The sequence below is a fragment of the Heloderma suspectum genome, chromosome 2 (genome assembly GCF_057233095.1).
Source record: "Heloderma suspectum isolate Gila_16-S chromosome 2, 16-S_ref, whole genome shotgun sequence".
In the NCBI taxonomy this organism is placed as follows: domain Eukaryota; kingdom Metazoa; phylum Chordata; class Lepidosauria; order Squamata; family Helodermatidae; genus Heloderma; species Heloderma suspectum.
Window position 1 is genome coordinate 402,837,036 of NC_139459.1, and position 142,221 is coordinate 402,979,256.

Consider the following 142,221-nt stretch of genomic DNA (forward strand, 5'->3'; position numbering starts at 1 on the left):
AACACCAGCACTTTGAATCGGGCCCGGAAATGGACTGGCAGCCAGTGCAGCTGGAAAAGTACTGGCGTAATATGAGCTCGCAGGCCAGTCCCTGTTAACAATCTTGCTGCCCTATTTTGGACCAGCTGAAGCTTCCGGATTGTTTTCAAAGGCAGCCCCACATATAACGCATTGCAGTAATCCAGACGAGAAGTGATCAGAGCATGGATAACTGTAGCTAGGCTATCTCTGTCCAGATAAGGGCATAGTTGGTATACCAGCCTAAGCTGATAAAAAGTGCTCCATGCCACTGAGTTCACCTGTGCCTCAAGTGACAGTTCTGGATCCAAGAGCACCCCCAAACTACGAACCTGATCCTTTAGGGGGAGCGCAACACCCTCCAGAACAGGTTGAATATCACCTAGCCATGCAGACAAACCACCCACTAACAGAACCTCCGTCTTGTCTGGATTGAGTTTCAGTTTATTGGCCCTCATCCAGTCCATTACCGTGCCCAGGCACTGATTCAGAACAGCCACTGCCTCACCTGGTTTTGATGAGAAAGAGAGGTAGAGCTGGGTGTCATCCGCATATTGATGGCACCTCAGCCCACACCTCCGGATAACCTCCCCCAGTGGTTTCATGTAGATGTTAAACAGCATGGGAGATAAAATAGAGCCCTGTGGAACCCCATGGCACAATTGCTATGGCACAGAGCAATAATCCCCCAGCACCACCTTCTGGAATCGGCCATCCAAGTAGGAGCGGAACCACTGTAGTGCAGTGCCTCCAAATCCTAACCAAGACAACCTATCCAGAAGGATACCATGGTCGATGGTATCGAAAGCCGCTGAGAGGTCCAGGAGAATCAACAGGGTCGCACTCCCCCTGTCCCTCTCCCAGCAGAGGTCATCCCACAGGGCGAAAAAGGCAGTTTCCGTTCCAAAACCAGGCCTGAAGCCCGATTGAAATGGATCTAGATAATCCGTTTCATTCAAGAGTGCCTGGAGCTGTCCTACAACCACCCGCTCAAGCACCTTGCCCAGGAAGGGGATGTTGGCCACTGGCCTATAATTGTTAACATCCTCTGGGTCCAGGTTAGGCTTTTTCAGGAGTGGTCTAATTACTGCCTCTTTTAAAGCAGCAGGCACCACTCCCTCTCTCAAGGAGGAATTTACAACCTCCTGGACCCAGCCAGACATCCCCTCCTTGTTTGATTTAATAAGCCATGAAGGGCAAGGGTCAAGCACACAAGTGGTTGATCGGACTTGGCCAAGCACCTTGTCCGCATCCTCAGGCCTCAGTAACTGAAACTCATCCAATAAAACTGGACCAGACGGTGCTCTGAACGCCTCTACCAATGGAACTGCATTAATAGTGGTGTCCAATTCATGATGAAACTGAGCGACTTTATCCTCAAAGTGCCGTGCAAACTCATCACAGTGTGCCATCGAGGGTTCCACCATCTCTCTCCCTGGCCCAGAATGTAACAGGCTGCGAACCACTCAGAAAATCTCCGCTGGACGACACTGAGAAGATGCAATGCTGGTGGAAAAGAACTGTCTCTTTGCCACGCTCACCGCCACAGAGTAGGCTCGATAGTGGGCTCTTACCTGTGTTCGGTCAGACTCAGCACGAGTTTTCCTCCACCTGCGTTCTAGCCGTCTTCCCTCTTGCTTCATTGCCCTCAGCTCAGGTGTATACCAAGGAGCTGGCCAGGCTCTGCTCAGAGGGAGAGGGCGCTTAGGTGCGATCGTGTCCACCGCCCGAGTCATCTCTGCATTCCACATAATGACCTGGGCTTCGACAGGAGCACCAGCCATACCAGCAGGAAAATCCCCCAGAGCCCTCTGGAATCCATCGGAATCCATTAATCTCCGGGGGCAGTTCATTTTAATAGGTCCCCCACCCTTGCAGAGGGGAAAGGCCGCCAGAAGTCTAAACCTCAGCAGGAAGTGATCTGTCCATGACAAAGGGACAGATGTTAATTCCTCCACTTTCAGATCACCATCCTCCTGCCCAGGCGAGAAAACCAGATCAAGCATGTGTCCTTTTATATGCGTTGGGCTGATGACATGTTGGGACAGCCCCATGGTTGTCATGGCGGCCATGAAGTCCTGAGCTGCCCCAGATACAGCGGCCTCGGCATGGAAGTTGAGATCCCCCAGGACCATCATCCTGGGGGTCCTCAACACCAAGTCCTAGACCACCTCTGTCAGCTCAGGGAGGGAATCTGATGGGCAGCGGGGTGGGCGGTACACCAACAGAATTCCTAATCTGTCCCAGCTACCCAACACAAGATACAGACACTCAAGATCTGCACTCGAACGAGCAGGAAGCCTGGAGAGGGAGATTGAATTCCTATAGACCATGGCAACCCCTCCTCCCCAACCCTCAGGTCGGTGTTGGTGCTGCACTGAGTACCCAGGAGGGCACAGCTGGGAGAGAGTGACCCCTCCCAGTTCCCCCACCCAGGTCTCAGTAATACATACCAGGTCAGCCCTCTCATCCACAATCAAATAATGGATGAGGGAGATTTTATTTTGGGCCGACCTGGCATTCAGCAGCAGCACCACCAGACCCGAGGGCAGACTGGTAAGGCTGCCAGGAACCATCAGGTTGGGGGAAGAACCAGAAGAGGGGACAGCTGTAAGGTGTCTAGCCCCTCTTCTCCTCATCTGGCCTGTTAATCCCCCAATGCCATACCTCCCCCTGCCCGTGACCACAGTTATGGTGGCACCCCCCGACCCTCTGAGTTGCCCAATAGTCCTCCCAGGCACATATTAAAATGTTAGGGCATGAAATGTTCAACAGTATAAAAGAATATAAAAGATAAACGAGATTAAGGAGAACAGCAGCTAAGAAGGAGCAGATAAAGTCCACGTTTGCCCCTTTCTCACTCGTCTTTAAAGCTGCTGCCCTCTGCTGCTGCTATTTGCTGCTGGTATCTGTGGCTGCTGGTGTCTCTGGAGAGGCAGGTGGGTGGGTCTTCAGGTCCTGTTCTACAGGACTCCAAGTGAGATGCTAAGTGCGCACTTAGCATCGCACTTGGCGCGACGCCGAGGGGCTGCCTCTGGCAGCCCCACCTTAAGTACCTGTTTGGCGAGGGCAGAAGTAGGCTCAGGATCCGCCTGGTGCAGCTGCTGGCTGGTCCTCCTTCCCCCAGGCTCCTTCCCTTGACATGAGTGCAACGGCTCCTTCCCGCCCATGTTCCCCAGCAGCAACTGGTATACATAGGCTCACTGCCTCTAGTACTGGAGGTAGCATAGATCCGTCAGAACTAGTAGCCGTTGACAGCCTTTTCCTCCAGGAATTTGCCCAATCCCCTTTTAAAGCCGTATGAATTTGTGGCCCTCACTTAGGGATGGCGGAGAATTCTGCCACAGATTTCAGTAAGGCCGAATGCACTGGCATTCAGCCCCCCGAAACCCATGGCAGAACGGCCTCCCACCCCCCCGCCATCCCGCGGAATCCCCCCGAAATGAAACTTACCTGAGGCGGAGGCGGCGGCTCTGGCAGCGGCTCTGGCGGCGGTGGCGGCAGTCTTTCAGCCGGCTGCTGCGGCCGCAAATGGCGTAAGTATTTAGGTAGCCTATCATGGCAAAGAGCAGGGATGCAAACAGCGGCTGCTACACCGTTTCCACCACTGCTCTTTCCGTGATAGCTTACATAAGTATTTACATAGCCTATCACGGTAAAGGCAGCCACGCAAATGAATAAAAAAATAAAAAGCACACTCTGCACATGCTCAAGGAATGGACAAAATGAGGAATTTGAAGAATATTTGTAGAACCAGGGAATGGGGGGGGTTCCAGGGAACAGCTGGATTGAGGGAGATTCCCCCCACACACACATAATGGAAGAATATAGTTCTTCATATTCCCTGGTATGTTTATTCCTCATTTTGTCCATTCCCTGAGCATGTGCAGAGTGTGCTTTGTATTCAAACAAAGAGAAAGTTGCTGATCTTTCCCTTCATGCTGCATTTGTACAAGTGTGACTGCTTCAGAAAAAAATTTCCATTATACTGTCTCTTTTTCTTCATGAGTTTCATAACTCATTAGAGTCCAGCCCAAAGTCACCCAGTGAGATAACTAACAGGTTTGATCATGAGCTGGATGTGGAAATACAAAGCTGATCTGGGGGCAAGTGGGGTGCTGACATGTGTAGGAGTAAGTCGCATTGAACTCAGTAAGACTTAATTCTGAGTAGACATGAACAGAGTTGGTTCTCCTCTCCATTTTAGCCTCACAACATCAACAACAATGCTGGATGTGGAAATACAAAGTTTAGCAGGGAGAATAATTCCTGGTGCAGGGCTCCAGACAAGCATGATCATTTTAAAAGGGTCTTTCTTTCTTTCTTTCTTTCTTTCTTTCTTTCTTTCAACAGTGTTGCTTTAAACCAAGAGTGTATCGCTCAGGCACACCTGGGGCAGCCTTGTTTTGGGAAGCCCCGAGGAGGCGGAAGTGTTTTGGCTGAAAGTAATTACTGCACGTCTCAGGGCAGGGGGAAAAATATGTAAATATCTATGAAAACTAGCCTTTTTTATGGAAGCTATGCAGACTCAAGGAGATGGCTGGGCACCGGAACTATGGCTGTCGGTACGGATTTATCTTCGTAATAATCAGAGCGGAAAAAAAAGAGGAAAATTCCGGGGGCTTGTGAATGACGGTACGGAGCATTGGCCGCAAACTGTGGAAGTCAAGCGGCATGGAAGGTACAAAATTTGTACATCCCTACAGGGGATGATATGGCTTGAAAAGGGCGTTGGAAAAATTCATGCAGGAGATGAAGATCTCAATGACTACTAGTCATGATGTCTATTTACTACCTCCAGTTATAAAGGCAGGAGAGGGCGATTGCATCAAGGGAACCATGGGGAAGGGGCAGTAGGGAAGAATAATTGGGTTTCACCATAATGGGCCTCTACTACCTCATCCCTGCCTGTTCCCCCTCCCCCCCTTGAGGAGTGGGGAGGGGGAAATGGAAAGGGAGGGGGAAGAAGTTGTCTTTTGACAGTGTCATGACAACAAGGACTAAGCTATGTACTTTTGCAATTTTCATTTTTGCGACTTTGGCACCAACAGGGACAGGCCTAAGGGTCATTTGCGTGAAGTGGGATGTGTCTGGGGCAGTGGAATTCAAAGTGATGATAGTCCAAAGCTAGCAAGTTTCAGTTTCAAAAGGACAACTCATCATAAGACTGCAATATCAACTCTGACCAGTAGAGTTGCAGACTCTGGTGCTTGCACACACCTATAAAAGTGGCAGACTACAGCTATATTTGGAAACAATACAATCAGATTTATTCTTTTGTTTTCATCATGAGATGCTCTTTTGTATTCAGATCTGGCCTCAGTACAATAATGTAGCACTTGGGGAGAAAGATGCAGCCCAGCAAGCCAGCACTGGAGGCCAAGATAGAGAAGACCTGCACGGCTACCATGTATTTCCCCTTGGTGCTCAGGTAGGTGGGCACAAAGGAAATCCAAACACTGCAGAAGACCAGCATGCTGAAGGTGATCAGCTTGGCTTCATTGAAGGCCCCAGGCAGCTTCCTGGCAAGGAAAGCCACCGTGAAGCAGACGGCAGCCAGGAAGCCCATGTAGCCAAGGGCAGCATAGAACATGGCGACAGACCCTTCATTGCATTTCAGGATGTTCTGTCCAGGCTGCGAGTGCATGTCAGAGTCAGGGAATGGGGGAGAGATCCCCATCCAGATGGTGCAGATGACAACTTGGACACCGGAACAGAAAAGGACAATGGAGTTGGCCAAACTCTTGCCCAGCCATCCCCTCACCCTGTTCCCTGGCTTTGTGGCCAGGAAGGCCAGCACCACAGTGATGGTTTTGGCCAGCAGAGAAGAGACGGCAACCGAGAAGATGATGCTGAAGGCCATTTGCCGGAGGAGGCAGGTTGCTTTCCATGGCTGACCAATGAAGAGGAAGGAAGACGAGAAGGAAAGCAGGAGGGAGATGAGGAGAATGTAGGAGAGGTCCCGGTTGTTGGCTTTGACTACCGGAGTGTCAAGGTATTTTATGAAGATTGCTAAGACAAAGCTTGTGATTAAGGACAAGAATAGGGCAAAAGAAGCCAGGATGATACCCAAATATTCTTCATAGGACAGGAAGGTGATATCCTTGGGGACACATTCATCTCGGTACTTGTTTGGCTGCTGATCATCTGGACATTTGGTGCAATGGTCTGCATCTGGAAAAACAAAAGAAACATCTCCCTTACACCCTAGCCATCTCTGTTCTTTTACATTCCATCAAATAAATGCAGGGAATGCGGGCTGGCCGAGTGTGTTTTGTGCATTTTGTGGATCGTCCATGTGGAATGTTGGCTGGGAATAACATGATGTCAGGGGCCTGCCCCTCTCCCTGATATCATTCAGGGCATGGAGGGTAGGCTAAGAAGGCACCCAACTAGGGATGTCAGAGAATTCCATCACGAACTCCAGTGAGGCTGGATTCTTTAGAATATGCCCCCCCAGAGTCTGTGGCAGAACGGCTTCCCCCCTGCCACCCCCCGGTATCCCCCCGGGACGGACCTACCTGGTGGCAGATGCGGCGGTGGCGGCGGATGAAGCGGTGGTGGATGAAGCGGCGGTAGCGGCTCCAGCCTCTACCAGGCTGCTGCAGCCGCAAATGGCGGCCGTCGTAGTGGCTGCCATTTGCATCCCTACGCTTGCCCATGATAGGCTACGTATATATTTACGTAGCCTATCACAGCTGAAGCGGGGACGTAAATGGTAAATACTCCATCCCTGCAATTTCGGAAGTCCTAATCAGCCCCCTATCAGTAACCACAGATGTGGACAAAAAACACTCGAGTGGTGGGTTATGATCAGACTTTACTGGAGATACAGCAAACTGACTTCTCCAGGTAAGTTGGCTGTGGTCAGCCCCATGGTCAGCATCACTTGGAGGAAGAAGAAGGAAGAAGAAAGGAAAGTAGAGGGAGGAGACCAGGAAAAGGCAGAACGACCTCTTAGAGATCCCCTCCCACCTCACTCAGGTACATATTAACCCTTCAACTTCAAGTTAAGTGACTAATGGCCCTAGTCCCTCCAACAATTTCCCACCACTCAGAGAAGTGGGGATAAATGTCACAATATTAACCATGGAGGACATGAACCCGATGTCAAGTGCAGGAGACACATGCAGGCTGGTGGTGCTGATCCCTGCCCCTTCCTCTGCCTAAGGATGGTGGAGAATTTCTCCACGAATCTCCGGGAGGCTGAATGCCAATGCATTCAGCCCCCCGAAATTGGTGGTGAAATTCTCCGCCCCCCGCCCCCCCCCGGGATGGGACTTACCTCTGTCGAATGTCCCTCTCGGCGTCGGGTCCCAGCGGCGTTTCAGCGGGCGTTTCGGTGGGGGTGGGGGCAAGGAAGGTCTTCTGACCGGCTGCCGCCGTCGCCATTTCCCCGTAAAGTGTGTGTGTGTGTGTGTGCGTGTATATATATATATACATATATATATAAAAACACGTGATAGGCTACGTAATGATTTACGTAGCCTATCACGGCTAGATTTACAAAGTCAGCCGTGATAGGCTACGTAAATCGTTATATCACGGGTGACTTTGTAAAAAAAAAAAGTGCGTACGCAAATGGTGGAGCCCATGGGCGCCGCCATTTGGGTATGCGCTTTTTTTTTTCTTCAAAGTCACCCATGATAGGCTACGTAACGATTTACGTAGCCTATCATGGCTGACTTTGAAAATCTAGCCGTGATAGGCTACGTAAATCGTTACGTAGCCTATCACGTGTTGTTTTGGTTTTTTCCCCCCATAACATCTTTCTTTCACTTCCGGGGAGACGGGGCGCTCCTCCCCGGCCAGAATTTCGGCGGCGAGGGATGGGGCACCTCCCCCCCAGCCTGAATTTCGGTGGGGAGGGGCAGGGCGCCTCCCCACCCGCCAAGAGTTTTCGGGGGGAGAACCGAAGCGCCTCCCCCCCACCCCGAAAAAAGCTGCGGGACGAGGTAAGGGACTTTCGTCCATCCCTACCTCTGCCTCCCCCCAACCCAACCCTCAGTCTGTCCTCCCAGGTTATTTTTCATGAGTAGTTTTGTGAAATAAATTGTGGCTATTGCAATAAAGGATCCAAGTGCAGAAATGCCTTTAAGAAAAGCTTCAGTGAACACGTCTGGGTGGATCTTTACCCTCCTCCACATGGGCTACATTTTCCTTTGGAGTCACGCACCTTCCTGGCTGGAAATGGTCCCTTCTGTGCAGGGAGGACAGTCATAGCAGCAAACCGGCCTTCCTTCCTGAACCACCTTGACAGATCCTGGGCAGCAGCTTTCCACGCACCTGGAATGAGGCAGGGCCTACACACAGAAACAAGGAGCATCATGGAAAATGTGTTGGGGCCAATTTAGCTACAGAAATGACAGACACAGTTCAAAGGGCACAATAGGGTCTCCAGGAGTCAACATGAAGCCCGTAATTGAGCCAGAGCACGTGCAGCTGAAAGGCCTTAACTAAGCCTGAGGACCTGTAGCTTCCCAGTTTCCTCTCTTGTTTCCTTTGCGTCGAATCTTAAGGGACATGTCCTCTTGTGGTCCATACAGTGCCGTATAAACTTATGGTGCTATTCAAATGGAGAGATAAGTCCCAAGTAAGCTGCAGCCTGTGTTTGAAGGGCATCCTTCTGGCCCACAGCTGGGAAGCAGAGCTGGGGAAACAACCCCCCCTCTCTCTGAGATCTTGAAAAACTGCTGCTACTTGGAACTTCCAGGCTGACCGGAAACCAGCTAGATTTAGCAGAGGTTGAGAGATGGTAAATAAATACCATGAAATGAAAGGAATTGTTTCCCTCACCTTGTTGAACCATTGGGGCCACACAATGGCGTCCTGATCAATGGTGAACTTGAAGTCTGCTGGGGATCCCCGTCTTTCCATACTCCCAAATTTCACTTTAACAACAGATTTATTGGGGAACTTCACCCAGTTCACGATGTCAAAGGCGGCTGCCAGGTCTGCATTCTCATCCAAATACACTCTGTCCATGGAATCATTGTAGAACTGTGGGTTTCTCAGGAAAGGATGAAGCTAGAATGGCAGAGAAAACACCAGCATGGGGGAAACCAGAAACCACACTCGATTTCTCTGTTCTACCCATTACATGGCATGCTTGAATCTTCTATGGCTCCAGACTGGTTCCAGACCCAAGTGGATGAAGTTGTCTCTTCACATTCTCACGGGACCTCATCTCATCCCTGAATGCCCTTTCTCTGCTGAAGCAGTTTGGGGAGCTAAACCCTTCCCATGAACTATGATCGTCACCTGAGGCCCCCATCCATATGGAGGGAGATATGGAGGATGGCAACAAGGCAAGGGGCCTTTTCGGTGGTGTCCCATCTATTATGGAACAAGCCTCCGGTGAGTTTATCCAGTGCCGTCAATGTCATCCTGTTGGCACCACGTTAAGACGTTCCTCTACTCCCGGGCATTTGACAGCATATGATAAGAAACCAGGCCTGGGATTTCTGTCGTTGATTGTTTTTCCATTCTTTTATGTAAATAGTTTCTATATTAGGTTTTCTATTTTATTTTAAGGTTTTCATCTTTTATGAACCGCCCAGACAGGTTTGGCCATTGGGAAGTCTAGACATGTAATAAATAATGCTAAAAAATTGTAGATGTATAAATCAGTCCAGCAATCTGGGCCTGGAATTACCATTGGCAAAGGGAGGCCGACCTCTCCATGAGGCACATTCTCCACCAGGTTGAGAGGCAGCAAGTTGTCAGATAGGTAATGAGGGTTGAGGTCATAAGCACACAAACCTGGTAGCAACTTTGACTGAACTGAGTAGGACCCAGCTTTGAGCAGTAGGCACATAGAAACTGAGCTGCAACAATTATAGGTTTAGCTTATGTCTGGGAACGAATCTGGATCATGGAGAAGCCACCACCACCGGGGAAGAGGCGTGCCTGCTGCTGCTGGGCCTGCTGCTGCTGCTTCTGCTGCTGCCGCCGCCACCACCACCAGCATCACCACCACCACCAGGCCTTCCCTGTGGACTCCTGCCAGGCATTATTTTTAAGGGGATTTTTTAATTGTTTGTTGTTGTTGTTGTTGTTTTCCTGGGGGATTTTGTTGTGTTTTTAGGGGTGGGTAGCCTGCCTGATAGGCGGGAGCGAGGGGGCATATGTCCACCTGATGGAGGCAGTGGGGGAAGTGTTGGGGGCCAGAACATACCGAGGCTGGGCAGCAGACGCTGGCAGAGCGCTAGGGGCAGGCCATGCCAGGTAAGGGGAACAAGGGGGAGATGGCTGGGGGAGGCATGACCCCATCTTCTGGCCTTCGTTTGTTGCTCTGCAATGCCAGGTCTGCTAGGGATGTACGAAAGTGACTTACCTTTAACGAAATTTGATTTGAGGTGGGGGGGAGGCGCTCCGTCCCTCCCCCCCAAAATTCTGCCAGGGGGGGAGGCGCTCCGTCCCTCCCCCACCCCGAATCCTGGCCGGCCGGGTGCGCAAATGGCAGCGGCCGTAGTTGCCGCCGTTTGCCTCCCTGCAGTCAGCTGTGATAGGCTACGTAAATGTTTACGTAGCCTATCACGGCTGATTTAAAAGAAAAAAAAACACGCATACGCAAATGGCGGCGCCCATCGGCGCCGCCATTTGCGTTCCTTATTTTGACACGTCTTAGTCTACATAAACATTTACGTAGACTACGGCGAAAATAGGGGGAATGCAAATAGCGTAGCGTCTACGCTATTTGCATTCCCCTTATTTTCGCCGACTTAGTCTACGTAAATGTTTACGTAGACTAAGACGTGTAAAAATAAGGAACACAAATGGCGGCGCCCATGGGCGCCGCCATTTGCGTACAGGCGGGGCTTTTTCCCCTTTAAATCAGCCGTGATAGGCTACGTAAATATTTACGTAGCCTATCACGGCTGACTTTGAAAATCTAGCCGTGATAGGCTACGTAAATCTTTACGTAGCCTATCACTTTTTTTTACTGGAATTGGCGGCGGTGGCAGCCGGTTGGAAGACCGGCCACCGGAGCCACCGCTGCCACACCGCCGCCGCACCACCGCTGGAGCCGCCACCGCCAGGAGGATTCGCCCAAGGTAAGTCCCGTCCTGGAGGGGGGGCAGACCGTTTCACCACCAATTTTCAGGGGCCGAATGAGCTGGCATTCGGCCTCCCTGAGATTCATGGCGAAATTCCCTGACATTCCTAGATTTTCGTATGCACAGCAGCCCAGCCCAGCCCAGTCCGGCCCAGCCTATCTTAAGGAGCGCCTCCAGCAACACCAGACAGGTCGCTTAACAAGATCATCCTCGGATGGCCTTCTCTCTCTCCCATCAGCCAGGACAGCTAGACTGGTGGGGACGAGGGAGAGGGCCTTTTCTGTGGTGGCCCCCACTCTGTGGAACTCCCTCCCTAGGGAACTCCGCCATGCCCCCCCTTTAATGAGCTTCCATCGTGCATTAAAAACGTGGTTGTTCAGGCAGGCATTTGGGGTGGGTTAGGATATTTTAGAAAATGTTTTGACTGTAGAATTTTACTATTTTAAACTGTTTTATTGTATGCTGTACTTCGCCCAGAGTGGCTGGGTGACCAGCCAGATGGGTGATTAATAAATTTAATAATAAATAAATAAATAAAATAAAAGATACCTTGTGTCAGGTGACATATTGTACAACTGGACTTTTAAAAATTGCTCCAGCCAGAAAATTCTTATTGACATGCAATAAAACCAGATGCAAGATACTTTTCTGCACATTGTGGAAAAGGTAATTTTAATTCAACATAATGGGGGAATGTACAGCTTAGCACTGTTGTAAACGTCACCAGAAAAAATAGAAATGTACGTTTCTCTCAAATGCCATCAGTCCATGAACCATTCCTTTGTATCCAGACACCATTTCAGATGGCAGCACTACACCCATGACATTCACACAGACAAAGGGAAGGAGGGAGGGGCAACAGTGGACCCAGTAGGTGTCAAACTGGCAGCCCAGTCAAGGAGGCAGGAAGGAGCAGCAGCACAGCTGACTCCAGTGGTGGAGCACAGGGAACGGGCCAGGGCAGAGACAGAGGGGCTGCGCCCATGTTGGGACTGTGGCCAGATGGGCTGAGGCCTCAGGGGCCGGTGTCAGGAGGCCAAAAGGGGGAGCAGCACAGGGAGTTTTGCAGCTGCTTTTGCTCACAGATATCCAGCATTTTACCACATTTTCTAATATTCACAGCTTCTATATCCAGGGCGATCATGCTTGAATTGTACCACTGATTCAGGAGGGATACTGGTGATGGGAAAGGGCATACCTGCCATGGCTGCAGCCTTTGGATGACCAGCCTGTCTCCATCTTCCGCCACCCTCCTCTTGGATCTTGACGAATAAGCCGCATCCAAGGCATGGGCCACAGCATGGACAGTGTTGTAAATGATGTAGCTGTCCAGAGACAGGATTCTCTCCACAACCTCTTCTGGAAGGGTCTCCAGTTTCTCATTCTCTCTGCATCTTGTCCAGCCTTTCATGGACAATGCATGCTTTGAATAGGCACAATTAAATGCTTTCTTCACAAACAGTTTGAGAATAAAGCGAAACTGTGAAAAATCATCATATTTTGACCTTTTATTTTGCTGGAGAGTGAAGGAAAATAGACCAAGGATAAGTTGGAGTGAAGGACGATTAGATGACAACTCCAAGGCAAAGTCCCACAAAGCCGTGGTGACCCAGACTTTCCCTACAATGGGTTTCATCAATATTTCCACATACTGTTGCATAACATTTAGTCCAATCAAGAAGTATCTTGTCTCTGCACAATAAACAAAGACATTGACTTGTCTCCAGTGGTGGAATGAAGCCTGAGGGAAGTCCACTTCATTTGTATTCAGTCCTGAGATGCTTTGTGAGAAAGCAACACAAACACCGCCCCTGATGAACTCGGGGGTCAAGGCCCTCATGCATCTCTCTCCATTGTCAGTGTCTGGAGCAATGAGACCAATCAACGTCCATCTGAAATGCAGGAGCAGTTTGACAATCCCTGGATACTGGGCTCCTTCTTTGGGGACCATCCGGTAGAAGAAAGGGAACTGAGCTTTATCACTCACAACATGAGAAACAAAAGCATAACTGACCTGGCAAAGAAAGGGAGAGACGGTTGGTTTGTTTTGCTTCTTGGGATGTACAAAACACCTACCTGTCACCGCGCCGGGCAATCTGCGGTGGGGGGGAGGCGCTCCATCCCTCCCCCTGGAATCCTACCTGGCCAGCTCCGCTCCGGCTGCCCACAGCCAGACATCTGGCCACTGGGCAGCCCTGTAGGGACGCAAGTGGCAGCTGTCGTAGCCGCCGCCATTTGTGTCCCTGTATTGAGCCGTGATAGGCTACGTAAATATTTACATAGCCTATCATGGCAGGGGGAAAAACCCCAGCATATGCAAATGGCATCCCTGCGTTAGCCGTGATAGGCTACGTAAGTATTTACGTAGCCTATCACAGCTATGAAGAGGAGGAAGGGAATGGCGGCCACAGGACGGCCGCCATTCGCAAAGCAGCGTGGACAGGAGCAGGTAAGTGCTCTGTTTCGTGTGCCTTTTGGGGGTGGGGGGCGGGGGTTTCATTCCACGACAGATTTCAAGAGGCCAAATGCACTGGCATTCGGCCTCACCGATATCTGTCGCAGAATTCTTTGACATCCCTATTTGCTTCACATCCACATTTCAGTTCTTCATCAGATATTCCTGAAAGATGGCCAGATGACACTGCTTAACTGGAAATATATCTGCCATCTTTTATACTAGTGGAACAAATCATCAGAATTTTATGATGAATAAAACATTCAGGCTGCGTCATGACAGAACAGTGAAAAATAAAGATGTCCTAAGCTACAGAGTGTCTCCCGGGTCTCCATAAGGGAAGCAAGCTCCCAACAGCTCATCCCACTTTCCCAGCAGTTTTGAATGTAGCCAAGAACCGGAACCTGGAATAGGAACAAGCTTGATTTTCAGGGGTGACCAGCAGCTGCAAAGAATTTTACCCACCCCCTCACTCTTTTCTCTGGCTGCCTCCTTCTTTTCTGAGTTATAAGCATGAATGAGGAACAAACCACACATGACATTAGTTACATGATAGTCCCCTGAATGCAGGATTTTTCTTCCACAAATCCCGTGTGTGCCCCCAATACACTTTCAGACCCCAGGAGGGGAGGGTAGCCCTATCACTCTGCACCCCACTGTGGATCCAGTTCCCCAATTTTCATGGGTGGCGGAAGCTCTCATTGACATTCTCTGGAGAACTTTTTGATTTCTTTGGAGAGAAACCCAAGCAGAGTGAGACTCAGCCTGTAAACAACTCCCCCGTGTGCACCTGAGGGATTTTGTAGATGCCCAGCATGGTTGAAATCTGGATGGAGATGTCAGAGTCAGAACCTTCCAGAACAGCCAATGGGTGATGCCTTCTTCCACAGCTGTAGTTGGGAACATTTCCCTGCCCAGAAGAGAGCAGGTCTAGCAAGGCATCCGAAGTCATTCTTGCATCGAAATAGTTGTCATGGATGTCATAGCCCAGGGTTATGTTGGGTAAGAGTCTGGGCGTCTGGTTGATCTCCTGGATAGCCAACAAGAAGGGCAGAATCTTCCAGAACTCTGTGGCTCCTTTCCTGATTTAAAAAAAAAAGATTGTCATTGCATCCTGTCTGCAATGAGATAAAAATATTCAGTTGTTGCTTCTTTTACTTTGAAGCAAATATCTCTGGGTTACATTTCCAGAACTTTCCTCATGCTAACAGTCATCCAGAGCCCAAACCAGAAGAACAACACCCAATCCCCGCTTAGCGCTTTGCTTGTGTAGAGGCAGCCAGGAAAAGGGGGAGGAGCCTTTGCCAAAGGTCAGGATGCAGGATCCATTTCAAAACAAAACCCCAGAGCAGATGGACATCCTAATGCTGGGATTACGCATGTGTGCAACCCTTGGAATCGAGAAAGAAATTGTGACAGGACAATGGATTGGGAAGATTTCTTAAATGATGGGACATTCCTCTTAGGCATCCTCCCGCAGCCCTTGATTTGTTTTGGACTTCAACTCCTAGCATGCCTGACCATTGGCCATGGTGGCTGCAGCTGATGGGTGTTGACCTGCAAGGCATCTGAGGGTCATCAGGTTGGGGAAGGCTTCTGTAGGGGAGTGGTACCCAGTTAAATTAAATTGGGGGGTTACCTGGGTTCACTTTTGGTAAAACAGAACAAGCAGCATCTAAATCAGGAAGGAAATAACTGAATAAATATTGTGTGTCTGTGAGACAGAGTGAGAATGGGGAGAGAACTTGTCATCATGACCTCCCTTGAGTTGCTGCCCCAGTGCCAAGGCATCTCAGCCTTTGTGCCAAACTGTGAGCACACAGAGCTAAGCCCGCGTGCGAGTTTAGCAACAGGGTGAGGAGACCAGGGCAGTTGACTCTTCCCTCCCTGCTCAAAGTAAGTAACTGTAAACAAACAAACATAGTTATAAATCAATTCCCCACCTTCATCTAGTAACAAGTTAGTTTTCCAGGTAAAAAAACCCAAGCAAAGCAAAAAAAAAAAATATTTTTTTTTATGAAGATAGAAAGTCAGCACAGGTGTTGGAGATGTCCCATGTATTGCATGGAGTGCCACCTGTATGTAGCAGCACTTGGCACCTGGAAAACCCTCTCTCGTGTAGTTCGGGAGGCAGAAAATGTGACATCTTCCAAACACCTCCTGAAAACACACTTCTTCACCCCGGTTTTCCCTGTACTGTAAGTCAATTAATCATGCAACTCCATTTTACTGCTCCTTGATTTTTACTGTTGTTGGAAGTGTTTTTAACGTTTTGTTTCTAATATTATATTTTAAAATTGTGAACCGCTGAGAGATTTTATATTCAGTGGTATATAAATGCCACAAATAAATAAATAAATGCCTGCTGGACAGAAGTCATGGGTGTGTGTAATGAACTCCTTGAAGACAGGGTTGCCGACCTGGAGGAGCTAAGAGAGGCAGAGAGGTTGGTGGAAGAGGCCTTCAGAGACCAGACAGCAGTGTCCCTATCCCTGGGTGAGGGCTCCTCTGCTGTCATGGAGCAAGGGGCCTTGGAGTAGGAGAGAGTCATTCTTTTTTTATTCTTTTTTTGAATATATTTTTATTTATTTTATCTTTACAAATGAAATAAAGAATACCGAAATTACCAACAACCTAATCAATACTTCAATTTCCCAGCAATATAATATTCTGATGAGGACACCACAATAACAAAGAGAGAAGGAAAAAGAGCAAAAGGGAAAAAAGGGAAAGGGAGGAGGAAAGGAAGTGAGGAAAAAGAAAAAGAAATATTTCCCCTTCCCTCCAACTCTCCCTCTCCCTCCCCGTGAAAAAATTGAGTTTAAACTCCAATACTCCACAGCCTCCTATGCCATTCTATTTAAAAAACTATATTTGTAACCTTAACAATCTTAGAGTTTAGTAGATTGTTACATTTCTATATCACATCATCAATCTTATATTAAAGAAGCAGGTCTACAATTCATTCCCAAAAACCTGTATTATTATTACTATTATTATTAACAATAATGATGATAATAATAAAAATATATAGTATTATATAATAATAAAACTTAATATAAACCTTTAACAATCAGTGATATATTTTATACTATATAAATTATCTATTTTGAAATAAAATATATATATATAAAGAAAAACAAAAAAGAATAAAAGATGAAAGAAAGTAAACAGATATATATATACATATACATACACACACAAACACACACAGTGTATGTATGTGTATATGTATGTATATATGTGTGTGTGTGTGTGTGTGTGTGTGTGTATATATATATATATATATATATATATATATAATATCACATGTCTTCTGAGCTAACCTGGATCATATGGAATAAACACAAACAGTTAACCAAGCTTGTTTAAAGATTCAAGTTCATGGGGTTGTAACAGAGTTCTCATGCATTTTTACGTTCAGCCATGCCTCCGCCATTTCATGATTTGGAAACTTCTTCATCTGACCTTCAGACACAATACAAAGTGTAGCGGGATGTTTTAAGTAGTATTGTAAGTTCATTTGTTTTGCCATATTTTTTGCTTTGATAAATTGCCTTCTTTTATTCACCACTTCTTTGATGTAATCTCGAAATGGCATAACTTTACCTTGTTTCCAGGAAAGGCATTCCAGAGACAGCAATGTCTTTACGGGGAGACCCCACTCAGTGACAGATTTACAGATCTTTACCCTAAGTTTTGGGCTTCAAGAATTAATGTTTGGGTAGTCGTCCCTGAAACCTCTCTCAGGCCAGACAATACAAATATGGTACCAAAGAATGAATTTATGGCTCTATATTGCTCAAACAGTGTAAGAGAATGACAAGCTTTCTTTATGATAAGGCAGATCACAACAATCCCTAAATACATGCAATTTATAATCACTAAAAGTATACTGAAATAATAGCAAGCATATTGTTAACACAGTAAAACCTAGGTTCCTCTCAATCTAACGATCCATATCGAAGTATCGTATTTGGAAGGCATGGCGGGTGCAGCCAGCGTAAGCACATATGGTGGGTTTCCCATTCTCCCAGCGTCTCTTTGCCCAAAGTATCAAACCCTGGTCTTTCATAACCACTATGAAGTCGATGACTTCATCCTTAGTTTCAGACCTGGTCTTACCACGATTCCCCGTGTCCCCAGTGTAGCCAGACCTGCCATTGATACCAGTAACACCAAGATGAAGGAATCCCTCCTAAGCTAAGCAGCGTGCTGCTTCCAATATTTGACCGACCCCCTCATGAAAACCTTCCTTCATTTCTAAGAATACATTCCATTGCTCACAGTTATCTCACAACGCACACACGGAACTAGTCACATGTACAAAATGCAATAAATTCTTATCAATTCCACACAGTACAATGCATATTCTGCTACAAGGCAAGTGGGTTAAATCCCTTCAAAATGCTCAGAGGTTACTCAAAACCACAATAATAGAAGCCCAGCTAAAATGTACAGCACAGGTTAGGAAAGGGAGGACCAAGTGGCATGGCTGACAAGCAGCGTCAAGGAAGCTATTACACAAAACAGAGCTTCCTTCCGAAAATGGAAGTCTTGCCCAAATGAGGGAAAGAAAAGGAAGCACAAATTTTCACAAAGGAGATACGAGCAGATGATAAGAGATGCAAAGAAAGCATTTTTGAGGAGCACATGCCTAACAACATCGAGGCCAACAATAGAGAATTCTTTAAGTGTATCAGAAGCAGGAAACCAGCTAGGGAGGCAGTTGGACCATTGCATGGCAATGGAGTTAAAGGAGTACTAAAGGAGGAAGTGGAGATTGCGGAGAAGCTGATTGAATTTCTTTCATCTGCCTTCACTGCAGAAGATATTGGACAGCTACCTGTGCCTGAACTGAGAGCCAGTGTAGTGTAGTGGTGAGAGTGATGGCCTGGGAGCCGGGAGATCCGGTTTCTAGTCCCCACTTGGCCATGGAAGCTCACTGGGTGACTTTGGGCCAGTCACAGACTCTCAGCCCAACCCACCTCACAGGGCTGTTGTTGTGAGGATAAAAAGGAGAGGAGGATAATGTCAGCCGCCTTGGGTTCCTCGCAAGAGGAAAAAAGGTGGGATATAAATGCAATAAAAAAAATGAACTGATGTTTTCAGGAAAGGGGTCTGTGGAACTGAGGCAAATATTGGTGATAAGGTGATGGGATCCAAGCTAGTGGTGACTGACCAAGGAAGAGAACTTGGGGTTGTGGTGGACAGCTTATGAACCCAGTGTGTGGCTACTGTGAAAAAGACAAACTCCACGTTCGCCATAATTAGGAAAGGAGCTGAGAATAAAACTGCCAATATCAGACTGCCCTTATACAAATCTCTGTTGTGACCACACCTCAAATACTGTGTACAGTTCTGGTCACCACACTACAAAACAGATAGTGTAAAGCTGGAAAAAGTGCAGAAAGAAAATGATCAAGGGGCTGGAACATCTCCCCTATGAGAAAAGGTTACAGCGGGTGGGATTGTTTAGCTTGGATAAAAGGAGGGTAAGGGGAGACATGATAGAGATGTACAAAATAATGCCTGGTGTGGCGAATGTGGATAGGGAGACATTCTTCTCCCTCTCTCAAAATATTGGAACCCGGTGTCATCCTATGAAGGTCACTGGTGGGAGATTCAGGATAGATAAAGGCGAGGACAACAGCAACTAGAAGACCAAGACCAAGACCACAACAAATTCAATTACACTGCCCCCCTTGGATCAGGGAGGTTAATTTTACTGCAGCTCTACAATTCTTAGCTTTTATCTTGTGCTTTAAGGTAGTGAAAGCACATCATATCTGCAAGGCCATTTTTATCCTTAGCCTCACGTTACCCCTGTTTTTATTATCATCTTCATAGTTAATTCAATGATTCCAAGGCACTTCCTGGGCATATGATGTATTGTGTGCTGTTAAAAGCGGAGGTGGTGTGACAACAACTCTGGAATGTAGTACACTGTTCTTATCTCAAACTGCACATCAAGGAAAGTCCCTCCACCGCCTCTCAGTAACACAGCAGCAGAAGCATCTCACATGCAACTACAGGCAGAAGCTAAAAATCCCACCTCCTCCCATTTTTATCACTGAAAACATATTCCAACATCAATATGTAACCTGCCCTAAGGCTGGCCAGAGAACTGAAGAGTGGCCAATGTAATGCTTTTTTCTTTTCTTTTTTAAGGAATCCAGGGAGAATCCAGGAAATGGCAAGCCAGTGAGCTTAATGTGTGTTCTGGGTAGGGATGTTGGAGAAATCCTCCACAGACCCCCGAATTCCGTAAAGGATCAGATGCAGGAAATGTTGAAAATGTTGCTCTAAAGAACAGAAAGCAGAGAGTAGGAATAAGTGTGGGAAAAGGCAAAGGCCATGCTGGGGATCACTAGGAAATGAACCCTAGCCGTTCATACTTGGAAGGGACCTTGGAGGCCATCTAGCTCAGCCCCCTGCTCAGTGCAGGATCTGCAGTGTAGGATGCAACAACAGCATCCCTGACAGGTGGCCGTCCAGCCCTGCTGAAACCCCTCCGGGGGAGAGACCCCGCTACTTCCTGAGGCCGCCTGTTCCACTGCTCAACAGCTTGTTTCACGAGGAAGCTTCTCCTAAGGCAGACGTCCCCCACCCGGTGTCCCCCAGCTGTTTTGGACTTCATCTCCCACCATCCCCAGCCAGAACAGAAAATGGTAGGAATGCTGACAGTTGTAGTCTAAAGGACCACAAGAGGGCACCAAGTTGGTACATTTGTCGCAATGTTTAGCCCAATTCTGCTTCCCTGCGACTTCCAACCATTGGTTCTGGTCTTCCCCGTGAGAGCAACAGAGGCCAATCCTGCTCTATCTTTGGCACAACAGCCTGTGAGATATTGGAGGACTGCTCTCATGTCTCCCCTTCGTCTGCCTAAACATACCCAGCTCTTTTGACCCTTCCTCAGAGGAGTTGGTGTCCAGACAAACATTTGCAGTCTTACTGGGCAGTCCTGGGGGTAGGGGTGGGGGGAGAGAAGTGCTCTCTCCCCTGAGCCACAGCCTGGGTCTGCTCACATGGGTTAAGAAAGAGGAGCAGATGTCCCTTCTGCACACCCACACGACAGCAGATCAAATTGTCCTGTTTTACATTGCCACACTTCTGAAAATGAGCCAGCAGGCTGGGCACTGAATGGAGTGATGATGCACCCCACCCCAGGCAAAACAGCGCAGGGATTTCCCAGTTCCCAGCTCAGAGGGACAGTCCTGGGCCATTTGGGATGAGCAGAGCTGATGAAATTGGTAGCTGGTGGAGCAGCAGCAGCTTCCCTCCAACTCACACACAGTATGACTTACCTGTGAAGCCTGATAGATGGAGGCTTGTCAAGTGGGGATGGCAGAAACATAACTCCTGTGGCATAGATGACCGCGCCAATGAGGAGGTCCCCCGGCCTGTAGTGGTTCAGTGGGGCTGATTCATCCCTTTCCAAAGTCATGGGGCATCTGGCCCGGAGCATCCCGCAGGTGGCCTGGGGCAGCAGCAGCAGCGAGAGCAGCAGCGTTCTTGTTCTCGGTACGCCTGGCGCAGCCTCCATCCCCCAGCCTGCTCCTCTGAGCTAACTGGATGTGGAATTAGAGGGAGGCAAAGTCCTCTTACAAGACGGAGGGGTCAGTGGCTTCCCCCATATAGGTGGAGCCCACGGAGGAGAGGGTTGACATCTGGAGGGGGCAGGAGCTAGTCAGCTCCACACACCCGCACAGCCCTCCTCACCTGACCTCGAGCTCAGCCGAGCTCTCCATGGCCCAGGAGGCCTGTGCAAGACGCTGCTTCATGTTGCTCGGTATTCTGATGTTGACCTCAGCAGACTCAAAGGGGCAATTTGAAAAAAGAGTCCCTTGAGGTTTGGCAGAAAGAAGAATAAACCGCTATGATTTTCATAATTATGTGTGGAGAAACTTGCATCACATCTGCAATTTCACGAACTCTCCATTTGGCTGGAGAAAAAATGTTTGCCACAACTCACAGATGCTGCTCCACACTCTTGACATGGGCCGGGGGGGGTGATAGGTGAGCTTGGCCTGGCCTTCACCTGTGGAAGACCTTCATGTGAACCAGGAGCAAGATCAGGGGTGTTGCTAGGTTCTTCAAAGATCCAGGGCACAGGCCCATAACACACATTTGCATCTCTCTCTCTCTCTCTCTCTCTCTCTCTCTCTCTCTGTCTAAGCGCACCTCTAATGTATATATATATGTGTGTGTGTGTGTGTGTGTGTGTGTGTTTGTGGTTGTGTGGTGTGTGCATGTGGTGTGCTTGTGTGTGTGTAGAGATTACATACATACATACATGCATACATAAGAAGTGTGTAGTCAGACACCCAATTCAGCATATTGGAAAACATCCCTCTTCTGCTCGGACCAATTGGTAGTCAGACCACTTCAGCTCAGCACCAAACCTGAGTCAATGTTTGGAAACATGAGTCTTTATGCTTCCTGTTGACTGACATTGGAAACTAGAAAAAAACTGTACTGTTTCGTCTTGGTCAGAACTAGATGATAATGCCAGGCACAGTAGCCCCCTAGAAGGGGATTGCACCTGCCCAATGTCAGAAAAATAGGTGCAGAGTTTATATTCTGATTTTCTTTTAAAGGGAACTGCCAATAACATTTTTATTGCTCGGAAGAAGTGGATAAAACATTCAGGATTCATTGCCCCGTCAGAGAAGATCGTGTCTGCCAAAGTTCAGAATGAAAGCCACAAGAGTTTTTTGAGGTCTCCAAAAGAGGACATACTTATCTCCCTATTTTCCTTGTTCTGAAAATTACTGACAGCCTAGAGTTGTCCCTAAGTAAGAAACCAGCAAAGTTTCAGAAGGACAGGTGCAGCAGTTCATGTGGAAGGGGAGTTCTTCAATTTGGCAGAGGGAGGGATTTGCTTTCCTTTCCATTCACCCCTTCCCCAATAGTTTTTGGTAAATCTATATGAAAATGCACAGGTCATTAGAGGTGTCCTCCGGGCAAGGAACCTGCAAAGTTTCTGAAGGATACGTGCATGCAAATTTAGGATCCCTCGAATTTATTTACATTTCACCAATGTTAGCAGCAGGGGAACATGGGTGGGAAGGTGCTGTTGCACTCATGTCCTGCTTGTGGGTTTCCCGTGGGCATCTAGCTGGCCACTGTGTGAACAGAATGCTGGACTAGATGGACCTAGGTCTGATGCAGCATGGCTCTTCTTATGTTCTTAAACAGAGAGGGCTGCTGAGCATATGCAGGATGCTTTTCTTTCACCACTGAGCACTTGCACTCTCCTCGTAACAATTCTATTCCCCTCCATGCAAACATCCCTCCTCATCCCACCATCCTCCAGCAACTCTTGATCAAAACAGATGTCTTGTTTTGCCTCTACCTCCTCCTTATGCACAAGCTCTCATTGTATCTTCCTCCCCATAAGTTCATGTGTGCCAAAACCTCACCAGGATTCAGCCAGTGAACCTGTTTTCAAAACTAGGGCTAAGTTATGGAGAACCTCTGAGCATGTACTAAGTGCCTTTCCCTCACCACTGAAGCTAGAGTTCATGCAAAAACAACAAAAACCCACAGATGACAACACATGCATGGGACTGAACTGGAAGGGTAGCCATTCAATGAGATGGAATTGGGTAGGCACTGTATTAAGCCTGAAGTACTATGCTCACAACTCAGGACTTATGTCTGAGTAAACATGCAGAAAATCAAGCTGAAAACATCTCTGCAAAAGTAATTTGGGCTGGAATCCTACGCACAGGTCCCTGCGGGTAAGCCTCATTAAACATGATGGGACTTCGGAGCAGGCGTACATAGGATTGCATGAATCAGCAATATTTATCTCCCTCCACTTAAAAAACAAACCCCAAACTCCTCTTTTTCTTAAAGCTTTCTGTTCAGAGGAACATCGGAAGCTGCCTTGTACTGAGTCAGACCTGGGTCCATCTAGAGCAATATTGTTGACGCTGACTGGCAGCAGCGGCTCTCCAGGGTTTCAGGCTGGATTCTTTCCTCAACCACCTAGAGATACTGGGGATCAAACCTGGGACTTTCTGCATGCCAAGCACGTGCTCTACCACAGAGCTGCAGCCCTTCCTGTTGCTGGATCATGGCAGCGGACAAACAGAACAGCCCCAGGTTTGTTGCTCTGCAACCCCGTGAACCCACTTTTCTCAAAGGCCTGAGTGAGGAGAAGGAGAAAAGCCAACCCTCCTGTCTGTCTGGTTAAAGTCAGAAGTTCACAACTTCTCTTCCCCACCAAAGAGAATGTTCTTTAGGAATTCCCCAAGATATGCTCTGGTGGAATAAAGGAGAAAAATAAAGAACAGGATAGGGGAGGGAAGACGAAAAGAAGAATGGGGAGAGGAAATGCATGCATGGGCCAGGGCTAGAGAGAATTCCCTAAGCCAAGTGCCTCCGTTCAGAGAGGCGGTACTTCAGAGGAGTTTAGGAGTCTGTGGAGGGTTTGTAAAGATTGCACCTACTCCCATTAACTTTACCAGGTGAGGGGGCTGAGGGCTTTTTCAAAACTGTAGAACCTACTTAAAGCCTCAGCAGTTCTTAACATCATTAAGGAGATGTTACTATCAATGATGGCATATTTTCAGGAGGAGGACAAGGGTCAGGCCATTCACATTTTTACACCCTCATTTCCTGAAGGCACGTTATATCCAAACAGTGTGAGTAAAAATGCAATACAATTAATAATAATAATAATAATAGTAATAGTAATAGTAATAATAATAATAATAATAATAATAATAATAATAATAATAATAATATAACAGCAACATGAAGTTAGGTCCACTCAAACTGGCAATGGGAGGGATGTGTCTCTCTAGAGGTTTAATATCTTTGTTCTTTCTTTCTTTCTTTCTTTCTTTCTTTCTTTCTTTCTTTCTTTCTTTCCTTATTGCATTTCTATATACCGCCCAACAGCGGAAGCTCTGTGGGCAGTTCACAGCCATGAGTTACAGGGGTGAGATCATGGACTGCAAGGGCAGGCTCACGCTCAGGGCGAACTGCCAGGTTCCTCAGACCTTTGCCTCTTAAGATTCCCTGGGGGCAGAAGTCGGAGCTGCCCATCGAAGCCAATGGAGATGAAACCCAGGCTTTGGCACAGCTGTGTCTGGGCAGTGGCATGCCTTCCACCCTCCCCAAGGAAGAGGGAGCAACACAGACAGGGCCTCCTGCTCTTTCAAACTCAGGCCTTGTTTGCTGTGCAAAATACGAGTTTTCTGAGTTGGGAGCATCGAAAGTAGATCCTGACTTGGCCACTTTGGCTCCCCTGTGCTCCTGTAGTAAAAATGTAACCTAAAAGCCATTGCATGTGTCTTAAGCAGCACGTAGTATTGTGAGAGCTGCGCATGCCTGGAATGAGTGAGCAGTAACCCTAAGATAAGGTAGCCAAGCAAACTGCTAGCAACCAATCAAAGTGACACGCTGGCTAAGGAATGCAAGCTGAGGTGATAAAACTGTAACGCGGGAGCTGCCCAGGGTCGACTCTGCTTTGAGCATGAGCTCCTCTGTCGAACTGTTTGCAAACAATAAAATTGAGTTGGACCCAGCCTGAGGTTGACTCTCCCCTTTGGGGCAAATTGGACTAGCCTCCAGGGGGTGAAACTAGCAGTTTGTGCAACAATCTTGCGAGCTCAGCAGGAGTTCCCTTGGATCACCCCAGGGTCGAACAACAAGACCGGCGAAGGTGCCTGTGGGGCATGCCGGACTGCCTTTGAGGTCTGCCATGGCACCAGAGAACGGGGGTCGGAACACCTGGGACGTTAAAGGTGTGGACTCCATTGATTGAGTCAACCATGCTGAACAGGTCTATGTGTAAGCCCCTGCTCACGAAGGTTGGAAATAACATACTGGAACATGCCTTTGTAGTTTCATCTGCATGCCCGGTTTCCCTCTTGGGGCGGGACTTGTTAACAAAACTGCAAGCTAAACTTAGGGATGTACAAAAGTCACTTACCGTTTCATGGAATCTTTCGTGAAGGGGGGAGGCGCTCCGTCCCTCCCCCCAGGAATCCTCGATGGCCGGCTCCGCTCCACGGGGATTCCGCGGAGCCGCCGGCCAGCTCCGCCAGCAGCCAGACATCCGGCCGCTGGCTAGCAGGGACACAAATTATGGCTGCCTTTGCTGCCGCCGGTTGCGTCCCTGTATTCAGCTGTGATAGGCTACATAAAGACTTACATAGCCTATCACGTCTGGGTTAAAAAAAAAAAGCATACGCAAATGGCGGTGGCTACAGCTGCCGCCATTTGCGTTCCTTATTTTTGGCCTTCTTAGTCTACGCAAATATTTACATAATGTAGCGTAGTGGGCGCTATTTGCGTTCCCCTTTATTTTCTCCTTCTTAGTCTACATAAATATTTACGTAGACTAAGACGGTGAAAATAAAGGGGAATGCAAATGGCGGTGACCATAGCCGCCGCCATTTGTGTATGCGTTTTTTTTTAAACCCAGACGTGATAGGCTACGTAAGTCTTCACATAGCCTATCACATCTATGTAAAAAAAAAAAAGACAGAAGTGACCAGAGCGCGAATGGCGGAGGTGGCAGCCGGTTGGAAGACCAGCCGCCGCTGCCACCGCTGGAGCCACTGCCATCCGGAACATCCGCCCCAGGTAAGTCTTGTCCCGGGTGGGATCCACAGGGGAAGGGGGGGTGGCAGGCCATTCCACATTGGATTTCGGGGGGCCGAATGCACTGGCATTCGGCCTCACCGAGATCCATGGAGAAATTCTCTGAAATCCCTAGCTAAAATCTTCTTCTGTGATAATCAGATTGTAGTACAGCTGCCAATAAAGCAGGGCTTTATTGATCCTTGAATGTGTGGGCAGACAGGACTTAAACACTCCCCACTCAAGTAAAAAACAACAAAAAACATTAGTTTAAGAGGCATGTTGAGCTTATATTTAAGCAGAATAGAAATAATTTTGCTTTCTATTATGAACACCCATCAACGGTCAGAAGCTTTACTTTGTTGCCTGCCTTAATTAGAAAAACACAGGTAGCTCTACAGAAAGAGGGCGCTCTCGTTTCAAGGGTTCCTGATGAACTGAACAAAACTGAGTTCCAAAAGTTCAAATTCCAGACTTACACCCAAAAATGTGTTTTTGTTGTCAACATTCTAGTAGCTAGAACAAAGGCATCCTAGGCCTCACTTGCTGTTTAGAGAAAACCATCAATGCCACAGCGATAATAGTTGCGCCTTTAAGTGCGTAGTCCACCAATGGACCAAAGAGAGTATAAATTTGAGAAAAGCCTTTTGAGGGGGGAATTGTAAAAAATGTAACCTAAAAGCCATTGTATGTGTCTTAAGCAGCACATAGTATTGTAAGAGCTGCGCATGTCTGGAATGAGTGAGCAGTAACCCTAAGGTAAGGTAGGTAGGCAAACTGCTAGCAAAGAAAGTGACACACTAGCTAACCAATTACGTGGGAAGGTGGTGGGCTCTCCCACACTGGAGGCCCTCAAGACGAGGCTGAACAGCCATTTGTCAGGGATGCTCTGACTTGGATTCCTGCATTGAGCAGGGGGTTGGACTCGATGGCCTTGTAGGCCCCTTCCAACCCTACTATTCTATGATTCTATGAATGCAAGCTGAGGTGATAAAACTGTAGCGCAGGAGTTGCCCAGGGTCGACTCTGCTTTTGAGCGTGAGCTCCTCTGTCGAACTGTTTGCAAACAATAAAATCGAGTTGGACTCAGCCTGAAGTTGACTCTCCTCTTTGGGGCAAATTCGACTAGCCTCCAGGGGGCGAAACTAGCATTTTGTGCAACACTCCTGGGAATTCTCTGACCCCAGCCTGGGTTGTTGGAGGTTGAGGGGGGAATGGGGATCTCTTTGGCCACTGCAGCTGGGCTCTGGGACCCTCCCAAAGGCCTGTCTGTTCCCTTCTGGCTTGTTCAAACTTTTGTGTTACAGAGGTCTTTGGGGAAGAGCAGACTTCCCCAACTGCGGCCCACCAGATGACTTGGACTTCAATTCCCATCAGCCCCAGCCAACATGGCAAGTGGTCAGGGATGCTGAGAGGCTGGGGTAGGTGAGGGTCCATAACATCTTCTGGCTGTGTTGATCTTTTCTGTTGCTGCTTTATTTTGCTTATATTGGGCAGGGGGTTGCTTATAATGTACATATACACACACAGAGAGAGAAAGAGTTAGAGACGAAGAGTTTTCACCTTACATGGGATGCTATGGCCTGAAAAGAGGGTTGGAAAGATTCATGCAGGAGAAGATATCAATGACTTCTAGTCATGATGGCTATTTACTAGCTCCCATTACAAAGGCAATATGCTGGCAAACATGGGTGGGACAGGGCGATTCCATCAAGGGAACCATGGGGAAGGGGCATTGTTGTTGTTCAGTCGTTAAGTTGTGTCTGACTCTTCAAGACCCCATGGACCATGGCACGCCAGGCCTTCCTGTCCTACGCAATCTCCCGGAGTGTGCTCAAGTTCATAATCATTGCATCGGTGATGCTATCTAGCCATCTCATCCTCTGCCGTCCCCTTCTCCTTTGGCCTTCAATCTTTCCCAGCATCAGGGTCTTTTCCAGGGAGTTTTCTCTTCGCATTAGATGGCCAGAATATTTGAGCTTCAGCTTCAGTATCTGTCCTTCCAATGAGCACTCAGGGTTCATTTTCTTTAGGATGGACTGATTTGACTTCCTTGCAGTCCAGGGGACTTGTAAGAGTCTTCCCCAGCACCACAGTTCAAACACATCAATTCCTCGGTGCTCAGCCTTCCTTATAGTCCAGCTCTCACAGCCATACATTACTACTAGGAAAACCATAGCTTTGATTATACAGACCTTGGTCGGCAAGGTGATGTCTCTGCTTCTTACTATGCTGTCTAGATTTGCCATAGCTTTCCTCCCAAGGAGCAAGCGTCTTTTAATTTCATGGCTACAGTCACCGTCTGCAGTGATCTTGGAGCCCAAGAAAATAAAATCTGTCACTGCTTCCATTTCTTCCCCTTCTATATGCCAGGACGTGATGGGGCCAGATGCCATGATCTTCGTTTTTTTAATGTTGCGTTTCAAACCAGCTTTTGCACTCTCCACTTTCACCCTCAACAAGAGGCTCTTTAGATCCTCTACGCTTTCTGCCACTAGGGTGGTATCGTCTGCATATCTGAGGTTGTTGATAATTCTCCCAGCAATCTTAATTCCGACCTCTGATTCATCCAACCTGGTGTTTCTCATGATGTACTCTGCATATAAGTTAAATAAGCAGGGCGACAATATGCAGCCTTGTCGAACTCCTTTCCCAGTTTTGAACCACTCGGTTGTTCCATGTCCGGTTCTTACTGTTGCTTCTTGACCCTCGTACAGGTTTCTCAGGAGACAGATAAGGTGGTCTGGTACTCCCATCTCTTTAAGAATTTGCCACAGTTTGTTGTGATCCACACAATCAAAGGCTTTAGCATAGTCAATGTAGCAGAAATAGATGCTTTTCTGGAATTCTTTTGCTTTCTCCATGATCCAGCGAATGTTGGCCATTTGATCTCTAGTTCCTCTGCTTCTTCGAAACCCAGCCTGTACATCCGGTAGTTCTCAGTTCGTATATTGCTGAGGCCTAGCTTGTAGGATTTTGAGCATCACCTTGCTGGCATGTGAAATGAGCGCAATTGTACAGTAGTTTGAGCACTCTTTGGGGTTGCCCTTCTTTCTTTGGAATTGGAATGTAAACTGACCTTTTCCAGTCTTGTGTCCACTGTTGAGTGCTCCAAATTTGTTGGCATATTGAGTGCAGCACTTTAACAGCATCATCTTTTAGGATTTTAAATAGCTCAGCTGGAATACTGACATCTCCGCTAGCTTTGTTGTTACTAATGCTTCCTAAGGCCCACTTGACTTCACTCTCTAGGATGTCCAGCTCAAGTTCAGTGACCGCACTATCATGGCTATCAGGGACATTCAGATCTTTCCTGTATAGTTCTTCTGTGTATTCTTTCCACCTCTTCTTAATCTCATCTGCTTCTGTTAGGTCCCTGCCTTCTTTGTCCTTTATCATGCCTGTCTTTGCACAAAACGTTCCCTTGATATCTTCAATTTTCTTGAAAAGATCTCTAGTCTTTCCCATTCTGTTGTTTTCCTCGATTTCTTTGCATTGTTCATTTAAGAAGGCCTTCTTGTCTCTCCTTGCTATTCTCTGGAACTCTGCATTCAGTTGGATATATCTTCCCCTTTCTCCCTTGCTTTTCACTTCCCTTCTTTCCTCAGCTACTTGTAAAGCCTCATCAGACAGCCACTTGGCTTTCTTGCATTTCTTTTTCTTTGGGATGGATTGAATTGTTGCTTCCTGAACAACGTTACGGACCTCCATCCAGAGTTCCTCAGGCACTCTGTCTATCAGGTCTAATCCCTGAAATCTATTCCTCACCTCCACTGTATATTCATCAGGGATATGATTTAGGTCATACCAGAGTGGTTTAGTGGTTTTCCCTACGTTCTTCAATTTCAGCCGAAATTTTGCAGCAAGAAGCTCATGAACTGAGCCACAGTCAGCTCCAGGTCTTGTTTTGACTGACTGTATAGAGCTTCTCCATCTTTGGCTGCAAAGGACATAATCAATATGATTTCGATATTGACCGTCTGGTGATGTCCATGTGTAGAGTCACCTCTTGTGCTGTTGGAAAAGTGTTTGCTATGATCAGCGTGTTCTCTTGGCAAAACTCTATTAGCCTTTTTCCTGCTTCATTTTGTACACCAAGGCCATGCTTGCCTGTAATCTTGGTGATTTCTTGACTTCCTACTTTAGCATTCCAATCCCCTATGATGAAAATGACATCTTTTGTTGGTGTTAGTTCTAGAAGGTGTTGTAGGTCTTCATAGAACCGATCAACCTCAGCTTCTTCGGCATCAGTGGTTGGGGCATAGACTTGAATTACTGTGATGTTGAATGGTTTGCCTTGGATTTGTACTGAGATCATTCTATCGTTTTTAAGATTGTACCCCAGTACTGCTTTTCCCACCCTTTTGTTGACTATGAGTGCTACTCCATTTCTTCTAAGGGATTCTTGCCCACAGTAGTAGATATAATGATCACCTGAATTAAATTCGCCCATGCTTGTCCATTTTAGTTCACTGATTCCCAACATGTCAATGTTCAATCTTGCCATCTCCTGTTTGACCACCTCCAGCTTACCTTGTTTCATTGATCTTACATTCCAGGTTCCTAAACAAGATTGTTCTTTACATCATCGGATTTTCTTTTTATCACCAGACACATCCACAGCTGAGTGTCCTTTCTGCTTTGGCCCAGCCACTTCACTCATTCTGGCGCTACTTCAAAATACCCTCTGCTCTTCCCCAGTAGTATATTAGATACCTTCTGACCTGACGGGCTCATCTTCCGGCGTCATCTCTTTTAGCCTTGTAATATGTTTCATGGGGTTTTCTTGGCAAGAATAGTGGAGTGGGTTGCCATTTCCATCTCCAGTGGACCACATTTTGTCAGAACTCTCCACCACGACCTGTCCATCTTGGGTGGCCCTGCAAAGCATAGCTTATGGCTTCACTGAGTTACGCAAGCCCCTTCGCCACAACAAGGCCGTGATCCATGAAGGGGTCACCTTAATGGGCCTCCTCTACCTCCACCTCCACCTCCTCTCTGCCTGTCCCCCCTCCGCCTTGCCCCCCCTTGAGGAGTGGGGAGAGGGAAATGACAGGCGATGGGGAAGGAGTTGTGTTTTGACAGTGTCATTACAAAAAGAACTAAGCCATGTGCTTTTGCAATTTCCATTTTTGCATCCTTGGTACCAAGGGGGACAGACCTGATGGTCATTTGCTTGAAGTGGGATGGGTTTGGAGCAGTGGAATTCAAAGTGGTGATGGTCTAAAGCTGGCAAGTTTCAGTTTCAAAAGGACAAATCATCGTCAGACTGCAATATCACATCTGACCAGTAGATGTGGTGCTAGGGGTTGGACAAAAAGGAGAATGTCACAAAATACTTCAGAAATCCAAATCCAAAGTTTGCACACACCGATAAAAATAACAGACTCCTGGCATATTTGGAAAAAATATGAATCAGATTTATTTAGGGATGTACGAAACTCATTTACCTGTTCGTGGATGTGATTTGCGGTGGGGGGGAGGCACTCTGACCCTTCCCCTGGAATCCTCTATGGGGGGGCAATCTGGTCCTCCCCCCCGGAATCCTTCCCGGCTGGCTCCACTCCATGGCTGCTCTGCAGAGCAGCCAGCCAGGGCCATCCGCACCCGGATTTCCGGCTGCGGACGTGCTGGTGCGGACACAAATGGCGGCCGCTGTAGCAGCCGCCATTTGCATCTAGCCAGGCTGCCATGAAGGCTATGTAAGAATTTACATAGCCTATCACGGCTAACCTCCCCCGCAAAAAAACCCTCCAGCGTTCGCAAATGGGGGCAGCTATGGAGGCCACCATTTGTGTTCCCTATTTTTCGCCGTTCTATCCTACATAAATATTTACGTCAGCTATTACGGCAAAAAAAAGGGGTCTGCAAATAGCGTAGTGGGCACTATTTGCATTCCTTCCCCCCCCCCGCAGTAATAGCCTATATAAATATTTACGTAGGCTAGAACGGCAAGAAAAAAAAGGAACGCAAATAGCGCCCACTACGCTATTTGCAGATCCCTTTTTTTCTCCCTAATAGTCTACATAAATATTTACGTAGACTAAAACAGCGAAAAATAGGGAACACAAATGGCGGCCGCCATAGCCGCCGCCATTTGCATACTCTGGTTTGTTTGTTTTTTTGCTTGGCTTGCCATGATAGGGTAGGTAAATACTTATGTAGCCTATCACAGCAAAGACCAGGACGACAATGGCAGCCGCGGCAGCCAGTTGAAAGACCAGCTGCCTCCACCGCCGCTGGACCCGCCGCCAGAGCTGCTGCCGTCTGGACCATCTGCCCCAGATAAGCCTCGTCCCAGTGGGAATCCGCGGGGGGGCGGGGGGGCAGGCCATTCCACCACAGATTTCGGGAGGCCGAAAGCCAGTGCCTTTGGCCTCACTGAAATCCATGCCGGAATTCTCTGCCATCCCTAGATTTATTATTTGTTTTCATCATGAGATGCTCTTTTGTATTCAGATCAGGCCTCAGGACGATAATGTAGCAGCTGGGGAGAAAGATGCAGCCCAGCAGCCATAGAAACACTTCTCTGGCTGGAATCCGGAGTCACTAGGGATGTTGGAAAATTTCGCCATGGATTCCAGGGAGGCCGGATGCCAGTGCATTCGGCCCCCCGGAATCCATGGCGGAACGAAGCCACCTGCCCCACCACCCCGTGAAATGGGCCCGGAACGGAGCCTACCTTTGTCAGCTGTTCTAGTGCTCCTCGAATGGTGGCCACGTCTGCAGCCGCCATTCGCCTCCTTTCGAAAGGCCATGATAGGCTATGTAAATATATACATAGCCTATTATGGTAAAAGACAGGGACACAAATCGCGGCCGCTATGGCGGCCGCCATTTGCATCCCTGTGCAGCCCAGCTGCCAGATGTCTGGCTGCAGGTGCCCCCAGCTGGCGGCTTTACGCAGTCACTGCGGACCAGAGCCGGCTGGGGAGGATTCCGGGGGAGGGACAGATTGCCCAGCGTGGAGCCAGGTAAGAGTTTCATACATCCCTAAGAGTCCCAGAGAGGTGATGACCTCGTGTCACATATACTGTTCTGCTTTGAAAGCCAGGCCTGGTTTCTAAGATTTATTTATTTCTTCATTTATTTATTTAATGAAATATTTTTATATCACCTTTCAGCCCTAAAAAAAGTCCAAAGGTGTTTGACAATGGTAAAACCTCAAAGCAGGTAAAAGAGAGAGCATTAAAAGCCAGAACAACGCAGTTAAAGAAACAAATAGCAGTTAAAGAAACAAATAGCAGCATTAAAATGGCAAAAAGGTTTTCTCTGGTGATGGCCAAAGTTGGAATGAAGTCCTTTTTGACATGCACAGAATATAGCACAGAAAAATAGTTCAATATTGGGGTGCGTTCTAATTTATCCTGTTTTCAACGTAGGGATGGCAGAGAATTCTTCCACGGACTCCAGGGGGGCCGGATTCTAAGAATCCAAGTCCCATGGAGTCCGTGGTGGAATGGACCACCCCACCCCGCCACCCTGCAAAGTCCGACCTGGCCGGATCCTACCTGACACCACTGGGTCTATCCGCGGCCAGTCCTCGCAAGTGAATGGCGTCCAGCCTAGCGGAAAACATTTGCATCCCTACCCCTTTGGTGATAGGCTACATAAAGCTTTACTTAGCCTATCATGGCAAAGGGAAGGGACGCAAATGGCATCTGTTAGGTAGGATGCCATTCACGGCCAAAGACCGGACCTAGCCGGAAGTCCGACAGCGGCTGGCCCCAGCTGGTGGATCCACAGACTTGCTGCAGAGCGAAGGCAGTCGGGGAGGATTCCGGGGGGGGGAGGACCAGATTGCCCCCCCAGACCCCAGCAGAATTCAGGTAAGGGGGTTTCATGCACCTTTATTTCATCATAAGATGCTCCTTGGTATTCAGATCTGGCCTCAGTACAATAATGTAGCACTTGGGAAGAAAGATGCAGCCCAGCAAGCCAGCACTGGAGGCCAAGATAGAGAAGACCTGCACGGCCACCATGTATTTCCCCTTGGTGCTCAGGTAGGTGGGCACAAAGGATACCCAAATGCTGCAAAAGACCATCATGCTGAAAGTGATCAGCTTGGCTTCATTGAAGGCCCCAGGCAGCCTCCTGGCAAGGAAAGTCACCGTGAAGCAGATGGCAGCCAGGAAGCCCATGTAGCCAAGGGCAGCATAGAACATGGAGACAGACCCTTCGTTGCATTGCAGGATGATCTGTCCAGGCTGCGAGTGCCTGTCAGAGTCCAGGAATGGGGGAGAGATTCCCAGCCAGATGGTGCAGATGACAACTTGGACACCTGAACAGAAAAGGACAATGGAGTTGGCCAAACTCTTCCCCAGCCATCCCCTCACCCAGTTCCCTGGCTTTGTGGCCAGGAAGGCCAGCACCACAGTGATCGTTTTTGCCAACAGTGAAGAGACAGCAACTGAGAAGATGATGCTGAAGGCCATTTGCCGGAGGAGGCAGGTCACTTTCCATGGCTGACCAATTAAGAGGAAGGAGGACAAGAAGGAAAGCAGGAGGGAGATGAGGAGAATGTAGGAGAGGTCCTGGTTGTTGGCTTTGACTACCAGAGTATCAAGGTATTTTATGAAGATTGCTAACACAAAGCCTGTGATTAAGGACAAGAATAGGGCAAAGAAAGCCAGGATGATACCCAACTGTTCTTCATAGGACAGGAAGGTGATATCCTTGGGGATGCATTCATCTCGGTCCTTGTTTGCATGCTGATCATCTGAACACTTGGTGCAATGGTCTGCATCTGGAAAAACAAGAGAAACATCTCCCTTACACCCTTAGCCATCTCTGTTCTTTTACATTCCATCAAATAAATGCAGGGAATGCGGGGTGCCCGAGTGTGTTTTGCACATTTTGTGGATCATCAATGTGGTATATTGGCTGGGAATGACATGATGTCAGAGGCCTGGCCCTCTCCCTGATATCATTTAGGGCACAGAGGGCAGGCTAGGAAGGCGCGCAACTAAATTGAGTCCCCCACTTCTGCTGTAACCAAGGAGCTCCTCCTTTTGAGGGAAATTCCATGACAATGGCCCACGATGACTAGGATCCTGGTGACTCCCCTGGAAGGGGACAGCCATTTGGGGAAACAGCTTGCCTGTCTTCCCCACCCCCCTCCCACAGCTTATAAAAAGAATAGAGTGGAGTTTGATTGACTCAGAGGAGGAGACACAAGGCTGGTTTGCACAGCACGATAAGCCAGAGTTAGACAAACAGTGCTGACAACCAACCGCAGGTAGTTGGGTCATGCTAACGGGGTCACAGGAAGCTGAACGTGGGATCTGCAAGCATTTTACAGTGCTAGATTTGGGAACAGTGGACTACAGCTCCCATCACCACATCCAGAATTGTTTACACTGTGCCTCCACCTGTGCTCAGCCTATGCTCAACCAGGATCATCCTGTGAAGCTGCTTGCTGGGAGAGGTAGGACCGATAAAAGGAAGGGCTCCTTCACACAACGCAGAGTTGAACAATGGAATTCACTTCCGCAAGATGTTGTGATGGCCACCAGTTTGGATGGCTTTAAAAGGGGATTGGACAAATTCCTGGAGGAAAGGCAATCAAACATTACTAGTCCTGACAGCTATGTGCTAACTCCAGTATCAGAGGCAGTAAGCCTATGTACGCCATTGATGGGGAACATGGATGGGAGGGTGTTAGTGTATGTCCTGCTTGTGGGTTTCCCATTGATGTATTTCATGGGCCATTGTCTGAATACAGTGCAGGACTAGATGGGCCTTTGATCTGACCCAGCATGGCTCTTCTTATATTCCTAAATGCATTTGTGAACAAACTGAAATGTTACAAAATGCCACCAAGCCTCCACTGACCACCTTCCAAAGCAAAGCAAACCTTGGTAAACACTCCACCCCTGCAATTTCTGATGTCCGAATCAGCCCACCATCAGTAACCACAGATGTGGACAAAACACGCTCGAGTGGTGGGTTAGGAACAGCCTTTACTGGAGATACAACAAACTGACTTCTCAAGGTAAGTTGGCTGTGGTCAGCCCCATGGTCAGCATCACTTGGAGGAGGAAGGAGGAAGAAGAAAGGAAAGTAGAGGGAGGAGACAAGGAAAAGGCAGGGCAACCTTTTAGATATCCCCTCCCACCTTATTCAGGTATATATCAACCCTTCAACTTCAGGTTAAGTGACTCATGGCCCAAGTCCCTCCAACAATTTCTCACTGCTCAGAGAAGTCGGTATTAACGTCACAATATTAACCATGGAGGATTTGCACCCAATGTCAAGTGCAGGAGACAGATTCAGGCTGGGGGTGTTGATCCTTGCCCCATCTTCTGCCTCCCCCCACCCCACCCCTCAGTCCATTCTCCGAGGTTATTTTTCATGAGTAGTTTTGTGAAATAAATTGTGGCTATTGCAATAAAGGATCCAAGTGCAGAAAAGCCTTTAAGAAAAGCTTCAGTGAACACGTCTGGATGGATCTTTACCCTCCCTTACTAGGGCTGCTTTTTCCTGTGGACTCACCCACCTTCCTGGGTGGAGATGGTCCCTTCCGCGCAGGGAGGACAGTCATAGCAGCAAACCGGCCTTCCTTCCTGAACCACCTTGATGGATCCAGGGCGACAGCTTTCCATGCACCTGGAATGAGGCAAGGGCTATGCACAGAACAAGGACCATCAAGGAAAATGTGTTGGGGTCAATTTAGCTACAGAAATGACAGACACAGTTCAAAGGGCCCAACAGGGACTCCAGGAGTGAGCATGAAGCCCGTAACTAAGCCTGAGCACACGCAGCTTCCCAGTTTCCTCTCTTGTTTCCTTTGTGTCGAATCTTAAGGGACATGTCCTCTTATGGTCCATACAGTGCTGTATAGACTTTTGGTGCTATTCAAAAGGAGAGATAAGTCCCAAGTAAGCTGCAGCCTGTGTTTGAAGGGCATCCTTCTGGCCACAGCTTGGAAACAGAGCTGGGAAAACGATCCCCTCTCTCTGAGATCTTGAAAAACTGCCACTACTTGGAACTTCCAGGTTCACTGGGAACCTGCTAGATTTAGCAGAGGTTAAGAGATGGTAAATAATTACCATGCAATGAAAGGAATTGTTTCCCTCACCTTGTTGAACCATTGGGGCCACACAATGGCATCCTGATCAATGGTGAACTTGAGGCCTGCTGGGGATCCCCGTCTTTCCATACTCCCAAATTTCACTTTAACCACAGACTTATTGGGGAACTTCACCCAGTTCACGATGTCAAAGGCGGCTGCCGGGTCTGCATTCTCAGCCAAATACACTCTGCCCATGGAATCATTGTAGAACTGGGGGTTTCTCAGGAATTGGTGAAGCTAGAATGGCAGAGAAAACACCAGAATGGTGAAACGAGAAACCACACTCGATTTCTTAGTTCTACTCATTACATGCTTGAATCTTCTATGGCTCAGGAGTGGTTCCAGACCCAAGTGGATGGGGGTGTCTCTTCACATTCTCACGGGCCTCATCTCATCCCTGAATGCCCTTTCTCTGCTGAAGCAGTTTAGGGAGCTAAACCCTTCCCATGAACTATGATCATCACCTGAGGCCCCAATCCATGTGCCTCCTCTGAGGGAGATATGGAGGATGGCAACAAGGCAAGGGGACTTTTTGGTGGTGGTCCATCGGTTATGGAAGAAGCCTCCCAGGAGTTTATCCAGAGCCCACAATGTCATCCCTTTGGCTCCAGGCTAAGACTTTCCTTTACTCCCAGGCATTTGACAGCATATGATAAGAAACCAGGCCTGGGATTTCTGTTGTTGATTGTTTTTTCCATTGTTTTATGTAAAAAGTTTCTATATTATGTTTTCTATTTTATTTTAAGGTTTTAATCTTTTGTAAACCACCCAGACAGGTTTGGCCATTGGGAAGTCTAGAGATGTAATAAATAACGCTAGTATAGGTGTATAACTCAGTTCAGCAATCTGGATTCATTACATTGGCAAAGGGAGGCCGACCTTTCTTGATGGGGCACATTCTCAGCCAGTTGAAAGGCAGCAAGTTGTCAGGTAGGGAATGAAGGCCGAGGTCCTACACACACAAACCTGTGTACACACACACAAACAAATTCCCCGCGGGGGGGCGCAGAGAATTTCTCCCCGAAACTTCTTCGGGGGGCCGAACACGTTGGCGCTCGGCCCCCCGAAGTTTCGGGGAGAAATTCTCCGCCATCCCTAGGTAATTTTAATTCAACATAATGGGGGAATGTACAGCTTAGCACTGTTGTAAAAGTCACCAGACAAAATAGAAATGTACGTTTCTCTCAAATGCCATCAGTCCATGAACCATTCCTTTGTATCCAGACACCATTTCAGATGGCAGCACTACACCCATGACATTCACACAGACAAAGGGAAGGAGGGAGGGGCAACAGTGGACCCAGTAGGTGTCAAACTGGCAGCCCAGTCAAGGAGGCAGGAAGGAGCAGCAGCACGGCTGACTCCAGTGGTGGAGCACGGGGAACGGGCCAGGGCAGAGACGGAGGGGCTGCGCCCATGTTGGGATTGTGGCCAGATGGGCAGAGTCCTCAGGGGCCGGTGTCACAAGGCTGGATGGGAAAAGGAATACCTGCCATGGCTGCAGCCTTTGGACATCCAGCCTGTCTCCATCTTCCACTACCATCCTCTTGGATCTGGACAAATAGGCAGCATCCAAGGCATGTGCCACACCCTGGACAGTACTGTAAACGATGTAGCTGTTGAGAGACAGGGTTCTCTCCATGACCTCTTCAGGAAGGGTCTCCAGTTTCTCATTCTCTCTGCATCTTGGCCAGCCTTTCACAGACAATGTATGCTTCGAATAGGCACAATTAAATGCTTTCTTCACAAACTGTTTGATAATAAAGCAAAACTGTGAAAAACCGTCATATTTTGACCTTTTATTTTGCTGGAGAGTGAAGGAAAATAGACCAAGGATAAGTTGGAGAGAAGGCCAACTAGATGACAACTCCAAGGCGAAGTCCCACAAAGCTGTTGTGACCCAGACTTTCCCTACAATGGGTTTCATCAATATTTCAACATACCGTTGCATAACGTTTAGTCCAGTAGAGAAGTATCTAGTCTCTGCACAATAAACAAAGATGTTGAGTTGTCTCCAGTGGTGGAATGAAGCCTGAGGGAAGTCCACTTCATTTGTATTCAGTCCTGAGATGCTTTGTGAGAAAGCAACACAAACACCGTTCCTGATGAGCTCGGGGGTCAAGGCCCTCATGCACGTCTCTCCATTGTCAGTGTCTGGAGGAACGAGGCCGATCAACGTCCATCTGAAATGCAGGAGCAGTTTGACAACCCCTGGGTACTGGGCTCCTTCTTTGGGGACCATCCGGTAGAAGAAAGGGAATTCAGTTTTGTCACCCACAACATGGGAAACAAAAGCATAACTGGCCTGGCAAAGAAGGAAGAGATGGGTGATTTGTTTTGCTTCACAACCACATTTCAATTAGGGATGGGGGAGAATTTCTCCCCGAAACTTTGGGGGGCCAAGCACCAACGCATTCGGCCCCCCGAAATCAGCGGTGAAATTCTCCGCCACCCCCCGCCACCCCCCCACCACCACCCTGAGATGGGACTTACCTTTCACGAATGTCCGTCCCGGCGGTGGGTCCTGGCGGTGGTTCGTCGGGTCTTCGTCAGGGGTGGGGGTGGCAGCCGGTCGTTCGCTGCCATTACAAGGAAAGTTAAAAAAAAAAACACCCCCGTGATAGGCTACGTAATGATTAATGTGGCCTATCATGGCTAGATTTGCAAAGTCAGCCGTGATAGGCTACCTTAATTGTCACGTAGCCTATCACGGTGACTTTGAAAAGAAAAAAAGCACGTACGCTCCCTATGGGGGCCGCCATTTGCGTACGCTTTCTTTTTTTCAAAGTCACCCGTGATAGGCTACGAGACGATTAACGTAGCCTATCACGGCTGACTTTGCAAACCTAGCCATGATAGGCTACGTTAATCGTTACGTAGCCTATCACGGGGGTGGGGATTTTTTTGTGTTTTTTTTCGCAGCCGGGTAGACGGGGCGCTTCTACCCGGCCTGACTTTCGCCGGCGAGGGATGGGGCGCCTCCCGCCCAGCCTGAATTTCGGCCAGGCGAGGCGGGAAGCCTCCCCCCCTCACATGAACTTCGGGGGGAGAAGCGAAGCACCTCCCCCCCACCGCGAAAAAAGCTGCAGGACAAGGTAAGTTCCTTTTGTACATCCCTAATTTCAATTCTTCATTGGATACTTCTGAAAGCTGGTCAGATGACACCAATTAACTGGAAATCTTTGTGCCATCTTTCATACCAGTGGAACAAATAGTCAGAATTTTATGATGAATAAAACATTCAGGCATGATGACTGAACAGTGAAAAATGAAGATGCCCGAAGCTACAGGGCATCTCCTGAGTGTCCATAGGAGAAGCAAGTCCCTACAGCTTGTCCCACTTTCCCAGCAGTTTTTAATGTGGCCAAGAACCGGAACCTGGAATAGGAACATGCTTGATTTTCAGGGATGACTGGCAGCTGCAAAGTAGTCCCCTCCCCCGCTCTTTTCTCCAGCTGCCTCCTTTTCTCAGTTAAAAGCATGAATAAGGAGCAAACCACACATGGCAGGTAACATGATGTTAATTACATGATTTTCCCTTGAATGCATGAGTTTTCTTTCACAAATCCTTACATAAATAATACATAAATCCTCGAACTTACATAAATAATTTCATAATTTTTGCTGAAAAATCCTTTTTGCGCGCCCTTGGTCTCTGTAAAATTAAAGCCCTTCACAGCGATTCCCCACTTAACTTCCGGTCACCTGACCTCACCTGACCTCACCTGACCGGACCTGACCGGACCTCACCTGACCTCCACAGAAAATAAACAGATAAGATGGAGGATTTCTATGTACGACTCAGCCCCAGTGAAAGAAAGCCTCTGGAAAATGCCTCATAAAAAGGGTAAAGCCGTTCGCGTTCTTCGTCCTCCATTTCCGATTTATGGATTTTTCCTTAATTATTTTCATAAAATCTGCCATTTGGCAGACAAAAAAAAGGGGTCCATGTAAGCTCCAGTCCGGGTCAACCGGGCCACCCTGTTCTGAGGAGGATTCCGCGGACAGGATTTGTCAGAATTCGATCCCATTTAAAATTCGGGTGGAATTCTCTGACATCCCTAGCAGGGAGGGAGGCTTGTGGTATTGGCAAGATTCAGTCATTAGACATATAGACAGCTGGGTCTATGATGGTGTGAAGATCGCAGAGTGAATTTTTAAATTGTGCATGTTGTACTTCTAATGTTTTAACCTTTGTAAACTGCCCAGAGAGCTTTGGCTGTGGGGCGGAATACAAATGTAACAATTAATGATGATGATGATGATGATGATGCCTGGTGTGAAGGTTGTGGACATCATGCACCATCTAGGTAGCATAGCCAGGGAGGAGTCAGTGGCTGTGGTCCATGTTGGTACCAACGATGTGGGGAAATGTAGTCATGACGTCCTGGAAGCCAAATCTAGGTTGCTAGGTAGGAGGCTGGAATCCAGGACCACCAAGGTGGCTTTCTCAGAAATGCTACCTGTTCCACGCACAGGGCCAGCAAGAGAGGCAAAGCCGAGGAGTCTCAAAGTGAGGATGAGACGGTGGTGGAGCGAGGAGGGGTTCAGATTTGTTAGGCACTGGGGAATGTTTTGGGACAAGCTGGGTAAGGCTATCAATGGCTACTAATCCTGATGGCTGCATGCTACCTCCAGTACCAGAGGCAGTGAGTCCGTGTACACCCGTTGCTAGGGAAGATGGGCAGGAGGGTGCTGTGCACTCATGTCTTCCTTGGGGCTTCCTCATGGGCAGCTTGTTGGCCACTATGTGAATAGGATGCTGGACTAGATGGACCCTGGGTCGGATACAGCAGGGCTCTTCTTATGTTCATATGTCCCTTCCTGCTCTTCCTGAAGTAAATTGCTCTGCATCTCTTCTGAGATTTCTGTCCTAAGTTGTCTGTGGTGGGCTACATTCCAAAGTCACTGTGTCATAATAACAACACAACAGCAAGTAGAAGATGAAGGCGAGGGAGAAGAAGAAGAAGAAGAAGAAGAAGAAGAAGAAGAAGAAGAAGAAGAAGAAGAATTCATCTACATTGCCCCCGAGGGAGGTTAATTTTACTGCAGCTCTGCAATTCTTAGCTTTTATCTTGTGCTTTAAGGTACTGAAAGCACATCATATCTTCAATGCTATTTTTAGTTAGTTCAAGAATTCCAAGACCCTTACTGGGCATATAATGTCTTGTGTGTTGTTAAAAGCTGAGGTGGTGTGACAACAACCCTGGAATGTAGCCCACTGTTATTATCTCAACCTGCAAATCCAGGGAAGTCCCTCCACCACCTCTCGCAAACACATGCAGCAGCAGAAGCACCTCACCTGCAACTACAGGCAGAAGCAAAAAATCCCACATCCTCCCATTTTTTACTGTTGAAAATGGTTATATCTACACATTCCAACACAAACATGTAACATGCCCTAAGACTGGCCAGAGGGCTGAAGAGCCGCCAATGTAATGCCAATTTTGTTTGTTCGTTTGTTTGTTTGAAGGAATCCAGGGGGAATCCAGGAAATGGCAAGCCGGTTAGCTTAATGTGCATTGTGGGTAGGGATGTCAGAGAATTTCACCACGAATCTTGGGGAGGCCAAATGCCAGCGCATTCAGCCCCCCGAAATCTGTGGCGGAACGGTCTGCCCCCCCTCCCCCCCTCAGGATGGGACTCCGGTGGCAGTTTGGTAGCGGCGGCTGCGGTGGCCGGTCTTCCGACTGGCTGCTGCCGCCGCCATTTCAAGTAAAACAAACAAACAAACCAACAAAAAAACATGATAGGCTACATAAAGATTTATGTAGCCTATCATGGCTAGATTTTTAAAAAACACCGTGATAGGCTACATAAATGTTTACGTAGCCTATCACAGCTGATTTAAAAGAAAAAAAACCCACGCGTACGCAAATGGCGGCACCCATGGGGCGCCGCCATTTGCGTTCCTTATTTTGGCACGTCTTAGTCTACATAAACATTTACATAGACTAAGAAGGCGAAAATAAGGGGAACGCAAATAGCATAGCGTCTACGCTATTTGTGTTCCCCTTATTTTCGCCATCTTAGTCTACGCAAATGTTTACGTAGACTAAGACGTGCCAAAATAAGGAACGCAAATGGTGGTGCCCATGGGTGCCGCCATTTGCATACACACTTTTTTTATGTAGGGTGGTTAAAAGAAAAAAAAAAGATCACGAAGAGCTCCAAAAGGAGCTCTCCAAACTGGGAGACAATGCATTAAAATGGCAAATGCAATTTAATTTAAGTATAAAGTTGTGCATGCATATTGGTTAGAAAATCCTCACTTCACATATATGCTGATAAGATCTGAGACGGTGGTGCAGAGCTCGGTGAAAATGTTGCTCAAAGGAACAGAAAGCAGAGAGTAGGAATAAGTGTGGGAAAAGGCGAAGTCCATGTTGGGGATGACTAGGTAACGAATCCTAGAAGTTCATACTTGGAAGGTACCTTGGAGGCCATCTAGCTAAGCCCCCTGCTCAGTGCAGGATCTGCAGTGTAGGACGCAACAACAGCATCCCTGAGAGGTGGCCAACTCTGCTGAAACCCCTCCAAGGAGAGACACCCGCCTGTTCCACTGCTCAACAGCTTGTTTCATGATGAAGCTTCTCCTAAGGCAGACTTCCCGCATCCGGTGTCCCCAGCTGTTTTGGACTTCATCTCCCACCATCCCCAGCTGGCACGGAAAATGGTAGGAATGCTGAGAGTTGTAATCCAAAGGGCCTAGAGGGCAGCAGGTTGCTACGTTACTTTCTCCTAACGTTTGGCCCAATTCTGCTTCCTGCGACTGCCAACCTTTGGTTCTAGTCTTCCCCGTGAAAGCAACAGAGTCCAATCCTGCTCCATCTTCAGCACAGAAGCCTGTGAGATATTTGAGGACTGCTCTCATATCTCCCCTTTGTCTGCCTAAACATACCCAGCTCTTTTGACCCTTCCTCAGAGGAGTTGGTGTCCAGACAAACATTTGCAGTCTTACTGAGCAGTCCTGGGGGGTGGGGGGGGGAGAAGTGCTTTCCCCACTGAGCCACAGCCTGGGTCTGCTCACATGGGTTAGGAAGGAGGAGCAGGTTTTCCTTCTGCACACCCAGACGTCAGCAGATCAAATTGCCCTGTATTATGTTGCCACACTGCTAAAAATGAGCCAGCAGGCTGGGCACAAAATGGGGTGATGATGCAACCCCCCTAAGGCAAACCAGGGCAGGGATTTCCCATTTCCCAGCTCAGAGGGACAGTCCTGGGCCATTTGGGATAAGCGGAGCTCATGAAATTAGTAGGAGTGCACGAAATCCACTTACCTGGTCTCGCAGCTTTTCACGGTGGGGGGGAGGCGCTTCGCTGCTCTCTCCCCAAAGTTCAGGCCGGGGGGGGAGGCTTCCCGCCTCGCCCGGCCGAAATTCAGGCCGGGGGGGAGGCTTCCCGCCTCGCCTGGCCGAAATTCAGGCCGGGGAGGAGGCTTCCCGCCTCGCCCGGCTGAAATTCAGGCCGGGGAGGAGGCGCCTCGCCTCGCCCGGCCGCGAAATAAAAAGTTAAAAATTGCAAATTGCCCTTATTTTCGCCATAGTCTACGTAAATCTTTACGGAGACTACAGCGACCAAATAAGGAATGCGAATGGCGGCTCCCTATGGGCGCTGCCATTAGCCGTACGCACTTTTTTTTTTTTTTAAAGTCACCCGTGATAGGTTACGTGACGATTTACATAGCCTATCACGGCTGACTTTGCAAATCTAGCCGTGATAGGCTACGTTAATCGTCACGTAGCCTATCACGGGGGCGTTTTTTTTTTTTAACTTTTATTGGAATGGCGGCGGCGGCAGCCGGTCGAAAGACTGGCTGCCGCCCCCACGCCTGACGAAGACCCGACGAACCACCACCGGGATCCGCCGCCGGGAGGGACATTCGGGAAAGGTAAGTCCCGTCCTGGGGGGGGGTGCGGGGGGCGGGGGGGTGCAGAGAATTTCTCCCCAAAACGTCTTATGGGGCCAAACACGTTGGCGCTTGGACCCCCGAAGTTTTGGGGAGAAATTCTCCGCCATCCCTAGAAATTAGTAGCTGGTGGAGCATCAGCAACTCCCCTCCAACTCGCACACAGAATGACTTACCATTGAATCTTGGTAGATGGGGGCTTGTTGAATTTGGACAGTAGAAAGGAAACTCCTGTGGCATAGATGACAGCACCAACGAGGAGGTCCCCCGGCCTGTAGTGGTTCAGCGGGGCCGATTCATCCCTTTCCAAAGTCAAGGGGCATCTGGCCCGGAGCATCCCGCAGGTGGCCTGGGGCAGCAGCAGAAGCGAGAGCAGCAGCGTTCTTGTTCTGGGTACGCCTGGCACAGCCTCCATCCTCCTCACAGCTCCTCTGAGCTAACTGGATGTGGAATGCGAGGAAGGCAAAGTCCTCTTGCAAGCCGGAGGGGTCAGTGGCTTTTCCTGCACAGATGGGGCCAGGCAAGCAAGAGTTCACATCTGGGCGGGTTGAGAGCAAATCCACTCCACACAGCCGCAGAGCCCTCCTCACCTGACCTCAAGCTCAGCCAAGCTCTCCGTGGCCCAGGAGGCCTGTGCAAGACGCCGCTTCATGTTGCTCAGTATTCTGATGTTTACCTCAGCGGACTCGAAGGGGCGATTTGAAAAAAGAGTCCCTTGAGGTTTGGCAGAAAGAAGAATAAACCAGTATGATTTTAACAATTATATGTGGAGGAAGTTGCATCACCTCTGCAATTTCCTGAACTCTCCATTCGGCTGGAGAAATTTTTTTCCCACAACTCACAGATGCCGCTCGACACGCTTGACTTGGGCCGGTGGGGGGGGGGACAGGTGAGCTTGGCCTGGCCTTTACCTGTGGAACACCTTCATGTGCACCAGGATAAAGATCAGGGGTGTTGCTAGATTCTTCAGTGATCCGGGGCACAGGCCCAAAACATACATTTGCATATCTATCTATCTATCTATCTATCTATCTATCTATCTATCTATCATCTATCTATCTACCTATATATGTCTAAGCGCACCTCTAAAGTATATATATGTGTATATATATATATATATATATATATATGCATATATATATATATACACACACACACACACACACACACGTGTGTGTGTGTGTGTGTTTGAGTGGTGTGTGCATGTGGTGTGGTTGTGTGTGTGTAGAGATTACATGCATACATACATGCATACATAAGAAGTGTGTGGTCAGACACCCAATTCAGCGTATTGTAAAGCATCTTGCTTCTGCTCGGGCCAAATGGTGTCACACCACTTTAGCGCAGCACCAAACCTGTGTCAATGTTTGGAAAAATGAGGCTTTATGCTACCTGTTGACTGACATTGGAAACTAGAAAAAAAAAACCTGTACCTTTTCCTCTTGATCAGAACTGGATGATAATTCCCGGCACAGTAGCCCCTGAGAAGGGGATTACACCTGCCCAACGTCTGAAAAATAGGTGCAGAGTTTATATTTTGATTTCCTTTTATAGCGAACTGCCAATAACATTTTTATTACTTGGAAGAAGTGGATAAAGAAGTCAGGATTCATTGCCCCATCAGAGAAGATCGTGTCTGCCAAAGTTCAGAATGAAAGCTACAAGGGTTTTTGAGGTCTCCAAAAGAGGACATACTTATCTCCCTATTATCCTTGTGGACCACTGTTCTGAAAATTACCGACAGCCTAGAGTTGTCCCTAAGCAAGAAACCAGCAAAGTTTCAGAAGGACAGGTGCAGCAGTTCATGTGGAAGGGGAATTCTCCAATTTGGTGGAAGGAGTGATTTGGTTTCCGTTCCATTCATCTCTTCCTAGTGATGTTAGAGAATTCTGCCATAGATCCCAGGGGGGCCAAATTCCAGTGAATTCAGTGACCAGACTGCAAATGGCGGCGGTGGCAGCCTGTCGGAAGACCAGCCGCTGCCGCCGCCGCCGCCGCCACCACCGAAGCCACTGCTGGAGCTGACACCGTACGAAACGTCCACCCCAGTTAAGTTTCGTCCCCGGGGGGGATCCACGGGGGTGGGGTGGTGGCAGGCCGTTCCGCCATGGATTTTGGGGGGCTGAATGCACTGGCATTCGGCCTCACCAAGATCCGTGGCGGAATTCTCTGACATCCCTAGTCTCAGGGCAGGGGAAAAAATATTTACGAAATATATCATTTCTTAAAGAAGTTATGCAGACTCAAGGAGATGGCTGGGCACCGGAATTATGGCGGTCAGTACGGATTTATCTTCATTATTTTCAAAGCAGGAAAAAAAAGAGGAGAATTCTGGGGGCTTGTGAATGATGGTGCAGAGTACTGGCCTCAAACTGCGGAAGTCAAGCAGCACGGAGGGTACACAATTTGTACCTCCCTACATGGGATGATATGGCTTGAAAAGTGTGTTGGAAAAATTCATGCAGGAAATGAAGATCTCAATGACTAGAGATCACTAGTCATGACGGCTATTTATTACCTCCAGTTATAAAGGCAGGAGAGGGCAATTCCATCAAGGGAACCATGGGGAAGGGCATTAGGGAAGAATAATTGGGTTTCACCATAATGGGCCTCCTCTACCTCCTCCCTGCCTGTTCCCCCTCCCCCCTCCCCCTCCCCCCCTTGAGGACTGGGGAGATGGAAATGGCAGGGGAGGGGGAGGGAGTTGTCTTTTGACAGTGTCATGACAACAAGGACTAAGCCATGTACTTTTGCAATTTTCATTTTTACATCCCTCGTACCAACGGGGAGAGGCCTGAGGGTCATTTGCTTGAAGTGGGATGTGTCTGGGCAGTGGAATTCAAAGTGATGATAGTCCAAAGCTAGCAAGTTTCAGTTTCAAAAGGACGACTCATCATAAGACTGCAATATCAACTTTGACCAGTAGAGGGGGCTGTGGTGCTTGCACACACCTATAAAAATGGCAGGCTACAGCTATATATGGAAACAATACAATCAGATTTATTCTTTTGTTTTCAGCATGAGATGCTCCTTTGTATTCAGATCAGGCCTCAGTACAATCATGTAGCACTTGGGGAGAAAGATGCAGCCCAGCAAGCCAGCACTGGAGGCGAAGATAGAGAAGACCTGCACGGCTACCATGTATTTCCCCTTGGTGCTCAGGTAGGTGGGCACAAAGGAAATCCAAACGCTGCAGAAGACCAGCATGCTGAAGGTGATCAGCTTGGCTTCATTGAAGGCCCCAGGCAGCTTCCTGGCAAGGAAAGCCACTGTAAAGCAGATGGCAGCCAGGAAGCCCATGTAGCCAAGGGCAGCGTAGAACATGGAGACAGACCCTTCGTTGCATTGCAGGATGATCTGTCCAGGCTGCGAGTGCATGTCAGAGTCAGGGAATGGTGGAGAGATTCCCAGCCAGATGGTGCAGATCACAACTTGGACACCGGAACAGAAAAGGACAATGGAGTTGGCCAAACTCTTCCCCAGCCACCCCCTCACCCTGTTCCCTGGCTTTGTGGCCAGGAAGGCCAGCACCACAGTGATTGTTTTAGCCAGCAGAGAAGAGACAGCAACTGAGAAGATGATGCTGAAGGCTGTTGGCCGGAGGAGACAGGTCACTGTCTTTGGCCGGCCAATGAAGAGGAAGGAGGACAAGAAGGAAAGCAGGAGGGAGACGAGGAGAATATAAGAGAGGTCCCGGTTGTTGGCTTTGACTACGGGAGTGTCAAGGTATTTTATGAAGGTTCCTAACACAAAGCCTGTGGTTAAGGACAAGAATAGTGCAAAAGAAGCCAGGATGATACCCAAATATTCTTCATAGGACAGGAAGGTGATATCCTTGGGGACACATTCACCTCGGTACGTGTTTGGATGCTGATCATCTGGACATTTGGTGCAATGGTCTGCATCTGGAAAAACAAAAGAAACATGTCCCTAGAAGGTGCCCAACTAGGGATGACAGAGAATTCTGCCACGGACTCCAGGGAGGCCAGATTCTTTAGAATCCGCCCCCGCGGAGTCTGTGGCAGAATGGCCTCCCCCCTGCACCACATTGCGGAATCCCCCCAGGATGGACGTACCTGGTGGCGGATGCGGCAGTAGCGGCGGATGAAGCAGTGGCGGTGGCTCCAGCCTCTACCAGGCTGCTGCAGCCGCAAATGGCGGCCGTTGTAGCGGCCACCATTTGCGTCCCTACACTTGCCCGTGATAGGCTACATATATATTTACGTAGCCTATCATGACTAAAGCGGGGACGCAAATGGTAAATACTCCATCTCTGCAATTTCTGAAGTCCTAATCAGCCCCCTATCAGTAACCACAGATGTGGACAAAAAACACTAAAGTGGTGGGTTATGAACAGACTTTACTGGAGATACAGCAAAGTGACTTCTCCAGGTAAGTTGGCTGTGGTCAGCCCCATGGTCAGCATCACTTGGAGGGGGAAGAAGGAAGAAGAAAGGAAAGTAGAGGGAGGAGACCAGGAAAAGGCAGGATGACCTCTTAGAGATCCCCTCCCACCTTATTCAGGTACATATTAACCCTTCAACTTCAGGTTAAGTGGCTCATGGCCCGAGTCCCTCCAACAATTTCCCACCACTCTGAGAAGTGGGGATAAACCTCACAGTATTAACCATGGAGGACATGGACCCAACGTCAAGTGCAGGAGATACATGCAGACTCCTGGTGGTGCTAATCCCTGCCCCATTCCAAGCCTCCCCCCACCCCAACCCTCAGTCCATTCTCCCAGGTTATTTTTCATGACTAGTTTTGTGAAATGAATTGTGGCTATTGCAATAAAGGATCCAAGTGCAGAAATGCCTTTAAGCAAAGCTTCAGTGAACATGTCTGGGTGGATCTTTACCCTCCTCTGCATGGGCTACATTTTCCTCTGGAGTCACTCACCTTCCTGGCTGGAGATGGTCCCTTCTGTGCAGGGAGGACAGTCATAGCAGCAAACCGGCCTTCCTTCCTGAACCACCTTGATGGATCCTGGGCGGCAGCTTTCCACACACCTGGAATAAGGCAGGGCCTACGCACAGAAACAAGGAACATCATGGAAAATGTGTTGGGGCCAATGTAGATACAGAAATGACAGACACAGTGCAAAGGGCACAACAGGGTCTCCAGGATTGAACATGAAGTCCTCTCTTGTTTCCTTTGTGTGGAATCTTAAGGGACATGTTCAGTCCTCAACATCTCCTCTTCTAGCACCATTATTTATATTCCAGGAAATGGGTGATAGGTTGGGATGGCGGAGAATTCTCCACGAATCTTCGGGAGGCCGAATGCCAACGTATTCAGCCCCCCAAAATCGGTGGGGAAATTCTCCGCCGGCCCCCCGCCCCCACCCTGGGATGGGACTTACTGTGGCCGAATGTCCCTCTCGGCAGCAGGTCCCGGCGGCGTTTCGGCAGCATTTCGGCGGGGGCGGGGGTGGCGGCCGGTCTCCCGACCGGCTGCCACCACCGCCATTGCAAAAAAAAAAGTAAAGTAAAAAAACACACACACACCCCCGTGATAGGCTACATAACGATTTACGTAGGCTATCACGGCTAGATTTCCAAATTCAGCCATGATAGGCTACGTAAATCGTCACGTAGCCTATCACAGGTGACTTTGAAAAAAAAAAAAGCGCGTACGCAAATGGCGGCGGCCCATGGGGGCCGCCATTTGCGTTCCTTATTTTGGCACGTATAGTCTACGTAAAGATTTACGTAGACTACGGCGAAAATAAGGGAACGCTATTTGCGTTGCCCTTATTTTCGCCGTAGTCTACGTAAATCTTTACGTAGACTAGACGTGTCAAAATAAGGAATGCAAATGGCAGTCCCCATGGGAGCCGGCATTTGCATACATGCTTTTTTTTTTCCCCAAAGTCACCCGTGAAAGGCTACGTGACGATTTACATAGCCTATCACAGCTGACTTTGGAAATCTAGCCCTGATAGGCTACATAAATCATTACGTAGCCTATCACGGGTGTGTGTGTGTGTGTGTGTGTGTGTGTTTTACTTTTTTTTTCGTGGCCGGGTAGACGGGTCGCTCCTACCCAGCCTGAATTTCGCTGGCGAGGGATGGGGCGCCTCCCCTCCGGCCTGAATTTCGGCCGGGCGAGGCAGGGCGCCTCCCCCCCTCGCCTGAACTTCGGGGAGAGAACCGAAGTGCCTCCCCCCCACCGCGAAGCAAGCTTCGAGAACAGGTAAGGGACTTTCGTCCATCCCTAGTTATAGGGTAGCCATGGTAAGCAGGGAACAGCAGAGAACATGATATACACCATTCTGACCTTAGCCTTGCTAACTAGATAAGACATTCCTGTGTCTTGTCAGCTTACAAACATATATTTCAGAGAGCAAGAGCTCAGTAAGAACATGAAGCATGAGACTGCATGAGGCTACTTAGTCGGACCCCCGAGATGGCTGCTACACTCTTGTGGTCCATAAAGTGCCATATAGACTTGTGGTGCTATTCAAATGGAGAGATAAGTCCCAAGTAAGCTGCAGCCTGTGTTTGAAGGGCATCCTTCTGGCCCACAGCTGGGAAGCAGAGCTGGGGAAATGATCCCCTCTCTCTGAGATCTTGAAAAACTGCTGCTACTTGGAACTTCCAGGCTGACCGGAAACCTGCTAGATTTAGCAGAGGTTAAGAGATGGTAATAGATACCGTGGAATGAAAGGAATTGTTTCCCTCACCTTGTTGAACCACTGGGGCCACACAATGGCGTCCTGATCAATGGTGAACTTGAGGCCTGCTGGGGATCCTCGTCTTTCCATACTCCCAAATTTCACTTTAATGACAGACTTATTGGGGAACTTCACCCAATTCACGATGTCATAGGTGGCTGCCAGGTCTGCGTTCTCATCCAAATACACTCTGTCCATGGAATCATTGTGAAACTGGGAGTGTCTCAGGAACTGGTGAAGCTAGAATGGCAGAGAAAACACCAGCATGGAGGAAACCAGAAACCAGGGATGGCAGAGAATTTCTCCACGAACCTTCAGGAGGCCGAGTGCCAACGCATTCGGCCCCCTGAAAGTGGTGGGGAAATTCTCCGCCGGCCCCCCGCCCCCCCCCCGGGATGGGACTTACCTTCGGCGAATGTCCCTCTTGGCGGTGGGGGCGGGGGCGGTATCCGGTCTCCCGACCGGCTGCCGCCGCCACCATTACAAAATAAAAAAGTACAGTAAAAAAAACACACACACACACCCGTGATAGGCTACGTGACGATTTACGTAGCCTATCACGGCTAGATTTCCAAAGTCAGTAAATCGTCACGTAGCCTATCACGGGGGACTTTGAAAAAAAAAAAAACCGCGTATGCAAATGGTGGCGCCCCATGGGCGTTCCTTATTTGGACAGGGGTAGTCTACGTAAAGATTTACGTAGACTACGGTGAAAATAAGGGAAAGCTATTTGCGTTGCCCTTATTTTTGCTGTAGTCTACGTAAACCTTTATGTAGACTAGACATGCCAAAATAAGGAATGCAAATGGCGGCGCCCATGGGGCGCCGCCATTTGCGTCCACGCTTCTTTTTTTTTTTTCGAAGTCACCCGTGATAGGCTACGTGACGATTTACGTAGCCTATCACGGCTGACTTTGGAAATCTAGCTGTGATAGGCTACGCACATCGTTACATAGCCTATCATGGGTGTGTGTTTTGGGGTTTTTTTTTTACTTTTTTTTCGCGGCCGGGGAGATGGGGCGCTGCTCCCTGGCCTGAATTTCGCCGGCAAGGGATGGGGCACCTCCCCCCCTTGCCTGAACTTCAGGGGGAGAAGCGAAGCACCTCCCCCCCACCGGGAAGCAAGCTGCGGGACAAGGTAAGTCCCTTTCGTCCATCCCTACCAGAAAACACACTTGATTTCTCAGTTCTACTCATTGCATGCTTGAATCTTCTATGGCTCCGGACTGGGTCCAGACCCACGTGGATGGGGGTGTCTCTTCACATTCTCACAGACTTCATCTCATCCCTGAATGCCCTTGCTCTGCTGAAGCAGTTTAGGGAGCTAAACCTTCCCATGAACTATGATCGTCACCTGAGGCCCCCATCCAGGTGCCTCCTCTGAGGGAGATATGGAGGATGGCAACAAGGCAAGGGGCCTTTTCGGTGGTGGCCCATCTGTTATGAAACAACGCTTCGGTGAGTTTATCCAGTGCCCTCAGTGTCATCCTGTTGGTGCCACGTTAAGACGTTCCTCTACTCCCAGGCATTTGACAGCATATGCTAAGAAACCAGGCCTGGGATTTCTGTTGTTGATTGTTTTTCCATTGTTTTAAGTAAATAGTTTCTATATTAGGTTTTCTATTTTATTTTAAGGTTTTCATCTTTTATAAACCGCCCAGACAGGTTTGGCCATTGGGAAGTCTAGACATGTAATAAATAATGTTAAAAAATTATAGGCGTATAAATCAGTCCAGCAATCTGGGCATGGTATTACCATTGGCAAAGGGAGGGAGGCTGACCTCTCCATGGGGCACATTCTCAGCCACTTGAAAGGTAGCAAGTTGTCAGGTAGGTAATGAGGGCTGAGGTCCTATGCACACAAACCTGGTAGTAACTTCCACTGAACTGATTTTGAGTAGTAGGGACACAGAAATTGAGCTGCAACCATTATAGGTTCAGCATATGTCTGGGAATGAATCTAGATTCCTTGTGTCAGATATCATGTTGTTGTTGTTGTTGTTGTTCAGTCGTTCAGTCATGTCCGACTCTTTGTGACCCCATGGACCATAGCACGCCAGGCCTTCCTGTCCTCCGCTCTCTCCTGGAGCATGCTCAAGTCCATATTCATTGCATTAGTGATGCTATCTAGCCATCTCATCCGTCCCCTTCTCCTTTGGCCTTCCATCTTTCCCAGCATCAGGGTCTTTTCCAGAGAGTTTTCTCTTCGCATTAGGTGGCCAAAATATTTGAGCTTCAGGATCTGTCCTTCCAATGAGCACTCAGGGTTGATTTCCTGTAGGATTGACTGATATGACCTCCTCGCAGTCCAGGGGACTCGTAAGAGTCTTCTCCACCACCACAGTTCGAAAGCATCAATTCGCTCAGCCTTCCTTACAGTCCAACTCTCACAGCCATACGTTACTACTGGGAAAACCATAGCTTTGATTAGACGGACCTTTGTCGGCAAGGTGATGTCTCTGCTTCTCACTATGCTGTCTAGGTTTGCCATAGGTTTCCTCCCCAGGAGCAAGCGTCTTGTAATTTCATGGCTACAGTCACCGTCTGCGGTGATCTTGGAGCCCAAGAAAATAAAATCTGTCACTGCTTCCATTTCTTCCCTTTCCATATGCCAGGAAGTGATGGGGCCAGATGCCATGATCTTAGTTTTTTCATGTTGAGTTTCAAACCAGCTTTGGCACTCTCCTCTTTCACCCTCAACAAGAGGCTCTTTAGATCCTCTTCACTTTCTGCCATTAGGGTGGTATCGTCTGCATATCTGAGGTTGTTGATAATTCTCCCGGCAATCTTAATTCCGACCTGTGATTCATCCAGCCCGGTGTTTCTCATGATGTACTCTGCATATAAGTTAAATAAGCAGGGCGACAATAGGCAGCCTTGTCGTACTCCTTTCCCAATTTTGAACCAATCGGTTGTTCCATGCCCGGTTCTTACTGTTGCTTCTTGACCCTCGTATAGGTTTCTCAGGAGACAGGCAAGGTGGTCTGGTACACCCAGCTCTTTCAGAATTTGCCAGAGTTTGTTGTGATACACACAATCAAAGGCTTTAGTGTAGTCAATGAAGCAGAAATATCATATTGTACAACTGCATTTTAAAAAATTCTTCCAGCCAGAAAATCCTTATTGACATGTGATAAAACCAGATACAAGATACTTTTCTGCACATTTTGGAAAAGGTAATTTTAATTCTACATAATGGGGGAATGTTCAGCTTCGCACTATTGTAAAAGTCACCAGAAAAAAATAGAAATGTATGTTTCTCTCAAATGCCAGACACCATTTCAGATAGCAGCACTACACCCATGACACTCACACAGACAAAGGGAAGGAGGGAGGGGCAACTGGGGACCCAGTTAGGTATCAACCCAGCAGCCCAGTCAAGGAGGCAGGAAGGAGCAGCAGCATGGCTGACTCCAGTGGTGGAGCACGGGGAACGGGCCAGGGCAGAGACAGAGGGGCTGCACCCATGTTGGGACTGTGGCCAGATGGGCTGCGGCCTCAGGGGCCGGTGTCAGGAGGCCAAAAGAGGGAGCAGCACAGCGAGTTTTGCATCTGCTTTTGCTCCACAGATATCCAGCATTTCAACTCAGTTTCTAATATTCACAGCTTCTATATCCAGGGCGATCATGCTTGAATTGTACCACTGATTCAGGAGGGATACTGGTGATGGGAAAGGGCATACCTGCCATGGCTGCAGCCTTTGGATGTCCAGCCTGTCTCCATCTTCCGCCACCCTCCTCTTGGATCTGGACAAATAAGCAGCATCCAAGGCACGGGCCACAACGTGGACAGTGTTGTAAATGATGTAGCTGTCAAGAGACAGGGTTCTCTCCACAACCTCTTCTGGAAGGGTCTCCAGTTTCTCATTTTCTCTGCATCTTGTCCAGCCTTTCATGGACAATGCATGCTTTGAATAGGCACAATTAAATGCTTTCTTCACAAACTGCTCGATAGTAAAGCGAAAGTGTGAAAAATCATCATATTTTGACCTCTTATTTTGCTGGAGAGTGAAGGAAAATATACCAAGGATAAGTTGGAGTGAAGGACGATTAACTGACAACTCCAATGCAAAGTCCCACAAGGCCGTTGTGACCCAGACTTTCCCTACAGTAGGTTTCATCAATATTTCAACATGCAGTTGCATAACATTTAGTCCAAGCAAGAAGTATCTAGTCTCTGCGCAATAAACAAAGACATTGACTTGTCTCCAGTGGTGGAATGAAGCCTGATGGATGTCCATTTCATTTGTACTCAGTCCTGAGATGCTTTGTGAGAAAGCAACACAAACACCGTTCCTGATGAGCTCAGGTGTCAAGGCCCTCATGCATCTCTCTCCGTTGTCAGTGTTTGGAGCAACGAGACCAATCAACATCCATCTAAAATGCAGGAGCAGTTTGGCAATCCCTGGGTACTGGCTTCCTTCCTTAGGCACCATCCGGTAGAAGAAAGGGAACTGAGCTTTATTACTCACAACATGAGAAACAAAAGCATAACTAATCTGGAAAAGAAAGGGAGAGACGGGTGGTTTGTTTTGCTTCCCAACCAGATTTCAATTCTTCACTGGATACTTCTGATAGCTGGCCAGATTATACCCATTAACTGGAAATATCTGTGCCATCTTTCATACCAGTGGAACAAATAGTCAGAATTTTATGATGAATAAAGCATTCAGGCTGCCTGATGACAGAACAGTGAAAAATGAAGATGCTCGAAGCTACGGAGCATCTCCTGAGTGTCCATAAGGGAAGCAAGTTCCCAACAGCTCATCCCACTTTCCCAGCAGTTTTGAATGTGGCCAAGAACTGGAACCTAGAATAGGAACAAGCCTGATTTTCAGGGGTGGCCAGCAGATGCAAATAAGTTTACCCACCCCCTCACTGTTTTTTCTGTCTCCCTCCTTCTTTTCTGAGTTATAAACATGAATGAGGAACAAGCCACACATGACATTAATTACATGATAGTCCCTTGAATGCAGGATTTTTCTTTCACAAATACCCTGTGTACCCCCAATACACTTTCAGATCCCAGGAGGGGACGGGAGCCCTATCACTCTGCACCCCACTGTGGATCCAGTTCCCCGATTTTCATGGGTGGGGGAAGCTCTCATTGACATTCTCTGGGGAACTTTTTGATTTCTTTGGAGATAACCCCAAGTTGAGTTAGACTCAGCCTTTAAATAACTCCCCCGTCTGTACCTGAGGGATTTTGTAGATGCCCAGCATGGTTGAAATCTGGATGGAGATGTCAGAGTCAGAACCTTCCAGAACCGCCAATGGGTAATGCCTTCTTCCACAGCTGTAGTTGGGAACATTTCCCTGCCCAGGGGAGATCAGGTCTAGCAAGGCATCCGAAGTCATTCTTGCATCGAAATAGTTGTCATGGATGTCGTAGCCCAGGGTTTTGTTGGGTAAGAGTCTGGGACTCTGGTTGATCTCCTGGGTGGCCAACAAGAAGGGCAGAATCTTCCAGTACTCTGTGGCTCCTTTTCTGGTAAAAAAAAGAGTGTCACATTGTCATCCTGTCTGCAATGAGACAAAAACATTCCGTTGTTGCTTCTTTTACACCGAAGCAAATATGTCTGGGTTACATTTCCAGAACTTTCCTCGTGCTACCAGTAGGGATGTGCAAAAGTCACTTTCCTTTTTGCGGAACTGATTCGTGCTAGGGGAGGGGAGGCACTCCGTCCCTCCCCTTGGAATCTTCGACGGGGGGAGGCGATCCGGTCCTCCCCCCCCAGAATCCTGCCCAGCCGGCTGCGCTCCGGACTTCTGGCCGCAGAAGGGCTGCTGCGGACGCAAATGATGCCATGATAGGCTGCCGTGATAGGCTATGTAAGTATTTACATAGCCTACCACGGCAGGGCAAAAAACAAACAAGCAGCGTATGCTAAAGTCGGCAGCTATTTACATAGAGTAAAACGGCGAAAAATAGGGAATGCAAATGGTGGCCACAGTAGCCACCACCATTTTTTGCGTATGCCATTTTTTGCGGTTTTTTGCCCTGCCATGGTAGGCCATGTAAATACTTACATAGCCTATCATGGCAAAGACCAGGATGCAAATGGCAGCCACAGCAGCCAGTCGAAAGTCCAGTCACCACCGGAGCTGCCGCCGGAGCCGCTGCCATCCGGAACATCCGCCTCAGGTAAGACTCGTCCCAGGGGGAATCCACGGGGGGGGGCGGGGGGGCAGGCCCTACCGCCACAGATTTTGGGGGGCCAAATGCCAGTGCATTTGGCCTCACTGAAATCCGTGGCAAAATTCTCCACCATCCCTAGCTACCAGTCATCCAGAGCCCAAACCAGAAGTACAACACCCAATCCCCACTTAGTGCTTTGGTTGTGTAGAGGCAGGCAGGAAAAGGGGGAGGAGTCCTTGCCAAAGATCAAGATCCAGGATCCATTTCAAAACAAAACCCCTGAGCAGATGTACAGCCCAGTGCTCGAATTAGACATGTGTGCAACCCTTGGAATCGAGAAGGAAATTGTGACAGGTCAACAGATTGGGAAGATTTCTTACATGATGGGATGTTCCTCTTAGGCAGCCTCCCACAGCCCTCGAGTTGTTTTGGACTACAACTCCCAGCATGCCTGACCATTGGCCATGGTGGCTGCGGCTGATGGGTGTTGACCTGCAAGGCATCTGAAGGTCACCAGGTTGGGAAAGGCTTCTGTAGGGAGCAGTGTCCAGTTAAATTAAGGTGGGGGGTTGTCTGGGTTCAGTTTTGGTAAAACAGAACAACTAGCTTCTAAATCAGGAAGAAAAGAGCTGAGTAACTATTGTGTAGGGATGGCGGAGAATTTCTCCCCGAAACTTCGGGGGGCCGAGCGCCAACGTGTTCGGCCCCCCGAACAAGTTTCGGGGAGAAATCCTCCACACACACCTGCCCCCCGCACCCCCCCCGGGACGGGACTTACCTTCCCTGAATGTCCCTCCCGGTGGCGGGTCCGGCTGGCGGTTCGTCCGGTGTTCGAGCGGGGCGGAAGCGGCAGCCGGTCTTTCGACCGGCTGCCGCCCCCACCATTGCAATGAAAGAAAAAAAAAAAACACGTCCCCTGATAGGCTACGTGACGATTCACGTAGCCTATCACGGCAAGATTTGCAAAGTCAGCCGTGATAGGCTACGTGAATCGTCACGTAGCCTATCACGGGTTACTTAAAAAAAAAAAAAAAGCACGTACGCGAATGGCGGCCCCCATAGGGAGCTGCCATTCCCCTTCCTTATTTGGTCGCTGTAGTCTATGTCAATGTTTACGTAGACTACGGCGAAAATATTATTTTTGCCGTAGTCTACGTAAACATTGACGTAGACTACAGCTACTAAATAAGGAACGCGAATGGTGGCTCCCTATGGGGGCCGCCATTCGCGTACGCGCTTTTTTTTTTTTTTTTTAAGTCACCCGTGATAGGCTACGTGATGATTCACGTAGCCTATCACGGCTGACTTTCCAGATCTAGCCGTGATAGGCTACGTGAATCGTCACGTAGCCTATCAGGGGAAGTTGTTTTTTTTTTTTTTACTTTCGTGTTCGCGGCCGGGCGAGGCGGGAAGCCTCCTCCCCGGCCTGAATTTCGGCCGGGCGAAGCGGGAAGCCTCCCCCCCCGGCCTGAATTTCGGCCGGGCGAGGCGGGAAGCCTCCCCCCCCCAGCCTGAACTTCGCGGGGGGAGCAGCGAAGCGCTCCCCCCCACCGCGAACAAGCTGCGAGAAAAGGTAAGTGACTTTCATGCACCCCTACTATTGTGTGTCCATGAGACAGGGGAAAGCGCTTGTCATCATGACTTCACCTGAGTTGCCGCCCCAGGGATGGACGAGGCATCTCAGCCCTAATGACAAAGCATCGACACACAGAGCTAATCCCCCGTGTGAGTTTAGCAACAGGGTGAGGAGACCAGGGCAGTTGACTCTTTCCTCCCTGCTCATAGTATGTAACTGTAAACAAACAAACATAGTTATAAATCAATTCCCCACCTTCATCTAGTAACAAGTTAGTTTTCCAGGTAAAAAAACCCAAGCAAAGCAATTTTTTTTAAAAAAAAGTTTATGAAGATAGAAAGTCAGCACAGGTGTTGAGGATGTCCCGTGTATTGCGTGGAGTACCACATGTATGTAGCAGCACTTGGCACCTGGAAAACCCTCTCTCGTGTAGTTCAAGAGGAAGAAAATGTGACATCTTCCAAACGCCTCCTGAAAAAACACTTCTTCACCCTGGCTTCCCCTGTACTGTAAGTCAATTAATCAGGCCACTCCATTTTACTGCTCCTTGATTTTTACTGTCGTTGGAAGTGTTTTTAATGTTTCATTTCTAATACTGTATTTTAAAATTGTGAACCGCTGAGAGATTTTATATTCAGTGGTATAGAAATGCCACAAATAAATAAATAAATAAATTTTTGACACTCTGCCTGCTGGACGGAAGTCATGGGTGTGTGTAATGAGCTCCTTGAAGACAGGGTTGCCAACCTGGAGGAGCTAAGAGAGGCAGAGAGGTTGATGGAAGAGGCCTTCAGAGACCAAACAGTGGTGTCCCAATCCCTGGGTGAGGGCTCCTCTGCTGTCATGGAGCAAGGGGCCTTGGAGTAGGAGAGAGTCATTTTTTTTCTTTTTTTGAATATATTTTTATTTATTTTATCTTTATAAATGAAATAAAGAATACCAAAATTACCAACAACCTAATCAATACTTCAATTTCCCAGCAATACAATATTCTGATGAAGACACCACAAAGAGAGAAGGAAAAAGAGCAAAAGGGAAAAAAGGGAAAGGGAGGAGGAAAGGAAGTGAGGAAAAAGAAGAAAATTCTTTCCCCTTCCCTCCCCCTCTCCCTCCCCGTGAAAGAATTGAGTTTAAACTCCAATACCCCCCAGCCCCCAATGCCATTCTATTTTAAAAACTATATGCGGTCACTGAACTTGAGCCAGACCTCTTGAGGAGTGAAGTCAAGTGGGTCTTAGGAAGCATTACTAACAACAAAGCTAGCGGAGATGACAGTATTCCAGCTGAGCTATTTAAGATCCTAAAAGATGATGCTGTTAAAGTGCTGCACTCAATATGCCAACACATTTGAAACACTCAACAGTGGCCAAGAGACTGGAAAAGGACAGTTTACATTCCAATTCCAAAGAAGGGCAACGCCTAGGGATGTCAGAGAATTCCGCGATGGATATCGGTGAGGCCGAATGCCAGTGCATTGTGCATACACAGTGCATACTTTTCTCTATGATGTTAACCAGAGCTGTTTGCCTTGCCCCCCTTAAATTGCAGGGGGGAGATGAAAAGGTTTTTCAACCTTTTAAAAAGCTGTTTGAGAAAGCTCCCATGGAGAGCTCGTGGGAAGCTGCCAGAGCGACATCGGTCCCAACCGGAAGTCCAAAAGAGACATTCTGAGGAAAAGGGAAATGATCCCTTCGAAGGGACCCGTTCCTCAAATGACAAATATCCTCTAATTCCAAGGATGTGCCTCTGCAGGGAGGGCGGCTTGTGGTAGTGGGAGATTCGATCATTAGACACATAGGCAGCTGGGTCTGTGATGGGTGTGAAGACCGCATAGTGAATTTCTAAATTGTGCATGTTGTACTTTTAATGTTTCAACCTTTGTAAACTGCCCCGAGAGCTTTGGCTGTGCAGTGGAATACAAATGTAAATAATGATGATAATATTGCCTGCCTGCCTGGTGCGAAAGTTGCGGATATCTAGACATCATGCGCCACCTAGATTGCATAGTAGATAGCGCCTGGATTGTAGTTGTGCTCCATGCTGGTACCAACGATGTGGGGAAATGTAGTTATGATGTCCTGGAAGTCAAATCTAGGTTGCTGGGTAGGAGGCTGAAACCAGGACCCCCAAGGTGGCTTTCTCGGAAATGCCACCTGTTCCACGTGCACAGCCAGATAGTAGGGGTGCACGAAAGCCACTTACCTGGTCTCGCAGCTTGCTTTGCGGTGGGAGGGAGGCGCTTCGCTGCTCCCCCTGAAGTTCAGGCCGGGGGGGGAGGCTTCCCTCCTCGCCCGGCCAAAATTCAGGCCAGGGAGGAGGCTTCCTGCCTCGCCCGGCCGAAATTCAGGCCAGGGGGGAGGCTTCCCGCCTCGCCCGGCCGCGAAATAAAAAGTAAAAAAAAAACCACGCCCCCGTGATAGGCTACGTGACGATTAACGTAGCCTATCATGTCTAGATCTGCAAAGTCAGCCATGATAGGCTACGTAAATCGTCACATAGCCTATCACGGGGGCTTTTTTTTTTTTTTACTTTTATTGGAATGGCGGCAGCGGCAGCCGGTCAAAAGACCGGCTGCCGCCTCTGCCCCTGTTGAAGACCTGCTGAACCGCCACTGGGACCCGCCGCCAGGAGGGACATTCGGGAAAGGTAAGTCCCATCCCGAGGGGGGCGGGGGGGGCGGGGGGCGGAGAATTTCTCCCCGAAACTACTCTGGGGGGGGCGAATATGTTGGCACTCGGCTCCCCAAAGTTTCGGGGAGAAATTCTCCCCCATCCCTACCAGATAGACAGGTGAAGCTGAGGAGTCTCAATGGGTGAAGGAGATGGTGGTGCAGGGAGGAGGGGTTCAGATTTGTTAGGCTCTGGGGAATGTTTTGGGACAAGCTGGGCCTGTACAGGAGGGATGGGCTCTACTTGAACCGAAACGGAACCAGACTATTGGTGCTGAACATAGAAAGGGTGGCAGAGCAGCTCTTCAACTAAACGCTGGGGGAAAGCCGACAGGAGCTGGGAAGCATCTGGCTTGGTTTAGATCATCTCAAAGGGATGAAGATGAAAATGTTATTGACTGACCAAATGTAGAAGAGGAGGAAATAAGCCATGAGTATGTGGTGCGACATGATAGCCAATCAAAGAGACCTAAGTGCCACAGCTTCAGAAGGTGCACACCCCAGAGGCATCTGGACAGGGTCACTATGCATAGGCGTTTCTATGCAAATGCCAGAAGCCTCCAAGCCAAAAGGGGAGAGCTGGAGTGTTCGGTTTTAAAGGAGAACCTGGATATAGTGGGCATTACGGAAACCTGGTGGAACAGAGAGACCCAGGGGGATGCGGTCATCTCTGGATGTAACCTCCACAGGAAGCAGAGGGAAGGGTGTGGTGAGGGAGGTGTTGCCCTGTACATCAAAGAAGGCATAGTGTCGAGCAGACTAGGAAACCTGAAAGGTTACATCCACGGAAGTACTGTGGGGGATAATATTGAACATCAGAACTATTTTAGTGCTAGGAACGTCCCCCACACCAGAATGCTCAGGGTGATCTTCAGATGGAAAACAGAATCAGGGAGGCCTCCAAACGAGGAAGTGTTGTTCGAATGGGTGACTTCAATTCCCCCCACGTTGCCTGGATAAATGCATGTTCCAGTCAGGACAAAGAGGTTAGTTTTCCCAATGCCCTAAATGACTGTGCCCTGGAACAGTTGGTCATGGAACCAACCAGGGGGGAGGCAACCCTGTATTTCTGGTCCCAGGGCAGAGTCCGAAGGCACATGAAGCAGCCACTTTGCTGAAGTTGCTGAAGAGGTCAGTGTTCGGAGGGGAGACTACCTGGGAACCACATATAATCAGCTTGACTTCCATGATGGAAGAAAGGTGGGATATATTAAGGTGGGGCTGCCAAAGGCTGCTCGGGAAGGAGCCTGGGGAAGGAGGACCAGCCAGCAGCTGCACCAGGTGGATCCTGAACCTGAGCCTGCTTCTGCCCCTGCCAACAGGTACTTAAGGCGGGGCTGCCAGAGGCTGCTCGGGAAGGAGCACTTAGCGTCGCACTTGGAGTCGCGTAGGATCTGAAGACCCACCCACCTGCCTCTCCAGAGACACCAGCAGCCACAATACCAGCAGCAAATAGCAGCAGCAGAGGGCAGCAGCTTTAAAGACAAGGGGAAAGGGGCAAACGTGGACTTTATCTGCTCCTTCTTAGCTGCTGTTCTCTTTTATATCTTTTATATTCTTTTATACTGTTGAATCATTTTATACTCTAACATTTTAATATGTGCCTGGGAGGACTATTGGGCAACTCAGGGGGTCGGGGAGGGGCCACAATAACTGTGGCCACGGGCAGGGGGAGGTATGGCGTTGGGGGATTAACAGGCCAGCTGAGGAGAAGAGGGGCTAGACACCTTACAGCTGTCCCCTCTTCTGGTTCTTCCCCCAACCTGATGGTTCCTGTCAGCCTTACCAGTCTGCCCTCGGGTCTGGTGGTGCTGCTGCTGAATGCCAGGTCGGCCCAAAATAAGACCTCCCTCATCCATGATTTGATTGCTAGGGAGGCAGTTGGACCATTGCATGACAATGGAGTTAAAGGAGTACTAAAGGAGGATGAGGAGATTGCTGAGAAGCTGATTTAATTACTTTCATCTGCCTTCACTGCAGAAGATATTGGACAGCTACCTGTGCCTGAACTGAGAGCCAGTGTGGTGTAGTGGCGAGAGTGTTGGACCGGGAGCTGGGAGATCCGGGTTCTAGTCCCCACTTGGCCATGGAAGCTCACAGGGTGACTTTGGGCCAGTCACAGTCTGTCAGCCCAACCCACCTCACAGGGTTGTTGTTGTGAGGATAAAATGGAGAGGAGGAGGATTATGTAAGCCGCCTTGGGTTCCTTGCAAGAGGAAAAAAGGCGGGGTATAAATGCAATAAAGAAATAAAAAATAAAGAAATGAACTGATGTTTTCAGGAAAGGGGTCTGTGGAACTGAGGCAAATATTGATGATAAGGTGATAGGATGCGAGCTAGTGGTGACTGACCTAGGAAGAGACCTTGGGGTTGTGGTGGACAGCTTATGAACCCAGTGTGTGGCTACTGTGAAAAAGACAAACTCCACGTTCGCCATAATCAGGAAAGGAGCTGAGAATAAAACTGCCAATATCAGACTGCCCTTGTAGAAATCTATGGTGTGACCACACCTGAAATACTGTGTACAGTTCCGGTCACCTCAACTGAAAACAGGTACTGTAAAGCTGGAAAAAGTGCAGAAAGGGGCAACTAACGTGATCAAGGGGCTGGAGCATCTCCCCTATGAGAGAAGGTTACAGCGGGTGGGATTGTTGAGCTTGGAAAAAGGGTAAGGGGTAAGGGGAGACATGAGATGTACAAAATAATGCCTGGTGCGGAGAATGTGGATAAGGAGACATTTTTCTCCCTCTCTCCAAATAATAGAACCCGGTGTCATCCTATGCAGCTGATTGGTGGGAGATTCAGGACAGGTTAAACCAAGGACAACAGCAACTAGAAGACCAAGGCCAAGACCAAGACGAATTCAGTGACACTGCCCCCCTTGGATCAGGGAGGTTAATTTTACTGCAGCTCTACAATTCTTAGCTTTTATCTTGTGCTTTAAGGTAGTGAAAGCACATCATATCTGCAAGGCCATTTTTATCCTTAGCCTCATGTTATCCCCGTTTTTATTACCATCTCCATAGTTAGTTCAATGATTCCAAGGGACTTCCTGGGCATATAATGTATTGTGTGCTGTTAAAAGCGGGGGTGGTGTCACTCACAACCACCCTGGAATGTAGCCCACTGTTCTTATCTCAAACTGCACATCAATGAAAGTCCCTCTACTGCCTCTCAGAAACACATACAGCAGCAGAAGCATCTCAAATGCAACATAGGCAGAAGCTAAAAATCCCACATCCTCCCATTTTTATCGTTGAAAAGTATTATATTTACATTTTCCAACATCAATATGTAACCTGCCCTTCGGCTGGCCAGAGAACTGAAGAGTGGCCAATGTAATGCTTTTTTCTTTTAAGGAATCAAGGGAGAATCCAGAAAATGGCTAGGGATGTCAGAGAATTCCGCCATGGATCTCGGTGAGGCTGAATGCCAGTGCATTCGGCCCCCAAAAATCTGTGGTGGAGTGGCCTGCCACCCCCCACTCCCCTGCTGATCCCCCCCGGGATGAAACTTACCTGAGGCGGATCTTATGGGCGGCGGCGGCTCTGGCGGCGGCTCCGGCAGCGGCTTCGGTGGCGATGGCCGGTCTTCCGACTGGCTGCCGCCGCTGCCATTTCCAGGCTTTACATAGCCTATCTTTACGTAGCCTATCATGGTTGGGGGTGGGTTTTTTTAAAAAAAAACGCGTACGCAAATGGCGGTGGCTATGGCCGGTGCCATTTGCATTCCTTCTTTTTACTGTCTTAATCTACGTAAATATTTATGTAGACTATGATGGCGAAAATAAAGGGGAACGCAAATAGCATAGTGGGCACTATTTGCGTCCCCTTTTGATTCGCCATTTTAGCCTACGTAAAGATTTACGTAGGCTAAAACGGTGAATGAAAAGGGGACGCAAATAGCGCCCGCTATGCTATTTGCGTTCCCCTTTATTTTCGCCATCATAGTCTACATAAATATTTACGTAGATTAAGATGGCCAAAAAGAAGGAACGCAAATGGCGGCGGCCGTAGCCACCGCCATTTGCGTACGCGGTGTTGTTGTTTTTTACCCAGAGCCCTCCGCAGCCGGAAATCTGGCTGCGGACGGCTCTGGCCTGGCTGGGCCGGGCCTGGCCGGCTGCTCTGTGGAGCTGCCGTGGAGCACAGCCAGCTGTTTGAGGATTCCGGGGGGAGGAATGGAGCGCCTCCCCCCCAGGCGGGATTCCGGGGGAAGGAACGGAATGCCTCCCCCCCACCATCAACATAATCTGCGAAAGGTAAGTCACTTTCGTAGATCCCTAAAAATGGCAAGCCAGTGAGTTTAATGTGTGTTCTGGGGAGGGATGTTGGAGAAATCTTCCACGGACCCCCATGCAGAAAATGTTGGAAATGTTGCTCTAAAGAACACAAAGCAGAGAGTAGGAATAAGTCTGGGAAAAGACAAAGGCCATGTAGGGGATCACTAGGAAATGAGCCCTAGCAGTTCACACTTGGAAGGGACCTTGGAGGCCATCTAGCTCAGCCCCCTGCTCAGTGCATTATCTGCAGTGTAGGACGCAACAACAACATCCCTGACAGGTGGCTGTCCAGCCCTTCTGAAACCCCTCCGGGGGAGAGTCCCCGCCACTTCCCGAGGCCACCTGATCCACTGCTCAACAGCTTGTTTCACGAGAAAGCTTCTCCTAAGGCTGACTTCCCCCACCTGGTGTCCCACAGCTGTTTTGGACTTCATCTCCCACCATCCCCAGCCAGCACAGAAAATGGTAGGAATGCTGACAGTTGTAGTCTAAAGGACCGAGAGGGCACCTAGTTGGTACATTTGTCACAATGTTTACCCCAATTCTGCTTCCCTGTGACTTCCAACCATTGGTTCTGGTCTTCCCTGTGAGAGCAACAGAGTCCAATCCTGCTCTGTCTTCAGCACAACAGCCTGTGAGATACCTGAGGACTGCTCTCATCTCCCCTTCGTCTGCCTAAACATACCCAGGTCTTTTGACCCTTCCTCAGAGGAGTTGGTGTCCAGACAAACATTTGCAGTCTTACTGGGCAGTCATGGGGGTGGGGGTGGAGAAGTGCTCTCCCTCCTGAATGATAGCCTGGGTCTGCTCACATGGGTTAAGAAAGAGGAGCAGATGTTCCTTCTGCACACCCACATGATAGCAGTTCAAATTGTCCCGTTTTACGTTGCCACACTTCTGAAAATGAGCCAGCAGGCTGGGCAATGAATGGGGTGATGATGCCCCCCCCCCCGGCAAAACAGGGCAGGGATTTCCCAGTTCCCAGCTCAGAGGGACAGTCCTGGGCCATTCGGAATGAGCGGAGCTCATGAAATTGGTAGCTGGTGGAACAGCAGCAGCTCCCCTCCAACTCGCACACAGAATGACTTACCCATGAAGCCTGGTAGATGGAGGCTTGTCGAGCAGGGATGGCAGAAAGAGAACTCCCGTGGCATAGATGACCGCACCAATGAGGAGGTCCCCTGGCCTGTAGTGGTTCAGCGGGGCCAATTCATCCCTTTCCACAGTCAAGGGGCATCTGGCTCGGAGCATCCCGCAGGTGGCCTGGGGCAGCAGCAGCAGCGAGAGCAGCAGCGTTCTCGTTCTGGGTGCGCCTGGCACAGCCTCCATCCTCCTTCCTGCTCCTCTGAACTGACTGGATGTAGAATGCGAGGAAGGCAAAGTCCTCTTGCAAGACGGAGGCGTCGGTTGCTTTCCCTGCACAGATGGGGCCCAGGCAAGCAAGACTTCACATCTGGACGGGCTGAGAGCAAATCCACTCCACACAGCCGCAGAGCCCTCCTCACCAGACCTTGAGCTCAGCCAAGGTCTCCGTGGCTCAGGAGGCCTGTGAAAGACGCCGCTTCGTGTTGCTCAGTATTCTGATGTTTACCTCAGTGGACTCAATGGGGCGATTTGAAAAAAAGAGTCCCTTGAGGTTTGGCAGAAAGACGAATAAACCACTATGATTTTGATAATTATATGTGGAAGAAATTGCATCACCTCTGCAATTTCCTGAACTCTCCATTCTGCTGGAGAAAAAATGTTTGCTACAGCTCACAGATGCCACTCCACACTCTTGACATGGGCTGGAGGGGGGGGGGATAGGTGAGCTTGGCCTGGCCTTTACCTGTGGAACACCTTCATATGAACCAGGAGAAGATCAGGGGTGTTGTTAGGTTCTTCAATGATCCAGGGCACAGGCCTGTAATACGCATTTGCATGTCTGTCTATCTGTCTGTCTGTCTGTCTATCTGTCTATCTATCTAATCTATCATTGTCTAAGTGCACATCTAATGTGTATATGTATATATATATATATATATATATATATATATATATATATATATACACACACACATACGTACGTGTGTGTGTGTGTGTGTGTGGTGTGTGCATGTGGCGTGCTTTTGTGTAGAGATTACATACATACATACATACATACATAAGAAGTGCCTGAAATTATCAGACACCCAATTCAGCGTATTGAAAAACATCCCGCTTCTGCTCGGGCCAATTGGTAGTCAGACCACTTCAGCTCAGCACCAAACCTGAGTCAATGGTTGGAAAAGTGAGTCTTTATGCTTCCTGTTGACTACCATGGGAAACTAGAAAATAACTGTACCTTTTTTCTCTTGGTCAGAACTGGATGATAATTCTAGGCACAGTAGCCCCTGAGAAGGGGATTGCATCTACCCAACATCAGAAAAATAGGTGCGGAGTTTATATTCTGATTTTCTTTTAAAGGGAACTGTGCCAATACCATTTTTATTACTCGGAAGAAGTGGATAAAGAATTCAGGATTCATTGCCCCATCAGAGAAGATTGTGTCTGCCAAAGCTCAGAATGATAGCTACAAGGGTTTTTGAGGTCTCCAAAAGAGAACATACTTATCTCCCTATTTTCCTTGTTCTGAAAATTACCGACAGCCTAGAGCTGTCCCTAAGTAAGAAACCAGCAAAGTTTCAGAAGGACAGGTGCAGCAGTTCATGTGGAAGGGGAGTTCTCCGATTTGGCGGAGGGAGTGATTTGCTTTCCCTTCCATTCACCTCTTCCCCAATAGTTTTTGGGTGACTTTGTATGAAACTGCACAGGTCATTAGAGGTGTCCTCCGGGCAAGAAACCTGCAAAGTTTCTGAAGGATACATGCATGCAAATTTAGGATCCCTCGAATTTATTTACATTTCACCAATGTTAGCAGCAGGGGAACATGGGCAGGAAAGTCTTGTTGCACTCATGTCCTGCTTGTGGGTTTCCCGTGGGCATCTGGCTGGTCACTGTATGAACAGAATGCTGGACTAGATGGACCTAGGTCTGATACAGCATGGCTCTTCTTATGTTCTTAAACAGAGAGGGCCGCTGAGCATATGCAGAATGCTTTTCTTTCACCACTGAGCACTTGCACTCTCCCCCTAACAATTCTATGCCCCTCCATGCAACCATCCCTCCTCATCCCACCATCCTCCAGCAACTCTTGATCAAAACAGATGTCTTGTTTTGCCTCTACCTCCTCCTGATGCACAAGCTCTCACTGTATCTTCCTCCCCATAAGTTCATGTGTGCCAAAACCTCACCAGGATTCAGCCAATGAACCTGTTTTCAAAACTAGGGCTAAGTTATGGAGAACCTCTGAGCATGTACTAAGTGCCTTTCCCTCACCACTGAAGCTAGAGTTCATGCAAAAACAACAAAAACCCACAAATGACAACACATGCATGGGACTGAACTGGAAGGGTAGCCATTCAATGAGATGGAATTGGGTAGGCACTGTATTAAGCCTGAAGTACTATGCTCACAACTCAGGACTTATGTCTGAGTAAACATGCAGAGAATCAAGCTGAAAACATCTCTGCAAAAGTAATTTGGGCTGGAATCCTATGCACAAGTCCCTGCGGGTAAGCCTCATTAAACATGATGGGACTTCGGAGCAGGCGTACATAGGATTGCATGAATCAGCAATATTTATCTCCCTCCACTTAAAAAACAAACCCCAAACTCCTCTTTTTCTTAAAGCTTTCTGTTCAGAGGAACATCGGAAGCTGCCTTGTACTGAGTCAGACCTGGGTCCATCTAGAGCAATACTGTTGACACTGACTGGCAGCAGCGGCTCTCCAGGGTTTCAGGCTGGATTCTTTCCTCACCCCACCTAGAGATACTGGGGATCAAACCTGGGACTTTCTGCATGCCAAGCACGTGCTCTACCACAGAGCTGCAGCCCTTCCTGTTGCTGGATCATGGCAGTGGACAAACAGAACAGCCCCAGGTTTGTTGGTCTGCAACCCCGTGAACCCACTTTTCTCAAAGGCCTGAGTGAGGAGAAGGAGAAAAGCTAACCCTCCTGTCTGTCTGGTTAAAGTCGAAAGTTCAGAACTTCTCTTCCCCACCAAAGAGAAGTTTCTTTACGAATTCCCCAAGATATGCTCTGGGTGGAATAAAGGAGAGAAAGAAAGAACAGGATAGGGGAGGGAAGAAGAAAAGAAGAATGGGGATTGGAAATGCATGCATGGTTGGGGGCTAGAGAGAATTCCCTAAGTTGAGTGGCTCCGTTCAGAGAGGCGGTACTTCAGAGGAGTTTAGGAGGCTGTGGAGGGTTTGTAAAGATTGCACCTACTCCCATGAAATATATCAGGTGAGGGGGCTGAGGGCTTTTTCGAAACTGTAGAACCTACTTAAAGCCTCAGCAGTTCTTGACATAGTTAAAGAGATGTTCACATCAAAGAGGGCATATTTTCAGGAGGAGGACAAGGGTCAGGCCATCCACATCTTTACACCCTCATTTCCTGAAGGCACATGACATCCAAACAGTGGGAGTAAAAATGCAATACAATTAATAATAATAATAATGGTAGTAGTAGTAGTGGTGGTAATAATAATAATAATAATAATAATAATAACAACAACAACAACAACAACAGCAGCAAAATGAATTTAGGTCTACTCAAACTGGCAATGGGAAGAATGTGTCTCTCTACAGGTTTAATATCTTTGTGCTTCTTTCTTTCTTTCTTTCTTTCTCTCTCTCTCTCTCTCTCTCTCTCTCTCTCTCTCTCTCTCTCTCTTTCCTTATTGCATTTCTATATACCGCCCAACAGCGGAAGCTCTGTGGGCAGTTCACAGCCACGGGTTGCAGGGGTGAGATCATGGACTGCAAGGGCAGACTCACGCTCAGGGCGAACTGCCAGGTTCCGCAGACCTTTGCCTCTTAAGACTCCCTGGGGGCAGAAGTCGGAGCTGCCCATCGAAGCCAATGGAGATGGAACCCAGGCTTTGGCACAGCTGTGTCTGGGCAGCGGCATGTCTTCCGCCCGCCCCAAGGAAGAGGGAGAAGCACAGGCAGGGCCTTCTGCTCTTTCGAACTCAGGCCTTGTTTGCTGTGCAAAATAGGAGTTTTCTGAGTTGGGAGCATCTAAGGTAGATCCTGACTTGGCCACTTGGGCTCCCCTGTGCTCTTGGGAATTTCTTGGCCCCCGCCCAGGTTTTTGGAGGTTGAGGGGGGAATGGGGATCTCTTTGGCCACTGCAGCTGGGCTCTGGGACCCTCCCAAAGGCCTGTCTGTTCCCTCCTGGCCTGTTCAAACCATTGTGTTGCAGAGGCCTCTGGGGAAGAGCAGACTTCCCCAACTGCGGCCTTCCAGATGACTTGGACTTCAATTCCCATCAGCCCCAGCCAGCATGGCCAGTGGTCAGGAATGCTGAGAGGCTGGGGGTAGGTGGGGGTCCATAACATCTTCTGGCTGTGTTGGTCTTTTCTGTTGCTCCTTTGTTTTGTATATAATGGGCAGGATTGCTTATAATGTATATATACAGAGAGAGAGAGAGAGAGAGAGAGAGTTAGAGAGTAAGAGTTTTCACTAAAAGGCACCTTACGTGGGATGATATGGCTTGAAAGTGGGGTTGGAAAGATTCATGCAGGAGAAGATATCAATGACTTCTAGTCATGATGGCTATTTACTAGCTCCCGTTACAAAGGCAGTATGCTGGCGAACGTGGGCGAGAGAGGGCGATTCCATCAAGGGAACCAGGGGGAAGGGGCATTAGGGAGGAATAATTTGGCTTCACCCGAAGGGGCCTCCTCCACCTCCTCCCTGCCCATCCCCCCTCCCCCTTGCCTCCCCCTTGAGGAGTGGGGAGAGGGAAATGGCAGGGGAGGGAGAAGGAGTTGTCTTTTGACAGTGTCATGACAACAAGGGTTAAGCGATGTGCTTTTGCAATTTTCATTTTTGCATCCTCGGTACCAAGGGCGACAGGCCTGAGGGTCATTTGCTTGAAGTGGGATGTGTCCGGGGCAGTGGAATTCAAAGTGATGATGGTCTAAAGCTAGCAAGTTTCAGTTTCAAAAGGACGATGCATCATAACACTGCAATATCAGTTCTGGCCAGTAGAGGGGGCTGTGGTGTTAGGGGTTGGACAAAAAGGAGGATGTCACAAAATACTTCGGAAATCCAAATGCAAAGCTTGCACACACAGATACAAATAACAGACTCCTGGCATACTTGGAAACAATACAAATCAGATTCATTATTTGTTTTCATCATGAGATGCTCCTTTGTATTCAGACCAGTCCTCAGGACGATAATGTAGCAGCTGAGGAGAAAGATGCAGCCCAGCAGCCATAGAAACTCTTCTATGGCTGGAATCTGGAGTCACTAGGGATGTTGGGGAAATTCGCCACAGATTCCAGGGAGGCCGGATGCCAGCGCATTCGGCCCCCCGGAATCCATGGCGGAACGAAGACACCCGCCCCACCGCCCCGTGAAATGGGCCCGGAACAGAGCCTACCTTTGTCGGCTGTTCTGGTGCTCCTCAAATGTCATTCGCCTCCTTTCGAAAGGCCATGATAGGCTATGTAAATATATACATAGCCTATCACGGCAAAAGACAGGGATGCAAATGGCGGCCTCTACGGCAGCTGCCATTTGCGTCCCTGCACAGCCCAGCTGCAGGATGTCCGGCTGCGGGGCGGCCCCGGCCGGCGGCTCCACAGAGCCGGCAGGGAGGATTCCAGGGGGAGGGATGGAGCACCTCCCCCCCACCGCGGAGTGCCCGGCGTGGAGCGAGATAAGGGTTTCGTACATCCCTAGGAGTCACAGAGGGCTGATGACCTCATGTCACATATACTCTTCTGCTTTGAAAGCCAGGCCTGGTTTCTAAGATTTATTTATTTCTTCATTTATTTCTTTAATGAAATATTTTTATATCACCTTTCAGCCCTGAAACAAGGCCAAAGGTGTTTGACAATGATAAAACCTGAAAGCAGGTAAAAGAGAGAGCATTAAAGGCTAGAACAATGCAGTTAAAGAAACAAATAGCTAGCAGCATTAAAAAGGCAAAAAGGTTTTCTCGGTGATGGCCAAAATTGGAATGAAGTCCTCTTTGCCAAGCATGGAATACAGCAGAGAAAAATAATACAATATTGGGGTGTTTGGAAACAATAAAAATCTAATTTATCCAGGGATGTACGAAAGTCACTTACCTTTCATGGAATATGTTGATGGTGGGGGGGAGGCGTTCCATCCCTCCCCCCAGAATCCTTGACGGGGTGAGGTGATCCGTTCCTCCCTCCTGGAATCCTCCACGGCGGCTGTGCTCCGTGGCAGCTCCGCGGAGCAGCCGGCCAGGCCCAGCCAGGCCAGAGCCGTCTGCAGCCGGATTTCCGGCCGTGAAGGGCTCGGGGGGGGGGGGGAACTGCATCTGCAAGTGGCAGCGGCTACATCCGCTGCCATTTGCATTCCTTAGTTTTGGCCGTTTTAGTAGGGATGGACAAAAGTCCCTTACCTGATCCCAAAGCTTGCTTCGCGGTGGGGGGGAGGCGCTCCATCCCTCCCCCCAAAATTCTGGCCGGGGGGGAGGTGCCCTGTCTCTCCCCCCAAAAATTCTGGCTAGGGGGGAGGCGCCCCGTCCCTCCGGCCGCAAAACCTCCTCTCCTGCCAAGACGAAAATGGCGGCAGCCATAGCCGCCGCCGTTTGTGTCCCTGCAGTCAGCCATGATAGGCTACGTAAATGTTTACGTAGCCTATCATGGCTGACTTAAAAAAAAAAAAGTGCGTACACAAATGGCGTAGACTACACATGCCCAAATAAGGAACGCAAATGGCGGCGCCCATGGGCGCCGCCATTTGCGTACGCGCATTTTTTTTTTTAAGTCAGCCGTGATAGGCTACGTAAATATTTATGTAGCCTATCACGTTTGTTTTGTGTGTTTTTTTACTTGGAAATGGCGATGGTGGCAGCTGGTCGGAAGACCAGTCGCTGCATCTGCCGCCGCCGAACCGCCAGGGACATTCAAACAAGGTAAGTTCCGTCCCTGGGGGGGCGGGGAGGCAGACCGTTTCTCCACCAATTTCAGGGCCCTGAATGCGCTGGCATTCAGCCTCCCCAAGATTCGTGGATAAATTCTCTGACATCCCTACGTCTTAGTCTACGTAAATATTTACGTAGCCATAGCTGCTGCCATTTGCGTACGCCTTTTTTTTTTTTTTTACCCAGATGTTTTAGGCTACGTAAAAACTTACGTAGCCTATCACATCTCTGTAAAAAAAAAAACTGCAAATGGCGGCGGCGGCAGCCGGTCAGAAGACCAGCCACCGCAGCTGCTGCAGCCGAAGCCACCATCGGAGCTGCCGCCACCCAGAAGATCCGCACCAGGTAAGTCTCGTCCCGGGGGCAATCTGCAGGGGGGGGTGGCAGGCTGTTCCACCACAGATTTCGGGTGGTACCCAGATTTTTGTGAATCGCCCAGAGAGCTTTGGCTATTGGGTGGTATAGAAATGAAATAAATACATACATACATACATACATACATAAATTCCCTGCCATCCCTAAATTTATCCTATTTTCATCAGAGCGATGGCAGAGAATTCCAAAACGGACTCCGGGGGAATCAGATTCTAAGAATCCAGCCCCCTGGAGTCTGTGGCAGAATGAACCCCCCCACCCTGCCACCCCACAAATTCCGACCTGGCCGGATCCTACCTGGCACCGCCGGGTCTATCCGTGGCTGGTCTTCGGACACGAATGGCGTCCAGCCTAGCGGACACCATTTGCATCCCTTTCCCTTCAGTGATAGGCTACGTAAAGGGCAAAGGGAAGGGAAGCAAATGGCGTCTGCTAGAACGGACGCCATTCGCATCCGAAGACTGGCTGTGGCCGGAAGGAAGGCAGCGGCTGGCCCCAGCCGGCATCTCCACGGACTCGCAGCTGAGCGAAGCCAGCTGGGGAGGATTCCGGAAGGGGGGAGGACCGGATTGCCTCCCCCCCAGACCCCAGCAGACTCCAGGTAAGGGGGTTTCAGGCACCCCTATTTCATCATAAGATGCTCCTTGGTATTCAGATCTGGCCGCAGTAGAATAATGTAGCACTTGGGGAGAAAGATGCAGCCCAGCAAGCCAGCACTGGAGGCCAAGATGGAGAAGACCTGCACGGCTACCATGTATTTCCCCTTGGTGCTCAGGTAGGTGGGCACAAAGGAAATCCAAACACTGCAAAAGACCAGCATGCTGAAGGTGATCAGCTTGGCTTCATTGAAGGCCCCAGGCAGCCTCCTGGCAAGGAAAGCCACCGTGAAGCAGATGGCAGCCAGGAAGCCCATGTAGCCAAGGGCAGCATAGAACATGGAGACAGACCCTTCGTTGCATTGCAGGATGATCTGTCCAAGCTGGGAGTGCATGTCAGAGTCAGGGAATGGGGGAGAGATTCCCAGCCAGATGGTGCAGATGACAACTTGGACACTGGAACAGAAAAGAACAATGCAGTTGGCCAAACTCTTGCCCAGCCATCCCCTCACCCGGTTCCCTGGCTTTGTGGCCAGGAAGGCCAGCACCACCGTGATCGTTTTGGCCAACAGAGAAGAGACGGCAACTGAGAAGATGATGCTGAAGGCCATTTGCCGGAGGAGGCAGGTTGCTTTCCATGGCTGACCAATGAAGAGGAAGGAGGACAAGAAGGAAAGCAGGAGGGAGATGAGGAGAATGTAGGAGAGTTCCCGGTTGTTGGCTTTGACTACTGGAGTATCAAGGTATTTCATGAAGATTGCTAAAACAAAGCTTGTGATTAAGGACAACAATAGGGCAAAAGAAGCCAGGATGATACCCAGCTGTTCTTGATAGGATAGGAAAGTGATATCTTTGGGAATGCATTCATCTCGGTCCTTGTTTGGATGATGATCCTGTAAACACTTGGTGCAATGGTCTGCATCTGGAAAAACAGGAGAAACATCTCCCTTACACCCTTAGCCATCTCTGTTCTTTCACATTCCATCAAATAAATGCAGGGAATGCGGGCTGCCCAAGTGTGTTTTGCACATTTTGTGGATCATCGTTGTGGTATGTTGGCTGGGAATGACATGATGTCAGGGGCCTGGCCCTCTCCCTGATGTCATTCAGGGCACAGAGGGCAGGCTAGGAAGGTGCTCAATAAAATTTAGTCCCCCACATCTGCTGTAACCATCATTTTGTTTGAAGAGGACAGGTGAGAGGATCCAGCAATATTTCTGGAGACTGCCTTTTGAGTCCTCAGACGGTTGCCAAGGAGCTCCTCCCTTGTCAGGGAAATTCTAGGTCAATGGCCCACAATTGACTTGAGCTTGCCTGCCTTCCCCACCCCCCTCTCACAGCTTAGGCAAAGAATAGAGCAGAGTTTGATTGACACAGAGGCGGGGACACAGGGCCAGTTTGCACATCACGATAACCCACCATGAGACAAACAGTGCTGACAACCAACTGCAGGTTGTTGGGTAATGCGAACGGGGTCACGGAGAGCGGAACGTGGGCTCTGCAAGCATCTTACAGTGCTGGATGTGGGAACAATGGACTGCAACTCCCATCTCCCACATCCAGCATTGTTTACACTGTGCCTCCAGCTGTGCTCAGCCAATGCTCAACCAGGATCATCCCGTGAGGCTGCCTGCTGGGAGAGGTAGGACAGATAAAGGGAAGGGCTTCTTCACAAAACGCAGAGTTGAACAATGGAATTCACTTCCTCAAGAGGTTGTGATGGCCACCAGTTTGGAAACAGCAGGGCAACCTCTTAGAGATCCCCTCCCACCTCAGTCAGGTACATATTAACTCTTCAACTTCAGGTTAAGTGACTCATAGCCCGAGTCCCTCCAACAATTTCTCACTACTCAGAGAAGTGGGGATTAACCTCACAGTATTAACCATGGAGGACTTGCACCTGACGTCAAGTGCAGGAGACACATGCAGGCTGGTGATGGTAATCCCTGCCCCTTCCTCTGCCTCCCCCCAACCCAACCCTCAGTCCGTCCTCCCAGGTCATTTTTCATGAGTCATTTTGTGAAATGAATTGTGGCTATTGCAATAAAGGATCCAAGTGCAGAAATGCCTTTAAGAAAAGCTTCAGTTAACATGTCTTTACCCTCCTCCACATGGGCTACATTTTTCTCTGGAGTCACCCACCTTCCTGGGTGGAGATAGTCCCTTCCACGCAGGGAGCACAGTCATAGCAGCAAACCGGCCTTCCTTCCTGAACCACCTTGATGGATCCTGGGCGGCAGCTTTCCACGCACCTGGAATGAGGCAGGGGCTATGCACAGAAACAAGGACCATCAAGGAAAATGTGTTGGGGCCAATTTAGCTACAGAAATGACAGACACAGTTCAAAGGGCACAACAGGGTCTCCAGGACTGAACATGAAGCCCATAATTAAGCCGGAGCACATGCAACTGAAAGGCCTTAACTAAGCCTGAGCACGTGTAGCTTCCCAGTTTCCTCTAGTTTCCTTTGTGTGGAATCTTAAGGGACATGTCCTCTTGTGGTCCATACAGTGCCATATAGACTTGTGGTGCTATTCAAATGGAGAGATAAGTCCCAAGTAACCTGCAGCCTGTGTTTGAAGGGAACACTTCTGGCCCACAGGTGGGAAGCAGAGCTGGGAAAGTGATCCCCTCTCTCTGAGATCTTGAAAAACTGCCGCTACTTGGAACTTCCAGGCTGATTTTATTTAAGAGATGGTAAATAAATACCATGAAATGAAAGGAATTGTTTTCCTCACCTTGTTGAACCATTGGGGCCACACAATGGCGTCCTGATCAATGGTGAACTCGAGGTCTGCTGGGGATCCCCGTCTTTCCATACTCCCAAATTTCACTTTAACAACAGATTTATTGGGGAACTTCACCCAGTTCACGATGTCAAATGCAGCTGCCAGGTCTGTGTTCTCATCCAAATACTCTCTGTCCATGGAATCATTGTAGTACTGGGGGTTTCTCAGGAATGGGTGAAGCTAGAATGGCAGAGAAAAGCATGGAGGAAACCAGAAACCACACTCGATTTCTCAGTTCTACCTAGGGATGGCAGAGAATTCCGCCACGGATTCCAGTGCGGCCGGATTCTTTAGAATCTGGCCCCCCGGAATCCATGGCGGAACACCCCCCCACCCCCCCGGAATCCCTCCGGGACGGCACTTACCTAGGGCGGATGTGGCAGATTCGGTGGGAAATATTTACGTAAGATAAATCGGCGAAAAATAGGGAACGCAAATGTCGGCCACTGTAGCCGCCGCCATTTGCGTACGCTGAGGTTTTTTTGGGGGGTTAGCCGTCATAGGATATGTAACTTTTTATGTTGCCTATCATGGCTGCCTGGCTGGATGCAAATTGCAGCCACTATGGCGGCAGCCTTTTGTGTCCGCAGCAGCCGATCTGCGTCCAGAAATCTGGCTGCGGACAGCCCAGAGCTGGCCATCAAGGATTCCAGGGGGGAGTACCAGATCGCCTCCCCCCCGTCAAGGATTTCGGAGGGAGGGACGAAGCGCCTCCCCCCCCCACCACAACAGATTCCGCGAAAAGGTAAGTGACTTTCGTACATCCCTAGTTCTACCCATTACATTCTTGAAACTTCTATGGCTCAGGAGTGGTTCCAGACCCAAGTGGTTGGGGGTGTCTCTTCACATTCTCATGGGACCTTATCTCATCCCTGAATGCCCTTTCTCTGCTGAAGCAGTTTGGGGAGCTAAACTCTTCCCATGAACTAAGGTCGTCACCTGAGGCCCCCATCCAGGTGCCTGCTCTGAGGGAGATATGGAGAATCGCAACAAGGCAAGGGGCCTCTTCAGTGTTGGCCCATCAGTTATGCAAGAAGCCTTCCATGAGTTTATCCAGTGCCCACAATGTCATCCTGTTGGTGCCATGTTAAGACGTTCCCCTACTCCCGGGCATTTGACAACATATGATAAGAAACCAGGCCTGGGATTTCTGGTGTTGATTGTTTTTCCATTGTTTTATGTAAAAAGTTTATATATTATATTTTCTATTTTATTTTAAGGTTTTAATCTTTTGTGAACTGCCCAAACAGGTTTGGCTATTGAGCAGTATCGACATGTAATAAATAATGCTAAAAAATTATAGGTGTATAAATCAGTTCAGCAATCAGGGCCTGGTATTACCATAGGCAGAGGGAGGCTGACTTCTCCATGGGGCACATTTTGGGCCCAACTGATAGGCAACAAGTTGTCAATTACGTAATGAAGGCTGAGATCCTATGCACACAAGCCTGGTAGTAATTTTGACTGAAGTCAGTAGGACCTGGTTTTGAGTAGTAGGCACACAGATATTGAGCTGTAACAGTTATAGGTTTAGCATATGTCTGGGAATGAATCTAGATTCCTCGTGTCAGGTGACAAATTGTACAACTGCATTAAAATTTCTCCTGCCAGAACATCCTTATTGACATGCGATAAAACCAGATGCAAGATACTTTTCTGCACATTGAGGAAAAGGTAATTTTAATTCAACATAATGGGGGAATATTCAGCTTCGCACTATTGTAAAAGTCACCAGAAAAAATAGAAATGTACTTTTCTCTTAAATGCCATCAGTACATGAACCATTCCTTTGTATCCAGAGACCATTTCAGATGGCGGCACTACACCCATGACACTCACACAGAGAAAGGGAAGGAGGGAGGGGCAACAGTGGACCGAGGTAGGTGTCAAACTGGCAGCCCAGTCAAGGAGGCGGGAAGGAGCATAAACATGGCTGACTCCCATGGTGGAGTACAGGGAATGGGCCAGGGCAGAGACAGAGGGGCTGCACCCATGTTGGGACTGTGGCAAGATGGGCTGAGGCCTCAGGGGCTGGTGTCAGGAGGCTGGATGGGAAAGGGAATACCTGCCATGGCTGCAGCCTATGAACGTTCATCCTGTCTCCATCTTCCACCACTTTCCTCTTGGATCTGGACAAATAGGCAGCATCCAAGGCACGGGCCACAGCCTGGACGGTGTTGTAAATTATGTAGCTGTCGAGAGAAAGGGTTCTCTCCACAACCTCTTCTGGAAGGGTCTCCAGTTTCTCATTCTCTCTGCATCTTGTCCAGCCTTTCACAGACAATGCATGCTTTGAATAGGCACAATTAAATGCTTTCTTCACAAACTGCTTGAGAATAAAGCGGAAGTGTGAAAAATCATCATATTTTGACCTTTTATTTTGCTGGAGAGTGAAGGAAAATATACCAAGGATAAGTTGGAGAGCCGGACGATTAGATGACAACTCCAAGGCAAAGTCCCACAAAGCCGTTGTGACCCAGACTTTCCCTACAATGGGTTTCATCAAGAAATCAACATGCAGTTGCATAACATTTAGTCCAATCAAGAAGTATCTAGTCTCAGCACAATAAACAAAGACATTGACTTGTCTCCAGTGGTGGAATGAAGCCTGAGGGAAGTCCACTTGGTTTGTATTCAGTCCTGAGATCCTTTGTGAGAAAGCAACACAAACACCGTTCCTGATGAGCTCGGGGGTCAAGGCCCTCATGCATTTCTCTCCATTGTCGGTGTCCGGAGCAACGAGACCGATCAACGTCCATCTAAAATGCAGGAGCAGTTTGGCAATCCCGGGGTACTGGCTTCCTTCCTTAGGCACCATCCGGTAGAAGAAGGGGAACTGAGCTTTATCACTCACAACATGAGAAACAAAAGCATAACTAATCTGGAAAAGAAAGGGAGAGACGGGTGGTTTGTTTTGCTTCACAACCAGATTTCAATTCTTCATTGGATACTTCTGAAAGCTGGTCAGATGACACCAATTAAACAGGAAATATCTGTGGCATATTTCATACCAGTGGAACAAGTAGTCAGAATTTTATGATGAATAAAACATTCAGGCATGATGACAGAACAGTGAAAAATGAAGATTCCCAAAGCTATGGAGCATCTCCTGAGTGTCCATAAGGGAAGCAAGTTCCGAACAGCTCATCCCATTTTCAGCAGTTTTGAAAGTGGCCAGGAACTGCAACCTGCAATAGGAACAAGCCTGATTTTCAGGGGTGGCCAGCAGATGCAAAGAAGTTTACCCACTCCCTCACTGTTTTCTCTGGCTGCCTCCTTCTTTCCTGAGTTATAAGCATGAATGAGGAACAAGCCACACATGACATAAATTACATGATAGTCCCTTGAATGCAGGATTTTTCTTTCACAAATACCCTGTGTGCCCCCAATACACTTTCAGACCCAATGAGGGGACGGGAGCCCTATCACTCTGCACCCCACTGTGGATCCAGTTCCCCGATTTTCATGGGTGGGGGAAGCTCTCATTGACATTCTCTGGAGAACATTTTGATTTCTTTGGAGAGAACCCCAAGTAGAGTGAGACTCAGCCTGTAAACAACTCCACCATCTGCACCTGAGGGATTTTGTAGATGCCCAGCATGGTTGAAATCTGGATGGAGATGTCAGAGTCAGAACCTTCCAGAACAGCCAATGGGTGATGCCTTCTTCCACAGCTGTAGTTGGGAACATTTCCCTGCCCAGGAGACATCAGGTCTAGCAAGGCATCCGAAGTCATTCTTGCATCAAAATAATTGTCATGGATGTCGTAGCCCAGGGTTATGTTGGGTAAGAGTCTGGGACTCTGGTTGATCTCCTGGGTGGCCAACAAGAAGGGCAGAATCTTCCAGTACTCTGTGTCTCCTTTTCTGGTAAAAAAAGAGTGTCACATTGTCATCCTGTCTGCAAAGAGACAAAAACATTCCGTTGTTGCTTCTTTTACTCTGAAGCAAGTATCTCTGAGTTACATTTCCAGAACTTTCCTCGTGCTAACAATCATCCAGAGCCCAAACCAGAAGCCCAACACCCAATCCCCACTTAGTGCTTTGCTTGTGTAGAGGCAGCGAGGAAAAGGGGGAAGTGCCTTTGCTGAGTGTCAAGATCCAGGATCCATTTCAAAACAAATCTAGCCATGATAGGCTAGGTTAATCGTCACGTAGACTATCACGGGGGCGTTGTTTTTTTTTTTAACTTTTTAGTTCGCGTCCGGGCGAGGCGAGGCACCTCCTCCCCGGCCTGAATTTCAGCCGGGCGAGGCGGGAAGCCTCCCCCCCTGGCCTGAATTTCGGCCGGGCGAGGCAGGAAGCCTCCCCCCCCGGCCTGAACTTCGCGGGGGGAGCAGCAAAGCGCCTCCCCCCCACCGCAAAAAGTTTCGAGGACAGGTAAGGGACTTTCGTGCACCCCTAAATTTTGTGTCATCTGAAAATTTGATCAGCATTCCCTGCACCTCCTCCTCCAAGTCATTCATAAAATTGTTGAAGAGCACTGGGCCCAGGACTGAGCCCTGCGGTACCCCACATGATACCTCTCCCCAGTTTGAGAAGATCACGTTGATAAGCAGTCCGATTCTGTAGCCAACTGTGGATCCACCGGAGCATTGTTTCATCTAGCCCACTTTGAGCTAGTATGCTCATCAGGATATCATGGGGCACTTTGTCAAAAGCTTTGCCAAAGTCCAGGTATGTTATGACTGCAGCATTCCCATGGTCCACAAGGGAGGTTACTTGATAAAAAAAAATAATAAGCTGAAGCTGAACCCTGACAAGACCAAGGTACTTTTGGTGGGAGACAAGAGGAGGTTGGCGGATGTTCACCTGGTGTTGAATGGGGTACAGGCGGCTACCCTAGAAAGACCAGGTCCACAGCCTGGGGGTCATTTTGGACTCCCAGCTGTCCATGGAGGCTCAGGTGTCAGCTGTGAGCCGGACAGCACCGTACCAACTCCATCTGATACGGTGGCTGCGCCCCTACGTTCTGACCATCTGCTCCCATCAGTAGTACATGCCCTGGTCTCCTTTTGTCTAGACTACTGCAATGTGGTCTACATGGGGTTACCCTTGAAGACGGTTCAGAAGTTGCAGCTGGTACAGAACGCGGTGGCACGCCTGATTAAAGGCAGCCGCTGGTGAGCTCAAATCACTCCAATACTGAAGGAGTTGCACTGCTTACCAGTTTTTTTCTGGGCCAAATTCAAGGTGTTGGTTTTGACCTTTAAAACCCTATATAGTTCCGGCCCAGCCTATCTTAAGGAGCGCCTCTGGAACTCCCTCCCTAGGGAACTCCGCCAAGCCCCCTCTTTAATGAGCTTCCACCACGCATTAAAAATATGGTTGTTCACACAGGCATTTGGGGTGGGTTAGGGTATTTTTAGAAAAATGATGATTTTAATGTAGAATTTTACTGTCTAACACTATTTTATTGTTGTACATTGCCCAGAGTGGCTGCGTGACAAGCTAAATGGGCGATTAATACATTAAATAAATAAATAAATAAATAAATAGTCATGAGATTCTGGAAGTCAAATTTGGGTTGCTAGGTAGGAGGCTGAAATCTAGGACCACCAAGTTGGCTTTCTTGGAAATGCTACCTGTTCCACACCCAGGGCCAGCTAGACAGGTGAAGCTGAGGAGTCTCAAAGTGAGGATGAGAGGGTGGTGCAGGGAGGAGGGGTTCAGGTTTGTTAGGGGCTGGGAATCCTTTGGGACAAGCTGGGTAAGGCTATCAATAGCTACTAGTCCTGATGGCTGTATGCTACCTCCAATGTCAGAGGCAGTGAACCCGTGTACAACCATTGCTGGGGAACATGGGCGAGAGGGTGCTGGTGCACTCCTGTCATCCTTGTGGCTTTCCCATGGGCAGCTGGTTGGCCATGATGTGAATAGGATGCTGGACTAGATGGACCCTTGCTCTGATCCAAGAACCGGTGTCTCTGGGAATCCCCAGATCTATTGAGAAAACGGCTTTAAGGAGAGAAACCACTCAGTGAAAGATTTACAGATTTTTCCCCAGAGTCTTGGGCTTCAAGGATTAATGTATGGGTGGTGGTCCTTGAAACCTATCTCAGGCCAGACAGTACAAATATGGTACCAAAGAATGAATACATTCCTATATATTGCTCAAACAGTCTAAGAGAATGACAAGCTTTTTTTATGATAAGGCAGATCACAACAATCCCTAAATACATGCAATTTATAATCACTAAAAGTATACTGAAATAATAGCAAGCATAGTGTTAACACCGTAAAACCTAGGTTCCTCTCAATCTAACAATCCACATCGAAGTATCATATTTGGAAGGCATGGTGGGTGAAGCCAGCCAAATCACATATGGTGGGTTTCCCATTCTCCCAGCGTCTCTCTCCCCAGAGTATCAAACCCTGGTCTTTCATAACCCCTATGATGTTGATGACTTCATCCTTCGTTTCAGACCTGGTCTTACCACGATTCCCACTGTCCCCAATGTAGCCAGGCCTGCCATTGATACCAGTAACACCAAGATGAAGGAATCCCTCCTAAGCTAAGCAGCGTGCTGCTTCCAATATTTGACCGACCCCCTCGTGAAGGCCTTCCTTCATTTCCAAGAATACATTCCATTGCTCACAGTTATCTCACAACGCACACACGGAACTAGTCACATCTACAAAATACAATAAATTCTTATCAATTCCACATGGTACAATGCATATTCTGCTACAAGGCAAGTGGGTTAAATGCCTTCAAAATGCTCAGAGGTCACTCAAAACCACAGTACAAGTAGCTCAGCTAGAATGTATACCACGCTCTAAGAAAGGGAGCACCAAGTCCAAGAGGTCATCGCTATGGTTGACGGGCAGCATGAAGGAAGCTATTAGAGAAAACAGAGCTTCCTTCTGAAAATGGAAGTCTTGTTCAAATGAGGAAAAGTGAAGGAAGCACAAATTTGCACAATGGAGATACAAGCAGATGATAAGAGATGCAAAGAAAACATTTTTGAGGAGCACATTGCTAACAACATCAAAGCCAACGATAGAGAATTCTTTAAGTGTATCAGAAGCAGGAAACCAGCTAGGGAGGCAGTTGGACCATTCCATGACAATGGAGTTAAAGGAGTACTAAAGGAGGATGAGGAGATTGCAGAGAAGCTGATTGAATTCTTTTCATCTGCCTTCACTGCAGAAGATATTAGACAGCTACCTGTGCCTGATCTGATGTTTACAGGAAAGGGGTCTGTGGAACTGAGGGAAATATTGGTGATGAGGTGATGGGATGCAAGCTAGTGGTGACTGACCAAGGAAGAGAACTTGGGGTTGTGGTGGACAGCTTATGAATCCAGTGTGTGGCTACTGTGAAAAAGGAAAACTCCACATTAGCCATAATCAGGAAAGGAGCTGAAAATAAAACTGCCAATATCAGACTGCCCTTATACAAATCTGTGTTGTGACCACATCTCAAATACTGTGTACAGTTCTGGTCACCACACCTGAAAACAGATAGTGTAAAGGTGGAAAATGGGCAGAAAGAAAACGATCAAGGAGCTGGAGCATCTCCCCTATGAGAGAAGTTTACAGTGGGTGGAATTGTTTAGCTTGGAAAAAGGGAGGGTCAGGGGAGACATGAGATGTACAGAATAATGCCTGGTGTGGAGAATGTGGTTAGGGAGACATTTTTCTCCCTCTCTCAAAATATTAGAACCCGGTGTCATCCTATGAAACTGATTGGTGGGAGATTCAGGACAGGTTAAACCAAGGACAACAGCAACTAGAAGACCAAGGCCAAGACCAAGACCACGACGAATTCAGTGACACTGCCCCCCTTGGATCGGGGAGGTATGTTTTACTGCAGCTCTACAATACTTAGCTTTTATCCAGTGCTTTAAGGTAGTGAAAGCACATCATATCTGCAAGGCCATTTTTATCCTTAGCCTCATGTTATCCCTGTTTTTATTACCATCTCCATAGTTAGTTCAATGACTCCAAGACACTTCCTGGGCATATAATGTATTGTGTGCTGTTAAAAGCTGAGGTGGTGTCACTCACAACAACCCTGGAATGTAGTCCACTGTTCTTATCTCAAACTGCACATCGAGGGAAGTCCCTCCACCGCCTCTCGGAAACTCATACAGCAGCAGAAGCATCTCACCTGCAACTACAGGCAGAAGCTAAAAATCCCACGTCCTCCCATTTTTATCATTGAAAAGTATTATATTTACCTTTTCCAACATCAGTATGTAACCTGCCCTAAGCCTGGCCAGAGGACTGAAAAGTGGCCAATGTAATGCTTTTTTCTTTCCTTTTTTATGGAATCCAGGGAGAATCCAGGAAATGGCAAGCCAGTGAGCTTAATGTGTGTTCTGGGGAGGGATGTTGGAGAAGTCCTCCACAGACCCCCGAATTCCATTGAGGATCAGATGCAGAAAGTGTTGAAAACGTTGCTCTAAAGAACAGAAAGCAGCGAGTAGGAATAAGTGTGGGAAAAGGCCAAGTCCATGTTGGGGATCACTAGGAAATGAACCCTAGCAGTTTACACTTGGAAGGGACCTTGGAGGCCATCTAGCTCAGCCCCCTGCTCAGTGCAGGATCTGCAGTGTAGGACAGAACAGCATCCCTGACAGGTGGCTGTCCAGCCCTGCTGAAACCTCTCCAGGGAGAGAGACCCTGCCACTTCCCAAGGCTGCCTGATCCACTGCTCAACAGCTTGTTTCATGAGGAAGCTTCTCCTAAGGCAGACTTCCCGCACCCGGTGTCCCCCAGCTGTTTTGGACTTCATCTCCCACCATCCCCAGCCAGCACAGAAAATGGTAGGAATGGTAGACAGTTGTAGTCTAAAGGACCGAGAGGGCACCAAGTTGGTACATTTGTCACAATGTTTAGCCCAATTCTGCTTCCCTGTGACTTCCAACCTTTGGTTCTGGTCTTCCCCATGAGAGCAACAGAGTCCTATCCTGCTCCATCTTCAGCACAATAGCCTGTGAGATATTTGAGGACTGCTCTCATGTCTCCCCTATGTGTGCCTAAACATGCCTAGCTCTTTTGAACCTTCCTCAGAGGAGTTGGTGTCCAGACACACATTTGCAGGCTTACTGGGCAGTCATAGGAGGGGGGTGGGGGTGGAGAAGTGCTCTCCCCCCCTCGCCACAGCCTGGGTCTGCTCACATGGGTTAAGAAAGAGAAGTGGATGTTCCTTCTGTACACCCACATCGCAGCAGGTCAAATTGCCCTGTATTACCTTGCCACACTGCTAAAGATGAGCCAGCAGGCTGGACACTGAACGGAGTGATGATGCACACCCTCCCCAGGCAAAACAGGGCAGGGATTTCCCAGTTCCCAGCTAAGACGGACAGTCCTGGGCCATTCGGGATGAGCGGAGCTCATGAAATTAGTAGCTGGTGGAGCGTCAGCAACTCCCCTCCAACTCGCACACAGATTCAGAATGACTTACGTGTGAATCCTGGTAGACGGAGGCTTGTCGAACGGGGATGGCAGAAAGAGAACTCCCGTGGCATAGATGACTGCGCCAACGAGGAGGTCCCCCGGCCTGTAGTGGTTCAGCGGGGCCGATTCATCCCTTTCCAAAGTCAAGGGGCATCTGGCCCGGAGCATCCCGCAGGTGGCCTGGGGCAGCAGCAGAAGCGAGAGCAGCAGCGTTCTCGTTCTCCGTACGCCTGGCGCAGCCTCCATCCTCCTGCCTGCTCCTCTGAGCTGACTGGATGTGCAGTAGAGGATGGAAAAGTCCTCTTGCAAGCCGGAGGGGTCAGTGTCCTCCCCAGTAGAGATGGAGCCCAGGGAGGAGAGGGTTCACATCTGGACGGGGTGGGAGCAGATCAGCTCCACAGAGCTGCAGAGCCCTCCTCACCTGACCTCGAGCTCAGCCAAGCTCTCCGTGGCTCAGGAGGCCTGTGCAAGACGCCGCTTCGTGTTGCTTGGTATTCTGGCGTTTACCTCAGCGGACTCAAAGGGGCGATTTGAAAAAAGAGTCCCTTGAGGTTTGGCGGAAAGAAGAATAAACCACTATGATTTTGATAATTATGTGTGGAGAAAGTTGCATCACCTCTGCAATTTCCTGAACACTCCATTCGGCTGGAGAATAAATGTTTGCCACGACTCACAGATGCGGCTCCACACTCTTGACATGGGACGGAGGGGGGGGGCTGACAGGTGACCTTGGCCTGGCCTTTACCTGTGGAACACCTTCACGTGAACTAGGATCAAGATTAGGGGTGTTGCTCAGTTCTTAAAACATCTGGGGCATAGGCCCTTTACACAAATTTGCATATCTATCTATCTATCTATCTATGTCTAAGCGCTCATCTAATGTGTATATGTGTGTGTTTGCGTGTGTGGTATGTGAACGTGATGTGCTTGAGTGTGTGTAGAGATCGCCTCCCCCCCCACCAGCGTATTCCCCGGACCAGAACCGGGTGAGTTATCTGCCCATCCCTAGCCCCAGCAGAGAGAAAGAGATGATGGTTGTGGGTGGTGGTGGGAGGGTGAGCGGGAAGCACTATGGGCCATAGCAAACCCATCCCACCCTCTGCTGCTGCTACCACACCACCACGTCAAGGCGGAAAATCCCCCAGCTGGCCTGACTTGGTGTGGGCCAAGTTTGCAGATGGTCGGGTAGGATTCCGGGGGCCGGTGGGGGCTTTACCCCTTCCTAAGGAGGGTAAGTTTTAAAATTAAGGTGTTATCCTCACAGAATCAGGGCTTCTCCACAATGTTTTTTTTTTTTTTCTAATTCAGGCATGATCTTCGAAGCTTCGAAGTTGTGAAGCTTCAGAACTTCAAAGCTTCGAATATCATGCCTGAATTAGAAAAAAAAAAAACATTGCGGAGAAGCCCCGATTCTGCGAGAATAACGCCTTAATTAAAACAAACAAACATCCAGAGCGGGGGATAGGAGGGGGTAAAACTTAGTCTCATTTGAACCCCCTGCTCAGTGCAGGAAGCCTGATTCCCAGGCAGTCGCCCATGCAACTACTGACTGGGACCGACCCCGCTTAGCTTCCAAGATCAGACAAGCGTGCGCACATCCAGCCCTTTGCTTGTTGCTGAGGAAATGGGGGCTGCTGAGGAAGCTATGTGATCGGTAGCTGGAAGAAGACATGGGGCCGTCGAGAGCTGTGATTGGACAGAAGGGAAATACAAACACCGCTGCATGTGGACAGGCGGGGGAGGGGACTACGACTGGATACACTAGCGAAGGCGGAAGATCAGAGCACATTAAGGGGAAACACCGGGATACTAGGGTATTGAAAGCGGGAGCACAGAAGTGGGAAATTCCAGTTCCAATTCGAGGTGGCTAGTGTGTAGTGTGAAAGGTGGGTGGTGAAACCTCATTGGAAGCGAAAAAAGGTGGTAAGTGTAGATCCAGCCCGAGTCAGACCCTGGGTCCATCTAGCACAGTACTGTTGACACTGACCAGGGTTTCAGGCCGGATTCTTTCCTGGCCCCACCTAGAGATGCTGGGGATCAAAGCCGGGACCCTCTGCATGCCAAGCAGGTGCTCTGCCACGGAGCTGCAGCCCTTCTTGTTGCTGGATGATGGCAACGGACAAACCAAAGAGGCCCAGATTTGTTGCTCTGCAACCCCATGAACCCACTTTTCTCAAAGGCCTGGGTGAGGAGAAGGAGAAAAACCAACCCTCTTGTCTGTTCATTTAGTGTAAAAAGTTCAGAATTTCTCATCCCCACTAAAGAGGATTTTCTTTAAGAATTCCCCAAGATATGCTCTGGGTGGAATAAAGGAGAGAAAGAAAGAACAGGACAGGGGAGGGGAGGGGAGGGGAGGGGAGAGAAGAAGAAAGGAAGAAGAATGTGGATTGGAAATGCGTGCATGGGTGGGGGCTAGAGAGAATTCCCTAAGCCAAGTGGCTCCTTTCAGAGAGGTGGTAGTTCACTTCAGAGGAATTTAGGAGGCTGAGGAGGGTTTGTAAAGATTGCATGTACTTCCATTAACTTTATCAGGTGAGGTGGCTGGGGGCTTTTTCGAGCTCTTTTTAAAACTCTAGAACCTATTTAAAAGCCTCAGCAGTTCCTCAACCATGATGCCACGTAGTCCTATCCCTCCTTTTGGAATAATTTGAGTCCTACAGCTACTTAGCGGAAATTAGAGTGGAGGGGGAGAAAGACGTCTGTGGAGGCTGATTGGATCCTTTGCTGTACTGAAGCTGCTAAATTTCTGCAGAAGCCAAAGGTTCCAGTTTGGGGCATTGAAACCAGATGCCGTGTGAAATACCAGTATTTCACATGGAGCTCTTTATTCCCTTCCTTCTCCCTCTTCAAAATTTCATTGCAAGCAAGCTCCCAACAGTGGGCATGGAAGAGCAGAAAAGTAGGGGGAGAGAGGATTTTTGCTCCTAAAAAAAACCGCCTACACCAGAGAAGTAGGTTTCTAAACACCTTCTGATTGGAATCTCTGATCCCCTGTGTAACTTGACAGTTTTTACTTTTGTTTTCATCTTTGAGAAAAGGAAAACTTACTCATGGCTTGCAGAAAAGCCACTAAACCTAACTGCCTGAAATTGGGCAGGTTCAATCAGCTCCATGGGGGCTACGACGTCTCCAAATTCCATGTATTTATCATACAAACTACAAAAGTTATGGCCATTTCTGTTTTCCATTGGGAATGGGAAAATGTAAAAAAAAAAAAAAAGGCAATTGGGACAGCTCAAAAGATCCTGGGCACAGCACAAAAGATCTGGGGACCGTGCAGAGGTCCCTTCCCTACAGATGCCCTATCTAACCATGAGCTCAATAGTTTATTCTTGATATGGGTGATACAGAATTCTGTTTCTGAAGAAGCGCCCTCTCAGACAGGATTTGTCTTTCGTCTTTTTACTGCCAAGCATTAACATAACAGCACTCAGTAGAAGAACTTGTGGATGCATCAATTCAAACCCATGAAACATCGGACATCATTCCTAAACAAGGCCTCCAAGCAGAGTCAAGGACATTGGCAAGTCCTCGGTGATAATCAGTGTCAAGGTGACCAGGCTGATTCGACAGGCAACGCGGTAAGGAAAGCGGATCCTGAAGGAGAGCTCCCATGGCTGAGTCTCCGTTCTGTGCTTTTGGATGCTATAAAACCCGTTCAAACTATGTTTTACTACTATTTCTGTGACTTAGCTAAGCATTCCAAAGGTAACATTTCTACCTGAAATCATCATATATCTAAATAAGATTATTGAATTATTTTTTACCAATACTTTTTATTCTACTTGTATCTTTATAAATGAACCACAGAACACCAACAACATTATCATCTTCTACATTTTCAGACATTACAGTATTCTTAAGAGGACCCCTCAATAATGAAATGAGAAAAAAAAAGAGGAAGAAAGGAGATAAATTAAAAAGGAGAGAGAAGAGCAAAGGGGAAGGAAACAACAAAAAAAAACACAAAAAGAAGAAAAAACACAAAAAGAGAAGAAAACAAAGCAAAATATAAACAGAAGTTTATACAACAAACTTACATTTAGACGTCATTACTCATAAATTTCAAATATCACTCTACTTAAAGTTTATACCAATCTTTTAGATCAATACAGCATAAATCATCAATCTGAATACTGTGTGTTCAGGCTTATAACAAAGAAGCAAGCTTAGAATTCATTTCCATTGGCCATATCATGCCTTTTAGCTACTATATACTGATAAAGCTTAAGAACAACCAGCGAAAAATATTTACTAATCCTAGTATCATAATATTGATAATAATAATTAAAAAGAAAAGAAAGAGATTATAAAGACTAAAAAAAAATAAAAAATAAAACAATCACTAATATGTTTTATACTATCTATATTTTAGATAGTATAATTTCTAAATATATAAATGAGTGTGCACATTTCTCTACACCCTCACATGGAAGATTTAAATACAGTCTATCATATACAATTTAAGAGAAGAAGGAGAAAACCGCCGAAAAGGATGAAAAAGAATGGATATTCATAATCAGCTATCTCTGGCCTTACAGACTGAACATAGCCAATTGACAAAACTTTGTAAATTCCAGTTCATGGAGCTGGAGCAGAAGTCTCACATGTTTTTCTGATTAGCCACACCTCCGCCATTTCATGGTTTTCGGCAAGAGCAGCAACAAGAGCAGTCCTATCCACAGTAAAATAATGTTTTCAAGGCCTTCTTAGAAGCCTGCAATGATGGAGCATTGTTCCAAAGGTGTGGGGCCACTGCAGAGAAGGCCCTCTCCTGTGTGGTCGCCCACCTGACTGCTCTCAGGGGTAGGCAGAGGAGAAAGGCCTCCCTTTCAGACCTTAAAGTGCGGGCAGGGTGACAGGGGTGCAGGCGATCCTTCAAGAAACTTGGTCTCAGACTGTTTAAGGCTTAAAGATCAAAACCAGCATCTTGAATTGGGCTCAGAAAACGCTGGCAACTACTGCTCAGAGCAGGCACGCTCTTGCTTGAACTTGAGCTGGGAGGGTTATGGAGGGCGGGGAGAGAACCATATAAGAGTCAGTGTGGGGGTGACAGTGGCGGCAGTGCCCAATCCGCCTCCCCTTGCCGTGTGCTGCCTGATGTGGGAGGCTCGCTTTGCGTGACAGAAGTCCTGGCACGGGACGTGTCTCTCCACTGGTTTTATATCTCTGTGCTGGTTACAGGGCTAAGATCATGGACTTCAAGGACAGCCTCACGCACAGGCCCATCTTTGGCTTCTGCAGTCCTTGGGGGGTTTACGTCCCTGTGGGCAGAAGTCTGAGCTGCCCATGGAAGTCAGTGCAGATGAAGGCCAGGCTTTTGGCATTGCTGTGATAGGGCAGTAGCATCTGTTCCACCTCCCCCCGCCCCCCGCAAGAAGAGGCAGGAAAGGCAGGAGCTCCTGCTCTTTGGAATCCAGGCCTTGTGATGAATGTGCTGACTTGGGAGCATCTACGGCTGATCCTGGGTCGGCTGCTTTGGCTCTTCCTGTGCATCTGGGAATGTCCCGAGGCCTCCCAGGCAGTTGGTGGCTGAGGGAGGAATGGGGGCCTCAGCCACTGCAGCTGGGTCTGGACCCCTCCCCAAAGGTCTATCTGCTGCTCCTGGTCTATTCATACTCCTGCTGCAGAGGCCTTTGGGGGAAGAGCAGACTCCCCCAACCTGGGGTCCCCCGGATTGGTTGGACTACAACTCCCATCAGCCCCATCCAGCATGGCCAATGGTCAGGGATGCTGGGCATTGCAGTCCAAAACAGCTAGAGGGCACTGGGCTGGCGGAGGCTGGGGTAGATGAGGGACCATACCATCTTCTGCCTGTGTCGGGTTTTTCTACTGCTGCTTCTTTATTTTGGTTGCATTGTGCAGGATTATGCACCATTAGGGATGTCAGGGAATTCCACGACGGATCTCGGTGAGGCCGAATGCCAGTGCAATTGGCCCCCAGAAATCTGTCACGGAACGAAGCCCCTGCCCCCCCCATGAAAGGCATGCGGGACGAAGTCCCTGCTGCCCCCTCCCCACGAAAGGCGCGGGAAACGGAGCACTTACCTGCTCCCGTCCGCGCTGCTTTGCGAATGGCGGCCATCCTGCAGACGCCATTTGCTTCCTCCTCTTCCTAGCCGTGATAAGCTACGTAAATACATACATAGCCTATCACGGCTAATGCAGGGACGCCATTTGCATCCCTGCGGAGGCCATGATAAGCTACGTAAGTATTTACGTAGCCTATCAAGACAGGGGGGAAAAAACCCAGTGTATGCAAATGGCGGTAGCTACCGCCATTTGCGTATGCTGGGGTTTTCCCCCTGCCGTGATAGGCTATGTAAATATTTACATAGCCTATCACGGCTCAATACAGGGACGGAAATGGCGGTGGCTATGACAGCCACCATTTGCGTCCCTGCAGGGCTGCCCAGTGGCCGGATGTCTGGCTGCGGGCGGCCGGAGCCAGCCGGCAGCTCCGCGGCTTGGTCGCAGAGCAGAGCCGGCCGGGCAGGATTCCGAGGGGGAAGACCGAATCACCTCCCCCCCCGTCGAGAATTCCAGGGGGAGGGACGGAGCACCTGCCCCCCACCACGGATTGCTGGGCGTGGAGCCAGGTCGGTGTTTCGTACATCCCTACGCACCATACACATGCAGGGAGAACAAGAGTTAAAGATAAAGGTTTTCCCTACAAGGTGTCTTACAAAACTTTAAAATAAATAAGCAAAAAAATACAGGATGAGATCACTTGAAAAGGGGTTAGACAAATGCATGGAGGAGAAGGCTATCAATGGCTGCTGGTCATGAGGGCTATTTGCAAGCTCCAGTTTCAGAGGAAGTAGACCTGTGTACACCAGTTGCTGGGGAACATGGGCCGGAGGGGGCAATTCTTCCAAAGGAATTGGTGGTTAGGGAAGAGTAGTTGGGCTTCAGCCCTAAAGGGCCTCCTCCACCTATTCCTCACCAATCCCCCCTCCCCCAACCCCCCTTTGAGGAGTGGGGAAAGGGGAAGTGTAAGGGAGTACGATTTCACAAAGTTATAACAACAAGGCCTGAGCCATACGTTCTTGCAATTTTAATTTTTGAATCTTAGGTACCAAGAGGGACAGACCTGGGGGTCACTTGCATAAAGTGGGATGTGTTTGGGGCACTGGAAATCAAAGTGATGATGGTCTAAAGCTCGCAAGTTTCACTGTCAAAAGGATGACTCATCGTGAGACTGCACTATCAACTCTGACCAATAGACCTCTGTGGAGGTAGGGGGTTGCACAAAATGGTGGATTTTTTTTTATTATTATTAAATTTATTAATCGCCCATCTGGCTGGTCACCCAGCCACTCTGATGAACCAATATGGCCACCATGCTTTGGAAATCTGCATCCTAAGGCTGCACACCCCTATAAAAACTGGCAGACCATTGGTGTTTTTAGAAACAATATGAATCAGATTTATTCTTTTGTTTTCATCATGAGATGCTCCTTTGTATTCAGATGAGGCCTCAGTACAATAATGTAGCACTTGGGGAGAAAGATGCAGCCCAGTAAGCCAGCACTGGAGGCCAAGATGGAGAAGACCTGCACGGCCACCATGTATTTCCCCTTGGTGCTCAGGTAGGTGGGCACAAAGGACACCCAAACGCTGCAGAAGACCAGCATGCTGAAGGTGATCAGCTTGGCTTCATTGAAGGCACCAGGCAGCTTCCTGGCAAGGAAAGCCACCGTGAAGCAGATGGCAGCCAGGAAGCCCATGTAGCCAAGGGCAGCATAAAACATGGTGACAGACCCTTCGTTGCATTGCAGGATGATCTGTCCAGGCTGCGAGTGCATGTCAGAGTCAGGGAATGGTGGAGAGATGCCCAGCCAGATGGTGCAGATGACAACTTGGACACCAGAACAGGAAAGGACGATGGAGTTGGCCAAACTCTTCCCCAGCCATCCCCTCACCCTGTTCCCTGGCTTTGAGGCCAGGAAAGCCAGCACCACAGTGATCGTTTTGGCCAACAGAGAAGAGACGGCAACTGAGAAGATGATGCTGAAGGCCATTTGCCGGAGGAGGCAGATTGCTTTCCATGGCTGACCAATGAAGAGGAAGGAGGACAAGAAGGAAAGCAGGAGGGAGAGAAGGAGAATGTAGGAGAGGTCCCGGTTGTTGGCTTTGACTATGGGAGTGTCAAGGTATTTTATGAAGATTCCTAACGCAAAGCCTGTGGTTAAGGATAAGAATAGGGCAAAGGAAGCCAAGGTGATACCCAAATATTCTTCGTAGGACAGGAAGGTGATATCCTTGGGGATACATTCATCTCGGTCCTTGTTTGGATGCTGATCATCCGGACACTTGGTGCAATGGTCTGCATCTGGAAAAACAAGACAAACATCTCCCTGACATCCTTAGCCATCTCTGTTCTTTTACATTCCCTCAGAAATATTCTTCTGGTGTGATGGGCAGGACATATTAATCTCATACAGGGCATGGTAAGGCCTGCTGGGCCTCGTCAGTCTTCCATGGCCACAATCCACATTCCGTGTTTCATGTGTTTAAACATGACCTTAACCCAGGGATGGGGAAACTCTCTTCTGTAGGCCTAATTTGGCTTGCATATATTCCATAGTCATCCTATGAAACCTTCATTAATCCCTCCAGTGGGAGGCCTGGACCCCTGAAAGAATCCCCGCTGTTATCTCCAACCTGTGATTGGAGATAAATGTGGAGAATGCGGGCTGGCCGACCGTGTATTGTGCATTTTGTGGATCATCCATGTGGTATTTTGGCTGGAAATGACATGATGTCAGGGGCCTGCCCCTCTCCTTGATGACTTTCAAGGCACGGAGGGCTGGCTACGTAGGCGCCCAACAAAATTTAGTCCCCCATTTCTGCTGTAACCATCATTTTGTTTGAAGAGGACAGGTGAGAGGATCCAGCAGTATTCCTGGAGACTGCCTTTTGAGTCCTCAGACGGTTGCCAAGGAGCTCCTCTTTTTGAGGTAAATTCCGGGTCAATGGCCCACGATGACTAGGATCCTGGTGACTCCTCTGGAAGGGGACAGCCATTTGGGGAAAGAGCTTGCCTGTCTTCCCCACCTCCTCCCACAGCATAGACAAAGAATAGAGTGGAGTTTGATTGGCACAGAGGAGGGGACACAGGACCAGGTTGCACATCATGATAAGCCACCAAGAGACAATCAGTGCTGACAACCAACTGTAGGTTGTTGGGTCATGCGAATGGGGTCACGGAGAGCTGAACGTGGGCTCTGCAAGTATCTTGTGGTGCTGGATGTGAGAAAACTGGACTACAACTCCCATCACCAACATCCAGCCTTGTTTATACTGTGCCTCCACCTGTGCTCAGCCAATGCTTAATCAGGATCATCCCATGAGGCTGCCTGCTGGGAGAGGCAGGACAGATAAAGGGAAGGGCTCCTTCACACAATGCAGATTTGAAAAATGGAATTCACTTCCGCAAGTGATGGCCACCAGTTTGGATGGCTTTGAAAGTGGGTTGGAGAATAACTGGGGGAGAAGGCTATCCATCGATACTAGTCCTGACAGCTATGTGCTACCTCCAGTATCAGAGGCAGTGAGCCTATGTACGCCATTGATGTGGAACACACGTGGGAGGGTTTAATTGCACCCGTGTCCTACTTGTGGTTTTCCCAGTGATCTATTTTTTCGTCCATTGTCTGAACAGGGTACAGGAGTAGACGGGCCTTTGATCTGACCCAGCATGGCTCTCATATTCCTGTGTTCATTTGTGAACAAAATGAAACGTCTAAACGTTTGACTAAAACAACAATAACAACAACACGTGTATGCAAATGGCGGCGGCCACGGCCGCTGCCATTTGCGTATGCGTGGTTTTTTGGGTTTTTTTTTTAAAGTCAGACGTGATAGGCTACATAAACATTTATGTAGCCTATCACGGCTTTTTTTTTTTTTTTAACTGGAAATGGCGGCAGTGGCAGCCGGTCGGAAGACCAGCCGCCACAGCCGCGGCCACCAAACCGCCACCACAGCTGCCGCTGCAGCCGCCACCACCGCCGCCAGGAAGATCCACCCCAGGTAAGTCTCGTACTGGGGTGGGGTGGGGGGGGCAGACCGTTTCACCACCGATTTCTGCCTCCCCGAGATCCGTGGCAGAATTCTCTGACATCCCTAGAATAAAACCAGAACACAACCTGGCAGCAATGCAGAGATTGAAAATAGGGATTTTAAAATGCCTGGGGGAATAAAGAAGTCTTCACCTGGCACTGGAAGGAGTACAATGTAGATAGCAGGCGAACCTCTCTAAGGAGCTCATTCCACAGCCAGGGTGCCACAGCAGAAAAGGCCCTCCTGCTGGCAGCCACCCACCTCACTAACATAACAATATGAACCATGGAGAGCTTGCATGTGATGTAAGGTGCCGGGCACATGCAGTCTGGCGGTGCTGATCCCTGCCCCATCCTCTGCCTCTCTCTGCCCCACTGCTCAGTCCGTCCTCCCAGGTCATTTTTCATGTCAAATGAATTGTGGCGACTGCAATAAAGGATCCAAGTGCAGAAATGTCTTTAAGAAAAGCTTCAGTGAACATGTCTGGGTGGATCTTTACCCTCCTTCACTGGGGCTGCATTTTCCTTCAGAGTCACCCACCTTCCTGGTTGGAGATGGTCCCTTCCGCGCAGGGAGCACAGTCATAGCAGCAAACCGGCCTTCCTTCCTGAACCACCTTGACGGATCCTGGGCGACAGCTTTCCACACACCTGGAATGAGGCAGGGGCTACACACAGAACAAGGACCATCAAGGAAAATGCATTGGGGCCAATTTGGCTACAGAAATGACAGACACAGTTCAAAGGGCCCAACAGGGTCTCCAGCACTGAACACGAAGCTCGTCACTAAGCCTGAGCACACACAGCTTCTTCCCAGTTTCCTCCCCTGGGGCTTCTCTCTTCCACTTTTCTTTCCCTTGTGTAGGGATGTGTGAAAGGCTTACCGGGCTCCATGCCGGGGCATTTGGGTGAGGGGGAGGCGCTTTGTCCCTCCCCCTGGAATCCTCCCCGGCTGGCTCCGCTTGGAGTCCATGGGAGACCAGCCGGAGCTGCCGCATTCACCCCAGGTAAGCTCTGTCCTGGGGGGATTCCACGGGGGGGGGCGGGGGGGGAGGCCGTTCCACCACGGATTCCGGGGGGCTGGATTCTAAAGAATCTGGAGTCCCTGGCGGAATTCTCTGACATCCCTACCTGCAGGTCTTCTCCATCTTGGCCTACATCCCTACCTGCAGGTCTTCTCCATCTTGGCCTACATCCCTACCCTTGCGTCTTTGGGGACAGGTCCTCTTGTTCTCCATAAAGTGCCACATAGACTGATGGGGCTGTACAAATGGACAGAGAAGTCCCAAGGCACCTCCAGCCTGTGTTTGGCCCACAGCTGGGAAGCAGTGCTGGGAAACATCTCCCCTCTCTCTGAGATCTTGAAAAATTGCTGCTAGTTGGAAGTTCCAGGCTGACTGGGAACCTGCTACATTTAGCAGAGGTTAAGAGATGGTCAATAAATACCATGGAAGGAAAGGAATTGTTTCCCTCACCTTGTTGAACCATTGGGGCCACACAATGGCATCCTGATCAATGGTGAACTTGAGGCCTGCTGGGGATCCCCGTCTTTCCATACTCCCAAACTTCACTTTAACCACAGACTTGTTGGGGAATTTCACCCAGTTGACAATGTCAAAGGCGGCTGCCAGGTCTCTGTCCATGGAATTATTGTAAAACTGGGAGATTCTCAGGAAAGGGTGAAGCTAGAACAGCAGAGAAATCACCAACATGGAGGAAACCAGGAACCACACTCGATCAGTGATGCCCATCTCATGCTTGAATCTTCTATGGCTCGGGGCTGGTTCAAGACTCAAGTGGCGGGGGTGTCTCTTAACACTAGCAAGAGACCTGGTTTCATCCCTGGATGTTATTTCCTTTGGGGATCTGAAGCCAACTCATATGCTCCCATCGCCATCTGAGGTCCTCCTGCCCGCTTCCCCGTGAGTTTCATCCAGTGCCCCAATGCCGTCCCTTTGGCACCAGGCTAGGAGTTTCCTCTCCCCCCAGGCATTCGACAGCATATGATAAAAACCAGGCCTGGGATTTCTAGTGTTGATTGTGCTTCCCTTGTTTTATGTAAATGGTTTCTAGATAATATTTTCTATTTGGTTTTCAGTTTTTAATCTTTTGTAAACCACCCAAACAGCTTTGGCTATTGGGCCATGTGATCACATGTCACATAGACATGTGATAAATAATGCTAAGAAAATTTAGGCATATAAAGTAGTTCAGGAATCTGGGCCTGGTATTACCATTGGCAGAGGGGGGCTGACCTCTCGATGGGGCACATTCTCAGCCCAGTTGAAAGGCAGCAAGTTGACAGTTATGTAACGAAGGCCAAGGTCCTATGCACACAAACCGGTTCATAATTTCGAATGAACTCAGTAGGACCTGGGCTTGAGGAGTCACACACAGGACTGAGCTGTAACTACAGGTTTGGGAAAGAATCTGGATTTCTGATGTTAGCCATCAAATTGTTCAAATTGATTGTTTAAAAGTGCTCCTGCCAGAAAATGGTTCTTGACATGAAATAAAACCAAATGCAAGGAACTTTTCTGCACATTGTGGAAAAAGGCAAGTTTCATTCAGCATAATGGGGGAATGTTCAGCTTGGCACTTTTGTAAAAGTCACCAGAAAGATAAGAAATGTACGTTCCTGTTAAACACTATCAGTACATGAACCATTCATTTATCTCCAGACCCATTTCAGATGCCAGTACTACACCGATGACACCGTCACGGACAAAGGGAAGGAGGGAGGGGCAACAGTGGACCCAGTAGGTGTCAAACTGGCAGCCCAGTCAAGGAGGCAGGAAGGAACAGCAGCATGGCTGACTCCAGTGGTGGAGCACGGGGAACGGGCCAGGCAGAGATGGAGGGGCTGTGCCCATGTTGGGACTGTGGCCAGATGGGCTGAGTCCTCAGGAGCCGGTGTCAGGAGGCCAAAGCGGGGGCAGCACAGGGAGTTTTGCAGCTGGTTTTGCTCCAACATTTTGTATCCAACATTTCACTTCATTTTCTAATATTCTCAGCTTCTAAATCCAGGGCAATCATGCTTGAATTGTACCACTGATTCAGCAGGGATATCTGTAGGGATGTATGAAAGTTCCTCCACGGATCTTGCCGGGATGGGACATACCTGGGGCGGATCTTCCTGGCGGCAGCGGCTCCGGCAGCAGTTCTGCGATGGCGGCTGCCGCCGCCACCATTTCCTGGTTTTAAAAAAACACAACATGATAGGCTACGTAAAGATTTACGTAGCCTATCATGGCTAGATTTTAAAAAAACACCATGATAGGCTACGTAAATGTTTACGTAGCCTATCACAGCTGATTAAAAAAACAAAAACATTGCATTCCCCTTACTTTCGCCGTCTTAATCTACATAAATATTTACGTAGACTAAGACGTGCCTAAATAAGGAACACAAATGGTGGCGCCCATGGGCGCTGCCATTCCCGTACGCGCGTTTTTTTTTTTAATCAGCCGTGATAGGCTACGTAAACATTTATGTAGCCTATCACGGCTGACTGCAGGGACACAAACGGTGGCGGCTATGGCTGGTGCCATTTGCGTCCCTTCTAGCCAGCGGCCAGATGTCCGTCTGCTGGCGGAGCCGGCCGGCGGCTCCACAGAATCGCTGCGGAGCACAGCCGAATGCCCAGGATTCCAGGGGGGGGAGGATCGGAGCGCCTCCCCCCCTGACAAGGATTCCGGGGGGAAGGACAGAACGCCTCCCCCCGCACTATCAGCATAATACCCAAAAGGTAAGTGATTTTTGTACATCCCTAGATATCTGTGATGAGAATGGGAATACCTGCCATGGGTGCAGCCTTTGAGCGTACAGCCTGCCTCCACCCTCCACCACCATCCTCTTGGATCTTGACGAATAAGCCGCATCCAAGGCACGGGCCACAGCCTGGACAGTGTTGTAAATGATATAGCTGTCCAGAGACAGGGTTCTCTCCACAACCTCTTCTGGAAGGGTCTCCAGTTTCTCATTCTCTCTGCATCTTGTCCAGCCTTTCACGGACAATGCATGCTTTGAATAGGCACAATTAAATGCTTTCATCACAAACTGCTCGATACTAAAGCGAAAGTGTGAAAAACCATCGTATTTTGACCTTTTATTTTGCTGGAGAGTGAAGGAAAATATACCAAGGATCATTTGGAGAGAAGCACCATTATTTGTCAATTCAAAGGCAAAGTCCCACAAAGCCGTTGTGACCCAGACTTTCCCTACAATGGGTTTCATCAAGAAATCAACATACAGTTGCATAACGTTTAGTCCAATCAAGAAATATCTTGTCTCTGCACAATAAACAAAGACATTGACTTGTCTCCAGTGGTGGAATGAAGCCTGAGGGAACTCCGCTTCATTTGTACTCAGTCCTGAGATTCTTTGTGAGAAAGCAACACAAACACCGTTCCTGATGAGCTCGGGGGTCAAGGCCCTCATGCACCTCTCTCCATTGTCAGTGTCTGGAGCAACGAGACCGATCAACATCCATCTGAAATGCAGGAGCAGCTTGACAATCCCTGGGTACTGGGCTCCTTCTTTGGGGACCATCCGGTAGAAGAAAGGGAACTCAGTTTTATCACTCAGAACATGGGAAACAAAAGCGTAACTGACCTGGCAAACCAAGGAAGAGACTGAGGGTTTGTTTTGCTTCACAACCAGATTTCAGTTCTTCACTGGATACTTCTGAAAGCTGGCCAGATTTTACCCATTAACGGGAAATATCTGTGCCATCTTTCATACCAAGGGAACAAATAGTCAGAATTTTGTGAGGGATAAAGCATTCAGGCTGCATGATGACAGAACAGTGGAAAAGAAAGATGCCTGTAGCTACGGAGCATCTCCTGAGTGTCCAGAAGGGAAGCAAGTTCCCAACAGCTCATCCCACTTTCCCAGCAGTTTTGAATGTGTCCAAGAACCGGAATCCAGAATAGGAACATGCTTGATTTTCAGGGGTGACAGGCAGCTGCAAAGTAGTTTACCCACCCCCTCACTTTTGTCTCTGGCTACCTCATTCCCTTCTGAGTTATAAGCATGAATGAGGAACAAACCATGCATGATGTTAATTACATGATTTTCCCTTGAATGCATGAGTTTTCTTTCACAAATCCCCTGTGTGCCCCCAATACATTTTCAGACCCCAGGAGGGGAGGGGAGCCCTATCGCTCTGCACCCACTGTGGATCCAGTTCCCCAATTTTCATGGGTGGCGGAAGCTCTCATTGACATTCTCTGGAGAACTTTTTGATTTCTTTGGAGAGAAGCCCAAGTAGAGTGAGACTCAGCCTGTAAACACCCCCCCCCCCATCTGTACCTGAGGGATTTTGTAGATTCCCAGCATGGTTGAAATCTGGATGGAGATGTCAGAGTCAGAACCTTCCAGAACAGCCAATGGGTGATGCCTTCTTCCACAGCTGTAGTTGGGAACATTTCCCTGCCCAGGGGAGATTAGGTCTAGCAGGGCATCCGAAGTCATTCTTGCATCGAAATAGTTGTCATGGATGTCGTAGCCCAGTGTGATGTTGCGTAAGAGTCTGGGACTCTGGTTGATCTCCTGGGTGGCCAACAAGAAGGGCAGAATCTTCCAGTACTCTGTGGCTCCTTTCCTGATTAAAAAAAAGTGTCACATTGTCATCCTGTCTGCAATGAGATAAAAATATTCAGCTGTTGCTTCTTTTACTTTGAAGCAAATATCTCTGGGTTACATTTCCAGAACTTTCCTCATGCTAACAGTCATCCAGAGCTCAAACCAGAAGCATAAAACCCAATCCCCCCAAACCCAAGCCAGGAAAAGGAAGAAGAGCCTTTGCCAAGGGTCAGGAAAGAGGATCCATTTCAAAACAAAATTCCAGAGCAGATGTACACCCCAATGCTGGGATTCTGCATGTGTGCAACCCTTGGAATCGAGAAAGAAATTGTGACAGGACAAAGGATTGGGAAGATTTCTTAAATGATGGGGTGTTCCTCTTAGGCAGCCTCCCCCAGCCCTCAAGTTGATTTGGACTATAACTCCCAGCATGCCTGACCATTGGCCATGATGGCTGCGGCTGATGGGAGTTGAACTGCAAGGCATCTGAGGGTCAGCAGGTTGGGGAAGCCTCATTTAAGGGGAACGGTACCCAGTTAAGTTAAGGTGAGGGGTTTGCCTGTGTGCACTTTTGGTAAAATACAACTTGCAGCCTCTAAATTTGGAAGGAAATAACTGAACACATCTTTTCTGTGTGTGAGAGAGAATGAGAATGGGGAAAGGGCTGGATGGCATGACCTCACCGGAGTTGCCACCCAGGTGACGAGGCATCTCAGCCCTAGTGATGAAGCGTTGGCACACAGAGCAAAGCCCCCATGCGAGTTTAGCAACAGGATGAGGAGACCAGAGCAATTGACTCTTCCCTCCCTCCTCATACTAAGTAACTGAAACAACAACAACAACTTATAAATAAATTCCCCACCTTAATCTAGTAACAAGTTAGTTTTCCATGTAGAAAAACCCAACAAAAGCATTTAAAAAAAAAAAAAAGTTATGAAGATAGAAAGTCAGCACAGGTGTTGGGGATGTCCCATGTATTGAATGGAGTGCCACGTGTATGTAGCAGCAACTGGCATATGGAAAATCCTCTCTCGTGTAGTTCGGGAGGCAGTAAATGTTACATCTTTCAAATCCCTTGTGAAAACACACTTCTTCACCCTGGGTTTCCCTGTACTGTAAGTCAATTAATCAGGCCACTCCATTTTACTGCTCCTTGATTTTTACTGTTGTTGGAATTGTTTTTAAAGTTTTGTTTCTGATATTGTATTTTAATATTGTGAACCACTGAGAGATTTTATATTCGGTGGTATAGAAATGCCACAAATAAATAAATGAATGTATGACTCTCTGCCTGCTGGATGGAAGTCATGGGTGTGCGTAATGAGCTCCTTGAAGACAAGATTGCAAACCTGAAGGATTGAAGAGCGACAGAGAGGTTGGTGGAAGAGGCCTTCAAAGACTGGACAGTGGTGTCCCAATCCCTGGGTGACAGTTCATCTGCTGTCATGGAGAAAGGGGGCCTTGGAGTAGGAGGGAGTCATTCTAAGAAAAAGGGAAATGATCCCTTAGAAGGCTTCTGCTCCTCAAATAACAAATATCTGAGGGTTGTGTTTAAACACTTACACCATTCCGGCCAGCAGTCCTCGGTGGGGAGGGAGGTGATCAGTCCCATCCCCCCAGAATCCTCTCTGGCCAGCTTCACTCCGCTCCACTGGCCACCATTTACGGCCGCAGCCCAGCAGTGGCCAAAAGATGACCCGGAGCTGCCGCCGCTGCTGTCGCCGCCACCAGGTAGGTCCATTACAGGTGGGATTTTGGGGGGTGGCGAGGGGGTAGTCCATTCCGCCATGGACTCTGGGGGGCTGGATTCTATAGAATCTAGCCTCACTGGAGTCCGTGGTGGAATTCTCCAACATCCATAAAATTTATTATTTATTTATTTATTTATTTTATTTATTTCTATACCGCCCAATAGCCGAAGCTCTCTGGGCGGTTCACAAAAACTAAAACCAAACAACACACAATAAAACAATTTAAAATATATAGAACATTAAAACCACAATATAACAATACAACCACAATAAAACCTAGCAGCAGTACAGGAGTTTAAAATACAGATTTAAAACATCAAAGATAAAAATTTAGAAAGCTAAAATGCCTGGGAAAATAAAAAGGTCTTCACCTGGCGCCGAAAGGAGTACAATGTAGGCGCCAGGCGAACCTCACTAGGGAGCTCATTCCAGAGCCGGGGTGCCACAACAGAAAAAGCCCTCCTCCTAGTAGCCACCCGCCTCACTTCCTTTGGCAGGGGCTCACGGAGAAGGGCCACTGATGATGATCTTAAGGTCCGGGCAGGCACATATGGGAGGAGGCGATCCTTCAGGTAACCTGGCCCCAAGCCGTTAAGGGCTTTGAATGTTAACACCAGCACTTTGAATCGGGCCCGGAAATGGACCGGCAGCCAGTGCAGCTGGAAAAGTACTGGCGTAATATGAGCTCGCAGGCCAGTCCCTGTTAACAATCTTGCTGCCCTATTTTGGACCAGCTGAAGTTTCCTGACCGTTTTCAAAGGCAGCCCCACGTATAACGCATTGCAGTAATCCAGACGAGAAGTTATCAGAGCATGGATAACTGTAGCTAGGCTCTCTCTGTCCAGATAAGGGCGTAGTTGGTATACCAGCCTAAGCTGATAAAAAGTGCTCCGTGCCACTGAGTTCACCTGTGCCTCAAGTGACAGTTCTGGATCCAAGAGCACCCCCAAACTACGAACCTGATCCTTTAGGGGGAGTGCAACCCCCTCCAGAACAGGTTGATTATCACCTAGCCGGGCAGAAGAATCACCCACTAACAGTACCTCCGTCTTGTCTGGATTGAGTTTCAGTTTATTGGCCCTCATCCAGTCCATTACCGTGCCCAGGCACTGATTCAGAACAGCCACTGCCTCACCTGGTTTTGATGAGAAAGAGAGGTAGAGCTGGGTGTCATCCGCATATTGATGGCACCTCAGCCCACACCTCCGGATAACCTCCCCCAGCGGTTTCATGTAGATGTTAAAATATAAAATATAAAATATAAAATTAGAGGATATAAAATATCCTCTAATGCCAAGGATGTGCCTCAGTGGGGAGGGCTGCTTGTTGTAGTGGGAGATTCGATCATTAGACACAGAGACAGCTGGGTCTGTGATGGGCGTGAAGAGCACATAGTGAATTTCTAAATTGTGCATGTTGTACTTTTAATGTTTTAACCTTTGTAAACCACCCAGAGAGCTTTGGCTGTGGGGCGGTATACAAATGTAAATAATAATAATAATGGTGATCATGATGATAATAATAATATTGCCTGCCTGGAGCAAAAGTTGCGGACATCTAGACATCATGCGCCATCTAGATAGCATAGTAGATAGTGCCTGGGTTGTAGCTGTGCTCTATGCTGGTACCAACGATGTGGGGAAATGTAGTCATGATGTCCTGGAAGTCAAATTTAGGTTGCTGGGTAGGAGGCTGAAATCCAGGACCCCCAAGGTGGCTTTCTCGGAAATGCCACCTGTTCCATGTTCAGGGCCAGTTAGACAGGCAAAGCTGAGGAGTCTCAATAGGCAGAGGAGATGGTGGTGCAGGGAGGAGGGGTTCATTTCTGTTAAGCCCTGGGAACATTTTGGGACAGCCCAACCAGTACAGGAGGGTGGACTCCACTTGAACTGAAATGGAACCAGAGTGCTGGTGCCAAACATTAAAAGGGAGGCAGAGCAGCTCTTCAATTAAACCCTGGGGGAAAGCCGACAGGAGCTGGGAAGCATATGGCTTGGTTTAGATCATCTCAAAGGGATGAAGATGAACACGTTTTTCATTGACCAAATGTAGAAGAGGAGGAAATAAGCCATGAGTATGTGGTGCAACATGATAGCCCATCAAAGAGACCTAAGTGCCACAGCAGAAGGTGCACACGCCAGAGGCATCTCGACAGGGTCACTATGCATAGGTGTTTCTATGCAAATGCCAGAAGCCTCTGAGCCAAAAGGGGAGAGCCGGAGTGCTCGGTTTTAAAGGAGAACCTGGATATAGTGGGCATTACGGAAACCTGGTGGAACGGAGAGACCAAGGGGGATGCGGTCGTCTCTGGATGTAACCTCCACAGGAAGCAGAGGGAAGGGTGTGGTGGGGGAGGTGTTGCCCTGTACGTCAAAGACGGCATAGTGTCGAGCAGACTAGGAAACCTGAAAGGGATCCACGGAACTACTGTGGGGGATAAAACTGGACATCAAAACTAATTTAGTGCTAGGAACGTGCTGTTGTCCCCCACACCAGAATGCTCAGGGTGATCTTCAGATGGAAAACAGAATCAGGGAGGCCTCCAAAAGAGGAAGTGTTGTTCAAATAGGTGAGTTCAATTCCCCCCATGTTGCCTGGATAAATGCATGTTCCAGTCAGGACAAAGAGGTTAGTTTTCCCAATGCCCTAAATGACTGTGTCCTGGAACAGTTGGTTATGGAACCAACCAAGGTGGAAGCAACCCTGCATTTCTGGTCCTAGGGCAGAGTCTGAAGTAGGGATGTACAAAAGTCACTTACTGTTTCGCAGATATGCCTTGCAGTGGGGGGGAGGCGCCCCGTCCCTCCCCCCAGAATCCTGCCCGGCCAGCTCCGGTCCACGGGGATTCCGCAGAGCCGCCAGCCGGCTCTGCCTGCAGTCGGACATCCGGCCGCTGGGCAGCAGGGACGCAAATGGCGGTGGCCGTAGCCGCCGCCGTTTGTGTCCCTGTACTTAACCATGATAGGCTACGTAAATATTTACATAGCCAATCACAGCAAAGTAAAAAAAACGTGTACGCAAATGGCGGCTACGACGGCCGCCATTTGCGTTCGCTATTTTTCGCCGTTCTAGCCTACGTAAATATTTACATAGGCTAGAATGGCTAAAAGTAGCGAAAACCAAATGGCGGCCGGTCTAGCCGCTGCCATTTGCGTACACTTCGCCCAGCCAGCAGACCAGCCACCACCGCCACCGCTGCCACCGCCCCCGCAGCTGCTGCCGGCACAACTGCCGCCCCCATCCCCGCTGCTGCAACTGCCGCCCCCGCCACCACACCTTCCGCACTGCTGCCACACCTGCCGCCTCTACCGCCACACCTGCCGCCCCCACCGCCGCACCTGCCACCCCCACCCCACCTTCCGCCGCCGCACCCACCGCCGTACCTTCCTCCACTGCTGCTGCGCCGCCTCACCGCCACTGCCACACCCGCTGCCGAAGCTGCCGCCACATCCGCTGCATCCTCCACATCCGCCCCAGGTACGTGCCGTCCCGGGGGGTTCCTCAGGGAGGGCAGGGGGGCAGAAGGCCATTCTGCCACAGATACCGAGGGGCCGAATGCCAGTACATTCGGCCTCACTGGAATCCGTGGTGGAATTCTCTGCCATCCCTAGTCTGAAGGCACATGAAGCAGCCACTTTGCTGATGTTGCTGAAGAGGTCAGTGTTCAGAGCTGAGACTACCTGGGAACCACATTTAATCAGCTTGACTTCCATGATAGGAGAAAGGTGGGATATAAATGTTTGAGTATTTTATGTCTTTTCACCTGCTGTTTATTCTTTTACGGTGTTGTTCACTGCTCCAAAATCTTCTGATGTGGAGCAGTATATAAAAATTGTAAATAAATAAATAAATAAATAAATTGTTTAATCTTGAATTGCGTCTCCCAGGACCTAGTATGAGATGTAAATGTTGTCAAACCAGCTGGAAATAGTGAACACAGTACTATCAGATTTAATGTGACAAGGAAGTTGAACACAGTCATGGTTGACTTCAGAAGAGAATCTTTTCTAAACTGAGGAAACTGATAAAAAGGAAGTTGAAAGGGGAAGACTGAGTTGAGTCTTCTCGCTCCAGACAAATATCTTGTTTCCCAATCTTGAACGGGTGTCTCTGGTAATCCCCAGATCAATAGAGACTAGACCAGATTGAAGGAGAGACCCCACTCAGTGACAGATTTACAGATCTTTACCAAGTGTTTAGGGCTTCAAGGATTAATGTATGGGTGATGATATTTAAAACATCCCTCAGGTCAGAAAATACAAATATGGTACCAAAGAATTAATTTATTGCTATATATTGCTCAAACATGGTAAGAGAATGACAAGCTTTCTTTATGATAAGGCAGATCACAACAATCCCTAAATACATGCAATTTATAATCACTAAAAGTATACTGAAATAGTATTTATTTATTTATTTATTAAATTTATTAATCGCCCATCTGACTGGTCACCCAGCCACTCTGGGCGATGTACAACCCACCATAAAACAATTTAAAACAATAAAATTTTACCATAATTTTTTTTTTTTAAAATACCCTAGCCCACCCCAAATGCCTGCCTGAACAACCACGTTTTTAATGCACGACGGAAGCTCATTAAAGAGGGGGCATGACGGAGTTCCCTAGGGAGGGAGTTCCACAGAGTGGGGGCCACCACAGAGAAGGCCCTCTCCCTCACCAGTCTAGCTGTCCTGGCTGATGGGACAGAGAGAAGGCCATCCGAGGCTGATCTTGTTAAGCGGCCTGTCTGGTGTTGCTGGAGGCGCTCCTTAAGATAGGCTGGGCCGGAACCATATAGGGTTTTAAAGGTCAAAACCAACACCTTGAATTTGGCCCGGAAAACAACTGGTAACCAGTGCAACTCCTTCAGCACTGGAGTGATGTGATCTCGCCGGCGGCTGCCTTTAATCAGGCGAGCCGCCGCGTTCTGTACCAGCTGCAGTTTCCGAACCGTCTTCAAGGGTAACCCCATGTAGAGCGCATTACAGTAGTCCAAATGAGAGGAGACCAGGGCATGTACTACTGATGGGAGCAGATGGTCGGGAAGGAAGGGGCGCAGCCGCCGTATCAGATGGAGTTGATACAGCGCTGTCCGGCTCACAGCTGACACCTGAGCCTCCATGGACAGCTGGGAGTCCAAAATGACCCCCAGGCTGAGGACCTGGTCTTTCAAGGGTAGCCGTACCCCATTCAACACCAGGTCAACATCCCCCAGCCTCCTCTTGTCTCCCACCAAAAGTACCTTGGTCTTGTCAGGGTTCAGCTTCAGCTTATTCCTCCCCATCCAGCCACTCACCATCTCCAGACATTTGGACAGGGATTCTACGGCCAACCTTGGTGAAGATTTGAATGAGAGGTAGAGCTGCGTGTCATCCGCATATTGATGACACTGCACCCCAAACCTCCTGATGATAGCCCCCAGTGGCTTCACATAGATGTTAAATAGCATCGGGGAGAGGATGGAACCCTGTGGCACCCCACAAGTAAGTGGCCACGGGTCCGAAACCTCCTCTCCCAGTGCTACCCTCTGGTACCTTCCGGAGAGGAAGGACCGGAACCACCGCAATACAGTGTCTCCAATGCCCAACCCCTCCAGGCGGTCCAGGAGGATACCGTGGTCAACGGTATCAAAAGCCGCTGAGAGGTCGAGGAGAACAAGGAAGGAGCATTCACCCCTATCCAGAGCCCTCCTCATATCATCCACCAAGGCGACCAAGGCCGTTTCTGTCCCATGCCCAGGCCTGAAGCCCGACTGAAATGGGTCTAGATAATCAGTTTCTTCCAAGTGTGCCTTCCACTGCACCGCCACCACCCGCTCAATCACCTTGCCCCAAAATGGCAGATTTGAGACTGGGCGAAAGTTGTTCAGAACTTGAGGATCCAAGGAGGGCTTCTTTAAGAGCGGTCTTATCACTGCCTCCTTGAGGGCTGATGGCATCACTCCCTCCTCAAGGGAGGCGTTCACCACCGCCTTGATCCCCTCACCCAGTCTCTCTCTGCAGCTCATAATGAGCCAAGATGGGCAAGGATCAAGCAAGCAGGTGGTCGGCCGTACCGATGAAAGCACCTTGTCCACTTCATCAGGAGGAAGAAGCTGGAACCGATCCCACAAAACCGGTTTGCCACAGGCCACCTCTTGCTCACTAACTGTATCCACAGTGTGCAGAGTAACACACCTAATCTGATCAATTTTATCTGCAAAGTGCCTTGCCAAAGCCTCACAGGAGGCCTTAGAATGCTCCAGTGGTTCCGGAGCCACAGGACCGACCAGGCTCCGGACCACTTGGAACAGCCTCCTGGGGCAGCACTCTGCAGACGCGATGGAGGCAGCATAATATTCCTTTTTTGCTGCCTTCACCGCCACGTGATAGGCTGAAGATATAGCTCTAGCCCGTGTCTGATCGTCTTTGGAGCGAGACTTCCGCCACCGGCGCTCTAGCCGTCTCACCTCCTGTTTCAGAGCTCGTAACCGCGGATTGAACCATAGTGCAGTCCGAGCCCTGTTCAGGGGGAGAGGGCGTTTCGGAGCCACCCGATCTAATGCCCCAGTAATTGCGGCATTCCAGCCACCCACCAGGGTCTCGACCGAGTGGCCGTTGGCATGCCCCAGAGAATCCCCAAGCGCATTCAGGAATCCATTTGGATCCATAAGACGCCTGGGGCGGACCATTTTAATGGGTCCTCCACCCCTGCACAGGGGTTGTGGAACCGAGAAGTCCAACATCACCAGATAGTGATCTGACCATGACAAGGGGGTGGTGGATATACTCCCGACTTCCAGATCACTGAAATATATACTGAAATATATATATCTGAAATATATATATGAAATATATATATACTACTATACTGAAATAGTAGCAAGCATATTGTTAACCTAGGTTCCTCTCAATCTAACAATCCACGTCGAAGTATCGTATTTGGAAGGCATGATGGGTGCAGCCAGCTTAAACACATATGGTGGGTTTCCCGTTCTCCCAGCGTCTCTCTCCCCAGAGTATCAAACCCTGGTATTTCATAACCCCAATGAAGTCGATGACTTCATCCTTAGTTTCAGACCTGGTCTTACCACGATTCCCAGTGTCCCCAGTGTAGCCAGGCCTGCCATTGATACCAGTAACCCCAAGATGAAGGAATCCCTCCTAAGCTAAGAGATTAATTCCAGTACTTGACCGACCCCCTCGTGAAGGCCTTCCTTCATTTCCAAGAATGCATTCCATTGCTCACAGTTATCTCACAACACACACACAGAACTAGTCACATCTACAAAATACAATAAATTCTTATCAATTCCACACAGTACAATGCATATTCTGCTACAAGGCAAGTGGGTTAAATCCCTTCAAAATGCTCAGAGGTTACTCAAAACCACAATAATAGAAGCCCAGCTAAAATGTACAGCACAGGTTAGGAAAGGGAGGACCAAGTGGCATGGCTGACAAGCAGCGTCAAGGAAGCTATTACACAAAACAGAGCTTCCTTCTGAAAATGGAAGTCTTGCCCAAATGAGGCAAAGAAAACGAAGCACAAATTTGCACAAAGGAGATACAAGAAGATGATAAGAGATGCAAAGAAAGCATTTTTGAGGAGCACATGCCTAACAACATCGAGGCCAACAATAAAGAATTCTTTAAGTGTATCAGAAGCAGGAAACCAGCTAGGGAGGCAGTTGGACCATTGGATGACAATGGAGTTAAAGGAGTACTAAAGGAGGATGAGGAGATTGTGGAGAAGCTGATTGAATTACTTTCATCTGCTTTCACTGCAGAAGATATTGGACAGCTACCTGTGCCTAGGGATGTCAGAGAATTTCTCCACGATTCTTGGGGAGGCCGAATGCCAGCGCATTCGGCCCCCCAAAATTGGTGGAGAAATTCTCTGCCGGCCCCCCGCCCCCCCCCGGCATGGGACTTACCTTCGGCGAATGTCCCTCTCAGCGGCGGGTCCCGGCGGCTTTTCGGCGGCATTTCGGCGGGGGCGGGGGCGGCGGCCGGTCTCCCAACCGGCTGCCGCCACTGCCATTGCAAAAAAAAAAGTAAAGTAAAAAAAATACACACACACTGGTGATAGGCTATGTAACGATTTATGTAGCCTATCACGGCCAGATTTCCAAAGTCAGCTATGATAGGCTACGTAAATCGTCACGTAGCCTATCACGGGTGACTTTGGAAAAAAAAAAGTGCGTACGCGAATGGCAGCTCCCATGGGGACCGCCATTTGCATTCCTTATTTTGGCACGTCTAGTCTACGTGAGCATTTATGTAGACTAAGACGGCGAAAATAAGGGGAACGCAAATAGCGTAGACGCTACGCTATTTGCGTTCCCCTTATTTTCGCTGTCTTAGTCTACGTAAAAGTTTATGTAGACTAAGACGTGCCAAAATAAGGAATGCAAATGGTGGCAGCGGTGGCCACCGCCATTTGTGTATGCGTGTTGTTGTTTTTTTAAGTCAGCCGAGATAGGCTACATAAACATTTACGTAGCCTATCACGGCTGAATGCAGGGACGCAAATGGCGGCAGCTACGGCCGCCGCCATTTGCGTCCCTGTTAGCCAGCGGCTGGATGTCCGGCTGCTGGCGGAGCCGGCCAGCGGCTCTGCAGAATCGCTGCGGAGCATAGCCAGCTGGCCAGGATTCCAGGGGGAGCGACGGAACCCCTCCCCCCAACCATAAACATAATTCGCGAAAGGTAAGTACCTTTCGTACATCCCTAGGATAAGGTGATGGGATCCGAGCTGGTGGTGATTGACCAAGGAAGAGAACTTGGGGTTGTGGTGGACAGCTTATGAACCCAGTGTGTGGCTACTGTGAAAAAGACAAACTCCATGTTTGCCATAATTAGGAAAGGAGTTGAGAATAAAACTTCCAATATCAGTCTGCCCTTGTATAAATCTATGGTGTGACCACACTTGAAATACGGTGTACAGTTCTGGTCCCCGCACCTGAAAACAGATACTGTAAAGCTGGAAAAAGGGCAAAAAGGGGCAACTAACATGATCAAGGGGCTGGAGCATCTTCCCTACGAGAGGAGGTTACAGCAGTTGTGATTGTTCAGCTTGGATAAAAGCAGGGTAAGGGGAAACATGATAGAGACGTTCAGAATAATGCATGGTGTGGAGAATGTGGATGAGGAGACATTTTTCTCCCTCTCTCAAAATATTAGAACCCAGTGTCATCCTTTGAAGCTGATTGGTGGGGGATTCAGGATAGATAAAAGCAAGGACAACAGCAACTAGAAGACCAATGCCAAGACCATGACGAATGAATGACACTGCCCCCCTTGGATCGGGGAGGTTAATTTTACTGCAGCTCTACAATTCTTAGCTTTTGTCTTGTGCTTTAAGGTAGTGAAAGCACATCATATCTGCAAGGCCATTTTTATCCTTAGCCTCACGTTACCCCTGTTTTTATTACCATCTCCATAGTTAGTTCAATGACTCCAAGACACTTCCTGGGCATATAATGTTTTGTGTGCTGTTAAAAGCTGAGGTGGCGTCACTCACAACAACCCTGGAATGTAGCCCACTGTTCTTATCTCAGACTGCACATCAAGGGAAGTCCCTCCACCGCCTCTCGGAAACTCATACAGCAGCAGAAGCATCTCACCTGCAACTACAGGCAGAAGCTAAAAATCCCATGTCCTCCCATTTTTATCATTGAAAAGTATTATATTTACATTTTCCAACATCAATATGTAACATGCCCTAAGGTTGGCCAGAGGACTGAAGAGTGGCCAATGTAATGCTTTTTTCTTTTCATTTTTAAGGAATTCAGGGAGAATCCAGGAAACGCCAAGCCAATGAGCTTAAAGTGTGCTCTGGGTAGATTTCTGAAAAGTTAAAGGTTTTTTTCCCAAGCCTATCAAATGACCACCCCTGCAGGAAAAGAATCAAGATGGCTTCTGCAAAGGTATGTTTTATCCCATTAATTTCTGAGAGTTTTCTGAGAGTTTCAAACAGACATGAATAGGGTGATCTGATGGACAGAGAAATAGAGTTTTGACAAGGTCCCTCACCAAAGACTCCTCAGCAAATGTAGCAGTCCTGGAGTGACACGAGGCAAGTAACTGGTTAAAGAGCAGGCAGGCAAGAGTAGGAATAAATGGTAAATTCCCCCACTGGAGGGATGTAAACAGGAGTCTCCTACAGGGCTCTGTATTGGTACCGATGCATGTCAAAGTGATCACAAGTGATCTGCACATCAGAGTGAGCATTGAATTGGCCAAGTTTGCAGAGACCATCAAATTATGTAGGGTGGTTAAAAAACAAAGATTTCGATGAGCACCAAAAACAGCTCTCCAAACTGGGGGAATATGCATTGAAATGGCAAATGCAATTTAAGGTAAGTATAAAGTTGTGCACATTGGGGTAAAAAATTCCCAACTTCACATATATGCTGATAGGATCCAAGATGCGACTGCAGAGCTCAGTGAAAACATTGCTCTAAAGAACAGAAAGCAGAGAGCAGGAATAAGTGTGGGAAAAGGCAAAGGCCATGTTGGGGATCACTAGGAAATGAACCCTAGCAGTTCACACTCGGAAGGGACCTTGGAGGCCCCCTAGCTCAGCCCCCTGCTCAGTGCAGGATCTGCAGTGTAGGGTACAACAGCATCCCTGACAGGTGGCCGTCCAGCCCTGCTGAAACCCCTCCAGGGAGAGAGACCCGCCACTTCCAGAGGCCTTCTGTTCCACCCCAGAACAGCTTGTTTCATGAGGAAGCTTCTCCTAAGGCAGGCTTCCCGCACCCGGTGTCCCCCAGCTGTTTTGGACTTCAACTCCCACCATCCCCAGCCAGCACGGAAAATGGTAGGAATGCTGACAGTTGTAGTCTAAAGGACCGAGAGGGCAGCAGGTTGGTAAATTTTTCCTAATGTTTAGCTCAGTTCTGCTTCCCTGCGACTTCCGACCGTTGGTCCTGGTCCTCCTCTCAGGAGAAATATGGACCAGTCCTGCTCCGTCTTTGGCACAACGGCCTGTCAGATATTTGAGGACTGCTCCCATGTCTGCTCTTCATCTGGCTAAACATGCCCGGCTCTTTTGACCCTTCCTCAGAGGATTTGGTGTCCAAACATTTGCAATCTTACTGGGCAGTCATGGGGTGGGGGTGCGGGGGGAGAAGTGCTCTCCCCTCTGGCCACAGCGTGGGTCTGCTCACATGGCTTAAAAGAGGAGCAGATGCTCCTTCTGCACACCCACACGACAGCACATCAAATTGTCCTGTATTATGCTGACACACTTCTGAAAATGAGCCAGCAGGCTGGGCACTGAATGGAGTGATGATGCCCCCCCCCCAAGGCAAAACAGGGCAGTGATTCCCCAGTTCCCAGCTCAGAGGGACAGTCCTGGGCCATTCGGGATGAGCGGAGCTCATGAAATTAGTACCTGGTGGAGCATCAGCAACTCTTCTCTGACTTGCACCCAGAATGACTTACAATTGAATCCTGGTAGATGGGGGCTTGTTGAATTTGGACGGTAGAAACCAAACTCCCGTGGCATAGGTGACCGTGCCAATGAGGAGGTCCCCCGGCCTGTAGTGGTTCAGTGGGGCTGATTCATCCCTTTCCAAAGTCAAGGAGCATCTGGCCCGGAGCATCCCGCAGGTGGCCTGGGGCAGCAGCAGCAGTGAGAGCAACAGCGTCCTCATTCTGGGTACGCCTGGCGCAGCCTCCACCCTCCTCACAGCTCCTCTGAGCTAACTGGATGTGGAAAGCAAGGAAGGCAAAGTCCTCTTGCAAGATGGAGGGGTCAGTAGCTTCCCCCATATAGATGGAGCCCAGGGAGGAGAGGGTTCACATCTGGAGGGGGTGGGAGCAAATCCACTCCACACAGCCCCTCACAGAGCCCTCCTCACCAGACCTCAAGCTCAGCCAAGCTCTCCATGGCTCAGGAGGCCTGTGCAAGACGCCGCTTCGTGTTGCTCGGTATTCTGATGTTTACCTCAGCAGACTCAAAGGGGAGATTTGAAAAAAGAGTCCCTTGAGGTTTGGCAGAAAGAAGAATAAACCACTATGATTTTGATAATTATGTGTGGAAGAAGTTGCATCACCTCTGCAATTTCCTGAACTTTCTATTCGGCTGGAGAAATTTTTTTGCCCCAACTCACAGATGCCGCTCCACACTCTTGACATGGGCCGGAGGGGGGGCGGGGACAAGTGAGCTTGGCCTGGCCTTTACCTGTGGAACACCTTCACATGAACCAGGATCAAGATCAGGGGCATTGCTAGGTTCTTAAAACATCCGGGGCACAGGCCCATTACACAAATTTGCATATCTATCTATCTATCTATCTATCTATGTCTAAGCGCACCTCTAATGTGTGTGTGTGTGGTTGTGGCGTGTGTGCACATGGCGTGCTTGTGTGTGTGTAGAGGTTACATATAGGGATGGCAGAGAATTCCGCCACAGATCTCGGGAAGGCTGAATGTCAGCACATTCAGCCCCCCGAAATCGGTGGCGGAATGGTCTGCCACCCCCCCCACCTGCCCCCCGGGACGAGACTTACCTGGGGTGGATCTTCCTGGTGGCGGTTTGGCGGCGGCGGCTGTGGCAGCTGCGGTGGCCGGTCTTCCGACCTCCTGCCAACGCCGCAGTTTCGAGTTAAAAAAAAAACAAAAATGTGATAGGCTACGTAAAGATTTACATAGACTATCACAGCTGACTTAAAAAAAACCACAAAAAACACGCATGTGCAAAATTTGCGTTCCTTATTTTGGTACGTCTTAGTCTACGTAAACATTTACGTAGACTAAGATGGCGAAAATAAGGGGAACGCAAATAGCGTAGCATTTGCGTACCCGCGGGGTTTGGGGTTTTTTTTTAAGTCAGTCTTGATAGGCTACATAAACATTTACGTAGCCTATCACAGCTGACTGCAGGGACGCAAATGGCGGCGTCCCTGCTAGCCAGTGGCCGGATGTCTGGCTGCTGGCGGAGCTGGCCGGCGGCTCCGCAGAATCCCTGCGGAGCACAGCCGGCCGGCCAGGATTCCGGGGGGAGGGACGGAACGCCTCCCCCCCCAGCATCAGCATAATCTGCGGAAAGGTAAGTACCTTTCGTACATCCCTAGTTACATACATACATACATGCATACATAACAAGTGTGTGGTCAGACACCCAATTCAGCGTCTTGGAAAACATCACTCTTCTGCTTGGGTCAATTGGTAGTCAGACCACTTCAGCTCAGCACCAAACCTGAGTCAATGTTTGGAAAAATGAGTCTTTATGCATCCTGTTGACGATCATGGGAAATTAGAAAAAAACTGTACCTTTTTCTCTTGGTCAGAAATGGATGATAATTTCAGGCACGGTAGCCCCCTAGATGGAGATTACAACTGCCCAATTTCTGAAAAATAGGTGCAGAGTTTATATTCTAATTTTCCTTTATTTTTATTACTTGGAAGAAGTGGATAAAGAATTCAGGATTCATTGCCCCATCAGAGAAGATCGTGTCTGCCAAAGTTCAGAATGAAAGCCACAAGGGTTTTTGAGGTCTCCAGAACAGGACATACTTATCACCCTTTTTTCCTTGTTCTGAAAATTACCGACAGCCTAGAGTTGTCCCTAAGTAAGAAACCAGCGAAGTTTCAGAAGGACAGGTGCAGCAGTTCATTGGAAGTGGAGAGTGATTTGCTTTCCCTTCCATTCACCTCTTCCCCAATAGTTTTTGGGTAAATTTGTATGAAAATGCACAGGTCATTAGAGGTGTCCTCCAGGCAAGGAACCTGCAAAGTTTCTGAAGGATATGTGCATGCAAATTTAGGATCCCTCGAATTTATTTACATTTCATCAATGTTAGCAGCCGGGAACATGGGTGGGAAGGTGCTGTTGCTCTCATGATCTGCTTGTGGGTTTCCCGTGGGCATCTGGCTGGCCACCGTGTGAACAGAATGCTGGACTAGATAGAACTTGGTCTGATGCAGCATGGCTCTTCTTATGTTATCAATGGAGAGCATGTGCAGAATGCTTTTCTTTCACCACTGAGCACTTGCACTCTCCCCCTAACAATTCTATTCCCCTCCATGCAACCATCCCTCCTCATGCCACCATCCGCCGGCAACTCTTGATCAAAATAGATGTCTTGTTTTGCTTCTACCTCCTCCTGATGCACACACTCTCATTGTATCTTCCTTCCCATAAGTTCATGTGTGCCAAAACTACACCAGGATTCAGCGAATGAGCCTGATTTCAAAACTAGGGCTAAGTTATGGAGAACCTCTGAGCATGTACTAAGTGCTTTTCTCTCACCACTGAAGCTAGAGTTCATGCAAAGATAACAAAAACCCACAAATGACAACACATGCATAGGACTGAACTGGAAGGGTAGCCAGTTAGTGAGATGGAATTGGGGAGGCACCAGTTCCATCTCTGAGTAAACATGCAGAGAATCAGGCTGAAAACCTCCCCGCAAAAGTACCTTGTGCTGGAATCCTATGCACACGTCCCTGCGGGTAAGCCTCATTAAACATGATGGGACTTCGGAGCAGGCGTACATAGGATTGCATGAATCAGCAATATTTATCTCCCTCCACTTAAAAAACAAACCCCAGACTCCTCTTTTTCTTAAAGCTTTCTGTTCATAGGAACATAGGAAGCTGCCCTACACGGAGTCAGACCTGGGTCCATCTAGAGCAATACTGTTGACACTGACTGGCAGCAGCGGCTCTCCAGGGTTTCTGTCCATATTCTTTTGCCGCCCTACCTGGAGATGCTGGGGATCGAAGCCGGGACCTTCTGCATGCCAAGCACGTGCTCTGCCATGGAGCTGCAGCCCTTCCTGTTGCTGGATCATGGCAGCGGACAAACAGAACAGCCCCAGGTTTGTTGCTCTGCAACCCCGTGAACCCACTTTTCTCAAAGGCTTGAGTGAGGAGAAGGAGAAAAAAACAACGCTCTTGTCTGTTTAAAGTCAAAAGTTCAGAACTTCTCTTCCCCCCACCAAAGAGAAGTTTCTTTAAGAATTCCCCAAGATATGCTCTGGTGGAATAAAGGAGAGAAAGAAAGAACAGGATAGGGGAGGAAAGAAGAAAAGAAGAATGGGGATAGGAAATGCATGCATGGTTGGGGGCTAGGGAGAATTTCCTAAGCCGAGTGGCTCCGTTCAGAGAGGTGGTACTTCAGAGGAGTTTAGGAGGTCGGGGAGGGTTTGTAGAGATTGCACCTACTCCCATTAACTTTACCAGGTGAGGGGGCTGAGGGCTTTTTCGAAACTGTAGAACCTACTTAAAGCCTCAGCAGTTCTTAACATAGTTAAGGAGATGTTCACATCAATGAGGGCGTATTTTGAGGAGGAGGACAAGGGTCAGGCCATTCACATCTTTACACCCTCATTACCTGAAGGCACAGTATATATCCAAACTGTGTGAGTAAAAATGCAATACAAATAATAGTAATAATAATAACAACAACAACAACAATATAACAGCAACGTGAAGTTAGGTCTACTCAAACTGGCAATGGGAGGGATGTGTCTCTCTACAGGTTTAATATCTTTGTGCTTCTTTCTTTCTTTGTTTCTTTCTTTCCTCCCCCCCTCCCTCCCCCCTTCCTTATTGCTTTTCTATATACTGCCCAACAGCGGAAGCTCTGTGGGCAGTTCACAGCCACGGGTTGCAGGGGTGAGATCATGGACTGCAAGGGCAGACTCACGCTCAGGGCGAACTGCCAGGTTCCGCAGACCTTTGCGTCTTAAGATTCCCTGGGGGCAGAAGTCGGAGCTGCCCATCGAAGCCAATGGAGATGGAACCCAGGCTTTGGCACAGCTGTGTCTGTGCAGTGGCATGTCTTCCACCCTCCCCAAGAAGAGGGAGCAGCACAGACAGGGCCTCCTGCTCTTTCGAACTCAGGCCTTGTTTGCTGTGCAAAATAGGAGTTTTCTGAGTTGGGAGCATCTAAGGTAGATCCTGACTTGGCCACTTCGACTTGTGCTCCTGGGAATTCCCTGACCCCCGCCCGGGTTGTTGGAGGTTGAGGGGGGAATGGGGATCTCTTTGGCCACTGCAGCTGGGCTCTGGGACCCTCCCAAAGGCCTGTCTGTTCCCTCCTGGCCTATTCAAACTCTTGTGTTACACAGAGGCTTATGGGGAAGAGCAGACTTCCCCAGCTGCGGCCCTCCAGATGACTTGGACTTCAATCCCATCAGCCCCAGCCAGCATGCCCAATGCTCAGGGATGCTGAGAGGCTGGGGTAGGTGAGGGTCCATAACATCCCCTGGCTGTGTTGTTCTTTTCTGTTGCTGCTTTATTTTGCTTATAATGGGCAGGATTGCTTATAATTAGGGATGGACGAAAGTCACTTACCTGATCCCGAAGCTTGCTTCACGGTGGGGGGGAGGCGCCCCATCCCTCCTCCCTGAAATTCTGGTCGGGGGGGAGGCGCCCCGTCTCTCTGGCCGTGAAACCTCTTCTGCCTGGACACAAATGGCAGCGGCCGTAGCCGCCGCCGTTTGCGTCCCTGGCCTGCAGTCAGCTGTGATAGGCTACGTAAATATTTACGTAGCCTATCACGGCTGACTTTGAAAAAAAAAAAAAAGCACATACGCAAATGGCGGCGCCCATGGAGGGACATTCGCACAAGGTAAGTCCCATCCCGGTGGGTGGCGGGCGGGTGGCGGACCGTTTCTCCACCAATTTCGGGGGGCCGAATGCGTTGGCATTCGGCCTTCCGGAGATTCATGGAGAAATTCTCTGACATCCCTAGTATATATACACACACAGAGTGAGAAAGAGTTAGAGACTAAGTGTTTTCACTAAAAGGCACCTTACCTGGGATGATATGGCTTAAAAGGGGGGTTGGAAAGATTCATGCAGGAGAAGATATCAATGACTTCTAGTCATGATGGCTATTTACTAGCTCCCGTTAAATAGGCAGTATGCTGGCAAACGTGGGCGGGGGAGGGCGATTCCATCAAGGGAACCATGGGGAAGGGGCATTAGGGAGGAATAGTTGGGCTTCACCCTAAGGGGCCTCCTCCACCTCCTCCCTGCCTGTCCCACCTCCCTCTTGCCCCCCCCTTGAGGTGTAGGGAGAGGGATATGGCAGGGGAGGGGGACGGAGTTATCTCTTGACAGTGTCATGACCACAAGGACTAAGCGATGTGCTTTTGCAATTTCTATTTTTGCATCCTTGTTACCAAGCAGGCCTGAGGGTCATTTGCTTGAAGTGGGATGTGTCCAGGGCAGTGGAATTCAAAGTAACGATGGCCTAAAGCTAGCAAGTTTCAGTTTCAAAAGGGCGACTCATCATAAGACTGCAATATCACCTCTGACCAGTAGGTGTTAGGGGTTGGACAAAAAGGTCCAACCACAAAATGCTTCGGAAATCCAAATGCAAAGCTTGCACACACCGATACAAATAACAGACTCCTGGCATATTTGGGAATAATACGAATCAGATTCATTATTTGTTGTCATCATGAGATGCTCCTTTGTATCCAGACCAGGCCTCAGGATGATAATGTAGCAGCTGGGGAGAAAGATGCAGCCCAGCAGCCATAGAAACTTTTCTCTGGCTGGAATCTGGAGTCACTAGGGATGTTGGAGAAATTCGCCACAGATTCCGGGGAGGCCGGATGCCAGCGCTTTCGGCCCCCTGGAATCCATGGCGGAACGAAGCCACCCACCCTACCGCCCCGTGAAATGGGCCCGGAACGGAGCCTACCTTTGTCAGCCATTCTGGTGTTCCTCGAATGGCGGCCGTGTCTGCAGCCGCCATTCGCCTCCTTTCGAAAGGCCATGATAGGCTACATAAATATATAGATAGCCTATCACGGCAAAAGGGATGCAAATGGCGGCCTCTATGGGGGCTGCCATTTGCGTCCCTACACATCCCAGCTGCGGGATGTCCGGCTGTGGGTGGCTGCGGCCTGCGGCTCCACAGAGTCGGCACAGAGCAGAGCCAGCTGGGGAGGATTCCAGGGGCAGGGATGGAGCACCTCCCCCCACCGCAGAGTGCCCGGTGTGGAGCCAGGTAAGACTTTCGTACATTCCAAGGAGTCACGGAGGGATGATGAATTCGTGTCACATATACTGTTCTGCTTTGAAAGCCAGGCCTGGTTTCTAAGATTTATTTATTTCTTCATTTATTTATTTAATGAAATATTTTTATATCACCTTTCAACCCTGAAAAAAGACCAAAGGTGTTTTACAATGGTGAAACCTCAAAGCAGGTAAAAAAGAGAGCATTAAAGGCCAGAACAAAGCAGTAGGGATGGACGAAAGTCCCTTACCTGTTCTCGAAGCTTGCTTCACGGTGGGGGGGAGGCGCTTCGGTTCTTCCCCCGAAGTTCAGGTGAGGGGGGTGAGGCGCCCTGCCCCGCCTGGCCAAAATTCAGGCTGGAGGGGAGGCGCCCCATCCCTCACCGCCGAGATTCAGGCCAGGGAGGAGCGCCCCGTCTCCCCGGCCGTGAAAAAAAAGTAAAGTAAAAACACACACACACACACACCTGTGATAGGCTACGTGAAGATTTACATAGCCTATCACGGCTAGATTTCCAAAGTCAGCCGTGATAGGCTATATAAATCGTTACATAGCCTATCATGGGTGACTTTGCAAAAAAAAAAAAATGCGTATGCAAATGGCGGCACACATGGGCGCCGCCATTTGCATTCCTTACTTTGGCACGTCTAGTCTACGTAAAGATTTACGTAGACTACGGCGAAAATAAGGGCAACGCAAATAGCGTTCCCTTATTTTCGCCGTAGTCTACGTAAATCTTTATGTAGACTACAGGGACCAAATAAGGAACGTGAATGGTGGCTCCCTATGGGGGCCGCCATTAGCGTACGCGCTTTTTTTTTTTAAGTCACCCGTGATAGGCTACGTGACGATTAACATAGCCTATCATGGCTGACTTTGCAAATCTAGCTGTGATAGGCTACGTAAATCGTTACATAGCCTATCACAGGGGCGTTGTTTTTTTTTTACTTTTCTTGTAATGGCGGCGGTGGCAGCCAGTCAAAAGACCAGCTGCCGCCCCCGCCCCTGCCGAAGACCTGCCGAAGCGCCGCCGGGACCCGCCACCGGGAGTGACATTCGTGAAAAGTAAGTCCCATCCTGGGGGGCCGGCGGGGGGCCGGCGGAGAATTTCCCCACCAATTTCGGGGGGCCGAATGTGTTGGCATTCGGCCTCCCGGAGATTTGTGGAGAAATTCTCCACCATCCCTACAAAGCAGTTAAAGAAATAAATAGCTAGCAGCATTAAAATGGAAGAGAGATTTCCTCCAGTGATGGCCAAAGTTGGAATGAAGTCCCTTTTGCCAAGCACAGAATATAGCATAGGGATGTATGAAAGTCACTTACCATTTCGTGGATCTCCTTCGCGGTGGGGGGGGAGGTGCTCCGTCCCTCCCCCCGGAGTCCTGCACAGCCGGGTCCGCTCTGCAGGGATTCTGCGGAGCCGCCGGCTGGCTCCGCCCACAGCCAGACATTCGGCCGCTGGGGAGCAGGGGTGCAAACGGCAGTGGCTGTAGCCGCCGCCGTTTTCATCCCTGTACTAAACTGTGATAGGCTACATAAATATTTACTTAGCCTATCATGGCAAAGTAAAAAAAAAACATACGCAAATGGCGGCTACGGCGGCTGCCATTTGCGTTCGCTATTTTTCGCTGCCGCCCCTGCCGCCACCACCCCTGCCACCCCCAATGCCGCTGCCGCACCTGTCGCCCCCGCCACACCTTCCACCACCGCACCTTCCACCGCTCCCGCCGCCGCTGCATCTTCTGCCACCGCTGCCGCACTGCCCCCACCGCCCCCGCCACCAAAGCCGCCGCTATATCTGCTATATAGGTAATTGCCGTCCCCGGGGGTTCCATGGGGCAGGTGGGGGGGCAGGAGGCCATTCCGCCACGGATTCTGGGGGCCGAATTCCAGTGCGTTTGGCCTCACTGGAATCCATGGCGGAATTCTCCACCATCCCTAATACAGCACAGAGAAATAGTACAATATTGGGGTGTTTGGTAACAATAAAAATCTAATTCATCCTGTTTTAATCATAGGGATGGTGGAGAATTCCACCATGGACTCCGGGGGAGCCAGATTCTAAGAATCCAGCCCCCCCAGTGTCCGTGGTGGAATGGACCACCCCACCCCGACACCCCACGAGGTCCGACTTGTCCGGATCCTACCTGGCACCACTGGGTTTATCCGCGGCCAGTCTTCAGACACAAATGGTGTCCAGCCTAGCGGACGCCATTTGCTTCCCTTCCCCTTCAGTGATCGGCTACGTAAAGGGCAAAGAAAAGGGGAGCAAATGGCGTTTGCTAGGCCAGGTGCCATTCATGTCCAAAGAATATCTGTGGCTGGAAGTCTGGCAGCGGCCGGCTCCAGCCGGTGGCTCCACGGACTCACCGCGAAGCGAAGCCAGTTGGAGAGGATTCCAGGGGGGGAGGACTGGATTGCCTCCCCCCCATACCCCAGCAGACTCCAGGTAAGGGGGTTTCGTGCACCCCTATTTCATCATAAGATGCTCTTTGGTATTCACATCTGGCCTCAGTACAATATTGTAGCACTTGGGAAGAAAGATACAGCCCAGCAACCCAGCACTGGAGACCAAGATAGAGAAGACCTGCACGGCTACCATGTCTTTCCCCTTGGTGCTAGGGATGTCAAAGAATTCCGCCACGGACTGAAATGGGATCAAATTCCCTTCAGTCTGTACCACGGAATCCTAGGGATGTACGAACGTTCCGCCATGGATCTCGGGGAGGCCGAATGCCATCGCAGTCGCCCCCCTGAAATCGGTAAAGAATGCAAATGGCGGCGGCCATGGCCGCCGTCATTTGCATACGCGCGTTTTTTGTTTTTTTAAAAAAATCAGGCATGATAGGCTACATAAACATTTACGTAGCCTATCACGGCTGACTGCAGGGAAGCAAACGGCGGTGGCTACGGCCGCCGCCATTTGCGTCCCTGCTTGCCAGCGGCTTGCGAAGCCGGCCGGCGGCTCCACAGAATCAATGCGGAGCATAGCCAGCCAGCCAGGATTCCGGGGGGGAGGAACGGAACGCCTCCCCCCCATCATCAACATAATCCATGGAAAGGTAAGTCACTTCCGTATATCCCTACTTGTGGTAGTGGGAGATTCGATTATTAGGCCCAAAGGCAGCTGGGTCTGTGATGAGCGTGAAGACCACATAGTGAATTTTTGAATTGTGCTTATTGTACTTTTAATGTTTTAACCTTTGTAAACCACCCAGAGAGCTTTGGCTGTGGGGCAGTATACAAATGTAAATAATGATAATAATAGTAAAAGTAAAAGTAATAGTGATGATACTACTACTACTACTAGTAGTAGTTGTATTGCTTTCCTGGTGCGAAGGTTGTAGACATCATGCACCGTCTACATAGCATCGCCAGGGAGGAGTCAGTGGCTGTGGTCCATGTTGGCACCAGCAATGTGGGGAAATGGATAGAATAGTAAGGTTTGAAGGGACCTACAAGGCCATCGAGTCCAACCCTCTGCTCAATGCAGGAATCCAAGTCAGAGCATCCCTGACAGATGGCTGCCCAGCCTCGTCATGAACACCTCCAGTGGGGGAGAGCCCACCACCTCCCCAGGTAATTGGTTCCATTGTCGTATTGCTCTAACAGCCAGGACGTTTTTTCCTGATGTTCAGCCGGAATCTGGCTTCCTGTAACGTGAGCCCATTATCCCATGTCCTGTACTCTGGGATGATTGAGAAGAGATCCTGGCCTTCCTCTCTGTGACAACCTTTCAAGTTCTTGAGGAGGGCTATCTTATCTCCCCTCAGTCTTCTCTTCTCAGTATTTTCCCTTCACCCTCCTCTGAACCCTTAACAGTTTGTCTGCATCCTTCTTAAAATGTGGTGCCCAGAACTGGACACAGTACTCCAGATGAGGCCTAACTAGTGCTGAGTAGAGGGGAACTAGTACTTCCCAGGATTTTGAAGCTATGCTTCTATTAATGCAGCCCCAAATAGCCTTGGCCTTTTTTGCAGCCACATCACATTATTGGCTCATATTCAGCCTGTGATCGACAACAATTCCAAGGTCCTTCTCGCTTGTAGTGTTGATGAGCCACATAACCCCCATCTTGTAACTGTGCATTTGGTTTCTTTTTCCTAGGTGCAGAACTTGGCATTTATCCCTATTAAATGTCATTCTGTTGTTTTCTGCCCAGCGCTCCAGTCTATCCAGATCACTTTGAATTTTGTTTCTGTCTTCCAAAGTATTAGCTATCCTGCCCAGTTTTGTGTCATCTGCAAATCTGATCAGCATTCCCTGCACCTCCTCCTCCAAGTCATTCATAAAAATGTTGAAGAGCACTGGGCCCAGGACTGAGCCCTGCAGTACCCCACTTGTTACCTCTCCCCAGTTTGAGAAGTTCCCATTGATAAGCACTCTTTGAATCCGATTCTGGAGCCAACTGTGGATCCACCGGATCATTGTTTCATCTAGCCCACTTTGAGCTAGTATGCTGATCAGGATATCATGGGGCACTTTGTCGAAAGCTTTGCCAAAGTCGAGGTATATTATGACTTCCGCATTCCCACAGTCTACAAGGGAGGTTACTTGATCAAAAAAATGATATCAGATTCATCTGGCAGGATTTGTTCTTGACAAATTCGAGTAATCACTGCATTGTTGTCAAGGTGCTTACAGATGGATTGCTTTATCATCTGCTCCAGAATTTTCCCAGGGATTGATGTCAGACTGACTGGTCTGTAGTTCCCAGGTTCCTCCTTTTTACCCTTTTTGAAGAGAGGGACAACGTTAGCCCTCCTCCAGTCATCTGGCACTTCACCTGTCCTCCATGATTTCTCAAAGAGAATAGACAGCGGTTCTGAGAGTTCTTTTGCCAGTTCCTTTATTACTCTAGGATGTCGTTCATCTGGCCCTGGAGGTCCTCCTCGAACTCTCAGCAGCTTTTGACCACAGTATCCTCCTGGACTGCCTGGAGGGGTTGGGCATTGGAGACACCATACTGCGATGGTTCCAGTCCTTCCTCTCCAGCAAGTACCAGAAGGTAGCACTGGGAGAGGAGGTTTCGGACCCGTGACCACTCACTTGTGGGGTGCCACAGGGGTCCATCCTCTCCCCAATGCTATTTAACATCTATGTGAAGCCACTGGGGGCTAACATCAGGAGGTATAGGGTGCGGTGTCATCAATATGCGGATGACACGCAGCTCTACCTCTCATTCAAATCTTCACCAAGGTTGGCCATAGAATCCCTGCCCAAATGGTGGCCGCCATTTGCATGGCGTTTTGCGTAGTGGCCACTATTTGCGTGGCTGCCTTTACCGTGATAGGCTACGTAAATACTTATGTAGCCTATCAAGGAAAGAGCAGGGGTCCAAACAGCGTAGTGGCTGCCGTTTGCGCCGCTGCTCTTTGCCGTGATAGGCTACGTAAATACTTACATAGCCTATCGTGGCAGCCTGGCAGGATGCAAATGGTGGCCGCAGCAGCTGTCCATAGCCAGAACTCTGGCTGCGGACGGCCCTGGCTGTCAGCTCTGCGGAGCTGGCCAGGAGGATTCCGGGGTGAGGGACGGAGCGCCTCCCCTCCACCGCAAATCAAAGCTGTGGAAAGGTAAGTGACTTTCATACATCCCTAGGGGTGGGAGGCCATTCCGCCATGGATTTCACTGAAATCCATGGTAGAATTCTCCTCTATCCCTAGACAAGACCAAGGTACTTCTGGTGGGATACAAGAAAAGGTTGGGGGATGGTGACCTGGTGGTGAATGGGGTATGGCTACTAGGGATATCAGAGAATTCCACCATGGATCTCAGTGAGGACGAATGCCATTGCATTCAGCCCCCCAAAATCTGTGGTGGAATGGCCTGCCACCCCCCACCCCTCCTGGATCCCCCCCGGGATGAGACTTACCTGGGGCAGATGTTCCAGGAGGCGGCGGCTCCGGCGGCGGCTCCAGCGGCTGGTCTTCCGACCGGCTGCCGCTGCTGCCATTTGCAGTCTTGTCGTTTGGTGATTATTTTTCTTTTTTTTACAGAGTTGTGATAGGCTACATAAAGACTTACATAGCCTATCACATCCCAATTTTTTTTAAAAAATGGTGTATGCAAATGGCGGCGGCTATGGCCGCCACCTTTTGCATTCCTTATGTTTCGCCATCTTAGTCTACGTAAATATTTACGTAGACTATGACGGCGAAAATAAAGGGGAACGCAAATAGCACCCACTACGCTATTTGCGTTCCCCTTTATTTTCGCCGTAATAGTCTATGTAAATATTTACGTAGACTAGGACAGCAAAAAATAAGGAATGCAAATGGTGGCGGCCGTAGCCACCACCATTTGTGTATGCCGTGTTGTTGTTGTTTTTTTACCCAGCAGCCACCGCGGCCGGAAATCTGGCTGCGAATGGCCCTGGCCTGGCCAGCTGCTCCACGGAGCCGCTGCGGAGCAGAGCCGGCCGTTGAGGATTCCGGGGGGGAGAACCGGATCGCCTCCCCCCCATTGAGGATTCCAGGGGGAGGGACGGAATGCCTCCCCCCCCCACCATGAACAGAATCCACGAAAAGGTAGGTCACTTTCATACATCCCTAATGGCTACCCTTGAAAGATCAGGTCCATAGGCTGGGGGTCATTTTGGCTGTCCATGGAGGCTCAAGTGTCAGCTGTGAGCCAGACAGCACCGTACCAACTCCATCTGATATGGTGGCTGCACTCCTACCTTCCTGAGCCTCTGCTCCCATTGGTAGTACATGCCCTGGTCTCCTCTCATTTAGACTACTGTAAGGTGCTCTACATGGGGTTAACCTTGAAGATGGTTCAGAAGCTGCAGCTGGTACAGAATGCGACGGCTCACCTGATTAAATGCTGGCGAGATCACATCACTCCAGTACTGAAGGAGTTGCACTGCTTACCACTAGTTTTCCGTGCCAAATTCAAGGTGTAGGTTTTGACCTTTAAAACCCTATATAGTTCCGGCCCAGCCTATCTTAAGGAGTGCCTCTGGAACTCCCTCCCTAGGGAACTCCTCCATGCCCCCTCTTTAATGAGCTTCCACCACGCATTAAAGATGTGGTTGTTCAGGCAGGCATTTGGGGTGGGTTAGGGTATTTTTAGAAAAATGATGTTTTTAATGTAGAATTTTATTGTTTAACACTATTTTATTGTTGTGCATCGCTCAGAGTGGCTGTATGACAAGCTAAATGGGCGAATAATAAATTGAATGAATGAATGAATGAATGAATGAATGAATGAATAGTCATGAGGTCCTGGAAGTCAAATTTAGGTTGCTAGGTGGGAGGCTGAAATCCAGGACCACACAGGTGGCTGTCTCAGAAATGCTACCTGTTCCATGCACAGGGCCAGCTAGACAGGTGAAGCTCAGAAGTCTCAATGGGTGGAGGAGATGGTGGTGCAGGGAGAAGGGGTTCAGGTTTGTTAGGTGCTGGGGAACGTTTTGGGACAAGTTGGGTAAGGCTATCAATGGCTACTAGACCTGATGGCTGTATGCTACCTCCAGTGTCAGAGGCAGTGAGCCCGTGTACAACCATTGCAGGGGAACATGGGCGGGAGGGTGCTGGTGCACTCCTGTCGTCCTTGTGGCTTTCCCATGGGCAGCTGGTTGGCCATGATGTGAACAGGATGCTGGACTAGATGGACCCTTGGTCTGAACCAAGAACCGGTGTCTCTGGGAATCCCCAGTTCAATAGATAAAACAGCTTTAAGAAGAGACCCCACTCAGTGACAGATTTACAGATCTACCAAGTGTCTGGGGCTTCAAGGATTAATGTATGGGTGGTGGTCCTTGAAACCTCCCTCAGGCCAGAAAACACAAATATGGCACCAAATAGTGAATATATTGCTATATATTGCTCAAGCAGTCTAAGAGAATGACAAGCTTTCTTTATGATAAGGCAGATCACAAAAATCCATATATACATGCAATTTATAATCACTAAAAGTATACTGAAATAATAGCAAGCATAGTGTTAACACCGTAAAACCTAGGTTCCTCTCAATCTAACAATCCACATCGAAGTATCGTATTTGGAAGGCATGGTGGGGGAAGCCAGCCTAAACACATATGGTGGGTTTCCCATTCTCTCGTCTCTCTCCCCAAAGTATGAAACTCTGGTCTTTCATAACCCCGATGAAGTCAATGACTTCATCCTTAGTTTCAGACCTGGTCTTACCACGATTCCCCGTGTCCCCAATGTAGCCAGGCCTGCCATTGATACCAGTAACACCAAGATGAAGGAATCCCTCCTAAGCTAAGCAGCGTGCTGCTTCCAATATTTGACCGACCCCCTCATGAAAGCCTTCCTTCATTTCCAAGAATACATTCCATTGCTCACAGTTATCTCACAACGCACACACGGAACTAGTCACATGTACAAAATGCAATAAATTCTTATCAATTCCACACAGTACAATGCATATTTTGCTACAGGGCAAGTGGGTTAAATGCCTTCAAAATGCTCAGAGGTCACTCAAAACCACAGTACAAGTAGCTCAGCTAGAATGTATACCACGCTCTAAGAAAGGGAGCACCAAGTCAAAGAGGTCATCGCCATGGTTGACGGGCAGCATCAAGGAAGCTATTAGAGAAAACAGAGCTTCCTTCTGAAAATGAAAGTCTTGTTCAAATGAGGAAAAGTGAAGGAAGCACAAATTTGCACAAAGGAGATACAAGCAGATGATAAGAGATGCAAAGAAAGCATTTTTGAGGAGCACATGCCTAACAACATCAAGGCCAACAACAGAGAATTCTTTAAGTGTATCAGAAGCAGGAAACCAGCTAGGGAGGCAGTTGGACCACTGGATGACAATGGAGTTAAAGGAGTACTAAAGGAGGATGAGGAGATTGCCGAGAAGCTGATTGAATTACTTTCATCTGCCTTCACTGCAGAAGATATTGGACAGCTACCTGTGATTGAACTGCTGTTTCCAGGACAAAGGTCTGAGGAACTGAGGCAAATATTGGTGATAAGGTGATGGGCTCCGAGATAGTGGTGACTGACCAAGGAAGAGAACTTGGGGTTGTAGTGGACAGCTTATGAACCCAGTGCATGGCTACTGTGAAAAAGACAAACTCCATGTTCGCCATAATTAGGAAAGGAGCTGAGAATAAAACTGCCAATATCAGACTGCCCTTATACAAATCTATGGTGTGGCCACACCTCAAATACGGTGTACAGTTCTGGTCACAACACCAGAAAACAGGTAGTGTAAAGGTGGAAAACGGGCAGAAAGAAAACGATCAAGGAGCTGGAGCATCTCCACTATGAGAGAAGGTTACAGTGGGTGGGATTGTTTAGCTTGGAAAAAGGGAGGGTAAGGGGAGAAATGAGATGTACAGAATAATGCCTGGTGTGGAGAATGTGGATAGGGAGACATTTTTCTCCCTCTCCCAAAATATTAGAACCCGGTGTTATCCTTTGAAGCTGACTGGTGGGGGATTCAGGATAGATAAAAGCAAGGACAACAGCAAGTAGAAGACCAAGAGCAAGACCACGACGAATCAATGACACTGCTCCCCTTGGATCGGGGAGATTAATTTTACTGCAGCTCTACAATTCTTAGCTTTTATCCTGTGCTTTAAGGAAGTGAAAGCACATCATATCTGCAAGGCCATTTTTACCCTTGTTGTTGTTGTTGTTGTTGTTGTTCAGTCATTCAGTCATGTCCAACTCTTCGTGACCCCATGGACCATAGCACGCCAGGCCTTCCTGTCCTGCACTCTCTCCTGGAGTGTGCTCAAGTTCATATTCATTGCTTCGGTGAAGCTATCTAGCCATCTCATCCTCTGCCGTCCCCTTCTCGTTTTGCCTTCAGTATTTCCCAGCATCAGGGTCTTTTCCAGAGAGTTTTCTCTTCGCATTAGGTGGCCAAAATATTTCAGCTTCAGCTTCAGGATCTGTCCTTCCAATGAGCACTCAGCATTGATTTCCTTTAGGATGGACTGATTTGACCTCCTTGCAGTCCAGGGGACTCGTAAGAGTCTTCTCCAGCACCACAGTTCGAAAGCAGCAATTCTTCGGCGCTCAGCTTTCCTTAGAGTCCAGCTCTCACAGCCATACATTACTACTGGGAAAACCATAGCTTTGATTAGACGGACCTTTGTCGGCAAGGTGATGTCTCTGCTTCTTACTATGCTGTCTAGGTTTGCCATAGCTTTCCTCCCAAGGAGCAAGCGTCTTTTAATTTCATGGCTACAGTCACCATCTGTGGTGATCTTGGAGCCCAAGAAAGTAAAATCTGTCACTGCTTCCATTTCTTCCCCTTCTATATGCCAGGAAGTGATGGGGCCAGTTGCCATGATCTTCGTTTTTTTAATGTTGAGTTTCAAACCAGCTTTTGCACTCTCCTCTTTCACCCTCAACAAGAGGCTCTTGAGATCCTCTTCGCTCTCTGCCATTAGGGGGGTATCGTCTGCATATCGGAGGTTGTTGATAATTCTCCCGGCAATCTTAATTCCGACCTCTGATTCATCCAACCCAGCATTTCTCATGATGTACTCTGCATATAAGTTAAATAAGCAGGGTGACAATATGAAGCCTTGTTGTACTCCTTTCCCAAATTTGAACCACTCGGTTGTTCCATGTCTGGTTCTTACTGTTGCTTCTTGACCCTCGTACAGGTTTCTCAGGAGACAGGTAAGGTGGTCTGGTACTCCCATCACTTTAAGAATTTGCCACAGCTTGTTGTGATCCACACAATCAAAGGCTTTAGCGTAGTCAATGAAGCAGAAATAGACATTTTTCTGGAATTCTCTTGCTTTCTCCATGATGCAGCGAATGTTGGCGATTTGATCTCTAGTTCCTCTGCCTCTTCGAAACCCAGCTTGTACTTCCGGTAGTTCTCAGTTTGCATACTGCTGAAGCCTAGCTTGTAGGATTTTGAGCATCACCTTGCTGGCATGTGAAATGAGCGCAATTGTGCGGTAGTTTGAACACTCTTTGGCATCGCCCTTCTTTGGAATTGGAATGTAAACTGACCTTTTCCAGTCTTGCGGCCATTGTTGAGTGTTCCAAATTTGTTGGCATATTGAATGCAGCACTTTAACAGCATCATCTTTTAGGATTTTAAATAGCTCAGCTGGAATACTGTCATCTCCGCTAGCTTTGTTGTTACTAATGCTTCCTAAGGCCCACTTGACTTCACTCTCTAGGATGTCCGGCTCGAGTTCAGTGACCACACTATCATGGCTATCATGGACATTCAGATCTTTCCTGTATAGTTCTTCTGTGTATTCTTTCCACCTCTTCTTAATCTCATCTGCTTCTGTTAGGTCCCTGCCTTCTTGGTCCTTTATCATGCCCGTCTTTGCACAAAACGTTCCCTTGAGATCTCCGATTTTCTTGAAGAGATCTCTAGTCTTTCCCATTCTGTTGTTTTCCTCGATTTCTTTGCATTGTTCATTTAAAAAGGCCTTCTTGTCTCTCCTTGCTATTCTCTGGAACTCTGCATTCAGTTGGATATATCTTCCCCTTTCTCCCTTGCTTTTTGCTTCCCTTCTTTCGTGAGCTACTTGTAAAGCCTCATCAGGCAGCCACTTTGCTTTCTTGCATTTCTTTTTCTTTGGGATGGATTTCGTTGCTGCCTCCTGAACAATGTTCCGGACCTCCGTCCATAGTTCCTCAGGCACTCTGTCTATCAGGTCTAATCCCTGAAATCTATTCCTCACCTCCACTGTATATTCATCAGGGATATGATTTAGGTCATACCTGAATGGTTTAGTGGTTTTCCTTACGTTCTTCAATTTAAGCCGAAATTTTGCAAGAAGCAGCTCATGATCTGAGCCACAGTCAGCTCCAGGTCTTGTTTTTACTGACTGTATGGCACTTCTCCATCTTTGGCTGCAAAGGACATAATCAATCTGATTTCGATATTGACCATCTGGTGATGTCCATGTGTAGAGTCGTCTCTTGTGCTGTTGGAAAAGAGTGTTTGCTCTGATCAGCGTGTTCTCTTGTTGTTGTTGTTGTTCAGTCGTTCAGTCGTGTCCGACTCTTCGTGACCCCATGGACCATAGCACGCCAGGCCTTCCTGTCCTGCGCTCTCTCCCGGAGCGTGCTCTCTTGGCAAACCTCTATTAGCTTTTGTCCTGCTTCATTTTGTACACCAAGACCATGCCTGCCTGTTATCCCGGTGATTTCTTGACTTCCTACTTTAGCATTCCAATCCCCTATGATGAAGAGAACATCTTTTTTTGGTGTTAGTTCTAGAAGGTGTTGTAGGTCTTCATAGAACCGATCAACCTCACCTTCTTCGGCATCAGTGGTTGGGGCATAGACTTGAATTACAGTGATGTTGAATGGTTTGCCTTGGATTCGTACTGAGATCATTCTATCATTTTTAAGATTGTACCCCAGTACTGCTTTTGTTGACTATGAGTGCTACTCCATTTCTTCTAAGGGATTCTTGCCCACAATAGTAGACATGATGGTCACCTGAATTAAATTCACCCATGCCTGTCCATTTTAGTTCGCTGATTCCCAAGATGTCGATGTTCAATCTTGCCATCTCCTGTTTGACCACCTCCAGCTTACCTTGATTCATTGATGTGACATTCCAGGTTCCTAAACAATATTGTTCTTTACAGCATCGGATTTTCTTTTCACCACCAGCCACATCCGCAGCTGAGTGTCATTTCGGCTTTGGCCCAGCCGCTTCACTCTTTCTGGCGCTACTTGGAAATACCCTCTGCTCTTCCCCAGTAGCATATTGGACACCTTCCGACCTGAGGGGCTCATCTTCCGGCGTCATATCTTTTAGCCTTGTGATACGTTCCATGGGGTTTTCTTGGCAAGAATACTGGAGTGAGTTGCCATTTCCTTCTCCAGTGGACCACATTTTGTTAGAACTCTCCGCCATGACCTGTCCATCTTGGGTGGCCCTGCACGGCATAGCTTATGGCTTCACTGAGTTACGCAAGCCCCTTCGCCACAACAAGGCAGTGATCCATGAAGGGGATTTTTATCCTTAGCCTCATGTTATCCCTGTTTTTATTACCATCTCCATAGTTAGTTCAATGATTCCAAGGCACTTCCTGGGCATATAATGTATTGTGTGCTGTTAAAAACTGAGGTGGTGTCACTCACAACAACCCTGGAATGTAGTCCACAGTTCTTATCTCAAACTGCACATCAATCCCACATCCTCCCATTTTTATCGTTGAAAAGTATTTACATATTCCAACATCAATATGTAACTTGCCCTAAAGCTGGCCAGAGGACTGAAGAGTGGCCAATGTAATGCTTTTTTCTTTCCTTTTTTACGGAATCCAGGGAGAATCCAGGAAATGACAAGCCAGTGAGCTTAATGTGTGTTCTGGGTAGGGGTGTTGGAGAAATCCTCCATGGACCCCCAAATTCTGTAGAGGATCAGATGCAGAAAATGTTGAAAACGTTACTCTAAAGAACAGAAAGCAGAGAGCAGGAATAAGTGTGGGGATAAAGGCCAAGTCCATGTTGGGGATCACTAGGAAATGAACCCTAGAAGTTCACACTTGGAAGGGACCTTGGAGGCCATCTAGCTCAGCCCCCTGCTCAGTGCAGGAGCTGCAGTGTAGGACGCAACAACAGCATCCCTGACAGGTGGCTGTCCAGCCCTGCTGAAACCCCTCCAGGGAGAGAGACCCGCCACTTCCCGAGGCTGCCTGATCCACTGTTCAACAGCTTGTTTCATGAGGAAGCTTCTCCTAAGGCAGATTTCCCCCACCTGGTGTCCCCCAGCTGTTTTGGACTTCATCTCCCACCATCCCCAGCCAGGACAGAAAATGGTAGGAATGCAGACAGTTGTAGTCTAAAGGACCGAGAGGGCGCCAAGTTGGTACATTCATCACAATGTTTAGCCCAATTCTGCTTCCCTGCAACTTCCAACCTCTGGTTCTGGTCTTCGGGTTTCCCCATGAGAGCAACAGAGACTAACACAACAGCCTGTGAGATATTTGAGGACTGCTCTCATGTCTCCCCTTCGTCTGCCTAAACATACCCAGCTCTTTTGACCCTTCCTCAGAGGAGTTGGTGTCCCGACAAACATTTGCAGTCCTACTGGGCAGTCCTGGGGGTAGGGGTGGGGGGGGAGAAGTGCTCTCTCCCCTGAGCCACAGCCTGTGTCTGCTCACATGGGTTAGGAAAGAGGAGCAGATGTTCCTTCTGCACACCCACACGACAGCAGGTCAAATTGTCCTGTATTATGTTGCCACACTGCTAAAAATGAGCCAGCAGGCTGGGCACAAAATGGAGTGATGATGCACCGCCCCAAGGCAAAAGAGGGCAGGGATTTCCCAGTTCCCAGCTCAGACGGACAGTCCTGGGCCATTCGGGATGAGGGGAGCTCATGAAATTAGCAGCTGGTGGAACATCAGTCACTCCCCTCCATCTCACACACAGAATGACTTATGTGTGAATGGCTTGTCGAGCGGCAATGGCAGAAAGAGAACTCCCGTGGCGTAGATGGCTGCGCCAACGAGGAGGTCCCCGGCCTGTAGTGGTTCAGCGGGGCCGATTCATCCCTTTCCAAAGTCAAGGGGCATCTGGCCCGGAGCATCCCATAGCTGGTCTGGGGCAGCAGCAGAAGCGAGAGCAACAGCGTTCTCATTCTCAGTATGCCTGGCGCAACCTCCATCCTCCTGCCTGCTCCTCTGAACTGGCTGGATGTAGAATGCGAGGAAGGCAAAGTCCTCTTGCAAGAAGGTGGAGTCAGTGGCTTCCCACATATAGATGGAGCCCAGGGAGGAGAGGGTTCACATCTGCCCTTATATAAATCTATGGTGTGACCACACTTCAAATACTGTGTACCACTCCTGAAAACAGATAGTGTAAAGCTGGAAAAAGGGCAGAAAGGGGCAACTATTATGATCAAGGGGCTGGAGCATCTCCCCTATGAGAGGAGGTTACAGCAGTTGTGATTGTTCAGCTTGGATAAAAGCAAGGTAAGGGGAAGACATGATAGAGATGTACAGAATAATGCATGGTGTGGAGAATGTGGATACGGAGACATTTTTCTCCCTCTCGCAATGTATTAGAACCCAGGGTCATCCTATGAAGCTGACTGGTGGGGGATTCAGGATAGACAAAAGCAAAGACAACAGCAAGTAGAAGACCAAGACCACGACGAATCAGTGACACTGCCCCCCTTGGATCGGGGAAGTTAATTTTACTGCAGCTTTACAATTCTTAGGTTTTATCTTGTTGCAGGTAGTGAAAGCACATCATATCTGTTCTTATCTCAAAGTGCACATCGAGGGAAGTCCCTCCACCACCTCTCGCAAACACATACAGCAGCAGAAGCATCTGCTAGGGATGTACGAAAGTCACTTACCTGAACCCGAAAGTTGATTCGCATTAGGGGGGAGGTGCTCCGTCCCTCCCCCCGAAATTCTTGCCGGAGGGGAGGTGCGCCATCCCTTCCCCCCGAAATTCTTGCCAGGGGGGAGGCGTGCCATCCCTCCCCCCCAAAATTCTGGCCAGGGGGGAGGCGCGCCATCCCTCCCGCCGTGAATCCTGTCCTGCCGGGATGCAAATGGCGGCGGCTACGGCTACGTTTGTGTCCATGCAGTCAGCCGTGATAGGCTACGTAAATGTTTACGTAGACTATCATGGCTGAGTGAAAAAAAAAAAACCCTCACGTGCGTTCCTTATTTTGGCACGTGTAGTCTACATAAACATTTATGTAGACTACGGCGAAAATAAGGGGAATGGAGCGGCCGCCGCCAGGGACATTCACACAAAGTAAGTCCCATCCCGGGGGGTGGCGGGGGGGTTGCAGACCATTACCCCACCAATTGTGGGGGGCTGAATGCACTGGCATTCGGCCTCCCCGAGATTTGTGGAGAAATTCTCTGACATCCCTACCTGCAACTACAGGCAGAAGTGAGAAATCCCACATCCTCCCATTTTTATCGTTGAAAAGTATTATATTTACATTTTCCAACATCAATATGTAACCTGCCCTAAGGTTGGCCAGAGGACTGAAGAGTGGCCAATGTAATGCTTTTTTCTTTTCTTTTTTAAGGAATCCAGGGAGAATCCAGGAAATGGCAAGCCAGTGAGCTTAATGTGTGTTCTGGGGAGGGATGTTGGAGAAGTCCCCCACAGGTAGATATCTCAAAAGTTAAAGGGTTTTTTTTCAAGCCTATCAAATGACCACCCCTGCATGAAAATAATCAAGGTGGCTTCTGCAAAGGCATGTTTTATCCCATTAAACTTTGAGAGTTGTCTGAGAGTTTCAAACAGACATGTATAGGGGTGATCTGGTGGATAGAGAAATAGAGTTTTGAAAAAGGTCCCTCACCAAAGACTAGGGATGGACGAAAGTCCCTTACCTCTTCCCGCAGCTTTTTTCGGGGTGGGGGGGAGGCACTTCGTTTCTCCCACCAAAAATTCTTGGCGGGTGGGGAGGCGCCCCGCCCCTCCCCGCCGAAATTCAGGCCGGGGGGGAGGTGCCCCATCCCTCGCCGCCGAAATTCTGGCCGGGGGGAGCACCCCGTCTCCCCAGCCGCGGAATAAAAAAGTTATGGGGGGGGAAACGTGATAGGCTACATAACAATTTACGTAGCCTATCATGGCTAGATTTCCAAAGTCAGCTGTGATAGGCTATGTAAATCGTTACGTAGCCTATCACAGGTGACTTTGAAAAAAAAAAAGCACGAATGCAAAATTACGTACGCATTTGCTTTCATTATTAGGGCACGGGTAGTCTACGTAAATATTTACGTAGACTACGAAGAAAATAGGGGCAACGCCGTAGTCTATGTAAATCTTTACATAGACTACCCATGCCCTAATAAGGAACGCAAATGGCGACGCCCATGGGCACCGCCATTTGCGTATGCAAATTTTCCAAAGTCTCCCGTGATAGGCTACATAACGATTTACGTAGCCTATCATGGCTGACTTTGAAAATCTAGCCGTGATAGGCTACGTAAATCATTACATAGCCTATCACGTCTTTTTTTTTTATTAAACTTTACGGGGAAATGGTGGCGGCGGCAGCCGGTCGGAACACCGGCCACCGCCCCCACCCCCGCCGAAATGCCGCCAGGACCCGACGCCGAGAGGGACATTTGACAGAGGTAAGTCCCATCCTGGGGGGGGTGGGGGGTGGAGAATTTCACCACCAATTTCGGGGGGCTGAATGCGTTGGCATTCGGCCTCCTGGAGATTTGTGGAGAAATTCTCCTCCATCCTTGCCAAAGACTCCTCAGCAAATGTAGCAGTGCTGGAGTGAGATGAGTCAAGTAACTGGTTAAAGAACAGGCAGGCAAGAGTAGGAATAAATGGTAAATTCCCCCAATGGAGGGATGTAAACAGGAGTCTCCCACAAGGTTCTGTATTGGTACCAATGCATGTCAAAGTGATCATAAGTGATCTGCAAATCAGAGTGAGCAGTGAGTTGGCCAAGTTTGCAGAGACCATCAAATTATGTAGGGTGGTTAAAAAAAAAATAAGGATTTCGATGAGCTCCAAAAAGAGCTCTCCAACGAGCTCCAAAAAGAGCTCTCCAAACTGGGGGAATATGCACTCAAATGGCAAATGCAAATTAAGGTAAGTATAAAGTTGTGCATATTTGCTAGAAAACCCTCACTTCACATATATGCTGATAGGATGCAAGGGGGTGGTGCAGAGCTCGGTGAAAGCATTGCTCAATGGAACAGAAAGCAGAGAGTAGGAATAAGTGTGGGAAAAGGAAAAGGCCATATTGGGGATCACTAGGAAATGAACCCTAGAAGTTCACACTTGGAAGGGACCTTGGACACCATTTGGCTCAGCCCCCTGCTCAGTGAAGGATCTGCAGTGTAGGACACAACAACAGCATCCCTGACAGGTGGCCGTCCAGCCCTGCTGAAAGCCCTCCAAGGAGAGAGACCCACCACTTCCCAAGGCTGCCTGTTCCACTGCTCAACAGCTTGTTTTCATGAGGAAACTTCCCACACCCGGTGTCTCCCCGCTGTTTTGGACTTCATCTCCCACCATCCCCAGCCAGCACAGAAAATGGTAGGAATGCTGACAGTTGTAGTCTAAAGGACCGAGAGGGCAGCAGGTTGGTAAATTTTTCCTAATGTTTAGCTCAGTTCTGCTTCCCTGTGACTTCCGACCGTTGGTCCTGGTCCTCCTCTTGGGGGAAATATGGACCAGTCCTGCTCCATCTTTGGCACAACAGCCTGTCAGATATTTGAGGACTGCTCCCATGTCTGCTCTTCATCCGGCTAAACATGCCCAGCTCTTTTGACCCTTCCTCAGAGGAGTTGGTGTCCAGACAAACATTTGCAATCTTACTGGGCAGTCATGGGGTGGGGGTGGGGGTGGAGAAGTGCTCTCCCCGCTGGCCACAGCCTGGGTCAGCTCACATGGCTTAAAAGAGGAGCAGATGTTCCTTCTGCACACCCACACGACAGCAGGTCAAATTGTCCAACTCACACACAGAATGACTTACCTGTGAAGCCTGATAGACGGAGGCTTGTCGAGCGGGGATGGCAGAAAGAGAACTCCCGTGGCATAGGTGACTGCGCCAATGAGGGGGTCCCCCGGACTGTAGTGGTTCATTGGGGCCAATTCATCTCTTTCCAAAGTCAAGGGGCATCTGGCCCGGAGCATCCCGCAGGTGGCCTGGGGCAGCAGCAGAAGCGAGAGCAGCAGCGTTCTCGTTCTGGGTACGCCTGGCGCAGCCTCCATCATCCTGCCTGCTCCTCTGAGCTGACTGGATTTGCAGTTAGAGGTAGGCCAAGTCCTGTTGCAAGATGGAGGGGTCAGTGGCTTCCCCCATATAGGTGGAGCCCAGGGAGGAGAAGGTTCACATCTGGAGAGGGTGGGAGCAAATCAGCTCCACACAGCCACAGAGCCCTCCTCAGCTGACCCCAAGCTCAGCCAACCTCTCCGTGGCTCAGGAGGCCTGTGCAAGACGCTGCTTCATCTTTCTCGGTATTCTGATATTTACCTCAGCAGACTCAAAGGGGAGATTTGAAAAAAGAGTCCCTTGAGGTTTGGCAGAAAGAAGAATAAACCACTATGATTTTGATAATTACATGTGGAGGAAGTTGCATCACCTTTCCAATTTCCTGAACTCTCCATTCAGCTGGAGAAAAAATGTTTGCCACAACTCACAGATGCCGCTCCACACTCTTGACATGGGCTCGAGGTGGGGGGACAGGTGAGCTTGGCCTGGCCTTTACCTGTGAAACACCTCCATGTGAACCAGGATCAAGATCAGGCATGTTGCTCGGTTTTTCAAAAATCCGGGGCACAGGCCCATAAC

General features: G+C 48.8%; 5 protein-coding genes and 1 long non-coding RNA gene across 6 annotated transcripts; all 6 read right to left on the reverse strand.

Moving 5' to 3' along the window:
• Window positions 1-5,268: 5,268 nt before the first annotated feature.
• LOC146356675 (vomeronasal type-2 receptor 26-like) lies at window positions 5,269-13,317 on the reverse strand. Its single transcript, XM_084832657.1, has 5 exons — window positions 13,220-13,317; window positions 12,277-13,092; window positions 8,815-9,045; window positions 8,195-8,321; window positions 5,269-6,192 (listed from the first exon to the last, which is right to left on the reverse strand). The coding sequence occupies exons 2-5, from the start codon at window positions 13,027-13,029 to the stop codon at window positions 5,288-5,290; spliced, it is 2,016 nt and encodes a 671-aa protein (XP_084688783.1). The 5' UTR covers window positions 13,030-13,092; window positions 13,220-13,317; the 3' UTR covers window positions 5,269-5,287.
• A 19,915-nt stretch (window positions 13,318-33,232) lies between these two features.
• On the reverse strand, window positions 33,233-44,864 carry LOC146356676 (vomeronasal type-2 receptor 26-like). The gene is made up of 6 exons (XM_084832658.1): window positions 44,491-44,864; window positions 39,704-39,789; window positions 38,700-39,515; window positions 37,217-37,447; window positions 36,635-36,761; window positions 33,233-34,882 (listed from the first exon to the last, which is right to left on the reverse strand). Exons 3-6 carry the CDS (start codon window positions 39,450-39,452, stop codon window positions 33,987-33,989), a joined length of 2,007 nt encoding a protein of 668 aa, XP_084688784.1. The 5' UTR covers window positions 39,453-39,515; window positions 39,704-39,789; window positions 44,491-44,864; the 3' UTR covers window positions 33,233-33,986.
• A 3,240-nt stretch (window positions 44,865-48,104) lies between these two features.
• LOC146356677 (vomeronasal type-2 receptor 26-like) lies at window positions 48,105-67,788 on the reverse strand. The gene is made up of 6 exons (XM_084830254.1): window positions 67,550-67,788; window positions 57,115-57,282; window positions 55,478-55,541; window positions 51,805-52,035; window positions 50,019-50,145; window positions 48,105-49,024 (listed from the first exon to the last, which is right to left on the reverse strand). Exons 1-6 carry the CDS (start codon window positions 67,786-67,788, stop codon window positions 48,120-48,122), a joined length of 1,734 nt encoding a protein of 577 aa, XP_084686380.1. The 3' UTR covers window positions 48,105-48,119.
• Window positions 67,789-75,453: 7,665 nt separating this feature from the next.
• Window positions 75,454-81,033, reverse strand: LOC146356678 (vomeronasal type-2 receptor 26-like). Its single transcript, XM_084830255.1, has 5 exons — window positions 80,887-81,033; window positions 80,281-80,541; window positions 78,165-78,395; window positions 77,570-77,696; window positions 75,454-76,349 (listed from the first exon to the last, which is right to left on the reverse strand). The coding sequence occupies exons 1-5, from the start codon at window positions 81,031-81,033 to the stop codon at window positions 75,454-75,456; spliced, it is 1,662 nt and encodes a 553-aa protein (XP_084686381.1).
• Window positions 81,034-95,052: 14,019 nt separating this feature from the next.
• Window positions 95,053-101,742, reverse strand: LOC146356679 (vomeronasal type-2 receptor 26-like). Its single transcript, XM_084830256.1, has 4 exons — window positions 101,488-101,742; window positions 99,165-99,374; window positions 98,231-98,357; window positions 95,053-95,957 (listed from the first exon to the last, which is right to left on the reverse strand). Exons 1-4 carry the CDS (start codon window positions 101,740-101,742, stop codon window positions 95,053-95,055), a joined length of 1,497 nt encoding a protein of 498 aa, XP_084686382.1.
• A 29-nt stretch (window positions 101,743-101,771) lies between these two features.
• Window positions 101,772-121,478, reverse strand: LOC146356680 (uncharacterized). Its single transcript, XR_014787470.1, has 3 exons — window positions 121,323-121,478; window positions 103,003-103,294; window positions 101,772-102,227 (listed from the first exon to the last, which is right to left on the reverse strand). It is a non-coding gene; the product is annotated as an uncharacterized LOC146356680 (long non-coding RNA).
• Between the last annotated feature and the right edge of the window lie 20,743 nt (window positions 121,479-142,221).

Bases quoted from the DNA above. Each gene is read 5' to 3' on its own strand.
- LOC146356679 (XM_084830256.1), bottom strand. From the start codon at position 101,742: ATGAAAGCATTTAATTGTGCCTATTCAAAGCATGCATTGTCCGTGAAA. The intron at 99,375-101,487 runs GTATTCCCATTC...CTGCTGTTCTAG, and splicing joins AAAGGCTGCACCCATGGCAG to CTTCACCCTTTCCTGAGAAT. The intron at 95,958-98,230 runs GTGGGTGACTCT...TTGTTTTTCCAG, and splicing joins GACCATCTCCAACCAGGAAG to ATGCAGACCATTGCACCAAG.
- LOC146356678 (XM_084830255.1), bottom strand. From the start codon at position 81,033: ATGGTGCCTAAGGAAGGAAGCCAGTACCCCGGGATTGCCAAACTGCTC. The intron at 80,542-80,886 runs GTTTGTGTTGCT...ATTCTCAAGCAG, and splicing joins CCGAGCTCATCAGGAACGGT to TTTGTGAAGAAAGCATTTAA. The intron at 77,697-78,164 runs GTGAGGAAAACA...TTCTGTGCATAG, and splicing joins GGCCCCAATGGTTCAACAAG to CCCCTGCCTCATTCCAGGTG.
- LOC146356677 (XM_084830254.1), bottom strand. From the start codon at position 67,788: ATGGAGGCTGTGCCAGGCGCACCCAGAACGAGAACGCTGCTGCTCTCG. The intron at 55,542-57,114 runs GCAGGGAAATGT...TTATTTGTCCAG, and splicing joins CTAGACCTGATCTCCCCTGG to ATCCAAGAGGAGGGTGGCGG. The intron at 52,036-55,477 runs GTATGCCCTTTC...CTGCCATTCTAG, and splicing joins AAAGGCTGCAGCCATGGCAG to CTTCACCAGTTCCTGAGACA.
- LOC146356675 (XM_084832657.1), bottom strand. From the start codon at position 13,029: ATGGTCCCCAAAGAAGGAGCCCAGTATCCAGGGATTGTCAAACTGCTC. The intron at 8,322-8,814 runs GTGAGGGAAACA...TTCTGTGTGTAG, and splicing joins GGCCCCAATGGTTCAACAAG to GCCCTGCCTCATTCCAGGTG. The intron at 6,193-8,194 runs GTGCGTGACTCC...TTGTTTTTCCAG, and splicing joins GACCATTTCCAGCCAGGAAG to ATGCAGACCATTGCACCAAA.
- LOC146356676 (XM_084832658.1), bottom strand. From the start codon at position 39,452: ATGGTCCCCAAAGAAGGAGCCCAGTACCCAGGGGTTGTCAAACTGCTC. The intron at 37,448-38,699 runs GTATTCCTTTTC...CTGCCATTCTAG, and splicing joins AAAGGCTGCAGCCATGGCAG to CTTCACCAATTCCTGAGAAA. The intron at 34,883-36,634 runs GTGGGTGAGTCC...TTGTTTTTCCAG, and splicing joins GACCATCTCCACCCAGGAAG to ATGCAGACCATTGCACCAAG.